General features: G+C 46.4%; 1 long non-coding RNA gene across 2 annotated transcripts; it reads right to left on the bottom strand.

Moving 5' to 3' along the window:
• Positions 1 to 23,558: 23,558 nt before the first annotated feature.
• On the bottom strand, positions 23,559 to 83,261 carry LOC138580605 (uncharacterized). 2 transcript variants are annotated; one of them, XR_011304299.1, is made up of 4 exons: positions 82,717 to 83,261; positions 82,350 to 82,435; positions 63,665 to 63,845; positions 23,559 to 24,485 (listed from the first exon to the last, which is right to left on the bottom strand). It is a non-coding gene; the product is annotated as an uncharacterized lncRNA (long non-coding RNA). The 2 variants fall into 2 exon arrangements; XR_011304302.1 differs by lacking the exon at positions 63,665 to 63,845.
• Between the last annotated feature and the right edge of the window lie 48,538 nt (positions 83,262 to 131,799).

The raw sequence follows: 131,799 nt of genomic DNA, 5'->3' as shown, positions 1-131,799 counted from the left end.
CTCGGCTCCCCGGTCTGCCTTCCTTCTTCACTGAGCGTACACCGTCTCAAGGTTCCACTGGGGTGGGCTTGACACTTTGTGAAGTCCTTCTTCTTTGCTTTTAACTTGGCTCCTTCCAATCGGCTGTCAAGAAACACTAGAATGGGCAAATTGGTACTGATAGGTACTCTGTACTGCTCCGCGCCTCCTCCTCATGCCAGTAATATGTGAGTTATGGTGTTGTAACTCACTAGAGATCATCCTCATCTCGGTACTCTCTACCTTTGTTTTACTAGAGAAATACATGGCATAGGGGGGTAGGGGTGGAGAGGGAGGCGGTGAGGGAGATGTGGGAATGTTGTAGGGATACTGCGTTCTCCCGATATGGTCTTCACTGGTCCCAAAGGGAGTTTCCCCTCCCATGAAATCAACCCGCTGAGTACCACCCCCAGGGGGACTATCGGGTAGCAGCCTTACCACTCTGCACTCATGGGAAGGGGCTCACCCTTTGGAAGCAGTGACGACATCCTGGGATTCGTCGCACATGTTTCAAAGGGTTCTGGCATTCGGGAGAGCTCATGTACTGGCCACGACAAGAGTGATCCATATGTAAAAAGCCTTAAAGTCGCCAATGCTGTTGTCTCCAAGTCTTCCTCACAGCCACAGACCAGAAATAACTATTGATCATGACCTCCATGGGCTAAGCAATCCGAGGACCGACGCACGCCGTGTGATGCCTGCAGTGGCCTACACAGACGCACGCAAGCATGTCTAGTTATCTGCAAATATGTGGAAGATGCGGCAAGCAAAACCACTTTTCAAAGGTCTGCCATCAAACAATGACCGCTTATATCACAAGTCGACTTTCTCCCGTGTTAGGACCTTTTGCGAATGAACAAGACACACCTGCAACGCGGGCAGAAGGAGAGGATGACATTGAAGACATATTATTCATCTCTGCAGTGCGGCAGGATGAAAAGGGACACTGCAATCAACCTTGATGCTCAGAAATGATCCTTTAAAGAAAGGTGCAAACCCTCAGACACAGGAGCACCGTTGAGCATCATGTCGACGTGCCAATACATTCCGTTACAACCACCTCCCAAGCTTGCCAAGCCAAGAATCCGCATTTTTACATACAGAAGATCATCGCCCCTTCTGCTTGACGCAGCTTTCTGTACACAGGTCACATGCGGTCGTTTTATGGTACTGCCCACATTTTATGTGACGTTATCAGCAAAGGACACATTACTTAGCTGCAATAGGGCTGATGATTTAATAGGGCTAAGGATTTAGGTCTAATTCATTTTGCATACCACTTATACCTGCAAGGTATCTACAAGCTGATAGAGTATTATCAAGAACTATTTATCAGCATGGCATTCCTAAAAGGACAAGAAGCTCAGCTCCATATTGTTCATCTAGTCCAGCCAGTGGCCCTAAGACAAAGGAGGATCGCCTCACACTTACAGAAGAAAGTAGAGGAAGGATTTGCAGTAGATATCATTGAGAGGCTGGAAGGGCCTATACCATGGGTCTTTCTGATCGCAGTTGCAAGCACACCCAAACTGCCGTAAAAGGTTAGAATCTGCATAGATATGAGGGATATAAACATGGCCATCTAATGCAGAGACACCCTAACCCCACTCTCAACGACATCATGGCCCCCTTACGAGGGACAAAGCTATTTTCGACTGTCAGCCTGAACCATTAGGTTCTGTTACCTGGAGGGCCTTCACTACATTTTCCTCGCACATAGGGATTTTGGGTTACAAGAGGCTCTGCTTTTTTGTTTCCTCTGTGGTCGGAGGTGTTCAAGCACACCAACAGAGGGATGCTGGCCGGGCTTCCGGGAGTTCTTAATGTGAGTGATGACATACTCGTATTTGCTGCCTCAGAAACACTTGAGAAGACTGATGGCTGTGCTCCATCAGATGAAACAAAAGAGCCTGATACTGAATAGGCAAAAGTGCCATTTCCTACAGTGCAACTTCTTTGGGTTTGTGTTCCAGAGCCACAGTCTTTCACTGGATTCGCGGGTAGTGAAAGACATCAGGAAGGTCGCCCCACCATTGGAGATACGCAAATTCTCGGGATGGGGAATTTTGTGGTTGTTTAATCCCCAATCTCGCAACCATCACCGAATCACTTAGAGCACTGACGATTGACCAGGAATAGACCTGGGGCCCAGCCGAACCAGTTGCATTCAACAACATCAAGGCAGCTCTCATTGCTGACACATGGGCATATTTTGATTCATTGAAGCCCACGCGACTGATGGTCGATGCCAGTTCAGTCCAGTCGGGCTGGGCACAGTAGTCGTCCAGACGGATGTAACGGGTGCACAGAGACCAATTGCCTATGCCAGTGGGGCACTCACCCACCCAAAGGAAGCACTGCACTGTTGTTGAGGCCGCAGCTGGTCGCTGTGGCAACGGGGGAATCTGCCTTTGCGTTGCTTCAGTATGGACTGAGTGTGCGGCCCATTCCAACACTGCGGCCACGCCAGCACACGCGCAGAGACGTCCGCTGATGTCATCGGTCCTGCATCTTCCACCTCAGCGCCCGCTCCCTTGTCCGCTCCTGAGTGGGATACAAGGTAGGAGTTCTGGCAGCTCCTTACGTCGCAACTTTCCTGCATTGCTAGGCTAGACGTTGCTGGCTTCCTTTGCTGGCCATTTTATCCCAGCTTCTTGTTCCTTTCCTTGCTCCTGCTCTTCTTGATTACTCCTTTCTGTGCTTGCTTGTTCCTCTCTCCTGGTCCTTCTTCCCTTCCTAATTTTCATCTACCTGCATCAGGAGGACAGCTTCCAGCATTGTTCACTTCCAAGGATGCCTTCCTGGACTCTTGCTGGATCCTGGCTCAGGATCTTCATCACCAGAGGTTATTCTACCCCCATAAGGGCTTTCCTTTGGTTGTCCCTCCCGTAGCTGACTTACATCCCAGCTGTAAACCCCTGGGAACACAATTCCTACCAGTAGGGACAGGTCATTTCTCAACACCACCAGAAATCAGCGTCAACCTGAGGGGTTGTACACACTTCCACATCTTCAGTCACCTAGTGAACATCTACACGGACCACAAGCCCCTAAACACCATAATGCAATGGTCAGCACTGCAACCCCCCATTCGGCTGGATATGATATAATATGATATGAAATTTTATTTTTATCCCGCTCATACAAAAGTGTTTCAGAGTGCGACAAGGCAAGGATGGGGAACAGGGGAGAACAAAACAACGATCTTACTAGGCCCAGTGACATTGAAAAATGCACAAGTGCATGGAAGAGGGAGAAGTGGAAAGTGCAGAGCAAAGGAGAAAAACAGATAAATAATATAAATAATAATAAATACATAAATAGTAATGGCAACAAACAGTGGTAGTGCAGCCAGCAAGTGGCAAGTGCTGGGTAAAGGCAGCAGACAAGGTAGGTCGGATAAGTGCAGGAAGGAAAAAAGGTGGGGGGCTGTATGCAGCCCCAGTGCAAGGGCTGGCCCGGAGGCAGTGCAGGAGGGTGGCAGAGTGAGCAGGTACCTGGGCCCAGAGGAGAGTACAGGGCCGTGGAAAAATAGATCAGCAAGGGAGGGGGGGTGAAGGCAGAAGCAAAGAGGAGGGTCTTGAGGTGTGTAATATCTTAGTACCTAAAGCAACACCCTGACCAGCAGGTAAGATATAAGTAGGTTTATTGTAGTTTAGTTGCCAGGAACAACATCGGCATGTCCCTCTTTGCCAGCTAGATCTCAACTGTCAATCCTAGAACCCAGCTTCAGAGCATAACATCCCCAACACTCCATTCCCTCTGACATCACAACATTCCATGTAACAGTGATGTCACCACCTCACCTCAGAGACACATTAAAACACCTCTCCCTCCTTTCATTTCTTGAACAAGGAGAGATTCCATTAAAACCACCCCTGACACAATCCCCTACATACACGTGTGGCCAGCACGTAATGCACCAACTCACCAGACTCCACTGACGACAAGGAAACTGCCACCCGGAGCCCACCTATGGCTCTTGACACGCCAAAATTTATGACACTATGGAAATGTGCCCAACCAACAAAACCATAGGACAACAATACCTACATGGCACCCCAAAAATACTCTATAGAACTGTGCCATCATCAATATGGACCACATAAACCAAACCTGTGTCAATCAAGACACCCAACTCCAATTCCAGAACTCACCAAAATACTCCAATACTACTCCTCCCTCTAAAAACACAACAATGCGGAACCCAACGCATTATAATAAGGGATAACTCCTCCCATGAAACAGAACTGGAAATACCCTCGAGAAACAAAAACAACAAACTAAGCACTACCACCTGTTCCAAGCTGCCCCTTGGAAACTAGGACCTGCCACGACCCAGCGTTCCCATAGAAACACTACCTAACTCGCCATAAAATCCGTGCACAAACATCCTTCCGCCCTAGTCTGCACCCTAGGGCACCAAGCTAGATCTCAACTGTCAATCCTAGAACCCAGCTTCGGAGCATAACATCCCCAACACTCCATTCCCTCTGACATCACAACATTCCATGTAACAGTGATGTCACCACCTCACCTCAGATACATATTACAACAAGGTGCTTCCGGAAGCCGGAGATGGTTCTCCTCAAGTTTCTGAGTGGCAGGGAGGCTGTTCCAGAGGGAGGTCCCAACCGAGGACAGAGATCTACCCCCAGCTTGTTTCTTTGAAAAATGACTAACCCTGAGGGAGTTCGAGCTAGAGGAGCGAAGAGCACGAGAGGGGAGGTATGTGCGCAGAGATAGCGGAAGGTATTTTGGACCCAGGCCCCAGAAAGCCTTGTGGACAATGCAAAGGGTTTTGAATTTAATACTTGCATCCACTGGGAGCCAATGGAGAGATTTCAGAGCTGGAGAGATACAATCCCAGGGCGTGAGGCCAAGGACAAGTCTCGCAGTCCTCTTCTGGATCAGTTGCAGAGGGCGGAGAGTGGAGCAAGGTAGATTTAGAAAGAGCCTGTTACAATAGTCCAAACTAACGAGAACCAGAGCTTGGGAGACAGTGAGCTTCTGGGGGAAGGAGAGGAAAGGCAAAGTACCTCTGAGGGGGTGCAGTAGGAAATGTGACTTTTTGGAGACATCAGAGATGTGGGCAAAGAAAGAAAGTGTGGAGTCAAAGATGACCATGAGGTTCTTAGCCTCACAGGTGGGGGTAGGAGGAGGGCCAAGGGAGGCCAGCCAGATAGTGAGGGGAAAGGATGGTGAAGGTATGCCGATGAGGAGGATCTCAGTTTGCTGGCATTCAGACAAAGATAGTTGGCAGCACACCCATCTTTAATAGCAGTTAGGCAATCAGAGATGAGAGGAGAGGAGGTGGCCGAGGGCAGCCTGAAAATGAGTTGAGTGTCATCACCGTAGCACTGGAAATTTGAGCAGAAAATGGCAATGAAGTGGGCGAGAGTTGCCAGGTATTGGTTGAAAAGCCAGGGCGCGAGGTTAGTCCGCTAGGGGACACCAAAGGTAGAGAAGAAGATAGATGATAGAAAGGATCCAAGTTGGACCTGGGATGGTCGATGTTAAGAAGGATTTCTGAACTCTGACCTGGAGGGGCAGAGGTTCAGAAGGCCAGCCTAGTTTCTTGGAACAGGGTAACCTCTGGACAAGCCAGACCAATCAGGGTAGCTATGGCAGGCGGTCAAGACTAAGTCTCAAGAGGGGTGAGGGTGACTGAAAGACCTCAATGAGCAAACAAAGGAAGGACTCTTACAAATTACTCCAGACAGGTGTTATATTAAAAATATAGACACATTTATTACAAGGCCTTTGTAACATAGACTATCGCAAAGAATCACAGTAACACTAGAATAAACCAACACATCATAATCAACACAATATATATATACAAGACCAATGGGGTCTAAGGGGTTAAAAGCACGAAATATGTAGACCACCTAGATGGGGAGTAAAACAGGCAGTGCAAGTAATCTTTAGACCCAGTTCCACAACGAGAATACACCTAACTTAAGAGGCAGTCCAAGCCCCACGAAGAGAGGAGCCTTATGCTCAATAGTACCTGCACAGGTTTTGCCAATGGACAAAATAGGGTCTATTCAAGGGTCTCTAGCAGCTCAGGAAGGTGGATAAGGTGATGAAGAACAAGTTCCCACTATTCAAGCAGTACCTCCACTTGAGGGCAGAGGCAGTTTGAGAGTGCGGGATGGAGTCGCTATTTCGCAATAGCTGTGGAAAGGAGAGGGGCCCTCAGGGGCCACTCATGCATAAAAATGGGCTCCTGCGCTAGGGGCCACCGGTTGGAGTAAGGACTACTCACTGGTCCCCGACGCAGGCAGACCCAAACTTCGCCAGTACAGTCCACTTCCCTGGTAGGTTAGAATGCGACAATCAGGACGCCTCGACACCGTGTAGTTCCCGAGATGCAGCGGGGATTCCCAAACGGGACAGTGGCGATTTCTCCGGATGGAGGAATCGGCCCAGTTCCACTGCAGCAGGCTTCAGGGGTAAGGGGGTCACAAATGCAGAGAACGTGCACAGGTTGTTGCCACAGCAGCGCAACACGGTAACCACGTTTACTCCGGTCCGGGTACACTCGTCTCACTTCAGACCTGGGAATGCCAAGTGTATGAAATTCGGTGTGAGGGTGCTGTGGACACAGAGCTAGCAGTATACCAAGTTTTGAAGGCCTCCTCGAAACGGCAGAGGTGACAGAGCAAACGTCCCGAGTAAAAGGGTCAGCCCACTGGTTGGCTCAGGGACAATTCCGAAGAGGCTTACTTGCAGGGTTTGGTGAAGGTGCTAGAAGTAGTTGATCCCACTATTCCAATGGGTTGAAGCATCTTCGCAGACCTTCTAGGATGACCAGATGCAGAGGGGTCTCACAGGACGACAGCGGGCTCAGGGTGGCAAACCTTCCAGTGGGTCACGAGCGATTCCTTGACTCGGCTTCTGTTGCAGGATACTTGGCTCCTTGTCCCTTGTTCGGTGTGAACTCAGGAGATCGATATGGTAGTGGTGTTTTCAGCCTCCTCTTATCCAAAGTTCCCTTTGCGCCAAAACGGAGAGGACCCAATGGGAGAGCTGCTCACAAACACTCACTCCATACGTGGACCAATCATGGACCACAGTGGTCCCAGTCATTCAGGACACTCCAGACTCACTGGCACCAAGGATGTGTATTGGGAACCGACATCCCAGCTCACATCCTGGAGGCACACACACAAGGCATGCATAAGCCCGCGAAAGCATTGGGTTTCGCGGGAAAGTGTATGACCAAATAAGGACTGACCCGGGTCGACTCGACCTGGGGAAGGTGAAGGGGCAAGATGGCCAAAGGACAGGACAAAGAACCTCGTGGCATGGCCATTTTGGAGCCAGGCCACCTATTTGTGCCAAACGCGGTTAACGCGGTTAACATGGCAAGAAAGGGTTACAAATATATGAAAACGAAAGCTGCCACCAGTCCTGTCCATGACACATCTGCATAGTTCATAAAAAGTCCAGTGAGAGTTTCTAGGGCCTTTAAAAATGGCTAGAGACCCAAGTGTGCTGTAAGGTAAGTTACATTGCACACTTGTTACATGTTGCACAAAGGTTGCAACATGAGGAAAGGACTAAGGGAAACAAAGTCTCCCAGTACTGACTGTCTTAAGGGCATGTCAGTTTCCCCATAAAAAGTGAGCGAAAGCCCAGAGGAGTGCAGCATAGGGCTGTGCTTCTCTGGCAAAGTCAGCCAATGGTGTTTAAACAGCAGCAAAACGTTTGGGGGTTGACACATGGAGGGAAAATTACATTCAAATACGAAATCTTTCCTAACAGTCGATCAGAGAGGAAAGAGGTCAGCCAGGCCAGAGCCTGATCAGTGATACCCAGGTTATCACAGAGACGGTTGAGCAGGATGGAATGCTTGACCGTGTCGAAGGCAGAAGTGAGATCAAATAGGATGAGGACAGAGGGAATGTTAGAGTCAATGTGGTCCTTGATGGTTTTAGAGGAACAGGGGAGAACCTGTTTTGACGAGGCTTTCATAGATCGGACTTGTCTAGCGACCTCATAAGAGGGGAGAAAAGAGGAAAGGTACTGGATTAGTACTGTTTGCTGAGTTTGCCTGGGTCCTTCGTGGTATTATCGTGGAGCAGTGCCTCTGAAAATCCTGAGGCTGCGGGACGGCTCTGCATGTGGAGGACGTCTGGTGTTGTGACACCATTATTTGCCTGACCTGGACGCATATGAAGGAGGATACTTCCGGATTGGAAGCTCCACCTTGTGATTGTGCGACGCCCCTTCCTGGGTGTTTATATTTCCATCTCCCAGCGCACCGTGCGCGCACCGCAAAGTACCAGATAAGTACTGTTTGCTAAGTTTGCCTGGGTCCTTTGTGGAATCATCGTGGAGCAGTGCCTCTGAAAATCCTGAGGCTGCGGGGCGGCTCTGCATGTGGAGGACATCTGGTGTTGTGACACCATTATTTGCCTGACCTGGATGCATACGAAGGAGGTGATTTTGTTTGATCAACATCGCGTTATAATTACTGTGTGTCCTTAACCCCCCGAACTAGTGGTGGACATTAACCACTGTATGCCCAACCCCCATTTTCTCTTTTGATAGAGGAGGATATTCAAACAGTCTGAGCACTGTATTGTGTTGTTACGTGACTCAACAGCACGCTGACCTTTAAACACGCTGTTTTGAATTTTCGTTTAGGATACTTCCGGATTGGAAGCTCCGCCTTGTGATTGTGCAATGCCCCTTCCTGGGTGTTTATATTTCCATCTCCCAGCGCACTGCGCGCGCACCGCAAAGTACTGGATAAGTACTGTTTGCTTTTCGCGGTGCGCGGTAGGCGGTGGGTTTCTTTGACCTATGAGGTATTTTTGGTGTTTGCTTGCTCGATAACTTTCTTGGGACATATATCTGTCTGTATATGGAGTCGGATGACTCAAACTAAGGCTGTGATAGCTGTTCTTACTATCAGAACTCTAGAAGGGACGGTTCGGGTGGCGCGTAAAGGGGTTTTGGGAGGCAATTTTTGCTAGGACTCTCTTTTCATAAGATGGAACACCCAGCAATATTTATGGTTTAACAACCACTGCTCTTTAACACTAGGATTGGTCTCCATACACCCAGGAACATACACAAGTTAACCCTACGTGTTCTGATTGTTGAAACCCTCAAATCTACTTACTTGTGTTTTGTATGAAATAATATGTTGTCGCGGCTACGTAGCGGCCTTAAGGAAACAATAGTGATTCCAAAAAAACATAACATTGATGCTACAATGGCCAAATTAAATTTAATGTATGGACCTTCTAAGGATATGGCTAATGATCAGCTAAATACACCGAGCATGAGTGAAACTGTGCACGATAATCACGCTATGGCTTCTAACACAAGGAGAAGCTTTCTAAGTGTCCCAGATCCCGAGATAAATCATGACCTAGGTAGCATTGAAGATATCAATACAGTTCCACCTTCTGATATCTCGATTTTGGCACCTGTAGTACTAATGGAGTTGGAAAAACGGATAATCCTTTCTGATGGTCCATCAACGCCAGTCACAGTGCATCCTATTGGCAAACATAAAGTACACCTCCATTGTGATGTTCCACGTATACCATCACTAGAACCTGTTGTACCCTATGTCGATCTAGAAAACTCATCTAACAAACATGTGACGGTTGATTCATACAATGAAGATTCTGCCCAAATCAAAGAGGGTGTAGTATGTTCATCACCTGAATCTCAACACTTTTCTCAACTTAAACCGATGAAAGTTGAGACTAATGATTTCAATCTAAACCAACCTTCGAAGTTGAGGATCTTCAAATCTTTGAAGCATCATATCCTGTAATGTCAAGGATTCTCAATCTCCTTGACAAAGGTCATGATTATACCCATTACGAACTGCGTGACATAAAATCAGCACTTCTTGATATATCCTCAAAACTTAATAAATTGGAGGGTTATATATTTGCTGATAATTACAAAAAGCAAAAAGGTTGTTACTCTCCAAGTATTTCTCGCACAATTACTTTGACAACTGCATCTCAAACAGAGAGCATATTAACCGAGCCTCATGATATCCCAAAAAAGAATGTGGGTGGTCCAATTTATGGATTTCCCTTGACTTTCGCTCAGACTCTCAATGCACCAAGAAACGTAGCATGTATCCAAATCTACACGCATGCACAGTTATGCCAAATGGTATCTCACCATGCAGAGAAAATTGACCAGTTATTCTTTTTTAACCAGTCAAATGATTTGGAAACTTCAATGAATGACTCAAATAAAGAGCTTAACCAGTCCAAACATCCTACTATAACCCCTGACAGTCCATCTGATTTGATTGAAATAATAAATGAGGAAAATGCGAGGGCAGTCGTAAAATTGGACCCCCCACTACCAGAGGAATCCCCTGAGCTTGAAGGACAAAAGCAATTTTTATCACGCAAACAAAAAGATTGCACACCCGTGCACGGAACAGACTAAATCTACGTAATGCGAAATTACTAGAAACACAAGATAAAAAGCAAAAAAAAACACCCCAATGGAGAGTTAAAAACGAATGGCAAAGTATTACTAACTGAGGCAAAAATTAATTTTCCCCTTGCCAAGTCAAACAATAATTTGGGGATCAATGTGGAGGAGCTTTCACTTGAAAGTCGACTTGCCTTACAACTCGAATCGAATTTGGTTGGCATTAATGAAAAAAAGCATGTGTTGGCGTTAGAAAAATCCATCATTGACAAACAAAAATAATTTTCGGCCTCATTGTCTACCTCACAAAAATCTTTGTTATCAGCGTTTTATAAACCAATTCCCAACAAAAAAACTACTGAACAAGCGAACCTAGAGCTGGAATCGCCCTCAGAGCCCGTGAATCCGGCATCGAAGTTGGAAGAGGAAACCAACCCAAGTCAATTATCTGTAGGTAGAGTCAGAGTGCAAAACAAACCCTCTGCAGACTGTTGACCAGCGACACAACTCACCACAAAAGCCACCTTTATTGGATCCTGAAATCAACGAGACTCCAAAGTGCATGGTGGTACCTGCTTTTTCTGAACCTGATATGAAACATCCAACTCAAAGAAATGAGTCCATGAATAATTCTAAATGTGAGGCCGTGATCAAAAAATCTTTGATAACGGCTGATTCTATGGACCAATCTATGCATGATACTCCAATGTCGAATATCTTGGGCTGGATCAGTGCACCGGAAGTAAACGGAGATCAAGACTTAAATCGATCATTCATGTTGCAGACCTTTAAAAAGATTCCAGCTCTGAGAACGCTGGTATCCAGCGACATTATTTGGATTACAGTTCCGTCCATAAAAAATCATAGGATGGTATTTTAACTGCAATCCCCAATAATTGCTGAATCGATATGGAACCGCAGAAGAGAGCTAAAAATTCTAGGATTAGCTATTACCCAAATCCAGACGATTGAAGAAGCAAAATCTTCAACGAAACTGGTCCCCCAATTCCAGTGAACACAAATAACCACATAGTAACAACCAATATATCTCATTCTTTGGAGGCTGCAGTCTTGGCACAGTTGGTTGCAATTTCTGCCATCTCCAAAGACTGGACTTGGTTATCAGCACTATTGGGGTCCCAGAAGGATTTAGCAAAAAACGATCACTCGTAGTAGCAAAAAGCTCCTACGAGTAATGTCATGGAACTCATGTGGACTAAAACATTTTAAAATATGGGTATCTAGGTATGCCCCTCATGAAATTGTGGACATAGTGTTGTGTCAAGAAACAATGGCTGTTAAGCAACTCGAAATTACCGGGTTTGCCTCATATTCTATGCTTGCCACGCGATTGTTGAAAGTTAGACCATCAGGTGGAATTACCATCCTGGTAAATACAGAGCTTGTTCACGCCTTGATACTGACACGTACAACATACTCCTACATTGCGATTTTGATTGAACTTGGAACATGTAAAATAGATCATGTTCTAATAGTTTCATTGTATTATAACCCGCTAGTTACCGCAATAACTACATTGTTTAATGATCTTGATGTTCTGTTCGACAAGGTTTTTTGTAAATGGCCCAATGTGAAAGTAATCTTAGGGGGTGATTTTAACTCCATCTGTATCCAAGCTCCCCTTATTGAAACACAATTTCCTTTACAAAATCAATCTCTGACGAATAGGAAGAGAGGGATACTCTCTCAGCTCTTTCTTTGGCGCTGGAATATTGTCCTGCTCCCCTTTCTTTCAAAAGGAAATATGTATACATGGTCTCGTAGTAACAGAAAATCATTTATTGACTACATTGCGGTATCTGTGGAACTATCTTCAAGCTGCATGGGAGTAGAAACTGCTAATATTGAATTGAGTGATCATTGTATCCTATATGCAGAAATTCAATTAAATATCCCAATATTGGTACAAGACCCATTTAGCACTTTTATCCTGGAAGATCGACCAGGTGCATCTTTAATATGGAATGTGAAAACATGAAGAAAGTTAAACGCACTTATTAAAATGTTTGCACTCAACTGCAAGAATGATAACGACCCAACCATCAAAGGGACGATGACAACAATACAAAACACAACCATCATTACAACAGCGCTCATATACCTGGTCTTCCTTAAATCAAAAGAAAAAGTACAGCCCCAGGTGTTGATTTGTTTGTGGCTAGAATTAAAATCTTTAAAAAATCAGGAGATGGTGCACCTAACCAAAATGGGACTATCTAACTCTGAATACCAAAACACAAAAAGAAAGGTAATGAATAAATATCATAACAACATAAAAAAATATAGAATTTATCTTCATCACTCAATGAATCAAACAATGATAGCATCACTGTGTTCTAATGTAGGTGATCCACTTGGGCTCTTCTAAGGGGTAATGATCATTCACGAACGGTCGACCAATCTACTAACATTAGTGCAGAATCATGGACGCATTTCTATAAGGATATATTCGCATTACCTGAAAGATTCTCAGTCCCATCGTCTAAGTTCAACCACTACTCAGTGGAGGAACTGAAGGGCTGGTCTCTAGAGGATATTACATGGGCCCTTGGTAAGCTAAACAAATCAAGAGCTCCTGGCCCGGATTGTATTCCTCCATGTGTACTTAAAGAAAATGTGCAATTATGGGCCCCGGTGCTTAAACTTCAATTTGATGAGATCATCCGCACATCCAGTATACCTCCTTCATGGCTGCAATCTGTCATAGTTCCCATTCATAAGAAAGGCGTTAAAACAAACCCTGGCAATTTTCGCCCATTGCCTTGATCGATGCGAGTGCCAAGACCTTTGCTATTTTACTACTACAGCAACTAAAAGAGATTATAAACCATCGTGCCATCCTCTCTCCATTTCAGATCGGTTTTCATGCTAAAATGGGAACTGCCCTGAATGCAACCGTCTTGGCGCACCTAATTGCCCAAACGAAAATTTCAAATACGGGTGCCCTATATATGGCATCCGTTGACTTATCCGCAGCATTTGACTGCGTGATAAGGAATCTACTTTGGGAAAAGCTTGACGCAAAGGGGATACCACACTACCTAATTGCGATGCTGGCTAAATTGCACCAAGACACGTCATATTTGGTCCGCATTAACAATTCTGGTTCAACAACAATTCCTATTCCAACTGAGGTGGGGGTTAAACAGGGCTGCAACTTGGCGGCTACCTTTTTTAACCTCTATCTCTCTCATATTGAACAAATATGGAAATCTGAGATAACTTATCCAGCAAAATTGGGACATTTGCGGATTCAATGGATTGCATTATGCTAATTTTTGATCGTACACCATATGGTTTACAAAAAAAGCTTGCAATATTTGCAGAATATTTATATAAACACAACTTAACATGTAACGTCGAGAAATCAAGTATCTTCATCTTAAAAAGCATGACAAAGAGAATTTCCACAATGAAATGGTCTATAATCTCTATTCCCATGCCTATTAACTTGAATATGAGATATTTGGGCTATGATGTGATAGATTCCCCCTCAAGAAAAACATGGTTATTAAACCTAAATGCAAAAAAGCTGTTTTGATGACACAGATGCGGATTGGATTAATTAAATACTGTAAATTTTCAATAGCACCACTCCTGCAATTTTATATGCTGAAAGTGGAAGTCATTTTACTATATGGACTTGATCTATGTCTGTGTAACATTGATGCAATCCTGGACCAAATTCAAGGTCAATTGTGGAAATCCACACTGAGATTATCAAACTCGTTACCAAACTGTATATTACGACAGGAGCTAGGTATCTCAGCTTTATCAGCGAGATTCCATTGGCGACAGCTAACGAACTATGGAAAAATGTTGTTTCCACCTCATCAATCGCTCTTTGAGAAATTCCTAATTATGATTAAGAATTGAGCGCCTACCTCGTTGGTCACTTTCTCAAATTTTATGATTAATAAACTTGATGAATGTGGCTTAAAACCAATAGATCTCGAATATCGTTCGGTTTAGGTAAAGAAACGATTATACGAGCATGATTGGCTAATCACATTGACTGATATGCATTCAAAAAAATTATACACTGAAGTAGCAAAATTTGCTACTCTTAGAATACCACGTAGAGCCTATTTGTTAAAATTTCCGGCTAATTCCTATCGGGATTTATATATGAGATTTAAGCTCAATCAAATCCATACTTTTGAAAAAACAGTTAATTGGAACGAGCATTGTACGACGAGACAGATTCCATGGTGTAGATTTTGTGATGGAAATATTTGCATGAAAACCTTAAAACATCTAACCATGTATTGTGTTCACTTTGAAGCCCTGAGATGTTCTCTGATTGGTCCTAACGTGCTAGGCGTGAATCAACAAGCCAGGGAATGGTGTTGGAAGAAATGTATGTGGGGATACTCATTTAAAGCAATTGTTTTATTGTGCATATTTCTTGAGAATTTGGTTGTGGAATTAGATAAGAAGGAACAAAAATATCTTTTCATATCAATGAATTGCTCTTTAAACGAAAAGAAACAAACAGCGAAAAAATCCCTATGAAGAACAAATGCATTACTCCTTCAACTAATTAATTTTTTATTTTTTTATTTTTATTTGGAATTGAAACTGTGAATGTCAACTAAATCTTATGTTATGTATAATGAATTTATCAATGATCCGTTATCTTTTATGATGTTGTAAAAGTTTGTTAAACTAATAAAACAACTTTTATAAAAAAATATTTAAAAAAAGAGGGAAGGAGGAGAAAGAGGGTGGGGGTAACTGAAGGGGGGTCAGTCAGCACAGACGGAGAGGGAAGAGGAGGAGGATAGGAGGAGAGGGTGGACAGGATGTCCTGGGTTTTTGAGATAAAGTGAGAGGCAAGGGCATTGCAAAGAGCCTATGGAGCCAAGAGGAGGGGTAGAGACTGCAGCAGGGTTGGCCAACTCTTTGCAGATTTTAAAGAGTTTGGCCGAGTTATTAGCTGCTGCAGAAACACAGCCTTGAATGTGGACCCTCTTCTTGGTGAGAACAGGGAGTCGGTATTGCCTTTGGAGCAGAGGATGAACAAGAAGCCCTCCATTTCCTCTCAGCCACCCTACACTTAAGTTTGAGTGGCGCTAGATCAGAGTCAAACCAGCAATTGCACTTGGCTTTGTTTTCAAATGGATCCTCACGAAAGGGGCAAGAGAATCAAGGGTGTCGGAAATAGAAGAGTAGAGCAAAGACAGGACTGTGTCAGGATGTGAGTCAGCCAGGGGTGGAGGGGGGGGAGAAGGTGGCGGCGAAAGCCTCAACTGACACACACTTCATAGGCCGGATGTCCGAGAAAAGGTAGGTGGCAATGTTGGGGTAGGCTTAGCTTGGGGGGAAGAGAGGGAGAGATGAGAGGAGAGGATGGAATTATCACTCCAGGAAAGAGGGGTGGTCAGAGGGATGGAGAGGGGGAGATTAGAGGAGTTCAAGACATCGAGTGTGTGTCCTGCAGATTGAGTCAGGCCAGAGGGGAGGATGAAAAGGGAGAAGGAGTCACAGAGGTCACGCAAGAGTAAAGAGGAGGAACAAGGAGAGTCTAAATGGATATTGAGGTCACCAATGAGGAGGAGTTGAGTGGTAGAGGCTAGGAGGGAGGAGGAAAAGTCCAACCACTCAGAGAGAAATGAGGTGATTTGACCAGGAGGCCGATAAATAGTAACCACGGTAAGAGAATGGCTTGGTGAAAGAGAGAGCCTAACGACGCGGCATTCAAATGAAGAGGAGGTCTGAATGGGAATTATAGAGGCAGGAATCCACTCAGGAAGATCAAGGCTACCCACCCTACAGACCTGGAGGATCTGGGTGCAGAGAGGATCTTGTAGCCATCAGGAAGCAGAGTGTCAAAGCTCATGACAGAGCTGGCCGTGAACCATGTCTCAGTAAGACCAAGGACATCAAGGTCTAGTTCTTCAAGGAGGTGGCAGATGTCAGAGGAGTGTTTGACAGCAGAGCGAGAGTTCAGAATGGCAAGATGAAAAAGGTTGACGGCCTTAAAGACCTTCCGGGAAGGGGTACAGATCAGAGGTGCACCATGTGGGGGGGAAGGAGCCCTAGGAATGGCAGAGGAAGAAGAGAGAGAGGGCAAGGTAGCCACAGGGGTAGAGGAGGCGACAGCAGGAGATGAGAGGAAATTGATGAGGCGAGGGAAACGCATATCAAAGAGGAGGAGATTGGCCTGAGGGCCTTGGACCATGACAATGCCATTAAGGTAGACATTAATGATGACTTTAGAGGAGTCAAAGTAAGCCATGTGAGCGTCCCGACGAGTGCCACCATTAATGGGAGAGGAGGAGATAGGACAGAGCACAGAGATTATATGAAGAATCCATAGATCTGGCGAAGGAACGACAAAGAGGATGTCGGTGAGGGTCTGTCTGGAGGAAGCATTGGAGTAGGTGTTGGCAATGGGAAGACCGGGGTTGGAGGCCAAGATGTCCTTTTTAAACTTCTTCCTGCCAGACTTAGTGGGAAGGGAAGGATAGTCAATGGAGAAGCAGTTGGAAAAGATAGGAGAAACAGAAAGTGCCATAGGGGATGGAAACGAGGAAAGGAGGGAGAAGCTGGGGGGGTGAGGGCTGGTAGGTGTGGAAAAAAGAGAGTGGTGAGGTCACTGGGCCGGCAAGTTACAGAGGAGCAACAGTATGAAGGCCAAGTACAGCGAAGTTAGCAATGGCCAGCAAGATGTGACTTTGTAGCAAAATGCAAAAACAGCAAGATGTGACTTTGTAGCAAAATGCAGGAACAGCAGGATTTGACTTTGTAGCAAAAGGCAAAACAGCAAGATGTGACCTTTGTAGCAAAATGAGGAAACAGCAAGATATGACTTTGTAGCAAAATGCAGAAACAGCAGGATTTGACTTTGCAGCAAAATGTAAAAACAGCAAGATGTCACTTTTGTAGCAAAATGCAGAAACAACAAGATGTGACTTTGTAGCAAAATTCAGAAACAGCATGATTTGACTTTGCAATTAGGGATTCAGATGTTAGCAAAGGGTTTTAAGATAACCCTGATGACTATCTCCCCATCCTCCCAAGGTTACCACGGACGAGAGGGAAGTGAATGAGGAAGTTGAAGGGCTTGTCAGCTTGATCACGAGGTCTATTAGCCTCAAATCAATCACCCTGCAAGACATAGTGGATTCCACCACTCAAAATGAAGGGTTGCAGCATCTTCTTACCCAACCACACTCCAGTCAGAAAAGCACATCCCAGTCTCAATCCAACATCACTTACTTGGGGGTGGTAGTTTCCCTTGCACACAGCGAAGTTGCACGACAACAACTACCAGAATTACCTCACAAACCTGGCCACTAAAACTGCTAGCTGGGCTAAACTCCCCATCTCCCTAGCAGGTAGAATCGGAATACTTAAAATGGTAGTGCTACCTCAACTCCCCTACCGATTCACCAATCTTCGTTTATGGCCAGGCGATGAATTCTTCAAGTCACTACGTCACATAACCAACACTTTTCTTTGGCATTCCGGTGCAGTCCGCCTAAAACTAACAACACTGACCACCTCTAAGGAATTAGATGGGTTTGACACCCCCGACTTCATTAGGTACTGGGTGGTAGCCCAATCTCAATTTGCTTCCCATTGGTTTAACACCATAGATCCCCCGTCTCATGTCCGGCTAGAGAAACTAATGGTCAGCGGCCGAGTGATTGGTTCCCTTATCCTCAAACCCGTCCCACCTGACCACGATTCAGCAGACCCCGTTGTTAGTACATCCTTAGCACTCGCCAAGATCTGGACAACGGTCGCTACACCTCACCCCTTCCATGGTGACCTCCCACTCTGGAATTTCTTCCCTGATGTCCCATACATTCCACAATCCATTGTATCTCGCTGGGCTGATGCAGGCTTCTTGACACTCTGTGATGCCTATGAACAGGGCAACTTTCTTGAATGGACCGACCTCTCTCTCTCCCTCAAGCGGAAGCCTTCAGCATGGCTACAATACTCCTCTCTTCAGAAGAATCTCAAGGCCAGATACCCCAACTTCCCCACGCTGCCACCTGACAAACCCATAATTGCAGAGCTCTGCTCCTTCGACTCCTTCAGAGGCAAGGTGTCAAGGCTCTACACCCTACTACAGACTAGAGCTGCCCCCTCCTTCACCAAACTGAGACTCAGGTGGGAAGAGGATCTCGGAGTTGAGATTACCGATGAATGCTGGTCCCGAATGTGCGTTCGCACCCATGATGTGACCTATAACTCTAGGCTCAAATTAATACAATTTAAGGTGTTGCACAGATATCATCACACACCAACCAGACTGCATCATATGTTTCACTAATTTCCTCCCAGCTGCCCCAGATGTGGCACCGACCAAGCACCCCACATTCATATGATCTGGTATTGCCCACATCTGACTTAATACTGGACCGAAATATGTTCCACATTGTCGGACATACTGGATCACACTATAGACCCCTCCCCAATGCGCTGCCTCTTCCACGACTTTCTCCAGTTGGGACGTGACTCTAAGAGGCTAGCGGGACTCTGCATGGTACTGGCTGTATGCTGCATATTGTTATGCTGGCTTCGTCCTAGAACACCCACGTATGCACAGTGGCTCAGGACAGTCACCTGGGTGCATGATACCGAGGAGGCCTGGGGTGTATTGCAACATCCGCACTCAAGACCAACAGATATCTGGCGTCAATTCCGCAGTTACATGTCTGCCTTGACCTCAAACTCAGATTTTGAATCCTCTTGCCCGTCCCGGTCCCCTCAACAATGCCGCCCTGTGAATTGTGTCTCCATTGGTCCTGATTCCAATGCATTGTCTTGAATTCAGCCCTTGTGCTTTATATGGAATCTTAACACTGTACTGTAAAGTTTGCATTCTGTGAATTGCATTTTGATGTCGCTGTGTGACCATCTCTGTTTACCTGTGTGTTGTCAAGTCAAATAAATATAGGTTTAAAAAAAAAAAGAAAAAAAAAAAAAGAAAAGCACATTTCTGGCTGTGAACCAGCAAAGAAGGCCACAATCCCAAGTATTCCCACACGGACTATGGAAAGTGAGTGCAGAGCTGTCAGTAGCCACCAAAGGAGTGCTGCTAAGAGGATCCCAGTCGGTCCTTCCTATGGATCTACAGGACAAGGTCATATAACTAACTCGTGCTGCGCATCAAAGTGCGAGCAAGACGGAGGCCTGGCTGCACGAGAAGGTGTGATTCTCTGATCTTGAGGCAAAGGTTGAGGTGGTGCTGGGCCACTGCATATAGTGCGAAGCTGCAGGCACATTGCCTCAAGATCCTCCTATCTTATCGCCCCAAAGGCAATCGAGCAATGGGAGGCACTAAGTATAGAATTTGGAACTGTAAAAGAATCCTGTCACTTTCTCGTAGCATTGGACAAATATTCTAGATATCCAGAGGTCAGATTTGTATCCTCAACAGCTCTGGAAACTGTTATTACAGTGCTGGAATACATTTTTGCAGCATCCTGGAATACATCTGGTCGGACAGTGGCCCCCCTTTCCAGGGAAAGGAATTTGATCATAGCCAACGGGGAGGTTGGGTGATTCATGAGACTGCACAGCAAAGCGTTTAACATCACATTCAATACGGGACAACCCCTGGAACTAGTGTTCCTAATGGCGTACCGCATAACGCCACACACCACAACATGGATCGCCCCGGACAAAGGGTTTTCTAGGTTGGAAAGTCGGATCACTGATCTCAGACCACACATCTAGGGAATTAAAAAGACTAGGCCATAGCATGTTGCGCAAGACACAGGTAACTGCCAACCTAATAAAGGCTCCTAAGAGGAATCCCTGTGGATGTAGGGGACTCTTGATCTGTACACCTCACCCACACCTCAAATTGTATTTGACCTATGAGGCCGCCCCATGGACTATAACAGGAAGAAAAGTATCAATGGTGACCACAGAAAGAGGTGTCTGCTCCGTAACTCGTACCTGTAGCTGGTTCCGCAAATTTGATGGTGCAAACATCCCACAGAATCCAAAAGCTGGCAGTGACAATGACAGTGATCATGAGCATTAACCTTTGCCTTCTCCACACCATAACGAATAGGCCTCAAAGGACACAAGGGAGAATGGTCAGAGGTTCCCAACACAGTATCTGTCCTCAATGAACCGACGTCCAGGTAACCCTGTCAAGTGAGTTGAAGAATGGCTGGCCGATTTATTGACTATGTGGTTGAGTGATTCTAAATGTCTGGATCCTTATGTTTAATGCTTCTTTTATTTGTTGATAAAAGTTTGATTAAACACTGGGGGATGTTATGACATAGGGCGTCCTTCTCACGGGAAATGCCACACGTCACCAATGTTAATAATAGGGGATGCCCAGCTAAGGGAGGGCATTACCCCAGAGCAGTACTTGAGTGTGGCGGCAAGCTATTCAAGCAGCTCACCCTCAATCTATATGCACCTCTCTCTTGCACATTGGTCATTATGTCAGCACTGGGTATCAATCACTGATCCAATCACTGATCCAATACTGGTTGATCAACCTACAGCCCGGTGTCAGAAATCAAAGTACTAAATACACCAGTGGCTCCTGAACAAGCTCTATGCAGGCTCTCACCCGGAGCATCCTAGAATAGATCCTCCCCTAGTACCTCGCTAAACTTTGATGCACTTCCTATTAGGATTAGCCAGGTCAGGCACTGCACATTATCAGGCCTCACCTCTCTGTGCAATAACACAAATTAATACCTTCCTCACCTGGTGTGGTGACCATCAAACTGCAGTTTTGTTTCACCTTCAACTGTGAAGAAATGCCCTACCTTGCTCCGAACGTCAGGGATGGAGTAATCAAGGGGGCCAGATACTGCCACCCTGCATGACGCAGGACCTGGTTGCAGTGTAGGGATGATCCCCTGGTCCACTCCACCATCTCCCACAAGCTTGGCAGAGTCACGTAACAAGTACCCCACTAACGGTATGGCCACTTTTAGAGATCAAGTTCAATCTCTTTTACAAGGCGGGAGATGTGCAAGCAACAACCACGGGTAGACAAATCTTGCTGGGGAGAGAGATTCAAGATTTTGCTTAGCCCTCCTAATTGTGGAAGCCCCACGTCTGAATGAGCCTGTACAAAAGTGCCAGAACTCACAAACCAGAAAGTTCCACAAAAAGCACTGGTCTGCTCTGCTAAGAACTCACTGAGCATGCGCTACCAAGAAGGCTCCCGGCCCTGATTTCTCCACGCTCTGTGTAGCTGTGTAGGGCACGGTAGGGGTCTGCATAGACGTATTTACAACAAGGCCGACTATGACCAGGCCTAGGGCGGCAGATTGCCAAACGAGTGGAATTTTATTGCAATTAATTTTTAATTTACTGGTTGTCATTTTTTTAAATATAAAGCCAACTATGTTTCTCCGAGTCTGTCTGATCCACAACACTGCGAGTAATTATGAGCTGGTACCAGTAAAAGTTTGTGATGGTTTCTGACAGCTAAAGTTTGTGATGGCCAAACCTGTATATATGCTTGATATTTACAAAAGCTTTATTTTTAGGGTGACTTTTGTTTAAAAAAACAACAAAAAAAGGAAACACCTACCAAACGAAGCGTGCTTTAGGTATTTAGTGATTCAGTCATACAACTCTCACAGATATTTATGACAGATATCATCATCATACTTTATTTCGGCCTGTAAAGACCATAAAAGTCACATGTAATAATATACAAAACAAACCACATACAATGGAAAAATTGATAAAATCACAACAATATACAGTTAATCAAAAATGGAAATGGGTACAAATTACATAGCAAAAATACAAAAGGGATAAAAATCATCATATTTATTTCCAGAGTAAAAGTATTTCCAAAGACCCCACCCTTTATGTGCAAAGACCCTAATAAGCACAATATAAATACAATACATTGTAAATCAGAGTTAAAATCTTTAAGCATGAGCACACAGCCATTAACATAGGGCTCATCTAAACATATCAGCTATGGCTACCCTAAATCAAATGAATAAAAATAACTAAAGTGCTATAGTCCTTGGCCTTCTCCCCCATGCCTTTAACACATATTGACCCATGCAATGGGTGGCCAGTGGGTTCTCACGGGCCAAGCACAGTTGGAGGGCGTCGCTCACACTGCTTATGCGATTTTGTTTCAAAAGTGGGACCAAAACCTTTCTTCTAAGGTCCATGTAATTATAGCATAAAAAATTAAAATGGACATCAGTTTCCACAGTATTTGAACAATATGGACAATCAGGGAGCTACCTGGATTCCATTTATTTCTTAAAGCAGCAGCGGGAGAATACCCGTACGTAATTTAATGCAGAGCGCTCTCGTAGCTTTGGGCGGCATCTAGTCCAAATACTGCTCAAAGCCATGGGTGCTCAAGAGTATGTTTAACTGGGCCAGTTTTACCAAGGTTTCCCTTTCCCTTTCCCATCTTGTGGCATGAGCAACTTTCATTTGCATTCCCTTTGCATTGTCCACAAGGCTTTCTGGGGCCTGGGACCAATATATCTCCAGCTTTCTCTTCTGAAGTATCTTCTTACTCAAGCTCTTCGCTCCTCCACCTCCAACTCCTTGAGGGTCAGTCGCTTTTCCAAGCAGCGAGCTGGGGGCAGATCTCTCTCTTCAGCTGGCGCCTCCCTCTGGAACAGCCTCCCTGCCTCTCTGAAACTTGAGCAGAACCATCTCCGTTTCCGCAAGCAGCTCAAGACTTTCCTCTTTGCTTCTGCCTTCTCTCTTCCTCTTCCCTGCTGATCGCCTGTCTGACACTGCACTGGTTACCTGGCTACCCTCTGAACCACGGGCCCAGGTCCCTGATCTCCCAGTTTCACACCTGCACTGCCTCTTGGTAACCCTGCACTTGGGGCTGTATCTGCAACCCTACAGCCCCCCTACCTGCACTACCTAACACTTGTTGTCTGCATCTAACCCCTGCACTGCTGGCTGCTAGCTGCACTTCCTGTTTTTTTGATGTTTTGATCCTATTTCTTGCACTTGCTCCACCTCTCCTTCCCCTGGCCCTGGCACTTTTCCCCTTTCCTATCCCCTGCACTTGCACCATCTAAATGTCACTGGGACTATTAAGATCGCTGTCTTGTCCCCCCCTTGTTCCCCTCCCCTGCCGCGCCGCGCCGCTCCTTGAAATACTTGTGTATAGGCACGCTATAAATAAAATATCATATGATATAATTTTCTCTTTAAAATTGTACGGGATAGTTTCAGGGTAATGCCAAAAGTTTTCCCAGCCCATATTAGTTAATTCATCTTTAATGGCCATAAACCAAGCGATGTTTGAACCTCAGCCTGGGATAGCAAATCCCTAAATGCCTCTTTGAATTTTGCAAGGTTGGGATTTGCCCACATTCAGACACAGAGGTACACAGGTTTTGCGCGGCAGATGCATCCAATACCTTGAATACTCGTGTTCATAACAATAGGGATATTCGGTGCATTCGCAGGGAGCCCCAAAATAGATTTTAGGAATGTTTGCTCTGTCATCTGTAATTTGCCAATATTACTCATGTCCCAGACCTCTGCTACATATATGGCCGCATGCTAGCTTGGGCCATATAAACCTTCAGGATGACACTCACAGGCCCCCCTCCATGTTCCTTAGTGACTCGAGACTTAGCGCCACAGTGTCTGGTCAAATTAAGAACAGCATGGTTAATTTGCTCTCCCCATGTGCAGTTAGCCTTCACCCTAACCCCTAAGTCATCCTACCAAAAAACATGGATAATTGTATTGTATTGTATTTGGTAATTTATAGAGCGCACATCCACAGGGGAACCAAGCAAAAAAGATTGCATCTAGGCGCAGATTTAATAAAGAACAGAACCAGAAAGCCAGCATTGTCTGCTATTTTAGATAAAAAGATATGTTTTCAGTTTCTTCCTAAATTTCAGCAATGACTTGGTATTTCATAGTTTGTAGGTTACGTCGAGGTATTTTCTTCTTGGAGTGACTGATAAAAAAACATTGATTTTGTTTTTTGCCGATTTAAACCAAGTCAATTACCTCACAAAACTCTTCAAAGATATTCAGTCGGTTCCGGGGGCCTATAGGGATGAACGAGAGAAATAGATCATAGAGAAGTTAAAATGGCGAATAGTAAATGTGAATGTGCCAAGTGCATCAAGAAACCTGTGAAAGGATATCCAAAGCCATAGAGGGGTGAGAACAAAAACTGTGTGCACACTGTTTAACAGCTGTAAAGGTGTCCCATAAAGATATCCATTCAGCCATCTTTACAAAAGCTGCTCAGTGCTAAGCAGGAAAATGGCATCCTGCTGGGTTCATCATGTGTCTTTGATTACATTCTGCTGCATGCTCAGTACTACTATAGGGACAGACTGCAAAGTATGTCACCCAATGCATAACTGTGATGTTTGTAGGTAATATTTACATTAATTATATTTTAAATACAAGATAGCACTTTTACTGTGAAACAGTACTTCAAACAACAGCGGAGCATCTATATCTATACCCACAAATCTCAAAATGTAACTATGTATTGTACAGTCCAACTGTATGGAGGTAACAAAAATTTTAAATTACCTTAAACGCAAGCTGGCAAGCCCCATAGCCTAAACCACACCCACAAAGGTAATATTGTGCTGGAACCCCCGATCCATTGCTCAATTTGACTCTTGGGGTGTTGGGTATTTGGAACAATTGTGAAAACAGCAATGATGTCAACTGTATGTACCACTTCATTTGTTATAAAAGTTGCGTGCATTGTACAGCTATAAGGAATGCTGTTGCTCCCCACACATGAATGTTCAGGGTTGACCTTATCCATTATTCCACTGTGGGAATGCACAGCCAAAGATTCCAAGAACCTTCTCCAACTGTCTTTACTCTACTGAGGTGTTTATGCCCAGGCAGAGATTACAAACTTCACTTGTTGTGATTTTGTCATATGTTAATGGCGTTCCAGCCCAAGGGATTGGAGGTACATCGGCAGGAGCAGGTAACTTGCCATATTTCCATTGTGCCCATGCTTTCACCAGAGCTGTAACCATGAAAAGGGGGTTGAGTTCTTTTCATTCAACATTTCTATAAGATGTGCCTGTACCACTTGCATATATTTCATATGTAAACTTTGCCAGTTGACAAGACTGGATGTAGACATTTGTTATGTGGCATTAATATTACAGACCAGTCTTGACGCTTCTTATAGAGTGACAGCAGGCAATTTGTGAGAGAAACCAGATATTAGCGTTGTAACCAAAATTCCTCGTTCCAATCTTCTGTCACTTGTGTCCAGTTGGCAGACAGCTTATGCTCTTATCACTTCCTCTAAAAGATTTTTTCGGACATAACTGAAAGTGGACAATTAGCTGTAACAATTACCTTTAGAAAACACTGCCTTCTGCAAATCTTGGGGAGCAGAGATCTTAAAACACTATTTCATCTAACATAACATAGAAGATGATAGGCTTGAATCAACAGAGAGGAAGTAATACATTTCTAATCCTTGCAACCTTAAAAACGCCCTTAAAATGTTACGGAGCAAAAATGAGGGACACGATGGGGTTGAAGGGGCAGAGTTAGGACAAAACAGACATAGTTTGTTGAAGGGGCGGAATCTGGTGAAGGTGCATAGGCTGGCAGAGGCGGAGTAAAGTTGGGGGAACGCATGCACTTATTTGGGCCTAGCGCAGCAGAAAGTCTAAATACACCACTGGGTGTCCGGAGAGAAGACCAGGCACCGTTTGCATATTCAAGTCTACATGGTCACTAATAATCCAACACACCTGAAAGCAATAGAGAAGGAAAGGGCTAGGTTTGGAGAGAGTGGAGAAGGAGCTAGTTGCAGAGCAGAATGAACGTGCTTTGCAGGTGGCAGCAGGTGACTGGGAGAGAGAAAGAGGAGGTGACTCGGAGAAGAGCAGAGAAGTTGGCTTGGGAGAAGAAAGGAGGGAGACTCAGGAGGCTGACGGAAGGAGGCACCAGAAGGCTGGAAAGAAAGAGGATCAGGAGTTTGGGAAGCGAGAGAGCCCCAGAAGGCTGGGGATAGGGTAGAGCATAGGGCGGAAAACCACTTGATAAGGAGGATGTGAAAGAGCCAGTGGAGTGGAAAAAATGAATTCAAGATGAGGAGGAAGTGGTGAGAGGTGAAACATCATGAAAAGGGGTAATAGGGAGGAAAGAGGAAAAATAATTTAAAAGTCTGTAATTGTGAAGAATAGAGGAAGAAGCCAGCCACAAAATGTTTATTCACTTCTATGAGCATTCTTTTTCCAAGCCATCTTTCCATGGTGTTATGGAGTGGGTACCTCATTGAACAAAGTGCTTTTTTTAGGTTAAAGCCAGACCGTTCATAGCAGCTGTCTGATATTCATTGCCGAACCTCAGCCTCTGGATTACCTCATCCTGTAGGTTTCACAAGTAGTTCTGGTATATTCGTCCAAACTCTCCTTGTCCGGTTTGGCTGCTTTGTCTATCCACTTAAAGTTGTGGAAGAACACCTTTGAATTCTAGCCTATCACAAACTTCTGCAGCAATGCTTTAGGTAGCGTTTGAGCTTTGGTGGGCTCGGTAACAACAGACTTTAGTAGGTTGAGAACAGCTAGTTTTTGTGCTATTAATTTATCCTGAATATTTCCATGGGAAGGAAGACCTCTGGGTGGTTCTTCTCTAGCCTCAGGATCCATCGACTATCAGATCTGCCTATGCTGGGTTTGATTCTTTAGACTCTCTGGTGTCAGACGGGTTCTATGGAATTGCTCCGCCCTCTGACTCCTCAATAAATTGCTCTCAGATTCAATAAAACAGCTTCAGTGTCATTTGCTGTGGCAAGAATTGTTATTACTGTTCTGCGCTTACAAACCTAAGGTCCACACTGAACTTGAGCTTTCATCCAAATTGAGGGATAATGGGAGGTCTGCACCAGATTCCCTGTTCCTGGATTCCTGTGGGGCTGGTGTCTTTTACTACTCTGTTTCCCTTGTCCCGATAGTCAGAACCCCCGGGAAAGGGCCCAGAAGTTTCTGTGTAGTCCTTTGCAGGTTTACCTGCATCATAGGGTTTGGCTCCCACTGCTGCTGTCTGACTTTCCCCTTGTCTAGTTGGAAGTCAGTGGAGTCATCGTCTTCGTGGGACTGTTGTGGAGACTGGGACCTGGGACATTGAAGTAGCCTCCAAATGCAGCATTGATCTCTTTGTAGCAGGACCCCCTTCTCCCCATAGACTAGACCCCAGCGCACTACTTGTTGGCTCTTGTGCTTCCTACCCTGGGATAGTAAATTTACTCTGCTGGGTCTCCCAAAGGGGTCGGGGAAGGCGAGAGCTGTTATGGCTGGATGGCCTTATTGGGCCACAGGAGTGTAGAAGGTCTAACCTCTTAGGTTTGGCCTTAAAGGTGGCAATATGATTGTTACGCGTCACGTGACGGAGAGAAGAGCTCAGTACCCCCACCTCAATCACTTTGCCCATATTGCCCTTCTGCTGGAAAACAGAATATGACACACATACAAAACCATTTGAATTACAGATACCAAGGAGAATCCTGGAAGCAAGGTTCCCATTGAGACAACCATACCCCCATATGAGACAGTATGATAGCTGTCCGAGTGATAGTCTGGAAGAAAGCAGGACAAAGTGAAGAAACGAAGAGAAATAATGACGTCATACGAATGCAAAGCTGACGTATATAGAGAAGAGATGCAGAAACCAGAGGCTGTAGATAATTCTATAAGGCATCAAGAAAGTATCGGGATGAATGACATCTTGGGACCAAAATGAAGGGACTCATGCTACAAAAGTAATGAAGATATCAAGCAATTTCACACGTGTAAATATGCAAAGAAACGCAAGCAGATGAAGTATTCTTGAGGCTAGGTTTATAGTAAATAGAGTGCGGGATGCGCCAACATGTACATATATATATATATTGTAGTCAGTAGAAGATGGATGTTCCCACTACGTACGACAACAGTGCTGAGCAAAAGAAGGAAGGCTGCTTTTTCATTTTTGTTGCGATCAAATAACAAGTGAATTACAGGCAAAACCTCAGAAAGGTGAGATTGGATGAGCCAAGAAACCAAAGCCTTATCAGACTGGGGTGAGCTGACATTAGATACAAATAGTGTGAAAGAGCCAAGCTTCCTGTTTAGAAGGCATCGACGAGAACAAGAAGACATCAGAGCTCTATTGAAAAATAGCATTTTAATACACTGAAAGCTCAATTTCTTGGTCTTTAGTCACATGGTGAGAAGATGTCGGACGAGCATGATGGTCAAACCTACGCACGAGAGCAGAGTGTGCCTTCACTCACCTGAATTCTTCAGTAGCAAGAAACATTTCCAAGGACGAGTTCAAAGCCCTAAATGACAGCAGCCCACTGAGGTGATGATGGATGGTCATGTTCATTGGTGGGAAGCTACGGTTAAGACAAGCTTGTCTGCACGTGGACGCTCAGCCTGCGTGCTGCTAACATAGGTTGGGAGGGTACTGACGGAGGTTAGAAAGTAACCAATGGTAGGGGACCGCATATAGTTTTGTAGCCAATTAGATGTTGCATATTTAGTGACGTTCATAGTGACACATTTTTAGGGAAGGCCTTAGTTGCCCCACCTGATGTTAAGAAGCCTATCACTTTATTTCACTGCCCAAACGAGTATGAATCATATATCTAGATCATGGGTGCACAACATATGGCCCGCGGGCCAGTTGCGGCCCGCCATGCAGTTTTGTCCGGCCCGCCAGCAACAAAGAGTTTCCTAATGGAGGGCGGCCCGCAAGCAGCATCGGCCGTCCTCCATTAGGAAAGTCTTTGTTGTCTCTGGGCCGGACAAAACACTGGCCCTCATTGGTTCAGTGCACACGAACCATGCAGCTTCTACGAGCCACGTAGTGCGTGTGTGCTGCACCAATGGAGTGCCAGCACTACGGCTGGCGTGGCCAGTAAGGCTTGATGCCGGAAGGCATTTCAGCCTTGTCACGCCCACGCCAGCCGTAGTGCCAGAAGCCTCGCCAGCGTTCCACCACGTCTGGGTCAGTACATGGTGGGGGGGCTGTATGTTTGTGTGTGTGTGTCTGTGTGTGTGTGTGTCTGTCTCGGGTCCGTCCTGACTGTGTTTTTTGTTTTTGTATGTTTGTTGAGATGCGGAGGTGGGGGGGTGTGTCGGGTGTGTCGGGTGTGTATGGGTATGTTTGTATTTGTATGTCTGCAGTGTATGTTGAGATTCGGGGGTGGGGGGTTTGTCAGGTCTGCTTGAATGTGTTTGTGTGCAAGTGCAGTGTGTGTTGAGATGCGGAGGGGGAGTGTTTGTCGGGTCTTCCTGAATGTGTTTGTGTGCAAGTTCAGTGTAAGTTGAGATGCGGGGGTGGGGTGTGTGTCGGGTCTGCCTGAATGTGTTTGTGTGAAGGTGGATTGTGTGTTGAGATGCAGAGGGGGGGGTGTGTGTCGGGTCTGCCTGAATGTGTTTGTGTGCAAGTGCAGTGTGTGTTGAGATGCGGGGGTGGGGTGTGTGTCGGGTCTGCCTGAATGTGTGTGCAAGTTCAGTGTATGTTGAGATGCGGGGGTGGGGTGTGTGTCTGGTCTGCCTGAATGTGTTTGTGTGCAAGTTGATTGTGTGTTGAGATGCGGAGGGGGTGTGTGTGTCAGGTCTGCCTGAACGTGTTTGTGTGCAAGTGCAGTGTGTGTTTAGATGCGGAGGGGTGGTGTGTGTCGGGTCTGCCTGAATGTGTTTGTGTGCAAGTTCAGGGTATGTTTAGATGCGGAGGGGGGTGTGTCGGGTCTACCTGAATGTGTTTGTGTGCAAGTGCAGTGTGTGTTGAGATGTGGAGTGGGAGTCTGTGTCGGGTCTGCCTGAATGTGTTTGTGTGCAAGTGCAGTGTATGTTGAGATGCGGGGGTGGGGTGTGTGTCGGGTCTGCCTGAATATGTTTGTGTGCAAGTGGATTGTGTGTTGAGATGCGGAGGGGGGGTGTGTGTTAGGTTTGCCTGAATGTGTTTGTGTGCAAGTGCAGTGTGTGTTGAGATGCGGAGGGGGGGTGCGTGTCGGGTCTGCCTGAATGTGTTTGTGTGAAAGTGGATTGTGTGTTGAGATGCAGAGGGGGGGTGTGTGTCGAGTCTGCCTGAATGTGTTTGTGTGCAAGTGCAGTGTGTGTTGAGATGCGGGGGTGGGGCGTGTGTCCGATCTGCCTGAATGTGTTTGTGTGCAAGTGCAGTGTGTGTTGAGATGCGGAGGGGGGGTGCGTGTCGGGTCTGCCTGAATGTGTTTGTGTGCAAGTGCAGTGTGTGTTGAGATGCGGAGGGGGGGTGTGTGTCGGGTCTGCTTGAATGTGTTTGTGTGCAAGTGCAGTGTGTGTTGAGATGCGGAGGAGGGGTGTGTGTCGGGTCTGCCTGAATGTGTTTGTGTGCACGTTCAGTGTATGTTGAGATGTGGGGGTGTGGGGTCCGGGTCTGTATGCGTGCATGCTTGTGAGTTTGTTTGGTGAGTTGGGGGGTTCAGGTCTGTATGGATGCATGGTGTATGCTTGTGGGTTTGTGTGCTGAGTTGGGGGTGGGGGGGTTTGGGTCTGTATGGGTGCATGGTGTATGCTTGTGGGTTTGTGTGCTGAGTTGGGGTGGGGGGTTCAGGTCTGTATGTTGCATGGTGTATGCTTGTGGGTTTGTGTGCTGAGTTGGGGGTGGGGGGTTTGGGTCTGTATGGGTGCATGGTGTATGCTTGCAAGTTTGTGTGCTGAGTTGGGGGTGGGGGTTCGGGTCTGTGTGGGTGCATGGTGTATGCTTGTGAGTTTGTGTGCTGAGTTGGGGGTGGGGGGTTCGGGTCTGTATGGGTTCATGGTGTATGCCTGTGGGTTTGTGTGCTGAGTTGGGGGTGGGGGTTCAGGTCTGTGTGGGTGCATGGTGTATGCTTGTGAGTTTGTGTGCTGAGTTGGGGTGGGGGGTTCGGGTCTGTATGGGTGCATGGTGTATGCTTGTGAGTTTGTGTGCTGAGTTGGGGATGGGGGTTCGGGTCTGTGTGGGTGCATGGTGTATGCTTGTGAGTTTGTGTGCTGAGTTGGGGTGGGGGGTTCGGGTCTGTATGGGTGCATGGTGTATGCTTGTGGGTTTGTGTGCTGAGGTGGGGTGGGGGGTTCAGGTCTGTATGTTGCATGGTGTATGCTTGTGGGTTTGTGTGCTGAGTTGGGGGTGCGGGGTTTGGGTCTGTATGGGTGCATGGTGTATGCTTGCAAGTTTGTGGGCTGAGTTGGGGGTGGGGGTTTTGGGTCTGTATGGGTGCATGGTATATGGTTGCGAGTTTGTGTGCTGAGTTGGGGGTGGGGGGTTTGGGTCTGTATGGGTGCATGGTGTATGCTTGTGAGTTTGTGTGCTGAGTTGGGGGTGGGGGGTTCGGGTCTGTATGGGTGCATGGTGTATGCTTGTGAGTTTGCGTGCTGAGTTGGGGGTGGAGGGTTCGGGTCTTTATGGGTGCATGGTGTATGCTTGTGGATTTGTGTGCTGAGTTGGGGGGCTTGAGTTTGTATGGGTGCATGGTGTATGCTTGTGAGTTTGTGTGCTGAGTTGGGGGTGGGGGTTCGGGTCTGTATGGGTGCATGGTGTATACTTGTTAGTTTGTATGCAGGGGTGGGGGGGTTGGGGTCTGTATGAGTATGTATGCATGGTGCATGCTTGGTGGCATGGGGCATAGTGTTTGCATGAGGGGTGGGTGTCTTGGGGCATAGTGTTTGCATGAGGGGTGGGTGTCATGGGGCATAGTGTTTGATTGAGGCGTGGGGGCCATGGGGCATAGTGTTTGCTTGAGGGGTGGGTACCTTGGGGCATAGTGTTTGCATGAGGGGTGGGTGTCATGGGGCATAGTGTTTGGTTAAGGGGTGGGAGCCATGGGGCATAGTGTTTAATCAAAATTGGGGGTTGAAAAAGCCTCTTGCCACGCCACACCCCACTGCGCCTACCGCCCCATCCACATTTACTTTTCGGCCCACTATAGCCATCATGTAAGGTACTTTCAGCCCTCTGTCAAAATCAGTTATGCACCCCTGATCTAGATGATCCGTTTAGACCCTATCACATTCACCCATACATTTTAAAGTTTTGCCACGTAGGATGATGTTAGTGATACGCAGGTTAACGTCATCAATGACGAATATTTGCTATAAAAGTGTGATTTCTTTATGATAGGCTTTAAGATCATAATGAGAGACGTCTGCTGATGTCCGTTGTACTCCCTGTTTTAGATAAATGATATTAAAACAGTTATCCTTTTGCCAACTACCTGAGTTGTTTCGTTTAGTGATGTTTGAATAAAAGTCTGCATCCCCTATCTAAAGGGTATTGCTATCTCATCTTAAAGGGATGGAAGGTCCAGTTCACGTGGTAGCAGAGATTTAATGGTTAGATAATCCATCGAGATAAGTACACTTTTGAGGTCCTGAAAATATCACACAACCTCTGCCATTCGGCTGAAAGGACGTGAGGCTCTCTGTAGATAGCGGTTTTTAGAATAACGCAAAGTCTTGCAAGCGAGGTTAGACGGGTCCCCTTGTTTTCATACAGAAACTCCTCCCGGCATCTACAGGAAGCTGAACAGATGGAAAGTTGAAGAGGACACTGAGGAGGCGTGCAATCCCAAGATTCGGAAGTTGAAAGATTCAAATGGTGAGTACAAAACTGAGCAAGGTGGTAAAAGAGTGAATGGGCAGTGGGTGAAGAAAGTGATGAAAGGGAAAACGAGTAACGGAGGGAGGTACTGTTAAATAGTGTGTAAAAATTGATTTGAGGGGAGGCCAAGCAATTTAAGGGAAAATCGTGAAGAGGAGCCACGATAGATAATGTTTTCGCACACAAATGGCACTGTTAGGACAGCTGTACTCATGCAGAGAACTACATTGGTGGGATTCTAGACGCAGTAATGAGGGGTCACTTCCTGTGCGAACAATCTTTGGCAGCCGCCGCATTCACCATTGAGAAAGCTGCCAGCATAGTGATGGGATGTTCTATGACGTTGTTTGTTGAACATGCATTGTTTGCCATTCTGGAAAAACCTAAAGGTACGTTGACTTCTCAAAGAGCTTCTGCCTATGAGGTGGTCATATCGAATCCAGCGATCAAAATAGTCAGATGCAGAATAGTGAAACCTGCCATGGTTGTTGTTGAACCACTGGCAGAGGGTGAGCATGCACATGATTGTTCGAATGATGAACTAGGAAGAGTTCTATGATGAGCTCCCAAGGGTAAAGGAAAATGCATTGGCAGCTCTCTTTATTGACGGTTCATTTAGAATCGATCAAAATGATGGACAGAGAAATACAGGTGCCGCTGTCATAAAGCACACGCCAATGGAGAGTTTGAAGAAGTGTCAAGTGCACGACTACCGTCTCATTTTTCGGCACAAGCTGCAGAGTTAGTAGCGCTGATTGTCGTGCTTAAAAATCATGCAGGCCAGGAAGTAGCAGTGTACAGTGACTCGGCCTATGTGACATCAACAGTGCACGCAAGATTGGCACATTGGAAAAGGAGAGGCTACCTCCGAGCTGACGGCACGCCAGTGCAGCACACAGTCTTATTGGACAGACTCATTAGAGAACTACAACTCCCAGTAACCATTGCAGTCATAAAATGTGCAGCTCACACTAAAAGGGCAGATTTTATTTCACAAAGCAGATGAGGAAACTAAACGTATTACATATACAGAAGTATGTAAATGAAAGTATGCTGATGATGATGCGTGTGCCAAATTGTTATAATAATCGGTCCAGAACTTAATTGGGGGAGCTCCAAGGGGAAGCACCCTAAGACGAAAAAGACTTGTGGATGCAGAGAGGGTGTTATTTAAACCAATCTCAAGCATTGTGGCGACAAGACAGTACTGGTAAACCGTTGATGCCTGTAGCCTTATTAAGGGTGGCGTTGGAACAGCTATACTACCCTGTGCATACAACTAGAGAGAGCCTCGCCGCAACAATAGCGGAGGATTGGTTTGTTCCAAATATAGTAGAACATGTTGCATTTCATGTAGTAAATTGTATCGTATGCCAAATGTTCACTGCTGGACACACATTGCACACAATTAGAGGAGTCATTCCGAGACCTAATGGTCCCTTCCAGCATTTACACATTGACTATGTCGACATGCTGCAAGTCTGTAATGGATACAGATATATGATAGTGGTAGTATGTCCCTTTTCAAGGTGGATCAAGGCTGGACAATGTACACACCCAGACACCACCTGTGCAGCCAGATTTCTAGTGCGAGAAGTTTTTCCTAGATGGGGAATATGTGAAGTATTGAGATCAGATAAGGGCCCTCATTTTGTTGATGAAGTCTTTGAACAAATAAGCTTGTTGCTTAGTATAAATCATAAGTTTTCATCGACATATCACCTGCAAGCAAATGGTGTCTGTGAGAGACTCAATGGCCTGCTTAAAGAGAGAAGTTGAAGTTGAACCTGAAAAAAGGATGTTTGCATTGTCTACCACTGCCATTATATGCATTAAGAAAACAGCCAAGGTCAGAACACCATTTTACCCCTCACGAGATAGTGACAGGGAGGCGGATGAGGACACCCCTCACACCTCCATCTAGAACTAGAAGTGACGCACAGCCAACAGCCGAATTGTTAGGAAAGAAGTTACGTGATTATCTTACATGTATGACTTCAAGTATCTCTGTCATTTCAGCTCAGCTCAAGCGAAAGAGGTGTAGGGCAACGCGGAACATTGAAGGAGATGCTACAGCAACAGGAGCAGATCCATTGTGTCTTCCTAAACTCTTTCCTGGAGATGCAGTTCTAATTCGCAATTTCATTCGGAAGTGGCACGAACCACGTTTCAACGGCCCTTTCATTGTAGAAGATGTCACACCGTCTGCAGTCAAAGTGCAGGACAGACGAGCCAGGATTTTCCTCTGCGATGTAAAGATCTACACTGGAGAGCCCGTATCACCCTCACACCCACCCGAAGAGAGCATCCGGGAAGAACCACAGCACATGCAGACTAGATCTATGACGAGGAAGACGGACGCAGAAGCTGTTGCCAAGTAAGTATAAAGAGTTTTATTGGACTGTGGCTTATTTCGGGACACTTTTTTCAATCACTAAGAGAGTAAGGGGAAAAATGTTTGGCCTTGCTGAAAGTCCTTTCGAGGGTGCCTATGGTGGTGCCTAACAACAACGCTTTCTGGACCATTTCTGCAATCTTTGTGTTCGTCTTACGCGCTTACCCCGCACTGGTAGGGAAAACTACCAATGTTTACTTGTTCTTGCAAGATCCAGAAAATGGCACCATTGTGAGAAGGTTGCACATAGCTATAAATGAGCAGATCCTCCAACTTCCTGAGTTCAGAGTGAAGAATACAAATGCCCATGTCACTGGATAATGCTTGTAGACTAGCCATTATAGTGTTTATTTATCTAATAGAGCAATGCCTGTATCTTGTTGGAAGACAAACCAATGTCCAAACCTTCCTGGGAGATCCGAGAAATGATGCAGAACTCAATAAAATATTGAAAGACATCATCAACAAAGTGAATGGATATTCTGAGAGAATCTTGAGGACGGAGGGCAAATTCCAAGAAAAAGAACCAAGGAAGATTTTCCAAATGAGGAACTTTTGTTTCATGCTGAAAGAAAATGTTCATGGTATCCGGCCAGAGGCCAAGTCGTGGCATTTATCAGGATTTTGAATACATTATTGCATAGTCAACCTGCTGAAACCGATCGAGGAACTTTTTGAGTCCATTCAGCAGATTTTAGAAAAGTGCATGATGTCGCCCCATTAAAAATACTTTTTCTTTCCTTAAACGTAAAACGGGCAGCATCAGTAGCAACTTCATCATGGAAGAGCATGACAGACGTCCACAATGTATTAAAGGTTGTTGCTTTAAGTGGTCATGTTTATGCACAATTTACACCTGTATTCTGTTCATAGTAATACTGTTCTCAATCAGAGTACGAACGTCATATTATGTAGACATAAGTAAAGTGAAACTTCCTGTGTATCCACCTGTGGAAGAAAAGAAGGATGCAGACGTGGCAACTACAAGGCAGCCAAAACCCTATGTGATTGTTCCTACCCTAGAGATACATATGAAGGCACCTGGTCCTGTGATAAGTGAACCAAGGTTAGTTTCTAGAAGAAAGTCACACATGGAGATTCTGCGAGACATTTTTATGCCTAAGGATCATGCTGAGACATCAGCATGATCATGGAAGAGCATGACCCTTGCAGATAATACCGTTGGAAAAATCGAAGGTGTGCTTCAGAAATAATGGCACAAGAAAAGTCAGAGAGAATGGGAACTGCAGTCGGATCTTTGATGCACCAAAATGAATCTTGGAACAGCAGTGGTTATGGGTCATTATTGGGCTTTTGGATCAAAAGCATATATGATATTGCCCAAAGACTGGGGAGGAATATGCACACTGGTGAATGATCATGTTCCTGCATTGGTGATTCCTAAAAGTGACCTGAACATTGACAGTTTCCCAAAAGCAGATGCTCATCGAAGAAAGAAGAGATCTTTGGAACTGGTTCATCGAATGAAGAGAGAGAATTACTTTTATGCCAAATCGATAGAAACCTTTGACTCTATCCCGTATGAACACAGATTATTTAGCCAGACATCGTTCATATTCACGTTAATTTTCATGCCGAGAATCCAGGTTGGAGCAAATACTAAATGGTTACAGATAACCAAATGGGAATTGCTGCAGATGATCAACACAACCATAAAAGGGTTCAATGCTATTAGGGAAGAGATGAGAGCCTTACGCCTAATGACTCTCCAGAACAGATACGTCTTGGACATGATCACAGTATGGATGGAGGTGTTTGTTCAAAAATCGGAGAATTATGTTGCACATTCATACCTTCTCACGATGATGAGAATGGCACCTTGACTGAGGCCATAGAAATGCTAACAAAGCTACACGTCCAGATGACAGACAAAGTAGAAGACATTGCTGATGACAGCTGGTTTGGAGCACTTTTCTCTCCTGGGTTCCACAATGGATAGCAGACATGTTCAAGTTCTGTGGAGCCCTGATTGTGTTAGTGTTGCTAGGATTCTGTGTGATCAAGATAATAATCATACAATGCAAGAAGACAACAAAGAAAGCTATGGGGATGAAAATGATGATTGATGTTGAATCAGGATGGAAGGCTAGAGATCTAATTGATGAAGAGATCAGAGACTTTGTGACAGGCAGTATCCATGCACCTGAGGGAACGAAGTTCCTGTATCCAAAGAACCATAAGAAGTATGTGGGAAGATGGATCTATTGTGGTCCAAGTGGGCAGTGCATGCTCATGACTTGGAACAAGGATGAGCATGTGAAATCAGCTGGATGCCTGAAAGGAGTCATAAAGTTATGGATTCCAAAGAAACATTTTTTCATCCAAGGATGTCTAGATGTGAAGGATGATGGGAGAGTGGTTGATGAATCAACCAGAGGGTGGAGTGCAGAGAAGAAACTAAGTACCCTTACCTCAATCACTTCGCCCACATTACCTATCTGCTGGAAAACAGAATAAGACACACTTACAAAGCCATTTGAATTACAGATACCAAGAAGAATCCTGAAAGCAAGGTTCCCATTGAGACAACCATACCTGCATATGAGACAGTATGATGGCTGTCCGAGTGATAGTCCCGAAGAAAGCAGGACAAAGTGAAGAAACAAAGAGAAATAATGACGTCATACAAATGCAAAGCTGACGTATATAGAGAAGAGATGCAGAAACCAGAGGCTGTAGATAATTCTATAAGGCATCAAGGAAGTATCGGGATGAATGACATCTTGGGACCAAGATGAAGGGACTCATGCTACAAAAGTAATGAAGATATCAAGCAATTTCACACGTGTAAATATGCAAAGAAACGCAAGCAGATTAAGTATTCTTGAGGCTAGCTTTATAGTAAATAGAGTGCGGCATGCGCCAACATGTACATATATATATATTGGAGTCAGTAGAAGATGGATGTTCCCACTACATACGATAGCAGTGCTGAGCAAAAGAAGGAAGGCTGCTTTTTCATTTTTGTCACAATCAGAAAACGAGTGAATTACAGGCGAAAACTTAGAAAGGCGAGGTTGGATGAGTCAAGAAACCAAGGCCTTATCAGACAGAGGTGAGCTGGCATTGGATACAAATTGTGTGAAAGAGCGAAGCTTCCTGTTCAGAAATCTCAATTTTGTGGTCTTTAGTCACGTGGGGAGAAGAAGTCAGACAAGCATGATGGTCACACCTATGCACGAGGGCAGAGTGTGCCTTCTCTCCCCTGAATTGTTCAGTAGCAAGGAACATTTCCAAGGATGAGTTCAAAGCCCTAATTGACAGCAGACCACTGAGGTGATGATGGATGGTTATGTTAATTAGTGGGAAGCTATAGTTAAGACTAGCTTATCTGCACCTTGACGCTTAGCCTGCGTGCTGCCAACAAAGGTTGGGAGGGTACTGACGGCGTTCAGAAAGTAAGCAATGGTAGGGGACCGCATGATCAAGGGTCCTATAGTTGTGTAGCCAATTAGACGTCGTATATTTAGTGACGTTCATAGTGACACATTTTTAGGGAAGGCCTTAGTTGCCCCACCTGATGTTAAGAAGCCTATCACTTTATTTCACTGCCCCAACGAGTATGAATCATATACCTAGATGATCCGTTTAGACCCTATCACATTCACCCATAAGTTTTAAAGTTTTACCACGTAAGATGATGTTAGTAATACGCCGGTTAACGTCAGCAATGACGAATATTTTGCTAAAAAAGTGTGATTTTGTTAATGAGAGGCTTTGAGATCGTAATGAGAGACGTCTGCTGATGTCCGTTGTACTCTCTGTTTTAGGTAATTGATATTAAAACAGTTATCCGTTTGCCAACTACCTGAGTTGTTTCGTTTATTGATGTTTGAATACAATTCTGCATCTCCATCTATCTCAATGGTATTGCTATCTCATCTTAAAGGGCTGGAAGGTCCACTTCAGAGACCAAGATGGAGTGACTCCAGATCCCAGCTATTCCACCCTCAAGTCAACGTTCACTGGCTCGAGTGGAACCTGGCTGCCTGTAACTCCACATTTTTGGTCCCCACAACCAAGCAGGCTACTTCATCACACTGCCTATTCACATGACAATTGCAGTATTTTCAAGAACCAACCCCAGTCAAACGACATTAGGTTCAATTTAGTCAGAAATATCAAAATGTACTTTATGAGTACAACCTTCAGTCTCCCCTTCTATAAATGATCACACTGGGTGGATGCTCGTGAGCCCAAAGAAGATGATCACCTTAGAGTGAAGCCCCTGACAAAGAGGGAAGGCCGACTGGAGTTATGCCCGCTTCCGTTTGCTGGATGATCTCCCCAAAGGGTCTGAGAGTCCCTAAGGTTCGCTAACTCTGGTGATTCCAATCTTGAAATTTTCAGTCCCACCGGGGTCGAGATATCAAGATCTATAAAGGGTATGGAGCGAAAGTCGGATGGACTGGCCATAGTGGCGGGGGTGATCCTGCTGGTGTACCCCGGGTGAGTTGAGGGCAGTCCCGAGGCCTGTCAACCAGCAGAGACAGTGGTGGAGGCAGACCGAGGTTTTGTGACCCATAGGTGGGGGGGGCACCCGAGCGGTGCAGTACACTCAATGTGGCACACAGAGAGGGGAGTCTGAGTGGGTCCGCATTGGCGATCCCATGCCGCCATGATAGATGCTCGGTTCGCAGAATGTTGAGGTCCCGCCGGAGACAAGATGGTATGAGTGGAGCCCAGAAGGTGACTAACCCTCATGCCCTCTCCTGGAGTGTAGTGTACGGAGCTCGAGATACAGGTAAACAATATTCTGCGGATGGATAAGGTATGAATCGAGCTGGAGCAAGGCAATAATCTGGAGCAGGAAACATTAGATTGTCGAGCTGACATTGAGTCGGGCTGAGGCCACAAGAGGAAGGCTTCAGGAGGGGTGGGCGGCACAGGTTTGTGTGACCCAGACATCTAATCCACCCTAGGGGGATCAGCTGAAGATAGCATGTGAGGTCTTACAAAGGGTGACCAGCCAAGTGCTATTGGTGAAGCAATGATGGTCAGAACATTGTAACTCTGGTGTGCTGCTAGGGGAGAATCTTTGCATTGGGCCTCATTAGGACCCTGGCGGAGAGGGTGTTACGCCAGCGTAGTGCATGGCGTACCTCTCCGCCATACTACGAGTTCCCGTAGCGCCATGGAGGTTTTCTCCGCCTGGTTTTACCAGCCGGAGAAAACCATGGCGCTACGGGACCTCGTTGTTAATTACGCCACCGTATTTTACGGTGGCGTAATTAACTCCTTCCCCACTCCCATTATACCCTATGGGGCGAAAATGGGAATGGGGAAGGGCAGAATGGGGATTGGGGATTTACCGCTCCGCCGAGGTCGGAATGGGGCGGTAAATCCGCCAACCCCCATGGCGCTATCGGCGGCTTTCCGCCATGCTTCGCGGTGCATTTAGCACCGCGAAGTCCGCCTGGGTCGTAATGAGGCCCATTGTGTTTAAACGGTTGGGTTCTGAACAGTGACCAGCTTTTCCTTGCAGTGGCCAGTGACAAACGGTGGGAAGTCAACAGGAGGCTGGCCACTGAGGAACAAATGTCTTAAAGTGCTCCTAGCACCCGGCGTAAAAGAGGCAGCTGATCCGCGGATAGACAGCGCAACAGTGATGGCAAGGTAGATTAATCTGTGCTGGACTGATCTCTAAGTGACAGTTTTATTTTGGGGAGACAACTGGAAACAATAAACAGGTCAAGACTACCACAGCATTTACAGTGACACTGGACTCTGTGGTCACTTTGTTTGAGACAGTGTCTACTAATGAGACCCGAAATGGCATAAGATTGTGAGATCATTCGAATTGGGGTCCATACCAGCTGAGGGTGGTCCATTTTTGGTCCTGGGACAGAGATTTCCCCAATGGCCTCGGGGAAAGGCAAGAAGGGAGAGCAACAACCACAGCGAGATTTATTTCGCACTGCAGAACGCAACGAAAAAGCGGTCCACCACAGACCAATCGTCTAGAGCTTCCTCTCCATCCTAGGAAAATGTTATGTCGGTGCTGGGATGCATCAATAAAACGGTGTCGCGACTTGAGGTCAAATTTGACCACCAGGGCGAGAATGTGGCACAGCTGGAAACCAGAACATCAACCCTAGAAGAAAAAACCTCTGAATAGAATGTCAATGTTCTCAGATGGTACCAAAAACCACTGTATGGAAAAATGGGTTATAGCTCATCAGGAAATCCAGAGGACTTTGTGGACCAGGACCAATGTGCTAGCACCCAAAGAGAGGGTACATGTACAGGTACATGGATGACAACCAATTATGTGTTATCAATATTCAATTGAATTGATGTTATTAGGTCTGAGGTGAATATGGCTACATACACTTCCTTTTGTTTCCCACGTTCCCTCTCCATGTGATCCAGCCTTACGGCACTTACAACTTGGGGCTAAAGTATTGACAATCCCTATATGTTGAACCATTCCTCCCTCAATATGGTCAGTCTTTTAATTACCCATACCAGACTGTACCGATTACTGTGAGCAGAAGACTGTCCTGATGATAGTGGCTTTACCCATACATGCCACAGAAACCAGTCGACAGTGGATGCTACTTACAAGAGGCACAAATCGCGCCTACCTTGTAGTTTGAGCATTTCTTTTTACCAACTACCCATGACCCGTCATATCTACATCATTTCACGACGGATTATGGGACTTGGTGTCTTCTTCGTTGTGTGTTATGTTGAACATTGTATGTAAATGTATCTGCGTCGTTTTTAGACCTGAGTACACCATGGCCAGGAAGACAATCTAGTGGCTAATAAACTGACAGATACCCCACTAGATGCCTCTCCAATTGACCATAGGTGCACCTTTTTAAGTGATCACTGAGCACTTCTCTTCCTATTTCCACTTACACATATTGGAAGAGAGTGGCACAGGTCCAACAAGGCTGAAAGTATTACCTACCTAGAAGTGGTTAGTTTATTTCTTTTTCTATCCACTGTTTGTAAGCGGCACAGCACCGTTACCTAGAGGAGGCTTTGCACTTAGGCAGGGATAGTCAGATGTTCATTATATCCTTTTGTGTCCTTCCATCACAGCCTTGTTTGTACATGTACCCTCTCTTTGGGTGCTAGCACATTGGTCCTGGTCCACATAGGCCTCTGGATTTCCTGATGAGCTATAACCCATTTTTCCATACAGTGGTTTTTGCCCTATGTTTGTGTTAAAACTATTTTAGAGTAAGGGCCATACCCTGTTTACTCTCCCTCCCGCCCTCACGGTTCTTCTACTCAGATGGTACCAGCCATGAAGGAGTTTAGGACTACTACTTGGCCTCCTGGGAGGTGCTGAAGGGGAGGCCTGATAGCTTTTGCGGTACGGCAGCTGTCAATGGGAGATGTTCACCCTAACGGGACACGATAGACGATTTCTACTTCATCTAATTTTCTTCTCCTCATCTTTTTTTGTAGTTATTGTTGCTGCAGTATGTTTTCCCAGGCTACTGGAAGGTGGAGCTTTGAGTGCTTAGGACACTACTAAACTGCATTACACGCATGAAGTGCCGCGCAGAGTGGTAGCATTGAGTAGTCTGCTGTGGTCCGCTTTGAGCGGTGAACTGTGGGACTGTCCAGCAGAAAGAACAATGATACATTGCAGACTGCAGCCCCCATAGGTAGCTACTAGGTAAGAGTTAACTTACCATTTCCTTGAAACATATTGCCGCGTTGGAGGCGGACACTACTGTGTTTTTTTTCTCCGGCTCGCTCCTAACAAGATTGGAAAGTAAAAGGGAAAGTCTTTACTTTATTTTGTATGGATGAACGTACTTACTGTTTATACTTAGCACTATTGGAAAACCTGCCTTGGCACTCTCTTTTTGACTGCTGAAATTCTGGGAAAGGTTGTAAACAAAGCAAAAGACGGTACCGCTAGACAAACCAAACCTTATGCACAGACAATTGGTCCTGCACAAAGCAGAAAGAACAATGATACATTGCAGACTGCAGCCCCCATGGGTAGCTACTAGGTAAGAGTTAACTTACCATTACCTTGAAACATATTGCCGCGTTGGAGACGGACACTACTGTGTTTTTTTTCTCCGGCTCGCTCCTAACAAGATTGGAAAGTAAAAGGGAAAGTCTTTATTTTGTATGGATGAAAGTACTTACTGTTTATACTTAGTGTTTTTTGGAAGAGTGGAGTTTGTGGCGGGACTCCCTCTCTCCTGCGCACCCTTTATTTGGTTGTTAGTTGAATTAGACCTGCAGCCAGAGTCATAGTTTGTCAAGGAACCAACTCCGAGGTTCCTACTGTCTAGAAAGATTGTGGGGGGAGTGACAAACTTTTGGACTGGAAAGGCGCTGGTTGGATTTGATAGTCCAGTATTTGTTTGTAGGTAGTTTGCACAAGAAAATAGATGGTCCAGGTTGTTGGTGTGTTAAACATGAGATTTATAGGTTTATTCCTTGTTATAATCAGCACCAATGAAAGACATCATTGGATGTAAATGTAATATTCATAACATGATGATATGTTACACAGCCGACGCGCGTTTCAACCTAAGTCTTTTTCAAGGCCAATTGGGTTTGGTGGTTGAGTTTCCAGGTGGAATGGGCTGGTCCTCCCAAGTGTGGGTGCCAGAGGGCTGAATAGCCGTACTTGGCCGGGTTCGGCAATGCTGTTGTGTGGAGTCGTGGATCGGCTATTATATTACATTTACATCCAATGATGTCTTTCATTGGTGCTGATTATAACAAGGAATAAACCTATAAATCTCATGTTTAACACACCAACAACCTGGACCATCTATTTTCTTGTGCAAACTACCTACAAACAAATACTGGACTATCAAATCCAACCAGCGCCTTTCCAGTCCAAAAGTTTGTCACTCCCCCCACAATCTGTTTATACTTAGCACTATTGGAAAACCTGCCTTGGCACTCTCTTTTTGACTGCTGAAATTCTGGGAAAAGTTGTAAACAAAGCAAAAGACGGTACCGCTAGACAAACCAAACCTTATGCACAGGCAATTGGTCCTGCACAAAGTTATACGGAGGTCTTGATCTCTAGGAGGGGGGAACTGCGTCCCATCAGGCACAGCAGGCAAACTCGGCCCCGGGCTACAAAACAATCGCTTTTTCCATTGAGAGGCCAAAGGAAATAAAACCTAACATAGTGTGTTGGTAAATGCGGACACGCAATATGAATTACAGCCCCTTACAGACCGGTCCATGCTTGATAGTGTTAACAATAACGAATTCTTGGACTTGTGTTATCCGCTACAGAGCATAGTCCAGCAATGTTCATCAAATGTGGGGGCTCAGGAGAGGCAAGCCAATACCCTTACTTCTGCACCCATTGTGGCTGAAAGTAATATTCCTGGCACAATCACAAAGGATGTCGGTAGCACCAGTTTTATAACCAGAATCGGAAGACAGTGGGGGCTGGCGGAGCGGGGGTGACTTAAATCGCACAACAAACAGCATCATATCTCAGGCAAGTGCAGTAGTGAATTTGGGAGTAGTAAACTTTACTATAAAGATTCTCCTTAAATTGTGTGGCACAATCCATGAGGAACAAAAAATACAGGGACAATCTCTGCTTCCACTCACCACGAGTATACATGACTAATGGCAGCAAGTCCCCAACAATCGTGCACCTGAAAAGACAATTGTGGGTACAGTCCCAGCAGTCCCAGTACCAAACAGGGGAGAAATACCAGAAGAAGCAATGGGGCCTGAGGTGAATGAAGATGTTTCTATTATTTACCAGTCCCGAAAGGCTAGACCCCCAGCAAAGAGAAGCAAGCAACGCAAGATTATAGCTGAATCCACCAATACCCCTCAGAGTCAAAAATCAAATATGAACCCTTTAAATTCCACAACTACACCACTTCCCTTGTCAAAAGTCTAGGAAGGCCAGAAAGAGGGAGACCCGCCTTAGGAAACGAACTCAAAAGGGGCTGGAGACCCTGACTAGCTGGCTAACACAAGGATGGGAATTTTACAGAAGTGACCGGCTCTAATGTTGACCACTCTTCATCTTTCTACTCACAAGACAGCATGAGTGGAACACTCTTAGTGTTAACCGTGTGTGAAGTACTAGGAACTAAACCGCGTTATGTGCAGGTGCCCTCCATTAAACCTAGGTAAATTGCAAAACCCGCAGAGTTTAAGGAACTCATGGTGGCAACAGTAAAGACAGACACAAGTGATAACAGTTCAAGGGTGTTTATTGAACAATGAATGCAGGGTGAAAAAACGCCTAAGCTAAACCTAAATCTAAGATGGGAGCAAGCGTCGACCATCAAATGAAAAATAAGGCAGTCCCAGTGGCGTTGTGTCAAAATAAATGGCCTATACTAAAAAAAACTATTGCCAAATCCTTACAACTAAATATAGAAAGAGTGTGGGATAAGGGTTTTCAAAGAAAGGAGTGTTCACAAATAATATATCAGGAGGTGTTTGCCAGAGGACTTCCCTCCCCAAGTTTTGAGCACAGCACAAGGTGGATCTCCCGAGCATGTCACACTCTCAAGCTTTCTCAGAATGAGCAGACAATTCCGTTCCAGCTAGCCCAGTACACGCTTGAGCTTTCTCAGCCCGAGCCAACAGTTCCGTTCCAGCTACCAGGTTCTTCGATGGTTAAATCTCCTTTTCACTAAAAGTCTCTTGCCTTTGAGGCCTGATGTATGCAACTAATAAACAGAAACAAAAAGCTATTTTCCACAGTTCACGTTGGGTTATGTCTTCACCCATGGGTCCCCTTCTTCCAGATGCCAACCCCTCACATATCGTATTCAACCAAGTAATTGAACAGTTCCTTTCTCAATGAACTTTGGGTGATGACTTTTCACCCCTGGATCACCCTCGACCGGGCTCGGACCCACTTGACAAGGAGGACAATTAACTTCCTTTGGTCTTTCAATACCTCTTACTTTCACAAGTCTTAATGTCTTTTTAAACAGTTCTTCGGACTTCGCCCCTTTTTGTCGGCTTCCCTCTGCCAGGTTCACTCTTGCAAACTTTTACAGACAGTTCACTGTGGACAGCCCTCGGTCGGGTTTACTTCGGTCAGCACACTGTTCATAGGGACTTCAGACCTCGCCCCTTTCCATTAGCATCCCTCTGCCGGGTTCAGCCAACATTTACAAAACATTTCACTATGGGGATTTTAGACTTCCCGCCTTTTCGTTAGCATCACTCCGCCGGGTTCACTCTTGCAAACTTTAACACAGTGTTAATACGCTCTCTTCACCACACAGGACTAATTTCTCTTATCTTTGAAATCATCTGTAGGTCAAAGACCTTTGACGGTACAGAGGATTTTACAAGACCCCTGTATGACCACTTTGACCTCTTTTTGCCTTTTTCAAGGGCTTCTGGTTCTGGTAGTTTCTACCATCGGGTAATTGCCCAGCGTTTCCTGCCTGAGCACCCACGTGGTGCCAGCCTCCTCTGTTGCTGGTTTCCCTTCTCTCATCAATTGTATCTTTAATTCTTTCAACGTTCAAATTAGCCGTTGGCTACATTTCGTTCAACACAGATCGGTTTCTTATCGATTCTCCCCTCTGCTCACCGGCTGTGATGAACCGCTTGCCTTTCTTTATCCTTGGAGTCAAGGTTGGTACCACCGAGATCAGCGTCCTTCCCCGGCTTTGTTATCAGCAGAGGAGGGTCTTGCGTACTGTAGACATCTGCTGCAACACACGGTGGCTATTGCTTGTGGTTTTATGATTCCTTCTGTGGAGGATTCACGGGCCTTGGTCGGACAGGGCAAGGTTGCTTCTCTCTTTGTCACCCTCTCGGTCTGCACCGTCTTTCTCCTCCTCTTGAACTGCCGTGCTGAGTTATCTTTTACGTTGTGCGGTCTGCCTTGCTCGTAGTGTGCTTTCGTGCTGCACCTTTTATCCCTGTGGGGAAGGGAAAGGGCAATCAGGTGTTTGTGATTCTGGTCAATTGCCTGACTTTGCCTAACCATTGTGTTGGTACATGTCAGGTAAATGGCTCTGGTGTTAGTATGTTGTCTTTCATGTTGTGCAAAAGTGTTCTTGTCAGAAAAAGGGAGGGCAGTGTTTTCGAATGTCCTAGGTGGTAGAATGGGAAAAGGTATTGGAAGAAGGGGGCTAACGCCTCTAACCCGTCGGTGCCCCACTCCCCAAGGACCCCCATCCAGGTGATCCTCCCTCACTGGTCCACCCTAAGGAAATGGATCCAATAGCGATGGCAGTGTCCTGGCCACCTGGATGACAGATCCCCAGGGACTAGCTAGGGAGACACCTTCAGGTTTCTCACAAGAGGTAAAGGTGAATCTTGACAAGAGGGTCTTTACCATTGAACCAACGTGTAGGACTACTCGAGAGACCCGGCAACGATATTTCGCGAGATCTGGACATGAGAGGGGTGGAACGCTAGAGGATGCGACATCCGCATTAACGGGGCTAGAGAACCATGGAGCAGCAGCAGCTCCTGGTGCTGCTCCTGCATGGGGAGCTACAGACTTGCCATCGCCATAACAATCATGGGAAATCCCAGAGACCTTAACACTACATTGCAGTGAATACAACTGTACTTTGCTACTGCCCTTATTTATGGTGCCACTTGTGTTTAACAATAAAACCAAGGTTACAACTTTACAGAGGGTTTGACCCTTTATTATACAACATAATTGGCGATGAGCGAACGCAGATCACGCGACCCACCATGTAAGGTGCAACACCACCCCCACCTTTTCTGCGAACTCCAGGTAGGCCCACAATTCCATGGCCTCATTGGGAACCATTATTTACAATACATGTTGATGCGCTGGAAGGTGCAGAATACACAGCTGCGAGGCGCAGGGTAATGCTCCTAGATGCATCAGGAGTTGAAGAACAAAGAGTGTTTGCCAGTCTCACACCAGAAACAGTGGCGAGAGATGATGATGATGTGTACAAGGAAGCCATGAGGAGGATAGTGAGACGATTCGCCAGCAAAGAAAACAGTATTGCACAGAATTAGGTTCTATAGTCGTAAACAAGAGGCTTCTGAACCCGTGGATGACTACGTCCCAAAGCTACGTGAGTTGGGAGCCCTGTGCAATTTTGGGAATCATTCAGAAAGCATGATTTGTGACATGTTGACAGTAAACACAAATAGCAGGAAGGTGCAGGACGAGATTATCATGGAGAAGGAACTCCAGCTGCACAAAGCTGTTGAGATCGCGAGAGCTGTCGAACAAACGGCGGGAAGGTGCAAAGAGTTTGCCAGTACCTCGGGTGCTGCGGAAGTCCAGGCCCTAACGTTTAAAGGGAAGAAAGAGAAACAACCAGCTGAACCCAGAGAAGGAAGCTGGGGGAGGAAGGATCCCCTCAAATGTCACAGATGCACCGGCACCAAACACTTGGCCAACGACAGGGAATGTCCTGCCAGGGACAAAGAATGCTCTGTCTGCAAAAGGATTGCTGTCATGATGACTACCCCCGGGGACCCAGACCAAGTCCAGCAACCACGGAAGCAGGCATCAAGTTATCCTAAGCAAGCCCAACAACCCCTGCTAGGGGCTATTTGGGTCCAGTCCTGGCCTCATATGGAGAGTCAGTTCTGGCGCCATAGGGGCCAGGCTCATAGATTAAAACTTTCCTGATGCAGACCATGCTGCAAACTTACCTGATGCAGACCATGCTGCAAGAGCTCCAAGCCAAAAGAGGTTTGGAAGGGACTACTTTACTTAGGGACTATTTTTTACTCGGGCGGGGCTGGGGCGGAATACTTACCTGGGACTACTTTGGAGGCTATTTAAACCACGCCCGAAGAGCAGCACACGCTTCGCGTTATTCTGCATCCAGCAGCGTAATGCTCACCGTGCCTGCAAGTCTGCATCCAGCCTTCTGCCACGCCCGCCTCGAGTTTGGAGCTCCTAGAAAAAGGGAGAAAGAAGGAGAAAAGGTTAGAACAAGAGCAATACCTTTGATCCTTACCTGAATTCCCGATCCATCGTGCCTTCGAGCTGGAGGAAAGAAGCTATTTATGCGCGTCGCCTCGTCTGCTGCAGCGCTGCGCTGAACTCACCGGCCTTCGCAGCATCTTCACATTCCACCGCATCCTCCTGCATGTTCTCCGCCGCACTCCGGCACCTAAGGAGAAGACAAGAACAGCAATGTGAGCCAAGGGAATACACAGAGGAATATTAGTTACCCCCATAGACTTACCTGATTTTACCACCGGGGGTACTATTCCTCTTCACGGGTCGGCGCAGCTTCCACTGCATCTTTGCCGAACCCCGGCCACTAAGGGGAAACAAAAGGACAGCAAGGTGAAACAAAGGGACTAACAAGGGGAACCCTCCTCACCACAATAGACTTACCTGATTTTACCGCCGGAGGTATTATTCCCCGAGACTTCATGCTTTCTCTCAGCGCCTGAATAAGGGAGAAAGCAACAGGTTACATATTGACATTATTTTATCCAACTGTGTTGGAAAATACGAATCCTTACCAGAATACTACCGGTTGCCACGAGGAACTCTTCATTAGGGTCAAGCTGCCGGGAATCTCAGAGTCAATGTTGTTCTGGAACTCACCAATTCCTTCGAGCCAGTGAAGCAACTGGTTATCAATGTGCCCCTGCGCTCAATGCAGGATGGAGAGCTCATCTTTTCAAACCATCAGGTGAGACTATAAGAGGGGACATCAAAGGTGATCTGTGGGGAGAACAACGGGGGTGGGGGATTTACGCTCAACTCCACGGGTGGTTAATTCCCTTTCTCCATTTACAGAAGAATATTCCTGCGGGCCAAGCAAACAAAGCTAGGTGGGCCAGTCCAGTCCGTCATCTCGGCCCTACGCGTCACATTGCTGGAGACCGCAGCTGTCCAGTTCCGATCGACGCCTCTGTGGGAGCCAGGTGAGCGTAACAGAATGCGAAGCCTACCCAAAAATTCCCACCCGGGCGTAATGGATACCTCAGAGACTGACCAATTGGCCCAATTACTAGGGGAACTGAGGGCGGAAGTACATTGCGCCCGTAAAGAAACCAATGCTCTTAAGAGAGAACTGATTTTGTCAAAGGAACGAACTGATGACCTTGCTAGGCAACTATTGCAAAGCCAGGCTGGACAAGCACCCCTACCTGGTTCCGGGGGAAATCCAGCTCCTGTGTTATCGAGTAACCCTGTGCAAATAAACCTACCAGGAAATATTCCATTAGCTCCACCCAAACGCTTTGCCGGAGATCCCAAAAGGTTTGCCGTGTTTATGAACCAATGCTGCTTGCACTTTTTATGCAGACCTGGAGCCTTCCCAAACGATCAAGCCAAGGTAGCCTTTGTATTGTCATATCTCAGCGGCAGTGCAACTGATTGGTCAATTCCACTAGTTACTCAGGATGACCCAATTCTTTGGGATTTTCAGGGCTTTCAAACGAGCATGGAAAGACTATTTGCCCGGCACTCCCAAGGACAGGCCCTGGATAACAAACTTTTGTCCCTACGACAGGGTAACCAGGATCTTCTATCCTACATTTAATAGGTTGATAGTGGAAACTGGATGGCCTGAGGTAAAACTAATCACGTTATTTCATCGAGGGCTTAGAGGAGAACTCAAGGATGTCTTGGCTCAAGTCGTGAACCCATCTCAAGTCTGCGCTGAATATATAGACTTAGTGGTCCAGTTAGATCACAGACTTCAGAACAGAAAGGCTGATCGAGCCAAGTTTGAGAAGCGGGTGTTGGTCAAAACCCACGCTAACCCCAAAGGAGCAGATGCTTCAGAACCCATGCAAATCGGAGGGGTTAAGGGATCCTTAACCCAGATGGAAAGAGAAAGGAGACGGCAAATGCAATTGTGTCTATATTGTGGAACTTCTTGGCATTTTCTACGGGATTGCCCTGTAAACCCACCCAAGAAGGTGGTAGGTGCTGCTTATAAAAGCCATATGGAGTCAGACTCGGGAAACGACCACGCCCGACAAGCGTAGAGGTCCGCTTGCCGAGCTTGAAGAAGGATAGTCAGACCTCGCATTTCATCATACCAATGGTCCTCGTAGATCCAGGGCAGCCATCGCGTATGCACGCAGTAAGGGCATACATTGATAGCGGGGCCATAGGAAACTATGTGGACTATGAATTGGCTTCCAGGATGAATCTACCTCTCTGCCGAAAAACCACCTCAGATGTCATCACCACAGTCGATAGAACTGAAATTGCCTCTGGGCCTGTAACTCATTCCACCGCAGAGATGACACTATTGGGTCAGGATGGGCATTGAGAGACAATTGTGTTTGATCTAATCAAAGCCCCACAGTTCCAAATAATACTGGGGATACCTTGGTTGGAAACACATAATCCTTGTATCTGATTGGCGAGAGAAGAGAATAACCTTCCTGGATTGTGCACAAACCTGTTACCCAAAGAAAAGTCAGAACGCAGGCCTGGCCACAGTAACCACAGCAGTCATGCAACTACCTCCAGAATACCAAGAATTCCAGGATGTCTTCCAAAAAGAAGAGGCAAACACCTTACCTCCTCACAGATCGTACGATTGTCAAATGATCTCATACTCGGTGCACAAACTCCTTGTAGCAGGATCTATGCCCTTAAGGAACCTGAGAACCTTCACCTACGACAATACTTAGACCAGTACCTTGCCAATGGCTTTATTCGCCCATCCAAGTCCCCTGCATCTTCAGCTTTGTTCTTCGTGCCCAAAAAGGAAGGTGACCTCAGAACATGCATAGACTACCACGCATTGAACCGGATAACTGTTAAGAACCGATACCCATTGCCTCTGATCCCTGAACTACTAGACCAAGTGAAGGACGCTTGTATATACACTAAATTAGATCTTTGGGGGGCATACATTTGGTACGTGTAAAAGAAGGCGACGAATGGAAGACTACTTTCCACACTAAGTATGGGTTATTCGAATACCAGGTGATGCCTTTCGGGTTGTGCAATGCACCAGCAGACTTCCAATCCTTCATGAACGATGTCCTTCGTGAACTCATTGACGTTTGTGTTGTCGTATATATCGATGATATTCTAGAATACTCCTCTTCAGAATCTGACCATGTGAAGCACGTCCGAGCAGTCCTTGAGAAATTGCGCCAGCACAAACTATATGCAAAACTGGAAAAATGCGTTTTTCATGCCACAGAAGTTGAATTCCTTGGGTTTATCCTGACCCCAAAGGGAGTCCGAATGGACTCACGAAAGGTGGACGCAATACTTAAGTGGCCATCACCAAGTTCAGTTAAAGGAGTACAAAGCATGCTTGGCTTTGCCAATTTCTACCGCAGATTCATCCCGGATTTTTCACATGTTGTACATCCCATCACAGCACTCTTGCGAAAAAATAAACGCTTTATGTGGACTGAAGAAGCTGAAAATGCCTTCCAAGAGCTGAAAACGAAATTCACGTCTGCACCTGTATTAAAGCACCCGCACCCTGAACTTCCATACATAGTGGAAACTGATGCATCCAGTCTAGCCATGGGAGCTGTCCTGTCTCAAAAGGACCCTGAAACTGGCCAGCTTCATCCAGTAGCATTTTGGTCCAGAAAGTTCTCCGCACCCGAGTTGAACTATGCGGTTACCAACAAGGAGTTATTAGCCATTAAATCCGCCTTCAAGGCTTGGCGGCATTATCTTCTCAGTGCCAGGCATACCATTACTGTGATCACCGATCACCGGAACTTACAGCATTTAAAGACAGCCAAGCCCCAATCGTCACGTCAACTCCGATGGGCATTGTTCTTTGCCGAGTTCGATTTCGTAATAACCTATCGACCAGGTTGTAAGAATGGTAAAGCAGACACCTTATCCCGAATAGGGATGGGAGAGGCAGAAGTGAACCCAGAACCAGTACCTATAATTTCCGAACAAAGAATTCTTGGCATGACTACACTACAGACACTAGAGGACATTCAGGTAAAGATCCAGCAACTCTTTGATCCTACAGCCCTGCAGGACTGGTTAAAAAAAGGCCCGGACTACTCTGTCACCAATGATCTGCCTTATTACCAAGGGCGGCTATTTCTGCCACACAAGGAACTACAAGAGCTAGTCATTTCCCGTTATCATGATACCCTAATGGAGGGGCACCCAGGTATTGCAAAAACTGAAGCTAAAATTAAAAGACAATTCTGGTGGCCCACCTGGCGAAAGGATATTAAATCATTTGTGATGTCTTGTGGCATTTGCGCCCAAAACAAAAGTCAAAAGAAAAAAACAGCTGGACTCTTACAACCTTTAGACATCCCACCTACGCCATGGCACACCTTATCGTTAGACTTTATCACTGATCTACCCCCATGCAATGGATTTAACACCATTCTAGTTATTGTGGATCTTTTTTCCAAGATGGCCAACTTTATTCCTTCAAAGGGATTACCTTCAGCTTCAATCCTGGCCAAAGAGTTCCACGAAAACATTGTTCGCATACACGGATTTCCGTCCATATTGGTCTCTGACCGGGGCAGTCAATTCATTTCACATTTTTGGAAAAAATGCTGTCAATTGGCGCAAACCGATGTGAGGATATCGACCAGTCACCACCCCCAGACCAATGTTACATCAGACTGAGAGTAATTGGAAAGACATTATTTGGATCTGCGAATATGCATACAATAATTCAGTACACTCTGGAACTGGACAAAGCCCCTTTTATACCTTATATGGGCACCATCCTCGAACCTTAGACCTTGACTCACCCCAACACTTAGAAATGCCCGCAGTGGACCATCTGCACGCTACGATTACACAAGCCTTTAAGGAAGCAACTACACATTTAAAACAGGCAAAAGAAAAATACAAGAAAGATGCTGATCGGCATAGAAGTGATACTCCAGAATACCAGATAGGGGACCAAGTATGGTTAGCCGCAAAACATATACCTCTAAAGGGAACACGGACCTTTAACCCCAGATATTTGGGACCTTACTGATGTGTAAGACACCTAAGTTATCGTTCCATGGTTGAGTTGAGACCTTCAGTTTGTAGCAAAAGTTTGTTATCATTCAATAATGCCATTATCAACCCGGTGGCTGTCAAGTTGGACTTACCTGCTAATATGCGAATTCGCCCCGTCTTTCATGTGTCACTTTTGAAGCTAGTGCAACCAGGGACAAGACTAACCAAGCCACCAGACCCTTTCCTTGTAGACGGAGAACCCGAATTTGAAGTTAAGAACATCCTGGACTCCAAGCTGATAAAGTCAAAACTCTTTTATTTAATCAACTGGAAAGGTTACGGACCACAGGAAAGGTCATGGGAACCTAGTGACCATGTTCATGCACCCCGATTGGTGAAAAAATTCCACCGAAATTTCCCAGACAAACCGAAACCACAGGGAAGAACGACTATAAGAGGGACCTTGGGGGGGGGGGGTGCTGTCATGATGCCTACCCCTGGGAACCCAGACCAAGTCCAGCAAACCCGGAAGCAGGCATCAAGTTATCCTAAGCAAGCCCAACAGCCCCTACTAGGGACTATTTGGGTCCAGTCCTGGCGCCTATGGCGCCAGGCTCATATGGAGAGTCAGTCCTGGTGCCATAGGCGCCAGGCTCATAGATTAAAACTTACCTGATACAGACCATGCGGCAAACTTACCTGATGCAGACCATGCTGCAAGAGCTCCAAACCAAAAGAGGCTTGGAAGGGACTACTTTACTTAGGGACTATTTTTTACTCGGGTGGGGCTGGGGTGGAATACTTACCTGGGACTACTTTGGAGGCTATTTAAACCACGCCCGAAGAGCAGCACACGCTTCGAGTTATTCTGCATCCAGCAGCGTAACGCTCACCGTGCCTGCAAGTCTGCATCCAGCCTTCTGCCACTCCCGCCTCAGGTTTGGAGCTCCTAGAAAAAGGGAGAAAGAAGGAGAAAAGGTTAGAACAAGAGCAATACCTTTGATCCTTACCTGAATTCCCGATCCATCGCAACCTTCGAGCTGGAAGAAAGAAGCTATTTATGCGCATCTTCACATTCCACTGCATCCTCCTGCATGTTCCCGCCGCACTCCGGCACCTAAAGAGAAGACAAGAACAGCAAGGTGAGCCAAGGGAATACACAGAGGAATATTAGTTACCCCCCATAGACTTACCTGATTTTACCACCGGGGGTACTATTCCTCTTCACGGGTCGGCGCAGCTTCCACTGCATCTTTGCCGAACCCCGGCCCCTAAGGGGAAACAAAAGGACAGCAAGGTGAAACAAAGGAACTAACAAGGGGAACCCTCCTCACCACAATAGACTTACCTGATTTTACCGCCGGAGGTATTATTCCCCGAGACTTCATACTTTCTCTCAGCGCCTGAATAAGGGAGAAAGCAACAGGTTACATATTGACATTATTTTATTGAACTGTGTTGGAAAATACAAATCCTTACCAGAATACTACCGGTTGCCACGAGGAACTCTTCATTAGGGTCAAGCTGCAACCTGCAAGGAATCGGACAAAAGTGAAAGTCAGGCATTTGAACTCTTACGAACTTTATACTTACGGCGTCTTACCGGGAATCTCGGAGTCAATATTGTTCTGGAACTCACCAATTCCTTCGAGCCAGTGAAGCAACTGGTTATGAACGCGCCCCTGCGCTCAATGCAGGATGGAGAGCTCATCTTTTCAAACCATCAGGTGAGACTATAAGAGGGGACATCAAAGGTGATCTGTGGGGAGAACAACGGGGGTGGGGGGATTTACGCTCAACTCCACGGGTGGTTAATTCCCTTTCTCCATTTACAGAAGAATATTCCTACGGGCCAAGCAAACGAAGCAAGGTGGGCCAGTCCAGTCCGTCATCTCGGCCCTACGCGTCACATTGCTGGAGATCGCAGCTGTCCAGTTCCGATCGATGCCTCTGTGGGAGCCAGGTGAGCGTAACAATTGGGCACTTTGCGATTGCATGCAGGTGGCGCAACAAGAAAGTTAACACCGTACAGGTGGAGGAAAGTGAGGAAGGAGAAACATCGTCCAAAGAGGAAGGAAGACCCACCGTCATAATGGTCAACAGCTCGAGGGCCAGGAGAGGAAAGCCTCATTGCACCATCAGAGTGGACGGGATAGAAACGAAAGTAATGGCTGACTCAGGGTCCGACTTAACAATACTGCCCATATACACATATAAGGTGAGGATGCAAAGAGATAAAGTAGAAATACTGAGCACCAAACACAGACTCACAGTGCTTGGAGGCGCCACAGTAAGTTTGCTGGGTTACATTGACGGCATCGTCGAGTTCAAACGAAGGGAGACCAGGGCCAGAGTTTATTTGGCCTGGGAAGGGCCAGTGGTTCTGGGGTGGGACGACCAAGCCAGACTAAAGATCAAGTTGGATCCCAGCACAGAGGATCAAGTATTGGCAATCAATCAGGTGGAGCGCCGGTGCCGAAAAAAGATTTCCTCAAACTGTTTTCCGAAGGGCCGGGAAGAATCAAGAAGCACGTAGATAAGATATTGCTCAAATCCAGTGCATTCCCGGTGAAACACAAAGTATGTCCCATGCTGGCGATGTCCAGAAACATACGAAAAGTTAAACTGGAAGAAATGGTGAAAGAAGGCACCATCGAAGAAGTGGCAGCTTTGGAATGGCTAAGTCCGTTGGTGCTAATAAAAGAACTAAACTCGTAGGACTTCAGGGTTTGTATAGACCTCTGCAGCCTAAACCTAGAGGTCATTATGGACAGCTATACCCTTGCCAGCATGAACAAACTCATACTAATGATGAAGGAGGCCAAGGTATTCTCCAAGCTGGATATGAGGGATGCCTATAATCAGATACACTTACATAAACAATTCAGGCCCCTAACTGCGTTCATCCCCCCATTCAGCCCTTATCAGTTCACCAAGATGCCGTTCGGCCTATCATCAGCAGCCTCTGCCTTTCTGCGGATGATGGATTCGCTGATGCGGGACGTGGGTAACGTCTCGTATTTTCAAGATGACATATTGGTCTACGCTGAAGACGAGCATGCACGACAGAATACTATGAGAGGTCATCAACAAGCTACAGGAGGCTGGTGTCAAGCTCAGGTATGACAATTGTGTCCTGAGGGCCAAGGAAGTTGAATATCTAGGATACAAGGTATTCAGTCAGGGGATCAGTCCCAAGCGAAACCTGCTGCAGGCAATCGTAAAAGCCCCTGAACCCGCAAACAAGGACGAGCTAAGATACTTTTTGGGGCACGCTGAGTATTATGCCAAGTTCATTCACAACTTTTTGGAGATCACCGCACCGTTAAGAGATCTGCTCAAAAAGGGAGCCAAGTTTACATGGTCCCAGGCACAGAAGGAAGTGGTCGAAACCATTCAGGAAAGGCTTGCAGCCGTTCAACCCCGAGTGGGATACGATTATCACCACCGACGCCAGTGTGTACGGGTTAGGAGCCGTCCTGACTCAGAAGAGAGGAGATGCAGAAAATGTAGTGGCATTTGCATCCAAGGCATTATCCAAAGCTGAAAGAAATTACTTGACAGTGGAACAGGAGATGGTGGCCTGCGCATGGGTGATGGAGTACTTCACACCTTACATTTGGGGCACAAAATTCAAGCTGGTCACTGATCATAAACCATTGATACACATGTTAAGCCCTGTAGGGACCAACACGTCCATGCCACGGCTAGTGTGCATTACAGAAAAACTTCAGGAGTACACTTTTAACATAGTACACATAGCAGGGTGGAAGAACTGCCAGCGGACTGCCTCTGCAGGTTACCAAGGAGCTTTGAGAAAGCAACCACGTTCTTAGAAGATGAATGTGTGCTAGTGTCCGTTCGGGATATGAGAAGTGCTGAATTTCTGAAAATGAGCGAGGGTCATTGGAACGATGAAGACTTTAAAGACCCCACGATGATGAGACTAAGAGAATGGGCCACGAGAGGGTGGCCCAAAGAAAGAACTATCCCAGAAGGCACAAGGCTGTTTTGGAAAGTAGCGGAGGAAATATTTGAAGCAGAGGCTTCAAGTATCAAGGGGCGACCAGGTGATTTCAACAGTGGGCATGAGGAAAGTCATCCTATGTAGGGCCCACTCAGGTCATTTAGGTAACACTATGACATGACGTTGAGTGAGAGAGGCCTACTGGTGGCCAGCTGTATAGGAGGTAGACCTCACCCCCCCTCAACTGAATGTATAGGAGGTAGACCCCCCCTCTCAAACTGAATGCAGATAACTTTTCGGGTTGATCGATGACTCTAGTATTGTGGAAATCAGAATTGTAGTGCCTGGAAGACCAAAATAAGCACATTATAGGGCGGCATATATTTATGGGGGTCAGAATGCCCTGAGCAACAGGGGGCATGATAGATAGCATACATTTATTATAGATACCAACATTCTAGGCTCGAAACTGAACAGGAGCTCAGTTCTGATCAAAAATAGATTGGGCAACCATTTTGTAATAACCAGGCATTCAGAATCAGACATAGTCAGGCAGATCCTAAAATAGTTTCTAGAAATACAAAATGGTTGAATTTCACAAAGTCATGATGATGTAATTGAATCATTTTTTATAAACAGTTCATTGAAAGTTCAGTGGACAAGGACATACTGTCTGCACTTCTTGGCAGTAATTTCGACATTGACGAGCCGGGGGCAGCCATGTAGTGATTCAATGCAAGTTAGCAATTAGTACAGAGAGCTGGTCAGCTAGTAACAGTTGTTGGGTTCACAGGCAGTGCACACAGCTGATGCCCATACTTGGACTCCCGTGACAGGGAGACATGGTGCTGCCTACCAAAATTATCTCAAGGCTGATGTCAGAAATGTTCTTTCTTGACACATTAAAGGATTCATTTTGAGGGTCAAGTGTATCTCACACAAATTTAATACGTTGCATGCGTAGGTATGACATGGGTACCTGCTGAGTGGCAGTCCAGCCAACCAACCCTGAGAGGGGAGAGGGTTTGTCTTTAATTATAAAGACCAATAACAATGTTTTGTGTATTACTTATTAAATTATCCAGCCCTGATCCAGTATATAAGAGGGCTAAATGTAGAGCTCATTTGATAACTGTTGGAGTTCCTGCTGTATGCTGTCTGCTTGCAGTAAAGAATAAAAGATGTCTTTTGAAATCCAGCCTGAGTCTCTGCCTGCTGTCCTGTTTGGTCTCCAGCCATGGATCAGGACATCTACACAGCCATGGATTAGGATGTCTGCATGATGATCGACAGATGTCACAAGTGCTTGAACAGCGATAAGAGGTTAAAGATGAGGCAGGTGCCACTCATACACACAGTAGTCCCGGAAGGTGTGTGGCAAAAAGTAGGACTAGACTTCATCGGCCCCCTGGAGGCGTTGTCGACCGAGCACCGTTATGGAGTAATAATGGTCGACTATTTGTCAAAGTCGGTGGAAGCCGAATTTGTGTCAAATATCACCACGTCAACTGTCATAGAAGTACTGACAAATGTGTTTCAGAGAGAGGGGCTACCCAAGGACATTGTCACTGACAACGGAGTCCAATTAGTCTCAAGAGGAATTTAGACTTTCTTGAAAAAGAACATCATACAGCAAATAAAAACAGCGCTGTATCACCCCGAGGCCAATGGGCTGGTGGAAAGAACAAATAGGTTCATCAAGGGGGCGATACAGCTGGCCACGGCATCCAGAAAGTACACCCTGAAAATGGTCAAAGAAGCCGTAGCAGGTCACCGCCTGACCCCTAATGCTGTCACCCGAGTGTCACCCTTCCACTTGCTGAGGGAGAGGAGAGCACGTTAGTACCCCCATGGTTGGCTAGCATGAGGGAAGATGAAGAAGTGAATATGGAGGACGTCGTATGGAGGATTAAGAACAGCAAGGCCCAAATGAAGAAATTGAATGATTGGCAAAAAGCGGGCCAAAGTCGAGAAATCAGAGAGCGGGACTGGATCAAGATTTGCCTACCACTCAAAGATCAAGTGACGGGGCCCAAGTTCAGTAGGCCTATCAAGGTAATGCACAGAGGCACCAACCAAGTCCGCACCCAAGAGAGCGAATAAAGACTCAAGCAGCCAAGGACACCAAGACTGGGAAGCAGCAGGGGAGCCGGAAAGGTGGGGCACAGATGGCACCGCACAGGGAGAGTGAAACAGGAAATGAACTGCCAGTGATGACCAACAAAGAATTCCACATACAGGTCATTGAGTGTGAGAAGAGGGATCAGCCAAGGAGAGAGCACAAAAGAACGGGGAAGTTGCGGAAGGCTAGAGGAAGCAACATCTGCATTGACGAGGCTAGAGAGCCACGGAGCCACAGCAGCTCCTGCCGCTCCTCCTGCATGGGGAGCTACAGACTTGCAATAGCCATAAAGACCATGAGAAAGCCCAGAGACTTTAATACTACATTGCAGTGAATACAACTGTACTTTGCTACTGCCTTTATTTATGCTGCCACTGGTGCTTAATAATAAAACCAAGGTTACAACTTTACGGAGGGTTTGACCCTTTATTATACAACACACCGTCTGATAATACATCAAAACGAAGTTTAGATTGGTCAGAATCTTTGCATTTGTTAAATCAAATTCATTCGTTAAGAATTATTAATTCCAACGATTTTGACTTTGTTGAGCCTCTGGTGCGAAATAAAGGAGCTGCAACTCGAGTTCAATGTGCACTCTCTAAAATTGCACATTTAGTAAGAGCACACCAATCTACTTTAGCTAGTTTGGGCTATGTATTAGATAGGGAAGAACCTCCATCTCCTGCATCTGAACATTGTGAGAAATGTCACTGCGGGCCAAAGACTAGACCTAAGATTCCTGTGCCAAAAAATACAATGCCCCCACAGACTGTAAACAAAAAAATGGTTGGGGATGGGAATGGCTGAAAAGCTTTTCACCAGTACAAGAAATACAAATTCATTGAATCCTATGTCTAGTCTGTTGGAATACTCGTGGTTTTGCTAATATATTATCTTAAAATGGTTCACTAAACATACTTCTGATGTATAATGTCATCATGTTTCAAGAAACATGGTTGGTTTCCCCTATGCATATAGATGGGTTTCATCTTTATCAAGTACCTGCAAAAAAGGGTAACCGTGGACGTCCCTACGGGGGCCTCATTATTGGTGTGAAGCATAATTTAATATCAACTGCTATAGCCCATAAGGAGGAGAATGGAAATGAATTGGCAGCTAAGGTGACCACAAATAAAAGGGATAATGGGGGGAGTATTCTTCTGATAAATATCTACGCTCCACCAGGTGGTATAAATGTTGAAGAAATATTTGATTATATTGAGCTGATCAGCACAAAATGGCTAGGGCAAGTCATGCATGATGCCATTCTGTTGGGGATTGACCTAAATGCGCTGTGTAAGGATACCGAACCTTGTGCAATTTACAGTAAGTAATGAAAGCCAAGTGTCCTGATACTGATGTGTAAGACACCTAAGTTATCGTTCCATGGTTGAGTTGAGACCTTCAGTTTGTAGCAAAAGTTTGTTATCATTCAATAATGCAAATAAGATGGGGAAGCAGTGGGTCTCATTTTTTGAAAGGGGATTGTTCTGGTGCAGTAACATGGAGAAACTTGTTCGGAAGCAACACTCTTTTAGAAACAGTGCTGGAGATGTCTATTGTTCCGAATTAATATAGTGACCATGCGTTAGTGTCTTTAATCTTAAGGAGGCGAAATGGAGATCCCCCATATTCCTGTATTGGAGGGAGGGAACTCAATCACGCATGAAACCGTATAAACTGGTCTCAAAATAAAGATACAACTGCCCTGGCATATACTCTTAACTCCGAAATATACACACTTTTCCCAGCTCACGGCTAATGAATTGGAGGACTGGCTGAAAGAGCTCGCTAGTAGGGTGAGTAGCTTTGATGTTGCAATAAGGAATGCAAAAAGAAACCTGAGATAAGTTATCAAGAACCTTAGTAAAAGCTCCTGTACCGCACAGCAAAAGCTAGAGAGGGGAAAGATAGCGAAAACCGGCTATCCAAATTGGGTAACTCGATGGAAGTTGTCACAGACACACTTAACTGCGGAGGAAGAGAGATCGACACTCTCCCCCGAACCACGGAAGCCGAATGAACTCCACCCTCCCACCATGGTTGGCACAGGCGCCTGATATATAAAACAGGTCGCCACATGGGAGCCAATGGGGGAAGAGGGCTTAGGGAGAGGTTGTGGATAGGATGGGGGAATTTAGGAACACTGCATAGAGGGTAAGGAACTCCTAAGTTGGATGGGAAGAGCGAAGCACAGGGAAAGAACCCTAATCTGTCTAGCATGTAAACAGCACAAATTCCTTAATGCAAAGGTACCCTTAATGTCATACCAGAAATACAACAGCACAAGTGCCCCATGAACTGCTGATACTGCCTAATCCCTAAGTAGCACACCTTAATACGTGTACAACACCCTGCTGACTCACAAGAAAAACATAAAGCAAGCAACGTGATTGAAACAAACATAAGGGAAGATTCCCAGAATGATCTGACAGTTACACATGGCCCTTCGGGCAGCATAACCAACATACAAACATAAATTGTGCTGTCACTAGTTAGCCGCACTAGTGAAGATTAACTTCATGCCCACGTGTCATCTAGAGTCATGAATCCATTTGTCCTTGCAGTTTTGTGTATATTTCCCAGCACGGAGCAACATACAAATGTTGTCAAGAGTTTCTACGTATAAAGGTTTAAACAACAATTCAGCCTGTAACGTAGATTCTAGCCCAGACACATTGTGCCCTTCAATACATTCAATGAGCTTGCCCTGTTACTTATCTTGCCCCTCGGGACTTCCCAGACGAAGAATGACTGGCCGTAAATCCACTGGCGACACCCTTCCATCCACATGTAATCACGGCATTCCTACAAGTACTTATCTTTGGTCTGGGCCAACGGGACTTCCCAGAGGAAAAGCGCAATACTGTGAATCTGCCTGCCAACATCAAGCCCCTCCTGCTCCTTCTGAGACTTGCTACTGTGTAGAATTAATCTCCTGTAGCCTGCATCGCTCTCCTCTGCACGCGGCACGCCTGCCTCCAACTGCTCTGCTGAAACAAAATAAGCCACACCTGCCCATTGCCATTGCCTGCTAATAAGCTGTTCTTAATTCAAGACAGCTGGCAATGCACGCAGGCGCAGAACTACCAGATGCAGTGAGGATGCTGGGAACTGTAGTTTTCAGGTCTTCCCACGCTCCTTATTCATTAATAGGCAAATTTTAGCACTCCACGTCTTTGCCAGCCCTTATTCCTGACATTACCTCCTTTCCCAGGGCTCTTCCCAGGACCCGGTTTACCCGGATGGCATAAGTGAAATTGTTTAACTAACCTGGGAGCATGGACATCTCTTGTGGGTTCCCAAGAACAATCCTCAGGGCCATAACCTTCCCATTGAATCAAATACCATAATTGTTGATTTCTTCTTTTGGAATCCAAAATGCGTTTTACTTCGTATTCCGTTTGTTCTTCTTTCACCATGGCTGGAGGTCTCTTAGTAGTCATGCCTGCAGCTGCGGGTTTAAGCAAAGACACGACACATGGAATACCGGGTGTATAGGCAAACGCAGTTTCATAGCTGTAGACGACACAAATGCAACGTTTTCATAGGGTCCAATAAATCTAATCATAAATTTACGAGACCCCACTAGAGATAGATTTCTGGTTGATAACCAAACCCTGTCTCCTGCCTTATAGCGAAGACTCTCCTGTCTGTGTTTGTCAGCTTGTCTTTTATATGCTTTCTTGGCCTGTTCCAAATGCGTGCACGCTTTCCGTCTGATCTTAAGAAGCAACTGTTTTCGGTCCTGTAACAATGGGATATTCTCCATTTCAGGTAAATGTTCTGGTATCATGTTTTGCTCATGCCCATATAAGCATTCGCTGGGAGCCATACCCAAGGAAGTGTGTAGAGTGTTGTTATACGTAAATTCAGCCAACCATAGTGCCTGCACCCAAGAATCTCGTCCATCACCCAAGTAGCCTCTCAAATATTGTTCGAGTGTTTGATTTACCCGTTCCATCTGACCATCGGTTTGAGGATGGTAACTGGTAGATAGGGCACAGTTGATTCCCAAAATGTGACAGAAAGCGCTCCAAAACCTTGAAGTAAACTGCGGGCCTCTGTCCGAGACAATACCCTTTGGCAAACCATGCAGTCTAACCACATGTTGAAGGAACAACTGTGCTAACTTGCCTGCTCCAGGTATTCCTTCACAACAAATAAAATGAGCTTGCTTGGACAAAATATCTACCACTACCCAAATAGTGTCAAACTGCTTATCAGGTGGAAGGTCTGTAATGAAATCCATCGATATGTGAGTCCATGCTTTCTCAGGAGTTGGCAATTGTTGTAACAACCCTCTCCTTTTCACATGATCTGCTTTATTCCGCATGCAATTCTCACATTGTAATAGATATTTCCCCACATCCTGCCTCAAAGTAGGCCACCAAAAATATTTTTCCAACATGGTTTGCATTTTTCTTTGGCCGGAGTGTCCAGCTAATGCAGAGTTATGACACCAGTATAGGGCCTTTTCCTATACTTCGTTGGTAGGTAGAAACAATCGATCTTGATGATACGGCAACCCCTCCCGCACCTTCCTTGCAGGATGACTGTCCCACCACTTCTGAAATTGCAGGGGTGGTAGGGCCCTCTTGACCTCATCAATTAATTTTTTTGTAATAGCTCCAATGACCTTTTCTGTGGGAATAATTGCTCTTACATCACCCACCACGTTATCCAGATTTTGCTGCCTAGACAATGCATCTGCTTTGCCATTATTCTTCCCCGGCCTGCATGTTACCACAAAATCAAATTCATTTAAATATTGAGACCAGCAGAGTTGCCTGGGACTAAGTTTGTGAGCAGTCTTAAAGTATTGCAGATTCTTGTGATCAGTTACCACCACCACCTGATTCTTAGCCCCCAATAGTGCCTCCACTCTAAAAAAGCTGATCGAATAGCCAGCAACTGTCAGAATTCCTCTTCACAGACTTGACCCCGTAGTGTAGAAGAAGAATTCCTCCACCTAATATACCCCTCTGAATGTTCCAAATACACATCCAGAGGAATCAATTAATTGAAAGACTGGATGCCCCCGAGACCACCATGGCTGTAGAAGGAAATCAGCACAATTAGTATCTATTATACTTTATGACTTCAAACAACTGTAAGATAATGTGCCCACACTAACCTGACTAATTAGCAAACAGGCTTAGAAGAACTACCACGATCAGATTAAGGGCGGTATCCAATGGATATTCTGCAAAAGAAATAACCACTTGGACTCTTTAAAGCACTAAGGGCAGATGAGCAGAATGTGCAGAGAACATAAAAGGACAATAACCTTACCAGGGGCATTCCAATGGTGTAGCATTTGAACTATGACGTTTTTCAATAGCTGACTCGCTAGGAACACAAACGATATGAGGAAAGCCACCTCAGTTCGGATTCAAAACGCACGTGATTAATGTACTAACTCCCACATTGCAGCGGAGGCTGCTCCTGCTCCCAAGTCACAGCGGATGTTGTTCTCACTCCCGCGTTGCAGCAGAGGCTGTTCCAGTTTCCACGGTGCAGCGGAGGCTGTTCCCACGGTGCAGCGAGGCTGTTCTCAATCACACGTTGGACTATGAAAAATGTCCTAAACAATTATAGAGCGCCTGAACAAATTATTTGAGCACCAAGTAATACAAAGCTTAATCACAATCCAAAGGAATCAATTGCAGTCTGGGTCGTAAATCATGCGGGCAAAACAAAACCAAAGAAGATAGCAGGGCGGAATCCAGGGATGAGAGCAAAAGTTCGTAACCAGAGAGACAGAGTTATTTCCTAACAAACAAGGGTAATCCAAAAGCCAGGTAAAATCCAAATCCAGGTCAAAATACAAAGTAGCCGAAAACACGTAAGACAAGAAAAATAACGCCAAATGCTTAATCAGAAGCACTGAGCAACTGAGGAGGCGGGGCTAAATAGCCAGGATCACATGATCAGCGTTGTGATCCCGAATGAACGTTGCGTTTCCTTAGCAACGATTTGCCTAGCTTCCATGGCAACATCCAGTCGCCGCGAAAAGCAGGGTTTTTCACTAATATGCCCCGCTGTCCAATGCCCCTTATTTGGTTGCTTCTCCTCAGGGTTTTGGCTGCATGAGGCGCACGTGAGCTGTTGCTCAAATGTTTATGCATGACAGTTCCCTACCCTAAAGATGGGTCTCGTCTCTGCGAGGCCCAGAAATCAGAAATCAAGCGAGGAGCATGTATATGCTGGACAGGTTCCCATGTCCTCTGCTCCGGCCTGTAACCCTTCCAGTCCACATAATACAACCTGACTCCTCTGGAGACCTTGGTATTCAGAATCCTGTGAACCTCATACTCCTCTTCCCCCTGCACAGAGACAGGAGGAGGATGCGAAGGAAGAGTCGTATCTGGATGAAAAGGTTTAAGGAGAGACACATGAAAAATGGGATGCACCTTCCACTTGGCAGGAAGGGTCAAACGCACAACCACTGGATTGATCACTGCCGTGATCACATAGGGACCCACATATTGTGGAAGAAGTACCCTTCTTCCAGGAATGTGCAGAATCTTAGTCGATAGCCAAACTTTCCCACCCACTACATACTTCGGGGCTGGAGAACGGTGTATGTCGGCGAATTGTTTAGCAATATCCTGGGCCGCCTCAAGATGCTGTTTCACCTGCTTCTGTATCGAACAGAGTTGCTGAATGCAAGAAGATGCCACTGGATGGCGTGCCGGCAAAATGGGAAAAATGCAAAGATCTAGGATGTTGCCCGTACATGGCAAAAAACAGGGAAGAGCGCGTGGATGAATGGAGAAAATTATTATAAGCAAATTCCGCCATCGTAAGTAATGAAAGCCAAGTGTCCTGATACTGATGTGTAAGACACCTAAGATATCGTTCCATGGTTGAGTTGAGACCTTCAGTTTGACCAATCCGTTTGGGGATGATATGAACTGGAATACCTCTCATCAATCCGCAAAGAAGCAGTAAGTGATTTCCAGAAGTGAGAAGTAAACTGTGAACCCCCTATCCGTGATGATAACACAAGGGAGACCAAAGAAATGAAACACGTCCTTGAGAAACAAATCCTCCAATACCGGGGCAGAGTGTAGACCTTGACAAGGTACGAACAACAATGATCACCCAAATAGTGTTGAACCCAGAAACCGGAGGTAAATCAACCACGAAGTCCATTGAGATCATATACCAAGGATGATCAGGGACAGGCATAGACTGAAGTAGACCAACAGGTTTGGAATTAGTGCCTTTGCATTGAGCACACACATAACAACGAGCAATGTACTCGGCAACATCTTTAATCATAGAGGGTCACCAACACCAACGCTGCAAGAGATCTATGGTCTTCTTATTACCAGGATGAGCTGCCAACATTGAATCATGGCACCATTGTATAGCTTTCTTCCGAGTATCAACATCCGGAAGGAACAGCAGACCTTTGACATGAGGCAACCCACATATGACTTCAAGATTAAGTTTGGCAGTTACTGCAGGATTCTCCCTTACCCACTCCTGTAAATCATTATGCAGGGTAGGCTGTAGGGTACACCCACAGATTACCTAATGTGGCAATAGAAGAGGACCGTCTGATCTTGGAAGAGATGAGTCTCCGTGCATACATGAGAGAGCATTTGCTTTAGTGTGTAGTGAACCTGGCCGATATGTGATGTTAAAATTAAACATTGAAAAGAACTCATGTCACCTAGCATGCCGAGCTGTACAGCACTTCACTGACTGTAAGGCTACTAGATTCTTGTGATCAGTGAATACCTGAACAGGAAAAGCTGTACCCCAATAAATGATGCCGCCAAGTCATGAAAGAGTCCCGTACCGGTAACATCTCCCTTTCTGTGATAGTATAGTTTCTTTCATACAAGGTCAATTTCCTTGAATGAAATGCCACCAAGATGTAACCCATTAGATTCTGGACATTCTTGAGACAAAATGGCACCAAGGGCAATGTCCGATGCATCCGCCTATAACACAAATGGTAGATTAGGATTAGGGTGTTGGAGCATAGGTGCGCTGGTAAATGCAGTTTTGAGATTATTGAAGGCTTGAGTACAGACTTTATCCCAAAGAAAAGTTGTTTTACTGCTTGTCAGAGTAGTCAATGGGGCGACCAAGGAAGAGAAATCTTTTAATAAACCTCCTATAAAAGTTTGCAAAGCCTAAAAAATGATTGATGGGCTTTCAAGGACGTGGGTATAGGCCAATCCAAAACCACCTTAACCTTAGACTGACTCAATTGTACTCCTTATCTCATATCCAACGAATTCTACTTCTGTGGCATGTAAAATACACTTTTCCAATTTTGCATATAAGTTGTTGTCCTGAAGCCTTTGTAGGACGCGAGAAACGTGGGTCACATGTAGGTTATAGGATGCGGAATAAATCTATATATCATCTAAGTAGACTACTAGAAACTGATCCATCATGTCATGGAAAACATCATTAATAAAATACTGAAATGTAGTGGGGGCGTTGCAGAGCCCGAATGGCATGACCCTGTATTCAAATAACCCATATTTGGTCTTGAAGGCAGTTTTCCACTCATCTCCGCTACGGATTCTTACCAAATTATAAGCACCACAAATATCTAATTTGGTAAAGATGACTGTCATGATTCCTGCCCCTCATGTTCCCAGCCCTCCAAGATGTCAGGCTGGAGCCAGGCCACGATCACCTACATGGCCCTCAAGGGCCTCTCCATCCCTCCAAAGACCCACTTGGAGTCAGACTTGGCACTTGTGGCACCAGACTCACTCACTCCCATAGGATAACATTGGGGATTGGACTTGTAGCGCATTGATGGGGACAAGATGGATGCCCCCACATAGTTTGGTTCCCAGAACTGCATGTGCAGTCTAGTCTTTTGGGTGTGGTTCAGCCCAGAGACACCTGGGATACCCAGAGACTATTTAAGCAACGCCCAGGCTGAGAAACATGCTTTGAGTTTTCTGCACCTGCAGCGTGACACTCACCGTGTTCGGATCGGTCTCCAGTAGGCCTGCATCTTTCTTCTGCGCTCAGATCCTGCAAGAACAAGAACACCGTTAGGAACAACCTTACCTTGCGGCGCTTCTGCCCATCAATCATCGCTCCTTCTGTTCTGCGGGCATCTTTGGCTGTGTCATTCCCATCCGGCATGCCGCTTCCTAAGGAAAAGGGAAAAGAACAGAAAAAAGGCATTAGTAAGCATTCAGCAAATCTTTGCTTATTTTTAAAGACTGTACAAGCTTCAAACGCTTACCTGAATCCCAGCCGCTCTGGGGGAACTCTGTCTCCGGAACTTCTCATCCATCTGCAAGAGGGAAAAGACACTCCAGGTTAGCGTGGAAACAACTAGAGGCGCATTTCTTCTTCATAACTGGCATCCACGCTGAAAACTTTGCAGCACCTAAAAGACCCAGAAAAAGAACTCAGTTCAATACAAATATGAAAGGGTCGCATCTCGCTTCGAGCTCTCACTCACCTTCAGCGCTACTCATCTCAGCAGCACGTCGCCATCCCCGGACACCGGCCATCATCTAAGGAAGGAAAGGAACAAAGTTAGAGAACTGTTCAAAAGACTCATTATACTTACCTGTCAGACTCTTGCCAGTGAAGTAACTAGGCAGCAACGAGCCTGCATCAATCAACGCGCCCCTGCGCTGAAAGCAGGGCGGAGAGCACACTTTCTAAGAAAACAAGGCCCAGTCTCCAGTCGAGTAGACTCCAGGGAAGGGTTCGAGGTCGTAAGAGGTCAGAACAGGCTGAGTGGCGTCCCCGTGGATACCAGGTGAGCGTTACAGAACGCAAAGCCTCACATCAAAATCCACCTGGGCGTGATGGAAACGTCAGAAACCGACCAGTTAGCCGACATGTTGGGGCAGCTACGTTCCGAAGTACATGCAGCCAGGCAGGAGACCAACAGCCTGAGGAGAGAGCTGATAGTAGCCAAAGAACGCACTGATGATTTAAGCCGGCAACTTCTCTAGTCACAAGCAGGGCATGCACCATTGCTGGGAAGTGCGCCCTCGATGCCAGCACCATCAGCCAATCCCGTTCAGATAACCCTTCCTGGGGCAGTTCCTTGGCCCCGCCCGAATGATTTACGGGGGATCCCAAGAGGTTTGCAACGTTCATGAACCAGTGCCACCTGCACTTCCTATGTAGACCAGGGGCCTTTCCGAATGGCCAATCATGGGTCGCTTTTGTGCTATCCTACCTGAGTGTTAGCGCCGCAGACTGGTCTGTACCCTTTGTGGCCCAAGACGATCCTTTGCTGCATGACTTCAGGGGCTTTCAGCAGGAGATGGAAAAGCTGTTCGCCTGTCGTACTCATGGGCAGGCATTGGACAACGAACTTCTGTCCCTACGCCAAGGTAATCAAGACCTATTAACTTACATACCCACATTCAATAGACTCGTAATTGAAGCAGAATGGCCAGTGGAGAAGAGACCCACGTTATTTCATTGGGGGTTGCTGTTGGGAGCTCAAAGATGTTCTCGCACAAGGTGTGAACCCCCCGAAAGACTGCTCAGAATTCATTGACCTTATTGTTCAACTGGAACACAGGTTGCAGGACCGAAGAGCAGATCGAACCAGACGGGACCCTCGCCCCATGTATGTGCGTTCAAAGGACAATATTGCCCGCACAACGGAAGGTTCAGGAGAACCAATGCAAATCGGGGAGGGGTCAGATCCCCCTTGACTAAAGCGGAAAGGGATAAAAGGAGACAGCAGCAGTTATGTCTGTACTGTGGAAGGTCAGGTCATTTCCTTAAAGAGTGCCCTGTGAAGCCACCGAGGAGGACGGTAGGGGCAATGGACAAGCAAGATACCATCAAGGATTCGGAAAACTCCCCAGCCCGGCAAGTGTAGGGGTCCACTTGTCGAGCGAAGAAAGTGAAGTACAGACCTCCCATTTTGCACTATCTGTGGTCTTGATCAATCACCAACAACCATCTTGGATGCACGCAGTAAGAGCATACATTGACAGTGGAGCCATTGGGAATTACATCGACCAGGATCTTGCGGCAAAGATGGGGCTTCCGTTACGCCCTAAATCAACCACCGACACTATTACCACTGTCGACGGCACGGAAATAGCTTCTTGTCCAGCATCCCAATGCACTGCAGCTTTAACCCTTCTGTGCCAGGATGGACACCAAGAATCTATCGTTTTCGACCTCATTAAGGCACCATAGTTCCAGTTGATTTTGGGAATGCCATGGTTGGTAGCTCACAATCCTCGAATCGATTGGCGAGCAAAATAATTGGCCTTTCCCGAGACTTGCGCCCACACATGTTATCGCCAAGAGAAACAACCAATAGACACCAGAACCTCCACACTTGCGACTGTGGCAATCGGCACCCTACCAAGTGAATACCAGGACTTTCAAGATGTCTTTCAGAAAGAACAGGCTAATACCCTGCCACCGCATAGACCATACGATTGCCAAATCGACCTGATACCTGGCGCACAAATCCCTTGTGGGTGAATTTACGCACTCACGGAACCAGAAAACCAGCACCTGAAGACCAACGGGTTCATCCGTCCCTCGAAGTCTCCAGCAGCCAGTCCTCTATTCTTCGCACCGAAAAAGGAGGGGGACTTGAGAACATGCATTGACTATCGCGCACTGAACCAGATTACCGTAAAAAAACGCTACCCCCTGCCACTGATCCCTGAATTGCTTGATCAAGTCAAAGATGCCCAAATCTATACAAAACTAGACCTGAGGGGGGCATATCACCATGTTCGGGTAAAACGGGGACGAATGGAAAACCGCTTTTCGCACCAAATACGGCTTGTACGAATATCAATTATTGCCCTTTGGCCTTTGCAACGCGCCTGCAGCATTTCAATACTTCATGAACGATGTCCTACGGGAATTGATTGATGTCTGTGCTCTAGTGGTCATCGACGATATTCTAGTATATTCCGCATCAAAGCAGGACCACGTTAAACACGTCCAATCCGTATTGGAGAAACTCCGTCAACACCTGCTCTACGCCAACCCCGAAAAGTGCTCATTCCACGTCTCTGAGGTGGAATTTCTAGGCTTTATTCTCATCCCGAATGGAATCCGAATGGATGTACAAAAGGTAGATGCTATCCTGAACTGGCCATCCCCAAATTCATTCAAGGGGGTTCAAAGTATGCTGGGTTTTGCAAACTTCTACCGCCGGTTCATCCCAGGATTTTCGCAAATCGTGCATCCCATCACATCATTGCTAAGGAAAAGCAAAAAAAAGTTCCAGTGGACAACAGAAGCCGAGGAAGCTTTCCAGGAACTCAAAGCAAGATTCACATCTGCCCCAATCTTACGACACCCTCGCCCTGATCTCCCATGCCTGGTGGAAACGGACGCCTCAAGCATGGCTATGGGAGCCGTGCTCTCACAAAAAGACCCCGAAATGGGGCAGTTACACCCTGTTGCCTTCTGGTCACGTAAATTCACACCACCTGAACTCAATTACGCTATCACAGACAAAGAACTCCTGGCCATTAAGTCAGCCTTTAAGGGATGGCGGCACTACCTCTTGGGCGCCAGACACACAATCACCGTAATAACTGACCACCGGAACCTCCAGTACCTAAAAACGGCAAAGGCCCAATGCTCACAACAACTACGTTGGGCTCTTTTTTTGCTGAATATGACTATGTGATTACATTTCGACCAGGGGTGAAAAACGGGAAGGCCGATGCCCTTTCCCGTATGGGGGTGGAAGAGCAAGGGAATCAGACCCCTGACCCAATAGCAATCATCCCGAGTGACAAGCTCCTAGGAATCACAGCAACCATAACTCAGAAAGAATTACATGAAGAAATCCAAAACCTGATGAGTCCGGAGCAATTACAAGCGTGGAGTGCACAAGGAGAACATTACATGATAAAAGATCAGTTGCCCTACTTCGGGAATCGTTTATTCTTACCAAACCAAGAACTATGAGAACAAGTCATGTCCAGTTATCATGATTCCTTGATCAAGGGCCACCCCGGAATCGCTAAAACCCTAGCCAAGGTAAAACAAAATTATTGGTGGCCCACGTGGCGTAAAGACATTATCCAATTCATCCTATCTTGTGGAGTGTGTGCTCAAAACAAGTCATCCAAGCAGAAACCGGCTGGGCTATTACAACCATTGGAAATCCCACCAGCAACCTGGCACACGTTGTCCCTCGATTTTATTACTGATTTACCACCCAGTCAAGGGTTTAACACTATTCTTGTGGCCGTGGACCTATTTTCAAAAATGCCACATTTCAATCCTCTTAAGGGGCTCTAAAATGCTTCCACTCTGGCAAAGGTATTTCTTGAAGGCATTGTACGGCTCCATGGGTTTCCTTCAGTTTTAGTCTCAGATCGAGGTACTCAATTTGTATCTAACCTCTGGAGTAAATGCTGCTCTATGGCCCAGATCGACATCCGGCTATCCACTAGTCACCATCCCCAAACGGATGGTCAAACTGAGAGGACAAATCAGACGCTCGAGCAGTATCTGCGTTGCATGTTACACCAAGCTGAAGGAAGCTGGTTCGACCTATTATGGATAGCTGAATATGCTTATAATAATTCCCTACACACCAGCACTGGGCAGACACCCTTTTATACCATGTATGGCAGGCACCCACGTACTTCTCAGCTGGACGTTCCTACAACCCTGGAAATGCCAGCAGTCAGAACCTTGCACACGACCATTTCTCAAACCTTTAAAAGGGCAGCTGAACACCTACTTCAAGTTAAGAATCGCCAAAAGAAGTTTGCTGATCAACACCGAGCAAAGGCCCCCAACTACCAAGTGGGAGACAAGGTCTGGCTGGGTCTAAACACGTGTCCATTAAAGGAAACCAAACTTTCCGTCCAAGATACCTGGGTCCATTTACTGTCACCTCTGTGATAAATCCTGTGGCGGTCAGACTAGCTTTGCCGTCAAACATGCAGATTCTTCCTGTGTTCCACATGTCTCTCCTTAAACCTGTTCAACCTGGGAACCGGGTAGCAACGCCACTGCAGCCAGTAGTAGTCACCGGGGAGCCAGAATTCGAAGTCAAGGACATCCTGGATTCAAAGTACGTCAGATCCAAATTATACTACTTAGTAAACTGGAAGGGGTATGGTCCACAAGACAGGACATATGAGCCTTTTGCACCTCGCTTGCTTAGACGATTTCATCAAAACCATCCAAACAAACCAGGACCAGACAGAAGAGCCACCTTGAGAGGGGCCTTGGGGGGGGGGGTGCTGTCATGATTCCTGCCCCTCATGTCCCCAGCCCTCCAAGATGTCAGGCTGGAGCCAGGCCACGACCACCTACATGGCCCTTAAGGGCCTCTCCATCCCTCCAAAGACTCACTTGGAGTCAGACTTGGCGCTTGTGGCACCAGACTCACTCGCTCCCATAGAATAACAAGGGGATTGGACTTGTAGTACATTGATGGGGACAAGATGGATGCCCCCACATATTTCGGTCTACTAGGCGAAAAGCCCTTCAGTGGTGCCATGACAGTCCTGTGGCAGGACACCATAGGGTCACTAACACTACGGATCTACTCCAACGACATTTTTCGTGGCCGGGAATGCAGAAAGAGGCCAAAAGTTACGTACGGTCTTGTCCCATCTGCTGTAGGTCCAAGTACGACATCAGGAAACCCGTAGGTCTATTACAACACAATCCTGTTCCTGAGAGACCTTGGAACACTATAACCACACACTTTATAGTCGAATTACCACCTTCGTTGGGATGTACGTGCCTAATGGTTACCGTAGATACATTCACCAAGATGGCTCATTTTACCCCCCTGCCTGGTGTACCTATCGCGACCGAAATGGCCAAAAGTTTCATCCGGGACATATTCCGTCTGCATGGCCTCCCTGTCAAGATAATATCTGACCGAGGTAGTCAGTACACCTTGCGTTTTTGGAAGACTCTCTGCACCAAGGTGGGAATACAAAGGGCATTATCGTCAGGGTTTCACCCCCAGATGAATGGACAAACCGAGAGACTGAATGCCTCACTAGAACAATACCTCCAATGTTTTATAAATCACCAGCAAGTCAACTGGGTTGCATTATTGCCCTTGGCGGAATCCTCATATAATAACAGCAGGCATAGTGCCACATCCCTTAGCCCTTTCTTCTGCTCCTATGGGGTTCATCCCCAAGTCCTTTTACCAGGCAACCTACAAGCCACTTCCATCCCTTCCGTTGACGAGCTACTGGTTAACATCAATGAAGCACACAAGACAGCCTATAAGAGTCTTACCGATGCCCGCCGTCGCTACTGCAACCAGGCCAACCCCCATCGACTCCCTTCCCCCTTATGGCAGGAAGGTACTAGGGTATGGCTCTCCATGAAGTACCTACCTCGTTGGCTAAGGCAGTCTAAACTATCTCCACGTTATGTGGGCCCCTTTACCATTTCTAAACAAATTAATCCAGTAGTCCATCGACTGGTCCTACCCACCCACATGAAGCATATCCACCCTGTGTTTCATTCCTGGTTACTTAAGGAATGTATAACAGACCCCTTCACTCGACCCCACCAGTTTATTAAGCCTCCTAAAGAAGTCTGCTCCGAGGAATATGACGTGGCTGCACTGCAAGATTCCAGGTATAGGAGAGGCAGGTTGGAATACCTCATTCATTGGAAGGGTTTCCCCCATACAGAGGACTCTTGGGAACCACGTTCACGCCCCCATCCTGGTTAGGAAATTCCATCGATCCCATCCCGGCAAGCCGGGTGGTATCTCTTTAGGAGGGGGGCATACTGTCACGCGCCGCTGTACCTGGCGTCTTTGGCCCAGCAGGCGACTGTATCGCTGGTAGGATTCTCTCTCCCATCCTGGTTCGGTTGTGGGTCTAGTCTTTCTTTGCACGTCCTGCTTTTAGCCCCTCCCTTTCCTTTCCGGCGTTGTGTTGCAACTCACTAGGCTTCTTTCGTGAGTCTGACGCTTGTTCCCTGCTCTTCCTCGTAGTCCGCTTCTCTTCACCCGCAGTCTGGGTTTCTTGCTCCCCCTTTGCTAGCTGTTCATTCTTTTCTTTCTCAGACCGGCTCCTGGTTCCTTTCTCTATTTTCGCCTTCCCGTTCATCTCCTACCTTCCTGTTTACCTTCGCCCTGCTCCGTGTCTCCCTTCCCGGCTCCTTCTGTTCTGTCTTCTACCGGAGTGATTCACTGGACTTTCCTGCGTCCTTCCTTGGACTCCATCTACCTACCTGATTAAACGTGCTTACCAGGGACCTTGGCCACCGGAGTCTTCATCTGCTATTCCGTTGCATACTGGAGGACCGGATCCCTGTTACATTCATCCTCCTGCTGTCCTCGATTCTGCCAACTCCAAGAGGTTTTTTCTGCCCACAGACTTTTTCCTCTTTTTTGGACTCCTACGGAAAGGGGCCCCTCCTTTGTGCCGTCATTTGATAGGCAGCAGAGTGGCTTCTAACCAAAGGAGACCCTATCTCTTCGACCGAAGACACAAAGACAAGAAGAAAAAGGAAAAACGGAGTAAGGACACCACTATTGTCTCAGGTGAGGAGGAGGAGGAGGGGGACATAGATCCTATTAGCATTGTAGAGTACAGTGCGGACTCAATCCCAGACACCAATCCTGATCATTGTGAGAGGATGGGCACACAGGCCCTATGAAATACCAGCCCTGTTTGGCAGTGTGATGGATCTTTGGGAGGCCTACAACATCACTGTGGGCCACTGGGGCTTCCTTACAAAAGAAGTTGGGGATGGGGACCACATCAGAGAAGGAGATTAAGGAGCCAACATTTCATGAGGAGGGAGAGAGAGCTCTGTGGACAAGAAGAATACTATAGATCCCAAAGGGGCACAACTGCAGCAGTTCATGTGTTTAAGGGGGCAAGAGGAATTTCACTTTTTCATCACTAAGCAAACACCAACGCCACATCCAGAGGAGTGAGAAGAGTAACGGTAGGCATTTGAGTAAAAGCACAAGGCAGAACATGTAGCAAGGTAAAGGGGATCTATGTCAGCTATTGCTCTTGGAGGGGTCTTGTGGGTTCTGAGTGATCAGGGAGGCAAGATGGGTAGATATGAGTACAGAGAGTAGTTCCACCTGAAGGCAAAATACAGGTGCAGCAAAGTGCAGAGCCACTATTGAAAATGATTAGAGGGACAGATATGGGGATGAAGTACATTTGGAGTGAGTGAATGCTAAGGAAAATGCAAGAAACAGCAGTAGGGGTAATAAAAGATGCATTGGAGGTAAACACAAATTGTTAACGTGGACAGTTTTGAGGCCACAGAGATGTAGTGAGGAGAGTGGGTATGGGGTTGGAGTGCCAATGAAAGGATGCATTGGAGTTTAGGCCCATAGCTTGTCAATTGAAGGTCAATAATACACAGTACTGACTTGCTAGACGCCACCCGCCCCGCTTCTCCCCTCCACCCGGTACAGCTGTACCCCTCTTCTGCGCCCCTCTGTATCCTACCCCCGCTGTATATCGTTTCTGTTGTTATCTCTGTAAAGTGCTCCGTTATGCATCTGTACTGTTGTATACCTCTGTAAAGCGCTCTGTTGCTTCTCGTCTGCGCTCGATAAATACCATAATGATAACAATACAGAAGGGGCTGATATTCTGCATGAGCGTAATTGGGTGTTTGTCCCCCACTCCCCCAACTTTCATGGCACACCTTTATGTCCCCCTCATTGGGAAGGGGGCCCTTTCGTTTAGCTGTCATGTCTCCCCCGACATTTTCAGTTAAGTTACTCCACTGATACTCAGCTTAGAGAAGGATTTGGCCAGAAAGGGAGGCCTGTCTGAACCTACATAGACCTCACAGGGATAAAGTTACCTTGATCCAGACTCATCACTTCTCTGTGAGGCCTAGACCCAGGACATCAGGAGATAGTTTGAACGTAGATTACATGTTACCTGACTAGCCGATCAGGATGCCAGATGGCCTGCAATGATTCCCAACTACCGCAATAACAGAATGGTGATGTAGTCTGAAACCTCAGGAGGCAGCTTGTGGAACTCATGGGCCGATGACGGGGTGAGGGATCTGCTACAGAGGCCAGGAGAGGCGCTGGGTCATGTAATGTCACATCTCTCTTGTGTCAGATGCCATCTTGTTACAATTGTCCATACCCAGTACTACCCCATTTTACATAAAGAATGCAGTATGACAGATCACAGATTGCAAAGCAAACAGACAACTCCGCTGCCAAAAGATTCATGTCAAGTGATAGCTCAGAGACAGGAATTGATGTCATGCTACAAGGGTCCCTCGTGACCACCTGCGTCTATGTGTCTGTGACCTGCACACAGACATCAGGCTCAACTCGCACACATAGGGCCTCATTACGACCCAGGCGGATTTCGCGGTGCTAAATGCACCGCGAAGCATGGCGGAAAGCCGCCGATAGCGCCATGGGGGTTGGCGGATTTACCGCCCCATTCCGACCTCGGCGGAGCGGTAAATCCCCAATCCCCATTCTGCCCTTCCCCATTCCCATTTTTGCCCCATAGGGTATAATGGGAGTGGGGAAGGAGTTAATTACGCCACCGTAAAATACGGTGGCGTAATTAACAACGAGGTCCCGTAGCGCCATGGTTTTCTCCGGCTGGTAAAACCAGGCGGAGAAAACCTCCATGGCGCTACGGGAACTCGTAGTATGGCGGAGAGGTACGCCATGCACTACGCTGGCGTAATACCCTCTCCGCCAGGGTCCTAATGAGGCCCATAGACATGAGTCTCATCTGTCCTCCTTCGACTAATGTAGACCATGGGCATGTGCACGTCGCATGATCACACAACCTGAAAACCTTGAATTATACACATTTCCACATAAAGAAAATACTGGCCTTTTGCCCATTCATTAAATGGAACATCATTGCTATTCTTTCTGCTGCACAGGTGAGGCAGAATACCTCATGAGTCTGTGGCTGATGAAACCTCTTTGGAAACTCCTGAACCTCAGACAGCAGTGCTGTAATTCTGCACACACCGCATTTGCAACTCCATTGAGTGGGCATTTGGGTTTCTTAATAACCACTTTCGGTGCCTGCAACGGACAGATGGTGCATTTATATACTGTCCTGTGAAGGTCTGCCACATTGTGGCCATCTGTTGTATCCATCAGATGAAACATTGCCATCAGATGAAATGTGCCCATGTCTGATGAGGAAGACCCAGATTCCAATAATGATGAGCCTTGTCTATGGCATGGAGGCACCAGGGCCATAGCAACAAAAGGACAGGTTTGAGGGTTTACTTCTGAGGGAGGAAGTCATAAACAATATCTTCTAATAGAGATGAGCGTATCACTGTGAACAATACCATTGCTCTTCTTCCCAGACTCCAATTCCTCTATAAATGGCACTGTCCAAAAAATCAAAAAGAAGAACCCATGGAAATAGAATGCCTGTAAGGGGAGGAATGAGAAGATACGGGAGAATCAGTTAACATATGCTTGCGTCAGTCACCAATCGAATTGAATTATGAGAAGGCTGTTGTTAATGGGAGGATTCTAAATGCTTTAATAGACTGGCAGTAAACAGATCTAGTTACGCAGGAAAACCTTAAGAACTCAACCCTAGTTAGGGTTACCTGCGTACATGGAGATAATCAAATCTACCCCAGAATACCCATCTCTATTGGTAGTAGAGGAGAGCAAACGCTTATTTCAACCACCATCATCCCGGGACTCCCAGAAGTTCTCATAGGCAGAGATTTTCCCAATTTTTCCACCTTTCTTCAGGACATTCCACCTCCACAATATCAATTTTCACCTCACACCCAGTGGCAATCTGATTTGTATTCCTACACCTCTCCCATATGGGATTGGTCAGAAACAAACTCCCAAAACAATATAACACACCGAGATCCCACAAACAAATCTAGTAGGGAAAACCCAGAGGAGCAACTGACTCAGTCAGACTTCATGAGCTATTTCAGGGGGACTACCATCAAACCCAAGCTTGCATCCGGAAAAGGAAGTAAACTTAATAGTATGGGATGGTACCCGGATTCCCCCCTACCTGTTCTCTTCACAACCCTAAGGAAGGGACACCCCAGAATAGAACACGATCACCCACATCGCATATGGGAAGGGTATGTGAAAAACCAGAGGGTGTTTCATTGCCTAGACCCTGGGGATCCCTTACTCAGGTGGCCAGGGCACGGCAATTGCCTTTGGATCCAGACCCTGGAGGTGGACAAGTGCGGGAGGATCACCTGGGTGAGGGGTCCTCAGGGAGTGGAGAGGAACACCGGGTGGCGAAACATGGTGTCTCCCCTTTCCAAATACCCCTGTCCCATCCTATTTTATAGGATATTCCAACTTCCCAGACACAAACACTGAGCTGAGGAAGAGGAGGTCTGAGGCTAAAAGTAGTACCACCCATGCAATACATTGGACATGTCCCACTAATAAGATCAGGCAGGGTCAGGCAGTTGATCTTAATTACATACACCTGGTACCTATTAACTCTCCCCACATGGTTAAAAGGTGGAACACTGAGACACACTCTGGGCAAGGCGATGCACGAGAAGGAGCAGTTCTTCCAGGGCGACGGCAAACCAGGAGGAGCAGAGCGACATGCCGAGGGACGGAACCGAGATACGCAGAAACCTTGAATACCCCGGTGAGAGATTATTACCGCTGAAGGGCCTTGAAGGTTGCGCAAGGAAGCCCAGTTAGAGAGAAAAGATGAGCCTCTTTTGTGTTTCAAGGATACCATCAGAGTTGGGGAGGTGCAGCAGCAGTTGTGGTATCAGCCTTGACTTCAGGATGAAAGCAGTGAAAGACGTAAATTAATTAACACAGCCGGTGAGTTGATGAAAGCAATGAAAGTCCGGTCTGTGTTAAAGGAAACTTTCTGAAACAGTATCTGACGAATGAAGGTTGTGCGTGTGCCGATAAGACGCAAGAGAAAGCAAAGCATTATAAAGAACTGTAAATTAAAGATAAAAAGTAACAGAGTGGTCTGGCTAAAGAAGATTGCCCAATCGAAAGTCTCTATGAAATATCTGATACCGTAGAAGCGGCGGGAAGAGAAAGAAACTGAATGCAAGATTTGAACTGTTTTTACGTTTGATCCCGGCAGAGGGAAACCTGGATGTGAGAGATATCCTTGAACTTTGAAATAGGTACTGCACTCAAAACTACATTTACCAAGAGGTCTTGGTGTAGGAGAGAAAAAGTGACATTTGAGGAAAGAAAGTCTAAGTGGTCATGCCGAGGTAAGAGCAAAATGCCTTGCACATCGGAAGGAAAGTGAAAGGAGCCTATGAAGCTGTTACTGAAGTTTGGGGAGAGGAACCTCCACAAATTGTGTTTGAAAGGTTTGAGCCCGGCGGAGGTAAACCTGTACTGAATTGTAGTTAAAAAAAATATACTAAAGGAGGAACCCCTTCAGAAAAACAACTCCCAAGGGTAGTAAAAAATCTCTACCTTCAAAAAGGGTTTAAAGAGACAAAATATAGAAATACAAGGTAGAGAGAACATTCAGCTACACTATACATTTTATTAATAATCATTAAAAAAATCATCATAAAAAACCAATTATATACTAAAACATAATTAAGAATAAAGTGCAAGTGACATCAAGCAAACTGCTCACAATTAAATTATAACAATTAATTCCTAGTCTCTTAATGAACTAGGGAAAATATCCCATTTAAACATTAGTGTAACACATACAGGAGAAAGAAATGTTTGGTCAATGGAGACCCAAATGCACAAACCAGTAACACAAATTACTGGTGTTCTGCCTCGACATGTTTCAGTTCCTATATTTTCATTAGAACTTTCTTCAGGAGGAAATTTTGATCCATCACTTTCTCTTTACAATTCAATCCTGCACATCAAAATTTTCAAAAGTGCTTGAGCCAAATAGATGCTGCTGAAAAACATTTTAAAAAACAATGTAACCCTAAACATTCAATACAGGGTTGGCAGATTATATCTGTATCTCACGTAGGGAGAGAAGAAACAAAGCATCTTTACCTAGCATGGCAGTGGTGGTAGTACAGGAAAGACTGGATTTAATTCTGTCTTCAAACAGGTATTTCGCCCCTCAAAGGTTCAATTATCTGTATGGATACATATGAATTGCATCAGACTACTATTAAGAGCCTAAAAAAGCTGTCTGTCAAGCTCTAACGTGCACCAATGCCAGAAAAAATCATTCTTCATCTTTCCTGAACAATTAAATATAAAGAGTATGGCTAAAACTACATAATTTTATCTCCTTTACTTATTCAATCGGTTGTGCTACTCAAAAACGAAAATCTCACAGTAGCGGAGTGGCTCAAATATCATTCCACTGAAGAAGTGTTGTACAGAGGAACAGAGAGAAAAGTAGTTGATTTACCTCTCAACTCAATATTAGAGTTCAACAGCATGTTCACATGAATGGCGGTTTCTCAGAATGCGTCATAATCCACTCGAGTTGGGCTTCTAAACTGACTTGTGTGCTTAATTCAAGGAAACGAGCGATCCACAGAAACGAGGGCGCGTGTTCTATGTCACAATGAGAGAATGCGGTCATTAATAATCGTGAGCTACAGATAGAAGGGATAAGTCTCGGGAAATAGAAACTAAGGGCTACACTCGTTCACCGCAACAGCAGCGCACTTCACGTAAACTCTGCCACTTCAAGCTACCTTCAGTAGTGTATCTTGTGGGCGCATCTGGCGAGAGCCGCGGCTATAATGGCTCTACAGAATCCTTATCTTGCAAGGCGGTACTGAAACTCGCAATCCTTAATATAGCAGCAGTACGCGCGCAAGTCATTAAAAAAAAACTCCCAAAAAGCCAAAGGTCTAGGAAGGTGTGTCAAACCACGAGAGCCATCTTGAGGCAGTAAAAAAACAACAATAACAGGGTAAAGTCATGACGCAGTGTTTTCCCCCATCGCCTGGTTCCACCCCCTCAAGGCTCTGGGAACTACCTTGGCGTTTGTCACAACGCCAACGCTGGAGAAACTACATTTCCCAGAGTTCCCACTTCGGGACCGGTCAAGTGATCCACACACGACGTGCCTCCCATTTTCCCCACTGTGCCGTTACAAGTACAGGAGGAAAACACAGAGCTAGTGCTCCTTAACCGTTGCTTTGGTTTTCCTGTGTTAAGTTGCGTTAATTTCCATTTGTATTTCCTGGTATCCTGACTCTTGGCTCTTGGACTGTTATCTGGACTGCAACTTCTGGATTGCCCTTGTCTGTCTACTGACGCCTGAACCCTCCTTCTTCCTGATTCCCTCGGTTACGAATCCCTGGCTTCCACTCGATGCTATTTGTCTTGTCCCTTACCTGGCTCTACGTACCTCCTGGATCTCTGCTGCAAGCGCGGACACTGCCTGTCTGCAACGCCTGTGCTTCTCTTGGTCTTCCTGCCGAACGTTTATTTCCCCAATCTCCTCGCACTGCCTGATTCTTAAGGAACGCTCACTTGTTACTTTTCTGCCCTCTATAAACCATTGTGGGTTTTTTGGATGCTCTGCTGCCACATTTATTGGTTGCTGTGTTTCACTCTGCACCAGGACACATTTCGGGATGCTTTGCTGTATTTCTAGTGGGTTGTCACTTTTGGACGCTTTGCTGTATTTCTACTGGGGTTGTCAACTTTGGATGCTTTGCTGATTTTGTGGATCATTCTTCTTCAAGTAGGTTCTTCACTTTTTCACCAACCACAGCAGGTAGGACTGGGGGTACCAAGGGAGGTGTGGCAGCGTCTTGTGGTTTATACATTACATGTATAGTAAATCCTTGACCTTTGTCTTTTTCCAATAGCTCTATTGCTGCTCCTGACTTTTCCCCCAAGCCCATGGCCTGTCAGGTGTCTTATAGTCCTGCAGGCTGCGCTCTCATTGGGGGTGGAAGGTTTTTCTTGTCTACGGTCTACTGTTTAACTGATTGCAGTTCCTGCTTTTGAATAGTTACTCAGTGGAGGTATTACGCCTAACCCACCTCCGACCAGACCACGACAGATTAAGGAGCCCATTTTGTATTGCCTGTCGGTATGGAGCCTGGGGCTGATCCTATGGCCGCTCTTATGCAGGCCTTCCCTACTTTACGCACCGATATGGCATCAGACCATGCAACACTTAATCAACGCATGGATGTGCTACAGAGCTTTCTGCAGCCTCTACCTCATGATGAGGAATTTGGTGATGCTGCAGTTGCCACACCCCCTCCTGTTCTACCACCCCTTGCTCCTGCACCGGTGGTTCTTCCTGGTCCTTTTCCTCTGGCTCCTCCAGAGCGCTTTACGGGTGACCCTAGGTCTTACCGGACTTTCGTCAACCAGTGCCGCCTTCATTTTCTTTGCCGTCCTTTGGCCTTCTCAGACGCCACTACGAAAGCAGCTTTTGTCTTGTCTCATTTAGGTGGGACCGCAGCTGCCTGGACCAATCTGTTGTTAGAAGCCGATGATCCGGCTTTGTATGACTTTGATGCCTTGATACGAGCTATCAACTCTGTCTTTGACGCTCGGTACAAGGCCCAGGCCTCTGATCTGGAGTTTTTGGCTATAAACCAAGGTAAGCAAGAGCTCTTACGTTACCTTGCTCGTTTCAACCAGTTGGCGGCCGAAACGACCTGGCCAGAACAAAAGAAGGCTGCCGAGTTCTATAAAGGGTTATCCGAAGAACTGAAAGATGCCCTATCAGTTGTACCCTCCATTTCATCCGGATTTCCGGAGTTGATGGACCTGGTCCTGCAGGTGGATGCTCGGATCCGGCAACGACGAGGTAAGAGACGGGTACCCGATATGCGTTCTTCCAAGTCTGACATGTCCTCTCCTTCCCCATTAGGGGAACCAGAACCTATGCAAATCGGGGCTGTGAGAGGCCCGCTATCTAAGGCTAAACGGGAGAGGCGGATGGCCAACAAACTGTGCCTTTATTGTGGTCAGACAGGGCATTTCATTCTGGTTTGTCCCAAGAGACCAGTCAAGCTTACAGGAAACGCCAAGACTCGTCCTTTATCCGAGTGGGAGGATGAGTCGACCTCTAGACGGTTCAAAGTGTTCTTCCCGGTCTTCCCAGGTATATCTGGTCATGTCCTTTTCGATTTCAGCCAATGTTTCCTTTTTTTGTCCAGATATGCTTGACTCGAGCGCCAATGGCAATTATATGGACATACAACTAGCCAAACATTACGCGTTGCCTATGTTCCCGAAATCCAAACCCAAAGATGTACAAGCGGTGGATGGATCTTGCTTGGTGTCAGGGCAAATCACGGATCATACTGGTCCTATTGTCATGTCCACTCAAGAAGGGCATACTGAATGGATCACCTTTGACCTTATCTCGACCCCCCCCCCCCCCAGTTCAGGGTCATACTTGGGTTGTCATGGCATTCCATTCACTGGGTGAAACAAACGGTACAGTTCTCTTCTGAATTCTGCAATCAGCATTGTCTTCACTTTCATCTTGCGCCCGTGTCTTCGCCCTGTCTGGCTCTGGTAGCCAATGCACCTTCAATTAATGCCACATTGCAAATGCCTATCCCTGAGTTACCCTCAGAATATGCGCAGTATGCCGATGCTTTTGATCAGGGTCTCTCTGAGAAACTCCCTCCTCATAGGAGTTACGATTGCCCTATTGGCCTACTACCCGGGGTGGTCGTTCCACATGGCCGGATATACTCCCTTACTCAAAAAGAGGAGTTCCATTTACGTGAATACCTGGATAAGGCGTTGCGTTTGGGTCACATTCGACCTTCTTGGTCCCCTGCAACCTCTCCTATATTCTTTGTGCCTAAAAAGGAGGGGGATCTACGTCCTTGTGTGGACTACAGGGCCCTTAATAAAATCACAGTCAAAAACTAGTACCCACTGCCCCTCATATCGGAGCTCCTGGACCAGTTATCATCCTCCAGTATCTTTACTAAACTCGATCTAAGAGGGGCGTACAATCTTGTACAGGTTCGGAAGGGTGACGAGTGGAAGACCGCTTTTAAAACCAAATACGGTCTTTATGAATACTGCTTCATGCCCTTCGGGCTTTGTAATGCCCCGCCATATTCCAGCATTTCATCAATGATGTATTCCGTGACATGTTGGATTGTCATGTGGTGATATACTTAGATGACATTTTTATTTATTCCGATACTATGAAACATCACGTGCAACATGTCAGTTCTGTTTTACAGCGTCTTCGGGAACACTCATGGTTTGCCAAACTGGAAAAATGCGTGTTCCATGCTTCCTCGGTGGAGTTTCTGGGTTTTCACATTTCTGCTGAAGGAGTACACATGTAGACCTCTAAAGTGCGTGCGGTGCTGGATTGGCCCGTTCCGGCTTCAGTAAAAGCCCTACAGTCTTTTCTGGGCTTTTCAAATTTTTACAGGCGTTTTATTGCCTCCTTTTCTGAAATTGTGGCCCCCTTTACTCGCCTGACTAGCCCTTCCCCCCGCTATTGTGGTAGGGGCCATCCTTTCTAAAAACATGCCCTACCACACGGCGTCTACATCCGGTGGCCTATTTTTCCAGGACCTTGGGGGTCATTACGAGATTGATGGTAGTCATGGCACTAGTTGCGCCATGACTGCCACCAATAACGGGTCCAGCACCGGTGTTGGTCAATGGGGATTTACAGGTCCATTCCGACCTTGGAGGGACCGGTAAGTCCCCATTGACCAAACCATTCCTCATTCCCATTTGAGGCCCCATAGGGCTCAATGGGAATGGGGAGGGCGCAAATAACGGGCCCGCGAATGGCAAGCCCGTTATTTGCGCCCTGGTCCCCTAACAGGACCCGTAAGGTACGTTTGGTCCGACCAAATGTACCTTACGGGCCCGTTAGGGGACCTCGGAATCAGGCGGTAAGGGAATACCGGCACCGGTCTCCTTACCGGTGCCCGGTATCCCCTACCGCCCGACTCGGAATGAGGCCCCTTGTCTTCGGCTGAACGTCATTACACGATAATGGAGAGAGAATGGTTAGCCATTAGAGCGCCATTTAAAGAATGGAGGCACCATCTTCTGGGTGCCCGGCATCCTATCATTGTTTACACTGGCCATAGTAACCTCCAAGCACTGTCACATGCCAAATGCAAAGTTTTTGGTCAAAGCTAAAGTGAAATATTATCTCCAAACAATTGAGCGTGTTATAAACCACTAAATCTGATCGCATTGTCCCTTTGTTTGCTTATACGAAATCGGCCTCTATAGGAAATCGAGTCAATCAAAGCAGATTCCGCAGGCCTATAATGCCAATGACCAGCATCACCAGTCAATGGGGTTTACCACCAGTGACGGGCCAATACCCATGTGGACAGTGTGTAGCCTGTAAATTGACAATCAGATCACATGAAGTTAACAAAGGCCTTAATAAAGTATGGACCCAGAAATCATTTTCTAATTGTAACACTGACCATGTAGTGTACATGGTCACATGCCCCTGTGGTCTCCATTACATCGGCAAGACCAATCGAAAAATTAAAATCCGGATCAACAAACACAAGAGTTGTCTTAAGAATAAGACACTCCAAGCCCGATGGTTAAACATTTTGTTGACAAATCACATGGTTTTGAGAGTTTCAGCTGGACAGTGCTCCTTGCGGTTAAAGCCGATACCCTGGCTATTCAAAATCGAAAGCTCTTACAAAAAGAACAACAACTCATATTTCAAACACGTAGTGATCTTCACAGTTTGAATGATGCCATTGAGTGGCATACAGTTAAATAACCTAAGGTACCTTCATGGTGCTGCTAAGAGATATTGGTATCCACAGAATTTGGACCTTTGTCCTCTTTACTTAATATTATTTCCATCGATTTCTGGTGTTCCCACCCTAACACATAATTCTGTTAGAGTCCGTTTTCACTCTGGTATCTTTTTGGAATTATTTTTCTGAACGAGTCCAATAGAGTGGGGTTGTCTGTTTTCCTTTTTGGTGTATATGAGAATATAGAGGTGTTATTCTGCTTTCTACCACCAGAGCACGCTATTTTGGCAGATTCATGTGTCTGAATAGACATCAACAAGGGACTAATCATCTGGGTTTAAACTTTGTGGTTACCCTGTTGTTGTTTTTTTACTGCCTTAAAATGGCTCTCGTGGTTTGACACACCTCCCTAGACCTTTGGCTTTTTGGGAGCTTTTTTTGAACGACTCGCACGCGTACTGCTGCTATATTAAGGATTGCGAGTTTCAGTACCGCCTTGCAAGACGAGGATTCTGTAGAGCCATTACAGCCGCGGCTCTCGCCAGACGCACCCACAAGATACACTACTGAAGATAACTTGAAGTAGCAGAGTTTCCGTGAAGTGCGCCGCTGTTGCGGTGTATGAGTGTAGCCCTTAGTTTCTATTTCCCGAGACTTAGCCCTTCTATCTGTAGTTAAGGATTATTAATAACCGCATTCTCTCATTGTTACAGAGAACACACGCCCTCGTTTCTGTGGATCGCTTGTTTCCTTGAATTAAGCACACAAGTCAGTTTAGAAGCCCAACTCGAGCGGATTATGACACATTCTAAGATTTCGCCATTCATGTGCACATGCTGTTGAACTCTTGAGTTCAGAGGTAAATCAACTACTTTTCTCTCAGTTCCTCTGTATAACACTTCTTCAGAGGAACGATATTTGAGACGTTCCGCTACTGTGTGATTTTCGTTTTTGAGTAGCACAACCGATTGAATAAGTAAAGGAGATAAAATTATGTAGTTTTAGCCATACTCTTTATATTTAACTGTTCAGGAAAGATGAATAATGTTTTTCCTGGCATTGGTGCACGTTAGAGCTTGGCAGACAGCTTTTTTAGGCTCTTAATAGTAGTCTGATGCAATTCATATGTATCCATACAGATAATTGAACCTTTGAGGGCGAAATATCTGTTTGAAGACGGAATTAAATCCAGCCTTTCCTGTACTACCACCACTCCCATGCTAGGTAAAGATGCTTTGTTTCTTCTCTCCCTACACGAGATACAGATTTTATCTGCTAACCCTATATTGAATGTTTAGGCTTACAGTGTGTTTTTAAATGTTTTTCAGCAGTACCTATTTGGCTCAAGCACTTTTGAAAATTTTTATGAGCAGGAATGAATTGTAAAGAGAAAGTGACGGATCAAAATATCCTCCTGAAGAAAGTTCTAATGAAAATATAGGAACTGAAACATGTCGAGGCAGAACACCAGTAATAAGTGTAACTAGTTTGTGTATATGGGTCTCAATTGACCAAACATTTCTTTCTCCTTTATGTGTTACACTAATGTTTAAATAGGAGATTTTCCCTAGTTCATTAAGAGACTAGGAATTAATTGTTACAATGTAATTGTGAGCATTTTGCTTGATGTCACTTGCACTTTATTCTTAATTATGTTTTAGTATATCATTGGTTTTTTATGATGATGTTTTTTAATGATTATTAATACAATGTATATGTTGTGATATGAATTCTATGAGTACGTTGTAGCTGAATGTTCTCTCTACCTTGTATTTCTATATTTTGTCTGAATTGTAGTAACCAGAAGGAAAATAACTTTTGTTGAACTGTATTACAAGCTAAAAGGTGACCTGGGCTGGAGTGAGAGAAAGCTGAGAGATCCAGCGCATAAACGAGTGACTTTTCGTCGAAGGCCAAGTTGGCCCTGGTCCATGAAATGAACTGCATCCTTGTGTCCGAAGCCAGAGTGTGTCACAAGGTCGAAGTGAGCCACTTTAGCCCGTGCTACAAAACGTGGGGAAGGGAGTTTACTGAAATTTATTTTGAACACTGATTTTCTTTCTTACATTACACATTCCCTTAACACATTTATTGTATTAGAAATAGGGCAGGCATTAGGTTTATTGGTATATGCCATTTTCTTTTGACTAAGGACTGACTAGAACTCTAGTTTCTTTTTGTTTGATGGTTGAGAATCCTCCCATCTTAGTTATAGGGCAGGATAGGAGTTGTCCAACCCCCTTTAAACCATCAATAAAGGGTTTGAAACATTCAGCTCTAGTGTCTACTTGTGATACCATGCCTCCTTCACGTCTACCATCACCAAGTTATTCCCAGCCCTCAGCTGCTGTGTCTCAGGTTCAATCGGTTCCATGTAATAATGTCGCCACAAAAATCTCGGCATGCAAAAATATCGCCGAAAAATTGCCGTTTTTTGTGGCGACATTATTGCATGGAACATGCGGGGGACACCCCCGCAACCCGCAAACCTTTTTTTTTTCTTTTTTAAAAAAAAATTGTTATTTTTTTGTGTCCCTGTCCCCATATATATGGTCTCCCAAATAATATTGCCACGACATTTTCCCGGCGATATTATTTACGGCGACCAAATATATGGCGATATTATTACCTGATACTGTTCAATCACAGTGAAAATGTCTATTACTATTGCAGAGATGTTCTGGTCACTGTGGCTTTGCAGATGATGTCTCTTGCTGACTAAGGGCTGGCTGTCGAGGTCACTGATGGGTTGTAGGATTGTGTAACATGGAGCATCTGTATCGTCACTCAAGTGCAGGCAAAAACTGCTTGCCTACTCCATGGGTACAGCATCATCATCATCATCAGCGCCTCCATCCCCATCATCTCCCTCCTCAGGAATGTTCTGATGGTCTCCTATGGGAAGAAACAGGAAATCTGTGGCTAGGTTCCTTGCTACATCTTCCATATGTTACATACAAAGGACAGGTCTCTCTGTTGGTCCATCACTTTGCAATATCGGTCTCCTACTTCAAGAAACGTTTCTGGACTGTCTATTATCCTCAGGCTTGGCAATGTAATTATTTGGGAATGATTGCACAGTTTATGGACTGTGGGCATGTGTGGGCACATTCCCCTATGCATGCCATGTAGGTAATATGTGAATTGCCTTATTGGATGTCATTGTGATGCCCATGTGATAACTTCAGGATGTACATTTGAATTGGGTTTGGGGACTCGACTAATACATGTGGCTAACATTGCTCAAGCAGTTACGCACAGAGTCCCAGGTAAGATTTGGAAGTTGGAGTATTTTACTTCTTACTTTTTAAAGTTGAGAGTACAAAGATTTTGTAGGGAGTACAAATTTCTAATGGGAGTGTTTTGTAAGCAAATAAAAATGCTTCAATCTGTCTTTGCACCTAGTTATTCATGCACATTGAAAGACCCATGTTAACCTCTGCAAATCAGCCATAATAATAGGAGCGCTTCTTCCTGTGGCTCTACGTTTAATACTGATTGGAACAGATCCAGGAAGCAGTGTAGTTGAAAGTAGGGGCAGGTGTCTGTGTAATTTTCCTATCTCTTGTTGGGAGGAGTTTTACTCCATATATTTTTTTTCTGTGAGTATTTGCCTATAGTTTTAAGGAGTAAAAGTGGCTGATACTCCCCTGATCTGTAGGGCTGGTTACACATACGCATTTTGAATGGGAATGCGGCGCATACATGCCACACTCCCTGGTTACTGGAACCCCCTCAAGGAATTTGTCATCATAGCACCGTGGGGCTGCTCTCACCATGCATTCCAGGCACGTGGGTGGTGTGTAGTCAGTCCTTTTCCCTGACCACCCATGCAGCCTCCTTCTGTCTACTATTTGCTTTCGCACATTGGGCCTCATTCCGAGTTTGGAGGTAGCCATGGCACTGTTTGCGCCATGGCTGCCTCCAAAACCGGGCCCGACTCTGGTTTGGTGAGATGGGGATTTACCGGTCCATTCCAACCTTGGAGGGACCGGCAAGTTCCCATTTACCAAACCATTCCCCATTCCCATTTGAGCCCCCATAGGGCTCAATGGGAATGGGGATGGCGCAAATAACAGCCTGGCGCATGGCAAGGCTGTTATTTGCGCCCTGGTCCCCTAACGAGAACCATAAGGTTCATGGGGTGTGGCACGAAGGGCCAAATGAGGACCTACTTTATTGCTTGGTATGTTTCACAAGTCAGCAAGTGACAATTGTTAGGCAGAATCCTGTGCAGTGCCCTTAGGGACCACTACACACAATTAAGACTACAGGTGGCAATACAAGTTTTACCTTTGGTACAAGTCTGTACTACTATGTTAAAGTAGTAGCAGTAGTGCAGCAGCCAGGCTTATCTCAAGAGTATATGAGCAGTAACAGAGATTACACAAAGGGACCACAATTACTGTGACTCAAGGAAACACTGACTCAAGGTTTTAGGTAAAAAATATAAGTACATTTATTTTTAAACCATTTGTTATCAACACAACACTTCTATTAATTCAAAAACCACACGTAAAATATACTACAACTAACCAATTCACTTTGTACAGTATTACTCAATGTAAGTACCCCGTGTTTGAATGGACCAGTGTTACGAAACAGAACACATTACTGTGAATACAATTGCGATCACTTTTTGACAGTTCGTTCTACTAGATAAACGCGCATCCGCAGCAAGAAATTCTACCGGGGCAAAAACACACTTAGCACCCGAGATACCCAGAGCGAGTTGGGGGCAAAAACATAGGCAATATGTTAGTTAGGCAGACAGAATCGAAAAACACACATAGACAGGAATTCAAAAGTCAAAGGGCCGGAGCCAAAGTCAAATGACACCGGGTGTCTGTTGTCGAGGATCACACAGTCGGACAGTTCAAGATTCAGCGTTGCAAAGAGTACTTTGATATTGTCAATGTTCGGAAGCAAAAGTTATAAGAAGGAGGGAAAAGTAAGGACAAGCCTGAAAGTAGAGAAATAGGGATTTCACCCAAAGTTCCTCAAACAGGACACAGTACCTTTCTCAAAGGAACGAAGCTGGTGCCACGGCAGTTGTTCCTGTTGGTTTCCCGCAGACCCACGCTTTCCAGCAGCTTCAGCACGAAAAAGGACGATGAGGGGGTCCGCACCACACAGGGATGAGGCCGGCAGCAGAGACAATGAATAAAAGGTGCGCTCCTTAAAAACAGCAGAGGGTCTTCAGGTGGCTATCTGGACCACTACAGCAGTGTGCAGCAATTTTGACCACGAAGGCGGCCTCTGGCTGAAGAAGATGAGCTGGTTATCCCCACCATGCTCAAGGGAAGAAGACTCGGGACTGGATCTCCTCTTAGTCGTTGAAGGGTAGACAGCTCAGGACTGCAGCAGGGCTTCACCAGTGGGGTAGTTGCAGCAGTTGACCTCTCCTCCACTTCTCGTCGGTTCCTTGTAGTTCCAGTGGCGACTCTCTGACTTCCAGCCCAAGAGACCTGCCTTTTATGCGAAAAACCCCCATTCACACAGCCTGGCTGTCAATCACCCAGCAGGGGGGTTGCCCAGCCCGGACAACCACCTTGGCCAATCACGACAAAGTGCGACTTGGGTTTCCTAGGATACCCTGTTCAGGGGGTGACTATACCCATCCCTCACACCGAGCCCACCTAGACACCCAGGCGCCTTGAGGAGGGCTTCTAGGTAGAAGCCCGCCAAAAGACAGTGAACAAAGAATGCAAACCTAGTTTGCCACGCAAAGTAAAACACAAGAAGGAGTTTAACAAAAAGAAATGGCGAATAAACTGCACCGGAGCCAAACGAAAAAGGATTTGGTCAAGCGGGTTTAAGTTTGAGGCTAACACAATAGCCTACAATATTACCACGGTTATATAAGATAACCGCGGTAGAAATTTAGGGTAGATACCACTGCCACCAGCCAGGTCTAAATGTTAAAAGAGTGAAACAAAGCTCTAGGAGGTACAGATAAAAAGAGTTATGAGTTAACCCTTCCAGCACTCCATGTAAGATGGTTGGTACTGGATCTGTGGTTACATTTGACTAAGTAAAGTTAATGGTAACTTTACCCTTTTCTGGGGGACAGCAGTCACCTCAGAAATGGAGTCGGTGGGAAGTCTGAACGACAACCCTGTGTCACTGCACTAAGGTGCTGGGTGACACACACAAAGACGGGGGCTACTGAAGTGGTGTACTTCAGAGCTCACAATCTTAAAAACAGGTAAAAGACACTTAGCAAAATAGGTGTAAGAGTGGGGGAAAAGCTCACACTCTTACCAAGTGGAAAGAAATAACTCCAGAGATCCAGCAAAGCTGCTGAGGGACTCACTAGGTAAGGGAAATTAGCCATAGAATGAGTATTCTCCCTAACACTCCCCCCCACCCCAGACTAAGGGACAGGAGGATTTAATCCACTCCTGGATGGTTCTCATACCTCTAGTCGGTTACAAACATCCTAGAGAGACCATCAGCATTTTGGTGGTGACTTCCTGCTCTGTGCTCAATGGAAAAATCAAATCCTTGGGCGCAGATTGACCATCTGAGTAACTTTGGGGTTTCCCCTTTCATTTGCATCAGCCATCTGAAGGGTTGGTGGTCAGTCTGAATGGTGAAGGTAGATCCATACAAGTATGGTCTAAACCTCTTCTGTTCTATTGTTGCCCTCCTTGTTTCAGGATCCTTTAACTTCCTGCTGATGAAACAAATGGGGTGGTCCCTACCTTTCTCATCCAGTTGACTAAGGACTGCACCTATACCTACATTTGAAGGATCAGTTTCTACAATGAAGGGATGGTGATAGTCAGGAGCTCTTAGGACTGGAGCTTGACAAAGGGCTTTCTTCAGACTTTCAAAGGCTTGTTTGCACTCCTCATTCCACTTGACCTTTTTAGGAAATTTGGGAGAGAAGATGACATTCAAGGGAGAAGCTATGGTCCCATAGTTCTCTATGAAGTTCCTGTAATACCCAGTGAGACCTAAGAAGGCTCTCACTTGGGTTTGAGTAGTAGGGGTGGCTCAGTTTTGTACAGCTTGTACTTTGCTAGGCAATGGCCTTATTTCACCTCGTGCTCATGTCCAAGGTAGACCACTGAACTTTGACCAATTTGACATTTGCTTGCCTTTATGGTCAGATGGGCCTGTTCCAGAGCCTGCAATACATAGCCTAGGTGTTCAATATGTTCTTTCCATGTAGGACTGAACACTGCAATGTCATCCAAGTATGCCATGCAGAAGTCCTCCATCCCATTCAGAACTTGATTGACCATCCTCTGAAATGTAGCAGGTGCATTCTTTAATCCAAAAGGCATTACCTTGAATTGGTAGAGGCCAGCTGGGGTAGAAAATGCAGTTTCCTCCTTTGCATGGTCTGTCATGGCTATTTGCCAATAGCCTGATGTTAGGTAAATGTGCTGAGGTACTTGGCTGCGCCGAGTTTGTCCACCAGCTCATCTGTCCTAGGTAAAGGATGGGCATCAGTCGTTGTGACTGCATTCAGAGCTCTATAGTCCATGCAGAATCTCAACTCCTTGGATCCTGCCTTTGGTACAAGCACAACTGGGCTAGACCATGGGCTAGTAGAGGGCTCTATAACCCCGAGATCAAGAATCTTGTTGACCTCATTCCTTATATGGATTCTGACATTGTCTGACATTCTGTACCCCCTGCTTTTGACAAGCAAACAGTCACCAGTGAGTATATGTCACGACCCTCGCCCAAAACCCCCTCTGGAAAACCCATTGGCCAGGTGGAGTCAGGACTCAGGCCTCTGGAGCCTGGTATCCTCTTCAAAAGCCCTCATGGGGCCAGTCCTGGCGCCTATGACGCCAGGCTCATACACCATGAACAACAATGTGCTTGGGAACTGCTTTATTGTATTGTCAGCCAACATGGAGGCATCTATATAGCTTGGTTCCTAAGAACCAAGCTATGCGGTCTAGTGTTTTGGGTGTGGCAGGCCTGGAACTACTTTCCCTGCTACTACTTTACCTGGGCTATATAAACCACACCCTGACTGCAGAACATGCTTCCTGTTACTTTGCAGCTTGCAACGTGACGCTCACCGTGTCCAGCTATTCCCTCGAACCTCGGAGAAGCAGAATCTGCAAGGAGACAAAAGGAACATCATTAGCAGCAGCATCTTACCTGCAGTCTTCATCTTTGAACACTTGCAGCTACTGAGAACAGCTTCCTCGAATCTGCACGCCTCCCGGACCGAACGACCTGAAAGAGGAAGATAGAGGCAACATTAAAGAAAGCTGTAGAGACATTTACAAATTACGAACTGCTCAAAAGGCTTACCTGGCTGGTCGCCTCTCGGCTGGCACCACTCCGGACATTCCACTCGCGCTGAAGAACACTGCGACCTACAAGGAAGGAAAACACAGGTTAGCAAAGGCAAGACTTTGCTGCGCTGCGCATAGCGCTTACTTCCGCATCATGGCGCTCTTAATGTGCCATCATTTATCAGCAGGGCTCAACCAAGCCAGTTCGCCGCGCTGAAGCTCTGCATACCTAAGGGAGAAAAAAAGAGACATTTTAAACAAAGAAAGGCATGCAGGATAGCAACAAAACTAAAGAACAGCAATAAGACCTACCTGAACAATATCAAACGGGCCGGCGTCAGTGAAGTAACTGACCACACTCGCCCATGAAAGACAACGCGCCCCTGCAAAGAAGGCAGGACGGAGAGCACGCCTAATTCTACCACAAGGTGAGGAGAGGGCGCCAGAGGGACTGAAAGCATTCAGGGGTGGAGGGAGGATACTTACCACAGTCGGTCAGTCTTGAACACAGTCCTCCTGTATTTTCAGGCAGAACCTTCCCCGCAGACCACATCAGGGCAAAGCTGAGAAGCGTACCAGCGAGTAACCCAGCTGGGTGGCGTCCCTCTGGATACCAGGTGAGCGTAACAGTATATCATGCTGGCCCCAAGGGGTTAAGCCTGGTGAAAGTGAGAACAGGGAGGAAAACTGATTCAACAGTAACTTGCACTCATCCTGTTGGTCAGATGTGAGACTGGAAGAGAGATTAACTCCTTCCACTTGCTCATCTAAAGGTAAGCCTCTGAGGAGGTCAGGCAGAGGTTCCCTCTCCTCCTCCTCCTTAGCTGAAGCTAGAAGCAACGCTCCTATGTCAGGTCGAGAGACATATGCTTTCAAACGGTTGGTGTGAAAGACTCTGGGCACCTCCTTAGGTTTGTCTAAGTCCACCAGATAGTTCACCTCTCCAAGTTTACCCACAACCTTGAAGGGTCCTATCCATTTGTCCTGCAAGGCCCTCTGCCTTGTGGGGACCATAACAAGAACAAGCTGGTCTTGAGTAAACCCAACCATGTTAGCCATCTGGTCATGCCAATGTTTGCCCAGAGCTTCACCAGCCTTCAAGTTATCAGTTGCCTCTGCCATCATGTGTGACATTCTCCTCCGGAGACCTATCACATAGTCAGTCACTTAGGGAAGGAGCACTCTCCAACCCCTCCTTAATCGGGGCCAATGGACCTCTGACTGGATGGCCATAGAGAAGTTCGAAGGGACTAAATCCTAATCCCTCCTGAGGGACTTCTCTATAAGCAAAGAGAAGGCATGGCAGTAGAAGGTCCCACTTTCTTCTAAGGGGTTCTTCTAAAGCACCTATCATGCTCTTCATAGTTCTGTTAAATCTCTCTACCAGCCCATTGGTTTGGGGGTGGTAGGCAGTTGAGAACTTGTAGGTAACTCCACAGGTTTTCCACATGGTTTGCATGTAGTGGGACATAAAATTTGATCCCCTGTCAGATATCACCTCCTTAGGAAAACCTACTCTGGCAAAAATACCAAGTAGGGCCTTAGCCACAGCCGGAGCCGTAACAGTCCTCGTAGGTATGGCTTCCGGAAATCTAGTGGCATTGCCCACTACTGTCAGGGATGGCACTCTATTAAGAGTGGCACAGGACACCCAAAAAGGGTTTGGGTGGTTGTGCCTAAATAAAGTGGACAGAGAAGCACACACATAGCTTAAAGGAAAGAGACGAAGAGTAGGCAAGAGTAGCAAGGAAAGGTACAGAATGAATTCCCTCTTGGGGTGTATGCAGATATAGGAAAAGAGTATTCCACGAACCTTAGGAAATACTCAAGCCTTCTGCACAGTTTGCTATAACAGAGGCCCACGCTGTTTGCTCATGACTTGGAACAGCAGCTATGGGTGTCTGTAATGTAGAAACGAGACAAGGGAAGGGGCAGAGGTTGACTGATGGGAACCAACAGACAAGCTCTGTACAAAAGGGTCTACAAAACAGGACAAGAGAAGATACTTACAGACAAATCCAGGAAAAGGAGGTTGATAGCAAACTAGCAGAAGGAAATGAAGGGAAAGTCGTGTAACAGGATAGGATAGCAGCGGACAGTAAGGAACAAGGTTGAGAGCTCAGAGGAGCAGGAAAGCAATGAGCAAGCCCACAGGAGCAGGGCTATAAGGTAGAGAGCCCAGAGGGAAAGGGCTTAGGGCAGCAGAGTAAAGCAGGCTGCACGGCAAGGAACCCAGAAGGACCGGGCAGCAAGGAGTGAGCCCTGAGGGGCAGGGCCGCTGACCGTAGAAGGTTGCAGAGGACTGTAGAGGGCTGCTAGGCCGAGAACCCAGCGGAAAAAGGTAGGTAGTAAGCAGCGGAGCCTGATCAGCTGCAAAGTAGGAAGCCCAGAGGACAAGGGCTGTAGGCAGCCGGAGTGAGGCAGGCTGCAGAGCAGGGCGCCCAGAGGACAAGGGCTGAGACCGGAAAGCAGCAGAGCGTGATCAGCTGCAATGTAGAAAGCCCGGTAGGGCAAGGGCGGAGGCTGGAAGGCAGCAGAGCGTGATCGGCTGCAATGTGGAGATCCCGGCAGGGCAAGGGCGGAGGCTGGAAGGCAGCAGAGCGTGATCAGCTGCAATGTAGAAAGCCCGGTAGGGCAAGGGTGGAGGCTGGAAGGCAGCAGAGCGTGATCGGCTGCAATGTGGAGAGCCTGGCAGGGCAAGGACGGAGGCTGGAAGGCAGCAGAGCGTGATCAGCTGCAATGTAGAAAGCCCGGTCGGGCAAGGGCGGAGGCTGGAAGGCAGCAGAGCGTGATCGGCTGCAATGTGGAGAGCCCGGAGGAGCAGGGATGTGAGGAAGAGAGCCTGGAAGGCTATGGCTGAAGGCAGCGAAGAGTAACAGGCTGCAAGGCAGGAAGCCCAGAGGAGCTGGACTGAGGCAGGGTGCCCAGAAGGCTAGGGCTGTAGGCAGCAGGGTATAGCAAGCTGCAAGGCAGGGTCCAAGCAGGAGTGATGGAAAACAGCATACAAAGATCCGTAGAAAGACACGAAAGGTGGAGGAAGGTCTCTCAATGCAAGAGGCTGAGCCACTGCAGGCAGCAGCCTTTTATACTGCCTAGCCCAGCACAGAGGCAGGCTAATTGGTTGCACCTGGCTAAGCACACCTGCAGACAATCGGCCACCTCCCTCTCTGTTCCTGAGTTGGTGGAAGCAGAGCCAATCCCTAGGGCTTCTGGGGGGTGTAGTTCCTTTGATGACCAATAGGAACAGCCAGGAATCGATGCTTATAGCCAGGTGCATTGTGGTATGCGTAGTTTGTTGGAAAAAATAATAAAGCACCAAAGTCTCGCAAATGGGAAATAAAGTCCCCAAAGTAAATATAGATTGATCCAAGAGTCTGTTGTAAATAAATGATAAACAAATAGTCCATATTGAGCGCAAATTGATGCGCCCATGGCGCAGGCATGACAGTATGCCCCTCTCCAGGCCCCTCTCCAGGCTCCCTGAAGACCGACCTGCAAGAAGAATGTCTGTCACATCGTACAAGAGTCTTAATCCAAAAAGGCACATCATGAAGCACCAGAAACGGTTTAAGGTTGCAAGGTGAGAGTCTTGAATGACGGAGACAGTACAAATGTTCTGAACTTTAGATGTAGAAATCAGAAAAGACGAAGTCTTTGGAACACAAACCCCAACTGTGTGTGCATGAAGAGAGGAACTGCGAAAAACTGCTGCAGGCTCCATGATAGATTTTGCTTTGACGGGCAACAGTATGATGCTGGAAGGTGGAGACATAGGTACAGCAGAGTTGGTAGCTTTAGGAAGGTTTTCCAAGACATCCGGAGCAGCCATGACAAGGTTAGGGTTAGCCGCAGAGAGTTCAGGAGTCACAGCGGCGGTTTCCCCATGATTAGTAGACAGTTCAGAGGTTACAGCAGCAGTGAGATCTTGAATGGCTGTAGAGAGTATCGAGGCTGTAGCAACTGGGTGTGTGGGTGCCATGAGAGAACCAGCAGGCTGGAACGCACCTGAGACTGGTAGAGTAGAGTCTGGCAGTCTTAGTGCTATAGATACACCAGCAGGAACAACTGGAGCAGTAGTCTTAACAGGGAAACCCTTCGCTGACTTTGCAACAGTTAGCATGGTGAATGTAGGATCAGGAAGAGAAGGTGCTGCGGGATCAGGTTGTGTAGCAGAGGATTCTGCTGCAGCTAGCACAGCTGCGAAGGAAGTAGAAATCTGGGCATCGGGAGCATCAGAATTAGCAGTAGCTTCAGGAATCACAGTAGCTATAGCAACCTCAAGATTTGCAGCAGGGACTTCAGGAGACTCAAATGTGGCAGGGAGTTTAGGAGCCACAGCATCAGGAAGATCATGAATTGCAGTTGGAAGTACGGGTGCTGTAGCAGCTACAGACAGTTCAGGTGTTGCAACCACTGGTAGATCGGGTACCACAACCACTGGCGATTCAGGGGGTATCGAAGAAACTGGAGATGTTGATTGCTCAGGAGTGTTGTCTGATAGCACAGCCACACTTTGGCAAGCCCCGCTTGCCAACTCAGCATGCTCGGTGTGAACTGCGCCAGTCTCCTCAGCTGAGGTTGTTATTCAAGAAGAGGTTGTAAGTGTGAGTACTGGACAATAGGCAAGGGTGAGGGCGGAACCATCCTTTGACTCAGAGGGATTTCCAATCAGAAGACCACCCTTGTTTTGTGGTGTAATGGCTGTGTGAGTGATTTGACCCACCGGAGGAGTTAATTCTTTTCTGTCAGTACAACAACCTGAGTTTCTGTGGCTGGAAGGTGAAAGAGCTGTGTCAGTCTTTAGAAGGGATACATATGCTATATTTAGGTCTTCCATCTGCTTGGTATAAGTCTGTATACTTTTCTTCGTGGCAATTCCAGGCCTTATCATGTCGATCTCTAAAGATAAGATGACAGGTGTTGGACATAGTGTCAAATGGTCTGGTGACTTGTGTCCCTTCATAAGATTCTTATAATGCAAATAAACAAAGTCATCATAGAGGTCTTCGGTCTTTCTTTTAAGGCGTAGGAGTTGTTCGTGTAGCAGGTAAGTATCATTAGTTTGATCTAAAGCTTTAGAAGCTGGTGCGGCAGAAAATTCGGTTGTAGCAATGGGAAGACTGACCTTAGGGTTATTGTGGTTAGTAGATACTGTGGAAGCATTAAGACAACCAATGGTTAGTATAGGTCTTTTGTACCCAGGACCAGATGCACAAACCTCAGGATAATGACTGCCTTGCCCTGTCAAATAAGGGTTTCCAGCATTCTGGGGAGCTTGCCAAGCTGATCTTGCGCATATCACTCTGGCAACAGCGTATTCTGGTTTAGAGTCTCCCACAATGAGTGCTATATCCTTGGCTGTTGCGGTGTTAGAAGGCTTGTCAGAAGACGCAGGAGTGTTTTTCACTGTTTGGTTTAACAAGATCTGTAAGTATTCATTATCTTGCTGTAGCTCTGCAACAGATAAGGACTGCGGGTCATAGTCGCAAATGTCATAATAATTGTACATGGAAGAAGGGTCAGCTAGCCAGTGAGTATAGTACTGTGCTTGTAAATCTTTGTTTACTAAGGCGAGACTGTCCTTTAGACTAAGGTTCTTGTTTGCTGTCTTTAGGGAAACCATAGGTTTATGCAAAGGTTTCTTAACCCGAAAGGAAAGCATCTTTGGTCTGTGTGCGCCTTTCCGGCCTATGGAACAAGACATTTTTTGCTCTTGCATTCTGTCAGGGATGGCACTCTATTAAGAGTGGCACAGGACACCCAAAAAGGGTTTGGGTGGTTGTGCCTAAATAAAGTGGACAGAGAAGCACACACACAGCTTAAAGGAAAGAGAACGAAGAGTAGGCAAGAGTAGCAAGGAAAGGTACAGAATGAATTCCCTCTTGGGGTGTATGCAGATATAGGAAAAGAGTATTCCACGAACCTTAGGAAATACTCAAGCCTTCTGCACAGTTTGCTATAACAGAGGCCCACGCTGTTTGCTCATGACTTGGAACAGCAGCTATGGGTGTCTGTAATGTAGAAACGAGACAAGGGAAGGGGCAGAGGTTGACTGATGGGAACCAACAGACAAGCTCTGTACAAAAGGGTCTACAAAGCAGGACAAGAGAAGATACTTACAGACAAATCCAGGAAAAGGAGGTTGATAGCAAACTAGCAGAAGGAAATGAAGGGAAAGTCGTGTAACAGGATAGGATAGCAGCGGACAGTAAGGAACAAGGTTGAGAGCTCAGAGGAGCAGGAAAGCAATGAGCAAGCCCACAGGAGCAGGGCTGTAAGGTAAAGAGCCCAGAGGGAAAGGGCTTAGGGCAGCAGAGTAAAGCAGGCTGCACGGCAAGGAACCCAGAAGGACCGGGCAGCAAGGAGTGAGCCCTGAGGGGCAGGGCCGCTGACCGTAGAAGGTTGCAGAGGACTGTAGAGGGCTGCTAGGCCGAGAACCCAGCAGAAAAAGGTAGGTAGTAAGCAGCGGAGCGTGATCAGCTGCAAAGTAGGAAGCCCAGAGGACAAGGGCTGTAGGCAGCCGGAGTGAGGCAAGCTGCAGAGCAGGGAGCCCAGAGGACAAGGGCTGAGACTGGAAAGCAGCAGAGCGTGATCAGCTGCAATGTAGAAAGCCCGGTAGGGCAAGGGCGGAGGCTGGAAGGCAGCAGAGCGTGATCAGCTGCAATGTAGAAAGCCCGGTAGGGCAAGGGCGGAGGCTGGAAGGCAGCAGAGCGTGATCGGCTGCAATGTGGAGAGCCCGGCACGGCAAGGGCGGAGGCTGGAAGGCAGCAGAGCGTGATCAGCTGCAATGTAGAAAGCCCGGTAGGGCAAGGGCGGAGGCTGGAAGGCAGCAGAGCGTGATCGGCTGCAATGTGGAGAGCCCGGCAGGCAAGGGCGGAGGCTGGAAGGCAGCAGAGCGTGATCAGCTGCAATGTAGAAAGCCCGGTCGGGCAAGGGCAGAGGCTGGAAGGCAGCAGAGCATGATCGGCTGCAATGTGGAGAGCCCGGAGAAGCAGGGCTGTGAGGAAGAGAGCCTGGAAGGCTATGGCTGAAGGCAGCGAAGAGTAACAGGCTGCAAGGCAGGAAGCCCAGAGGAGCTGGACTGAGGCAGGGAGCCCAGAAGGCTAGGGCTGTAGGCAGCAGGGTGTAGCAAGCTGCAAGGCAGGGTCGAAGCAGGAGTGATGGAAAACAGCATACAAAGATCCGTAGAAAGACACGAAAGGTGGAGGAAGGTCTCTCAATGCAAGAGGCTGAGCCACTGCAGGCAGCAGCCTTTTATACTGCCTAGCCCAGCACAGAGGCAGGCTAATTCGTTGCACCTGGCTAAGCACACCTGCAGACAATCGGCCACCTCCCTCTCTGTTCCTGAGTTGGTGGAAGCAGAGCCAATCCCTAGGGCTTCTGGGGGGTGTAGTTCCTTTGATGACCAATAGGAATAGCCAGGAATCGATGCTTATAGCCAAGTGCATTGTGGTATGCGTAGTTTGTTGGAAAAAATAATAAAGCACCAAAGTCTCGCAAATGGGAAATAAAGTCCCCAAAGTAAATATAGATTGATCCAAGAGTCTGTTGTAAATAAATGATAAACAAATAGTCCATATTGAGCGCAAATGGACGCGCCCATGGCGCAGGCATGACAACTACAACCAGGATAAACCTGTTGCCTGAAGATGTGGGAGGGTCAAGAGAACCAACAATGTCAATCCCCACCCTCTCAAAAGGAATTCCCACCACTGGGAGAGGCACTAAGGGTGCTACATTCTTGGACCCACTCTTGGCGGAGGTTTGGCAAGTGTGGCAGCTTCTGCAGAATTTGTCTATTTCTGTACCCATCTTAGGCCAGTAGAAGTGCAGAGATAGCCTTTCTTTGGTTTTCTTAAAACTTAAGTGACCAGCCAAAGGTACCTCATGGGCTAACTGCAGAAACTGGAGTCGGTTCACTAGAGGCACTACAAGTATTTTGTAGTCTCCAAGGGTTGACTCAGTTGGTTCACTGTAGAAGAGGCCATCTTCCCAGTGGAACCTATACTTCCCAGGCTCAGTCCCATTGAGCTGAGAAGTGGCCTGTTGGCGAAGACCTTCCAAGGTCGATCACTCTCTTTGTCCCTTGCTGAAATTTTCCCTGTTGGGTCCACATTCTGCCAGTAAAGACTGCAGCTCAGGATGGTCAACAGGGTCAAGATCTCCTACCAAGGTAAGATCCTCTTCTAGATCTGATTCCTCAGTATCTAGTTTGACCATACAGGGTTGAACCTCACACTCAGCCTCAGCTGGTGTGGGAGTCACAGGTGTGACTTAGGACAGTCTCGGAGATGTCCTTCTGGGCACAGGAGTGCTTGCTGGTTTCTTGCTTGTAGACCTAGGTTTCCCTTTTGTCTTTTCTTGCCCTGCAATGGCAGTAAGTAAGTCCTGTGGACTTGGGGTGATAGCTTCCTCTATCATGTCCCCAGGAGAGCCTCTTAACGTTCTCTCCCTTGCAGACCTTGTGAGCTCCTGCTTCCTTCTGCTGGGGGGCCTGGGGGTACTAGACACAACTCCAAGAGTTTTAAGGTCATTACCCAACAGGACCCTCCCAGGTACGTTATTTTGCACACTTGCGGGTATTCTGACAGTCATGTCATTACACTGGATGAGAGCTGGTAACTGGGGAACCATTTGCACAGGGCCTCCAGCTAACTTGGCTAGGTGTTTGGGTGCCTTAGCAACATCCTCCACCTTGAGAAAACATTCATCAACCACAGTTATGCTGGCTCCAGTGTCTCTGATGGCAGGGGTCTCCTGACCATTCACAAGAACACTATCTTTGTAATACTCTTTAGTATTATCTGGGATTGAGTTATAGACATCTAAGTTCTGTTGTTCCCAAAGACCCAAGGACACTAAAGAAACACTAGCTGAGACTCTCATGGGCTCATCAGCTAGTAGCTGAAAGTTTCCACTTGTCATAGGTACTTCATCCACCTGGGAGAAGGCTAAGGAGACAGTGTTGATCCCTGAAGGTTTACCCTTACACTTGGGATCTCCTTTCACATGGCCAGGCAATCCACAAACAAAGCATTTCCCAAATGCTCTCTGGAATGGGGGCTTGCTCTGACCTCCATCTGGTGTGGTACCAGGTGGTACACTAGCCTGATTCGGTTTAACTTGTGGCTTACCCTGGTTATGTTTGTGGCCCTCTTTTGGATTGGAATTCTTGGAATTCTCCTTGTAGTCTTTCTTGGACTGCCTTCCCTCTTCCTTCTTCTGAGTTGCCCCAGAATCCTTGTGAGTAGCCCTGTTGGCAACCCACAAGTCAGCAGCCTTAGCTAATTTCTTAGGATCTATCTCCTTTGAATCAGCCAAGTGCTGCCTAAATTCAGGAGAGCAGGCATCAAAAATAGACTCCAACATTACAAGATTCATCAGACCTTCATAAGGGTTCACTTTGTAACCCTTAACCCAACCATCTAAGTTTTTCAAACAGTCACACACCCAGGTAGCCCAAGGGGTACCATCATGTTTTTTGCGGGTTCTAAACCTCTTAAGGTACTGGGAAGGGGTCTTCCCAAACCAAGCTATTAATGCTAGTTTCACACACTCATAATCCTGTGTATCATCCTCCCCCAACTTCATTACAGCATCACTTGCAACAGGGGGAAGACTAGAGAAAAGCCAAGGAATCAACTGATTCCCTGAGATACCTCGAATCCCATGATTGTACTCAAGCAGTGCTAACCAATCTAAAACATCAAGTTTAGTCTCATACATACCAATCATTTCCTTTGGCATATGGGGTTTCTTAGGGCTGGAAGACCTAGAAGGCTGTGGGAGAGAAGCATTTTCAAGAGACAGTTTCTTCATTTCTAGTTCATGATTCAGTTCCATTTCTCTGAGCCTTAACTCTTGACGTTTCATAGCAGTTTGTGCATCAATACGTTTCACTTCTAATTCAAGTCTCATTTTCTCAAGTGCAATAAATTCAGGAGTAAGTGTAGGACCTGTGGGGGTCCCTGTGGACAGAGGTTGTGCATTCTGAGCGGGCAAAGGAGTTGTAGGGTTTCCTAGCAAGGACTCATCTACTTCTTCTAAATTAACACTCTCAGAATCAGAAACATCAAAATCCACATTGGCTGGAGTGGTAGGCCCTTCTGACCCACTCTCCAGACTTTTTCCCCATTAACTTTGCAACCAGTTCAGATTTTTTTCCTTTACCAGAGAGATTCTTATCTCTACACATGGTTCTAAGACCCTCAGCAGTATAGAGTAAAAGACTCTCTTCAGTGTAATTTTCCATACTTTACATGATTTCTCAGTTAAATAGATTTAGTGGTGTTAGCCTTGTGGTTAGTTGAACCCAAGCACACTTACAGGTATCCTGACAGTCATGTCATTACACTGGATGAGAGCTGGTAACTGGGGAACCATTTGCACAGGGCCTCCAGCTAACTTGGTTAAGTGTTTGGGTGCCTTAGCAACATCCTCCACCTTGAAAAAAACATTCATCAACCACAGTTATGCTGGCTCCAGTGTCTCTGATGGCAGGGGTCTCCTGACCATTCACAAGAACACTATCTTTGTAATACTCTTTAGTATTATCTGGGATTGAGTTATAGACATCTAAATTCTGTTGTTCCCAAAGACCCAAGGACACTAAAGAAACACTTGCTGAGACTCTCATGGGCTCATCAGCTAGTAACTGAAAGTTTCCACTGGTCATAGGTACTTCATCCACCTGGGAGAAGGCTAAGGAGACAGTGTTGATCCCTGAAGGTTTACCCTTACATCTGGGATCTCCTTTCACATGGTCAGGTAGCCCACAAACAAAGCATTTTCCAAATGCTCTCTGGAATGGGGGTTTACTCTGACCTCCATCTGGTTTGGGACCAGATGGTACACTAGCCTGATTCGGTTTCCCTTGTGGCTTACCCTGGTTATGTTTGGGGCCCTCTTTTGGATTGGGATTATTGGAATTCTCTTTGTTGTCTTTCTTTGGCTGCTTTCCCTCATCCTTCTTCTGAGTTGCCCCAGAATCCTTGTGAGTAGCCCTGTTGGCAACCCACAAGTCAGCAGCCTTAGCTAGTTTCTTAGAATCTATCTCCTTTGAATCAGCCAAGTGCTGTCTAAGCTCAGGGGAACAGACATCAAAAATAGACTCCAACATTACAAGATTCCTCAAACCTTCATAAGTGTTCACTTTGTAACCCTTAACCCAACCATCTAAGTTTTTCAAACATTCACACACCCAGGTAGCCCAAGGGATACCATCATGCTTTTTGAAGGTTCTAAACCTCTTAAAATACTGGGAAGGGGTCTTCCCAAATCTAGCTATTAATTATAGCTTCACACACTCATAATCCTGTTTATCCTCCTCCCCGAACTCCATTACAGCATCACTTGCAACAGGGGGAAGCCTAGAGAAAAGCCAGGAATAAGCTGATTTCCTGAGATACCTTGAATCCCATGATTGTACTCAAACATTGCTAACCAATACAAAACATCAAGCTTAGTCTCATACATACCAATCATTTCCTTTGGCATACGTGGTCTCTTAGGGCTGGCAGACCTAGAAGACTCTGGGAGAGAAGCATTTTCTACAGACAATTTCTTCATCTCTAGTTCATGATCCAGCTCCATTTCTCTAAGCCTTAACTCTTGATGTTTCATGGCAGTTTGTGCATCAATACGTTTCACTTCCAATTCAAGTCTAATTTTCTCAAGTGCAATAAATTCAGGAGTAAGTGCAGGACATGTGGGGGTCCCAGTGGACAGAGGTTGTGCTTTCTGAGCAGGCAAAGGAGTTGTAGAGTTACCTAACAAGGACTCATCTACTTCTTCCAAATCAACACTTTCAGAATCAGAAACATCATTATTCACATTTGCTCGAGGGGTAGGCCCTTCTGACCCACTCTCCAGACTTTGTTTTCCTATTAACTTTGCAATCAATTCTGATTTCTTTCCTTTACCAGAGAGACTCCTCTCCCTACACATGGTTCTCAATGCCTCAGCAGTGTAGTTCAAATGACCCTCTTCAGTGTAGCTTTCCATATTTGACATAATTTCTTACTTAAATAGAATTAGTGGTGTTAACCTTGTGGTTAGTTGAACCCAAGCAATAGCAGCACTCTAAGTGTAATCACTCTGCTTCCAAATCCTCACCGCTGTACACCAGTGTTAGGCAGAATCATGTGCAGTGCCCTTAGGGACCACTACACACAATTAAGACTACAGGTGGCAATACAAGTTTTACCTTTGGTACAAGCCTGTACTACTATGATAAAGTGGTAGCAGTAGCAGAGCAGCCAGGCTTATCTCAAGAGTATATGAGCAGTAACAAAGATTGCACAAAGGGGCCACAATTATTGTGACTCAAGCAAACACTGACTCAAGGTTTTAGGTAAAAAATATAAGTACATTTATTTTTAAACCATTTGTTATCAACACGACACTTCTATTAATTCAAAAACCACACGTAAAATATACTACAACTAACCAATTCACTTTGTACAGTATTACTCAAGGTAAGTACCCTGTGTTTGAATGGAACAGTGTTACGAAACAGAACACGTTACCGTGAATACAATTGCGATCACTTTTTGACAGTTCAGTCTACTAGATAAATGCGCATCCGCGGCAAGAAATGCTACATGGACAAAAACACACTTAGCACCTGAGATACCCAGAGCGAGTTGGGGGCAAAAATCACAGGCAATATGTTAGTTAGGCAGACAGAATCGAAGAACACACATAGAGCATCATTACGAGGTTGGAGGTAAGTATCTGTCCTTACCGGCATGGAGCAAATACTGTGTCCGTGTAGTAAAGAGCCCGCTAATAGAGGGCTATTATGAGTTTGCGGGCACAAGCTTTGCGCCATGCTGGTAAGGACATTACCGGCATGCCGCTAAAGTCCAAAAAATTGACCTTAGCGGCATCATGGAAAGCGCTGACAGCACTACCTGCATCAATGGATACGGCATTAGCGGTGACCGTAAATAAGCGGAACCGGAAGTAGCGTCATCACACAGGAACGGGAAAGAGCACAGCAACCATCTTTAAAAACACAATCCATTGCCAACCTCAGCACCCAGGACCTGCATCAGCACAACAGCAGCCCCAACTTCACCTAACACTCCATCACCATGCCCAAGGCCCTTAAGAAAGGTGCCAGCGCAAGGTCTGTTTCTTGGTGGAGGAGCTAAACATGCTCACAGACACCCTTGCCGAAAATGCGGGGGTCGTGTTTGTGCCAGATATGCGGCGAGCTGCCCAGATGAGAAAGAAGGAGATCTGGGAGGAGGTGGCACGCAAAGTCAGTGCGGTCGGTACCACCCCCTGCACCGTAAAGGACGTGCGCAAGCTCTGGGATGACCTGCACCTACGCGTCAGGAGCATTCTTGCAGTTAATCAGAGCCAGGGCATGGGAACAGGTGGCAGAGGAGGCTCACCGATCAAGATGACACACTGGAAAGAGGCATGTGCTAGCACAATTGGCATGGAGACAATTGAGGGAGTGGAGGAAATGGAGCGTGGAGCGCCGTCATCAGCTGATGGAGGTGAGTGTCCACACAAACCACTGTAATGCAAAGCATGATGATGTCTCCCAAATGTGACAGTGAAATGAGCCAATGCATGGGCAATCACACACACATGTACACAACCCTGCCTATAGGCTGTCCACAGCACCATCACATCCACATGCATGCAGCACCTCATACATGTGTCACCCAGACGTATGCCTGCATGACCCACCCATATGGCAAGCAACCTGTATGTCATAAGTCCAAGTCCAAATAGCCTCAAATGTAGATAACTGCAAAAATACCAATATATGCATGATGCACGTAGAACCATCACTGATGCAGTCCCTCTCTTGGTCCCCCACAGGCTCACAATCTGACAGTCAGGACCAGGAATCCATGCCACAACACCCATGAAGAAGGCCAGGAGCATGGAAGGAGGCAACAGGCCTACCACATCAAGGGGCACAGGCAATCCTGGACTGCCACAGAAGCCCAAAGCAGCTCAGGATGCAACAGCACCGAGGCGTGAAAGGGGCACTGACACCACGATAGCACCCACACCAGCCGCTACCACCACACAGGAGCCAGTGGCTGATGGATCACTGTCCGCTGCTAACAGTTCTGTTGGAGAAGCAGCTGCCACGGCACCCCTGTTGGATGAAGAGGGACACTGCCAAACACCCGTAAAACATGGCACACCCAGCCCACAGCTGTGACCCCACCTCACCCCACATCCAAAGCCAACAGCCATGAGCTGTCTGGAGGTGAGTCATTGCCAGGGAGATGGAGCCCCAGGGGGAGCACACCCGATGGGGGACCCATGCCGCACGCTACATCAACATCCACCGGTGTCAGGGACAGAGACCATGGAATCAGCCTCATCCAACAGCGCCAGGAGGAGCTCACTGCACTGGTCGGCCAGCACGTGAGCGAAGGTGCCCTGGTGAGGGAGGAGTGCCGTGAATATGCTACGGCCATTAAAGTCGCAATAGACACGAGTACCAAACGCATCTGTGATGAGTTGGCTGCTGTGAGGCAGGTCCTCAGCCGCATCGCGGATGCTATGGAGAGCCAGCGTCCCGCACAGGGACTGGAGCAACCAGGCACCTCCTCCTCTGCCAGCTCCAGGCAGACCAGCCCCTTGCGCAGGCCCGCGCGGACCTTGTGGCGGTCAGACATGCAGCCACCCGATGCTGGTAGAGGACATGGGAAGTAGGGGCAACCTGATAATGGGAACTCTTGCGATCTAATGCTGCACTGAAGTGCACACCATGTGTGGGGGAGTTGTGGGGGGAGGGAGAGGAGGGAGAGGGTGTTTGGGGGAGTTGTGGGGTTAGGGGGAGAGGGTGTGTGGGGTGGAGGGTTTATGCACTTTCTATACACTTTATACACGCAAGATTACAAGCTCGACATTGTTTACAGTTGGCAGGCGTATTACGGTCACTCTCAGAACAAACCCAATTTCAGTAATCCACAGAAATCCGGTCAACCTCCAGCAGAGAATACTTCATCTGACGTTTCGAGTGTAGAACTTGAAGTTGTCCCAGACCGGAGTAGAGAGGCAACACCTGGACCTGCAGTAGAGGAATCAGCAACCACCCCCACGCCTTTTTTAGAAAAAGGCCAGTCCGAAGAGGAAAAAAGAAAAAATCCTCAGCGGAAGAAAACAACGAAGAAACACTGATTGTCAACATCTCATCTATCAGTTATCCAAAATGGAACTACATGTCTTGAAAAAAGGCCTATCATTTGTCCCTAACAACAACAGTACTCTCCTTCATGAAAAAATAGATTTTTTCAAACTGATGCGTAAGTTAAAATTGAAGATGTTCTTTGACTCATTGGAGGAGGACTCTACCACCAAAGAACCACACAGATTCTTAGAACTCAATCCTAAGAGTTCCTTCAATCCACCGGTACAGAACCATATACTATCTACCTTCGAGAAGACTGTACTACAGGAGTTTAAGAGAATCCAGTTTAAAGCCAACACACAAGGCAATTTTACAATAAGAGAACGCCAGACATTAAAAAATCTGCTTGATAATCAAGATGTTGGGCCTCATTACGACTCAGGCGGTAAGGGGTTTACGGCGGCGTAAACAGCGCCGGCCCTTACCGCCTGATTCCGAGGTCCCTTAGCGTCATGGAGGTTTTAACACCTGCTTTTAGCAGGTGTTAAAATCCATGGCGCTAAGGGACCTTGATGTTAATTACGCCACCGTAATTTACGTTGGCGTAATTAACGCCTTCCCCACTCCCATTATGCCCTATGGGGCAAAAATGGGAATGGGGAAGGGTAAATGGGGATTGGGGACTTACCGCCCCGCCAACCTCGGAATGTGGCGGTAAGTCCGCCAACCACCATGGCGTAAACGTAGTTTACGCCATGGTGGTAAAGGTAAGACCCAGGCGGTAACTTACCGCCTGGGTCGTAATGAGGCCCGTTATCTTTAAACCAGCCGACAAGGGAGGAGCCCTTGTACTAATGAATAAACGTGATTACATTGATGAAATTGAACGCCAACTGAGCGACCCAGAGACCTACATGGTAGTACCCCAGAATCCAACTGAAGCAGTACGATCACTTATTAAGGGAGTACTTGATGAAGCAGAAACCAATGATGTCATCTCAGAGAAAACACGACTCTTTCTTGAAAATAAACACCCGATTATGCCAGTTATGTGTATATTACCCAAAATACATAAGCGACTTACTAATCCTCCTGGACGCCCTATCGTAGCGGCTACAGATAGCCTCCTGGAACCATTGGCCCAGTACCTGGACAAGATTCTAAAGCCTTTAGTCCAGGAAACTACAACATATGTCAAGGACACTATGCACTTCTGCACAAATTGAAAAATGTATAGTTTGTCCAAAGGAGAGATGTGATGTTTACTATGGACGTCACATCGCTTTATACTAACATCGTACATGAAGCAGGCCTAGAAGCAATTGAATGGTTATTGCTGCAATCTGACCAATGTAAGGGTGAAAGACTTTTTATACTGACTTTACACAAGTTGGTACTGATGAATAATTTTTTAAAATTCCAAGATCGATTTTTTCTCCAAACATCTGGTACAAGCATGGGTGCAGCTATGGCACCGTGCTACGCCAATGCCTATATGTATTACCTTGAACATGAAAATATTCTCACTTCTCCTAGGTGGATGAGACATCTTTCCCTTTACGTCAGATATATTGATGATATTTCTGGAATCTGGTCCGGGCCAGAAGACGAATTACACAACTTCTACGAAATGATGAATTCAATGCATCCCTGGATCAAATTCACGACGGAGACAAGTGACACCTCGAACCACTTTTTGGATGTTGAAATATATGTGGCTAACACCTCTTTAGAGACTAGGATTTTCACACAAAAAAAACGACAGAAACAGCCTGTTACTCGCCACAAGCTTCATCCCAAGAGAACTGTTGACAGTGTGCCGTTCAGTCAATTCTTACGTTACAGAAGGATTATTTCGGAGAACCTCGAATATGAACGTCAATCATCACTACTGGAGTCCAAATTCAGGTCTAGAGGCTACAATCAGTCAAGAATAACAGATGTGGCAGAGAAAGTAAGAGGCACCGACAGAGAGACACTGCTGACTCCTAAGCCCCCTAAACCAGGAGAGCCGCTAGTTTACGTTACCACCTACTCTTTGCAGAGCATGAAGATAAAGAGGATCATCAAAAAGAATTGGGCAATGCTAGGAATGGACCCTCAGTTACAGCAAGTGTTTCAAGAACTTCCTACCTTCGCCTACAGGAATAGTAGGTCATTGCGCAAGAGTTTAGTTAAAGCGGAAGTACCATATACCGGCACTCAGAATTTGTTTAAGGGAACTAATTCCAAGCTACAACTGCCAGCATTGTAGCAATATTATAAAAGGCAACAGTATACCACATCCTCATTCTGGCAAACCTATCTTACTCAGACATTCCTGCACATGTGACGCCCAAAATGTAATTTATGCATTGAGATGCCCTTGCGGCCTGTACTACGTGGGCATGACCACCAGAAAAGTGAAAACAAGGTGGTCTGAACATAAATCCAATATCCGTACAAAAAGCTTAAGGTCCCCAGTCACCCTACATTTTTTAGAAGCACGTCACACCATTGCACAACTGAAATGTGTCATCTTGGAGCAAGTGATAATGGGAAGTAGGGGTGGGGATGTTCAGCGGAAACTCCTACAACGAGAAATCCTATGGATTAAACTTTTGGACTCACTTAGCCCACGTGGCATGAACACTGAGTTCGACCTTATGTGTTTTGTGTAACTCCAAGAGACTTGAGCATTGTTGATCCATGTATGTGTGACTAATGTTGTTATCGACAGTATTTCTTCCAGCATGTCCACCGTTAGTATGTACCTTTCTTGCTAACTTTCATGTTCAGTTCTTTGGTGGAACTCATGTTTTATCAATTCTCACTTTGGGTTAATTGATTCATGTGATATTATGTTTGATTCATCATTACAATGTACTCACTTGTTTCCAGCCCTTCATATCGCACATAGGGTAACAGACTGCCTCCCTCTCGCCTCTCACATGCTGTGCCCCTCGAGTCCCTTTACCATTTGAATGGTGTTTCTAGCCACCCCCTTATGTGCCCTGGGAGTGTCTTGTCGGCACCATACTTTCTCTTGTGTTGGCTCCTATACCCCCTTAAACCAAGTCCCTGTGATGCCCTGCAGGTGTTCCCTGCACTTCCATTTCTCCCGCGGTGGCCATCATTGGTGGCTGTCCACATTTACTCTCCAGCGCCATGGGGGCACCCCGCAGTTCTTTGGGAGCTGCGGTTGTGCCCCCATGCGTGCTCGTGAATTTGCCATTCCTTTTTTTAACACGCACCTTGTGAGCACCTTGCGGTCCCTTGTGGGCTGCGCCTGTGCCCCCCTCTTGTGCCTTCAGAGATTGTTTGCTTCTGGAGTTATTTTCTCCTTTGAGTTCTTTCTAAAGTTTGCCATGTTGCCGTGTTACCCAGCTCCTCCCCTTGCCCACTCCAACACGGACGTCACCCTGGTGAACCGCGCGCATGCGCGGGGTTGCCAGGACGACGCATAACGCTGCTCTCCTGTCTGAACGCGCGTTGTGTAGCGGCCAGACTCCTCAGAGATTTTCACACACCGAGGTAAGACTTTAGTAGCGCGCACGTTGCTTCTAACCATGGTCCTTATTGCAGGATGACGTAGCTACATTTCCACCGGGTTTCTCCGGTATTTTTATTGTTCGCCCACTTTCATTGATGAACACGTGTGTGCCTGTGAGGTTGTTCTTCAGCCTCCCCGTCACGCCTGAGCCAGCTTAACAAACACATCTGCACATTGCGCGGCATCGCCGTGCCTTTAACATGCTGAGTCTTTCCATGATGATCTAGCTACATTCCGACCTGGTTTTTCCGGACTGGCCACTCGGCCCCCTTTGTTTGATGGACACGCGCATGCATGTGAGGTTGCAATTCAGCCTCCTAGTTACGCTGGATCCTGTCTTCAAACATCGCTGCCCATGACGCGGCGCCTCCGTGTACATGATATTTTTTAACATACTCTATCTTCTGTTCCCCTTTTCCGTACCGACTAGTAGACTGTCTCTGCTAGGTTGGTGACTGCTTTTGACATATGGGTCTCCTTTGATCTTAATTTCAGAATCCCTATTGGCCGCATTCCATCTCCTCCCTGCCCTTTGGTTTATCCACCTGAAGGCTGGTCTTTGACTGGACGTCTTGCTTCCGTATCAGCAAGGTTAGTGTTTTATATCCACTCCATCACCCTAACAGAATCCATGATATATATGACATTAGACTGAATAGTGTTCTCTCTTCATTACCATATAGGGTCCATGTTATGAATATTGGTGTGAAATAGGAACAGTGAAAAGTCCACACCCTGAAGAAGGTTCTCTGAACCGAAACGCGTCGGTCATCCTTTGTTTAACATTGTTTAAAAAAAAGGGGACTTTCCCACTGGAAGATGATGTTGTTTTGAACCACTGATTCTAGATGTGTGAAGTTTGTTTGCTTGTTTAAGATTTGTCGCTGATTTACACAATGCCAGTTGTTGTAAGGCATTTTCGATGCTTGAAAAAGTTTCTGTACATTGTATGTCACATGGACTAATATGTTCTCTATGGATTACTAGAGGACACTGTGTAAATTGGATCCTATCACTTCTCAACAACTCGTTGGATTTGACAGATTAAAAATTCAAGAGTTGCCTCTATAATCCCGGCTCTGATTTATATGTACATTTTCTACTGAAATTTTAGACGTTATGCCCCTAAACTTATGAGTAATTTCTATTTACCTTCTATTTTCTTTTTAATATTAAGTGTTTGAATATAACCAGATACTCTGGTATCCAAAAAAACGCCTTTACGGCGCCAATTTAGTTGAGTTATTTACCTTTATATAGGGACTTCTTTCCCTGTGGAGTGCATTTGAGCTTGCTCTGTAGCAATACACAGCTCTGGTTCTGCTCGATTTTCTTTGTCCCAAGTGGTCTTGTGACATATGCCCGCCTCCACCTGAAATTCTTATTATATTGTTCTCTAACCTTTGTTGCTATACAGTTTATAGCAATTGATTTGCTCTCACATAATGTTTTTGACTGCCTAAACTGTTCTGTGCACCCCTATACCCCACTTGTCTGTCTCACTCTCCTTAATACACCCGTTGTGTCAAGAAAAATCACATGACTGGACATTGGTTATTGTGTATGTGTGCTTTATTGGTGAACAGTGCACAGTGTCCATGTCCCCCCCACACCCAGTGCCCTAAGTCCCACCTCCATGGCACCCTCCGCATCCATGTGTATTAGAACTATTGGTCTATCACATTCTGGCGCACAGCACGTCCCTCCTGTGCATTTCCACCTGCCTGATGTGCAACCCCATCTTCTTCCTCCTCCTCAGCCTCACCTGTCGGTTGCAGTTTAATATCAGGGGGCAGAAGCATGTTCCGTTGGATACACATGTTGTGCAGCATGACACATGCCATGATGATCGGGTATGTGCACAATTGTAGTCCTCTTCGTGCCTATTCTGCGGGTTCCAGACAGAGGTAAGGAGCCACCTCTTCAAGGGATAGCCAGCATCACCTGCATGGGTGCAACATTGGGTATGTTTAAGTGAGTTCATGAAATGGAACCTGTCCCTATCACAAGTCTGCAGTTATTTGTTGCTCACATCCACATATCGCTGCATGAATGGAGATGTTAAAAGTAACCCCAATGTGTGAAGTCACATGGTCCTATTCGTTGCTAGTGTTCATGCACTGTGGTTGCTATATGGGAGCGAGGGGCCCCCATGCACTCCTCAGTACGGGACTTGGACCACGTGCCTCCAGTAGTGGGGTTGCCCCTTGCCCTTATGTAAAGTTAACCACGGTTGACCGCTACATAGATGGGACTACTGAGCAGGACACGGGGCATCCATCTTTTGTGCCCCCTTTCGACTCCATCTTGGCTAAACAGGCCCCACTGTGATAGTACATCAAGGCTCAGCTCCCCCTTCCACCGTAACAGCCAAGGACAGAGACACACACAAGGAGCGCAGGCAGCTGGCTGGCCCCCACCCTTGCACTCCCCCTGCGAAGGAAAGCTCCGCGCTCCCATTCTTACGCTGAAGCTGGAGAAAGTTGCAACAACCAATATGATACAGTTTTCTTCCTCTAAGATCCCTGCTAGCATGAGAACCAGCATGTGAACCAGGATGAGCTAAGCACTTTTTGCTCGCTCGTCCCCATAAACATGCAAGCCACCCACCCCCATTTAGAGTAATTTATTGCCATCCTGACCCTGCGCTCCCTGTAAGGTATTTCTTTCAAGTGCCAGACCCTCGCCTGCGCTGCCAAACCCACCCAACACACCCACTACTAACCTTAAGCACTTTGCCACAATATATGTTTTTACTTATACTAATAGGTCTAAAGCCTAGGAGATATGTGAAACACAGCTTGACTCTTTTTACATGCACAATAAAGGTCAAGGCCTCCAATTAAAGCTACGAATGACCCAATTGTCCTGCCATAAATACTATGTGTGATTTGTGTAGAAATATGAAAAGAAGTATAAAATGTTTAGATAATTTTTTATTTAGTGTTTTACGAATGCAACATATTAGTTTAGGTAGTGACCACAGTGACCGGACCCTGACCTGCATGGAGCACAAGATATTTGACGTCCATCATCTCGTCAGCCACTCAGCCAATCAGAAGGAAGAGATGCCACCCACACCTACAGCACCACACCGCCTGGCCAATCAGGTCCATCTAGTATTGTTTGTTAGAGTTACTTTAATTGATATATATATATATGAGTGATGATGTAAATGGGGTGGGCATTTTTTTTTTTGGGTTATTTCCTAGCTGGAGAAATAAACCATCCTTTGAACTCTTGCAGCCGGTTCTCAGTGCCTCCTTCCCCGACAGGGGTTTTATTGGTTATTTTATTTTCTCTTACACGTAGTAAGCCGGGGAAAGGCACCTACATTTTTGGTGACCCCCGCAACGTGATTTAGAGAGGTGCCTCGAGGCCTGCACTGCCCGACAGCGAGATCCAGGACACCCCCGGCAAGACCATCGCCTCCGCGGTTGACCAGACTGTGCACATCAAGAAGAAAGGGTCGAGGGTTCCCGGTTGACGAATACCCGATCGAATACCCGATCGAATAGGCTGCTCACCAAGGCAGGCCACGGCTTGGTTGGGGGACGGACCTGAGCGAGGTCCGGCCGTGAGCGGTGACCCTCAGAGTACCTGACTGAACATGTGGAGTCCCCAAAGGAAGGTAAGGGGAAATACGCGAAGAAGGGAATTAGCAAACAAAGGGAAGGTAGTTAAGAATAGGGTCTGTGTGAGTGACGGCGAGGCTTTTCTGATCTATCCTTTATATGGCCATTAGGTGTTGTAAGAAGTGAGAAGAAGAGAAGTGGTATCCTAGCCCGTACGGGGTAGAAGGCGGCGCCGCATAGCATTTGTCCCGACCAAGTGCAGAATAGAGATAAAGAGAAAATAGTAGGGGTCTCGTATATTGAGTAGACTCGGAGTAGCTTTAGAATATTCTTTTTCTGTGGAGGCAAGAAATCTTGAGACATAATAAAGGTGAAAGGGGTGGGGAGTGAATGCGAAATAGTAGGTAGAATAGGGAAGAAGAAAAACTGGGGACAGTAACGGGAATAGGGAAAGAACAAACGCGCGCAGGCAGTGCATGTGTATGTTGCATGATTAAATGTTTGTTGGTCTGCTTTGTGTATATGTCCTGTTGAACACGCCAAAGTATTTCAGTACAAGTAACTTGTTGATTAATGAATAATAAGCAAAGAAATAAACTGTAAGAGGTGACCAGGTAACACCTCTCAAGAAGAACAGCTAATGTGACATACCATAATTGCGAGCATTGATAAAGAACGTATTTTCACATATTGTAACTGACATACCAAATGAGAGGTGGGAAGGGACTCAAGGGTACCAGAACACACAAGAAAGGAAAAGAAGCATTGCCATGGGGGGAGTAACGCCACAACAAAAATCTATCCCTTAATGACCAGGCCAGCATTAGGGTTAAGTGAGCCCATGTATATACCACACACCCCCAAAGCTCCGTGCAGGGCAACAGCCCCTGAACCCCCACCATATGACAAAGGAGGCCTGTATGGCCCCACGAGTGCACCTCCTGTGAACTTAGCACGTTTAACAGGCGATTTAAATCGCCAGCTAGCACATGCACAAATGGAAATAACACGGTTAAGAGCTCTATGCGACAAAGGACAAATGCTGCTAGGGGGAGGGGAGGTACCCCCGCTGTCACTGGCAGATCTCACACCCCCGATAGGGGCAGTAAGCAATGCAACCCCAGCAGTCTCAGTATCAGGGCAATCTATAGCATCACAAGGGACGTCATCACAGCAAAGACAAGAACAAGAGTGGCAGTCAGGACAGATCCTGTTCCAATTGAATAACAAGCCAGTGAGAATTATACGTCCAGATACAGAGAGTCAACAAAGTGGAGATCAGGGTGAAAGACAAGGAAGTGAACCCAAGGAAAACTGGGAGGATAATAACGAGCCAGAGTCAGAAATAGAAGAATTATGGGATGATTTAGATGAATATGAAGAGGCAGCTGCCGCAGAGGGTTCCCCACTGCCAAACTGCCGTTACCCAGACACACTATCACCACCATTATGGCAGGGTAGATTAAGACAACGAACAGGGAGGACAGGGAACATACTGGTAAGTAAAACGAAAAAAAGGGAGAATAAGCAAAACAGGGAAGAGACAGAAACTACAAATGCCACTAATACATAAAGGAGCAGGTAGGCCAAACTATATTCCGTGGGCCCAAATGGACAAAAACAACCTGTTAAAACTCCTCCCCCCGCTGACGGGAGAAGCAGGTAAGTGGATACATGTATTTGAGAAGAACACGGCAGGCGTGCCGTTAGCTATAGGTGATGTGAAAAGCTCATTGGTATCAGCAATCGGGGACCAGGCAGACACAATCTGGGAAAGGGCAGGGTTCCCGGGAGTAACAATGAGCTGTGATCGCCAGGATGGATCACCATTCAACAATGTTCGAGCACAAGTGTGGGATGCATTGCGGCGTGCATTTCCAGACGTTCCAGACTTACATGCAGTGATGCAGTGCACGATGGAGGAGAGCGAGGATCCTGCGCAATTCATTTTGCGAGTGCAAGACTTATGGAGAAGTGAAACTGGTACGGCATGGAATCAATCAACAGCCTTATTTTATTTTATCATTAAAAAGGGGTTGCCGAAAGAGGTGCAGAAGGCCTTGGACAAAATAGCTGGGATCGAAGCCAAAGGGTGGCCTGAAATTCAGAGCATAATTGTACACCATTGGAGGAGGATCAAAGAGAAGGAAAAGGAGGTCACACAAAAGAAGCTGGCCGACGAAGCAAAACTAGTGCAGACAAAATTAGTGAAGGTCGCCGCCATTACTGCCAGTGTAACCGCAGACAGCGAACATGAAGGAAAGGAAAACGCGGGAGGAAGGCCCGTTGGGATAGCAGCGCAGTGGGTTGGAGAGGACCAAGGACAGTGGAACGGAGAGGAACAGCCAGGCCAAGGATCATAGTGGCAGAACAGGCCGGCCCAAGGAAGAGGTGGGTACCGTGGGCAGAGGCGAGGATACGGAGGAATGGGAAACAGAGGGTATGGTGGGCAAGGACCAAGAGAAGGACAACAGGGGTCATGTTGGAATTGTGGAAGGTGGGGACAGATTGTAGAATGCGACCATCAGGGTATTTTCAGGGGCAGCAGCAGCCCATGAACAATGAACAGGGGTGGGGCTGCCCTCAGCCAGGTAGCCATTGTGGAGCTCCAATGGGGAGGTGGGGACAACAAGATCAGTATTGCTATGACCCCCAAATGCAACAAAGACAGCCAGCCCCACAACAGCAGCAACAGCAGCAGCCACAACAGCAAAACGCACTACAGTCCATGGCAAGACAAAACTCAGTAGGGAACATAAACAATAACCCTTTTGCAGCAGCTGCAAACGGTGCCCTTGCACCATTCTGTGGCGTAACGGTCGTAGGTGACAACGTTTTTTCAGTGCCAGGTCAGCAAAGATACCAAGACTAGGACAGTCCACAGGGAGTACTTGCGTGTCCAGTCCTATCCACCACACAAAGTGCAAATGAGGAACCACTAGTGGCGGCAGAGATAGGAAACAAGCAGTTTATCTTTATGATAGACTCTGGAGCAGAAAGATCATGTCTCACAGAAGGGCGGTTTCAGCTCTCGGGAAGAAATTTGGAAACACAGGGGTTCTCTGGGGCTATTTTAAAAGTTCCTTACACAAAAGATCTTGATGTAACAGTAGGGGGAAAAACAGTGCGCGCACCCTTATTGTATTACGAAGACGCGCCAATCAATTTGATGGGACGAGACTTGCTCAGTAAGTTAAACATGACCATAGCTTTTACTGAAAGAGGGATAGTGTGCTCGACGCCAGGGGTATGCCCAGTATGAGCACTCCTGATAATAAGCACGATTACAAAGGAATTTGCAGTAAGAGGGATCCCCATTGACATGGACATGTTCGTCTATAGAATACAGGTATTAGCCCGAGTAGTGCCTGAAATAACACAAAAAGAGTGGAGAATACCATCAGACTTCATATTCCGCCCAATCACACCAACAGATGTAGTGCCAGGCACAATTATAACTATAGACATTGAGGCAGTTCAAGTTTCCAACAGACGCATTGTGGTCATAGGCCTGGACACGCAGGGACACGAGTGGAGAAGTGTACTATGCATAGAGCCGAACATAATGCTAAAAGATATAACTGATGAAGAATTGTTTACCGATTACGAGGGGGATGGAGAAATAATAGTGGAAATAAGCATACCATGTGACATTATGATCCAATACAGAGAAATACACAACCCACTCATGGCTAACATAAAGGCCCCACTGACAATATTTAAGGAAGACATGGCCAGGGGAGCACCTGAAATTTGGACTACAGGGCCACACGATGTGGGATTGTTGCATGAGGTGACTCCCATAAAGATAAAACTGAAACCAGGTGCCCTCCCACCCAAAGTGAAACAATACCCAATATCCAAAGCAGCAGAGGAAGGTATTAGAGAAACAGTGAATGCACTCCTAAACCAAGGTATCTTAGTGCCATCAACTTCCCCATGCAACACAGCGATTTTTCCGATTAAAAAAGCAAAAGGAGGGGCGTGGAGAATGGTCCAGGATCTCCGCCCACTCAATGACATCATCCAAAAAGAGTTCCCATTAGTGCCTAACCCGGCATCAATATTGTGCAGTATACCAAAAGAGGCAACTTGCTTCACTGTCATTGATTTGAAAAATGCCTTTTTCTCTGTGCCACTTGCACCAGAATTGCAGTACCTTACAGCCTTTACATTAGGATACAGCAGATATGAACACCGCAGACTCCCACAGGGGTATTGCGAGAGCCCAAGCATTTTTAACAGAGTACTACGAGAAAACATCGGCAACATAGATGTAGGGAGCACCATTATACAGAACGTAGACGATTTACTCGTCTGCAGCAAAACAGAAGAAGAGTGTAGAGAAGACTCGATAACACTGCTTAATGTATTGGCTGCCAAGGGATACAAAGTGGACAAAGGAAAGTTACAATACTGCCTTACAGACGTTGTATATCTCGGCTAGCAAATATCTAAAGATGGAATAAGAACACTACCAGACAGAGCAGCGGCCATTCGACACATTATCATACCAAAAACAGTGAAGGACATGCAGAAATTTCTTGCCATATGTAACTATTGCCGAGCATGGATCCTCAATTATGCAGCATACACACGGCCAATGCTACAAGCACTGAAGGAAGCACAGAAGAACAGGGCCCCAATAAAATGGACACATGAGACAATTGCCCAATTCTCCCAATTAAAAGACCTTATTGCAGACAGATGCCCCAGTCCTTGCAAATCCAGATTATGAAAGGGAATTTTTCCTGTTTTCACACAGCAATGGAACATTGATGACAGCAGTATTGACACAAAAGACATCACTAGGCCACAAACCATTAGCATACTAGAGTGGAATATTAGACCCAGTAATGCAGGGACATTTCGCTTGCGAACAGGCCCTCGCTGCAGCGGCCTTCGCCATTGAAAAAAGTGCCATGATCGTAATGGGATGTTCAGTGACGCTATATGCGGAACACTCATTATTTGCTATCCTGGAAAGATCAAAATCTACTCTCACAACACAGAGAGCATCTGCTTATGAAATAATAATATCCAGTCCAAATGTACACGTGGTCAGATGCAAGACAGTGAACCCAGCCACATTCATTACAAAGCCATGCACAACTGAAGATTTACAGGAACACGATTGCAGCACGTATGAGGGAGAGGGCGATGACAATCCCAAAGCAAGAGAAAATGCCCTTACAGAAGGAGAAATCTATTTCATAGACGGGTCAGCATCCATAAACTCAGAGACAGGAGAGGATGGCAGTAGTGCGCATGGAAGAAGACACATACGAAGTGATTGTTCAAAAGCGCCTCCCCTCACATTACTCTGCACAAGCAGCCAAACTGACTGCACTAATCAGCGTGTTACACACAGCCAAAGATTGTGCAGTAACAATATATTCAGACTCAGCTTACGCCACCACCACAGTTCACTCAGGGCTATCACGTTGGCGAAGGAGAGGGTTCAGAAGAGCAGACGGGTCCCCCGTACAACATGCCACGTTGTTAAATGAACTAATAGAAGCTTTAACAGAGCCATCGGTAGTGGCAGTGGTTAAATGCCAAGCCCATACCAATAACACAGACGCCGTCTCATTGGGGAACGCGGCAGCCGACACAGCAGCGAAGGAAGCCTTGTACTTTAATAAGACACCAACATCAGAGTACTTTGTAAAAACAGCCACAGCAGAACAACCAGCAGAAGCATACAGTAACACGCCCATAGCACAATTGATAGAACTCCAGAGAAGGGCCCCACTGGAAGAGCAGGAGTTGTGGGGCCACAGATCTCATTTGGAGACAGGAAACGACAGGCAAGGTAGTGATGCCTGTAGAATTATTAGAAGTAGCGTTCCAACAACTGCACTTCCCAGCTCACGTTGCAAAATAACACATCGCCTCAGACATTCAGGAGGATTGGTTTGTTCCCAATCTGCACAAATACTTGTCTAAATTTGTGATTGAATGTACTACATGCCAAACTTACAATTCAGGAATGACATTACGAACTCTGCGTGGCACTTTGCCACGCCCTACAGGTCCATTCAGAGAACTACATATCGACTACGCCGATATGGGAGAAAGATGTAATGGAGCGAGATACTTGATTGTGGTGGTATGTCCTTTTTCACGGTGGGTGGAAGCGGGCCCCTGCCCCCATCCTGATACAAAATGTGCTGCCAAGTTCCTTGTGCGAGAAGTATTCTCGCGGTGGTGAATCTGTGACGTTATCCGTTCAGACAACGGCACGCACTTTGTGAATGATCTTTTCAAAGAAGTAACCTCCCTTCTGGGGGTGAAACATAAACTATGTTCGATTTATCATCCAATGGCCAATGGAGTTGTGGAGAGGATCAACGGGCTGCTCAAAAGCAATTTATCGAAATTATGCAGCACGTTGAAAGAAAATTGGATATACTGTCTGCCCCTAGCACTGTTCCAACTCAGAAATCAACCATGCAAGGATCACCATTTGAGCCCCCACTAAATCGTGACGGGAGAAGAATGCACACGCCGCCCTATCCTGTTAGGAGGGCGTCGGATGCACAAAGGGCTGCCACAGTGCTGGGGGAAGAGTTTAAGGAATTCCTAGCACAGCTAACGCGCGCAGTACGCAGCATAGCAAAACAAATTGCTCCGCCATTTACTGAAGATGTAGCAACAGACACCTCGATGCCAGCAGCAGATAGCCCGGAGGGGCCATTAATGCCAGGAGAACACATCTATTTTAGAAGCTTTGTAAGAAGGTGGAATTCACCAAGATTTCATGGTCCATACACAGTGGTGTACAGCACACCAACTGAAGTTAAGGTGAAGGGACTGAAATACTGGGTGCACCTCTCGGACGTGAGAAGGGCGCGCAGTGTCGCACTCCCCCAAAATGAAACAGACTGTGTGGATGGCATTGCTAACACAGTCTGACATGACGAAGACTGCAACTAAGAGAGGAAAAGTAAAGTAGAAAAGCAAAATGTTTTTTTTTATATTCTGTCTCTCTCTCTCTCTCTCTCTTTTTTCTCTCTTACTCTCATATGAATTGTGTTATTTCTCCTATTTTTCCTCATTGTTTTATGATAAATGGAAAGAAATTGTTAAATGCCTAACTAAGCAAAAAAATGAAAAAGAATGAACATTTGCAAATATGTTTCTTTTCATGATGACTTAACAAATGTGTCTCGCCCACATAGGTTCAACATGAGCCAATGCGATGAAACGGCTGAGTAGGCTGAAATGTTAGATAGAAATAAGGATGCCACTAGGGCAGTAGATTGAGCAATGTGGAATGCGTTATAAAATATGCTGCCATACTATTTGCAATAATGATGTTTTATTTTATTTGGTATAACGTTGTTTTATTTGTGGCAAATGAAATGAACAAAGGGGGGAGCGTGGCTAACATGATGAAACCAGGGTCTAAACTAATATGGACTGGAGTAACAACCATTTGGAAGGACACTTATAACATTGAATCGAATAGTATAAATGCAACTCCACCCTATAACCAATTGCATGTAAACAAAACTGCTATCCCATTGTTGAGTAATACTATGGCCAAGGAAATAGAGCCTGGATGGGATGTAAATGACGGTTACTCTTGGTTGACTAACTCCAGAAATACAAGCATGCACACATACACGGCACCAGAAACCACTACTGAATACACACGTCACCATGAACATTGATGATGCATGATCCAGAATATTCCCGCTGCAATATCAACGAGTTGGTACCCAATTAATAAACAAAAGAGAGAGGAGAAAAAGGGGGGCGGGAAAAGACAGATATGATATTTATCATAACCTGGGGTTAGATGAAATAGAGGACCCCAGACACCCTCAACAATCAAATAAATGGTATTCAGACATGAGCACCGCAGCAAAGCAAGAAAGTAATGAAAGTTGCTACGTGTGCTCACTTATTCCTCATGCAACTGGAACACCAAAAATGTTAATTCCACAGAAAGTACCCTTGTCTGAGGCCCAATGTTTGATTCATCTGATGCTGTGTAGAATAAAAAAGACATTTCAGGCACACACAGTCACCATGGAAAAATTGGAAAACGAACAAACATGCACCAGCAGACGACAAGGAGTAATTTGCCTCCAAGAGCCATTTTTCATCATAAAAGGGAAGAGATATGGAGACAACAAGTGGCATGATGAAACGATTGAATGCAAAGCTGAGGGGCTTCGAGGGCTACCAGACGAAACATACGAGTGGGCAAAAGAAACGTGCATCCCCATCTGGTCACAGCATATCACCAAGCTGACATGGGTCACACCACTGGAGAGACCCATAAAGATTCAAAAGGAAATACTGCACGAACTTTGCTTCCATGGAGAACGGAAGGTGTATATGGGAAACGCACACCAGTGCAATAAGACTTTAATAATACCAGATATTAAAAAAGGCACTGCCGCATTAATGGACATATACTGGATCTGTGGCAAACGAGCTTACCTGCATCTCCCAGCATCCTGGAGAGGAACTTGTGCCCTAGCCACACTTCACTCAGCACTAATGGTGATACCAGAGAGCCATGTTCAGTTTACAGCAAGGCCTTCGGCTGACGGTTCGACAGCAGGCCAATCGGCTGACATATCGGCAGCAGGGCAATCGGCTGAACCATCGACAGCGCCCGATGAGACAATCACGGAGCCCCCAGCATACAAACTATTGTCAGAAGAAACATTGAGAACCAAGTTGTCACGCAGCAAAAGATCCAATTATATTTCGTCCAAATCGTCAGAACTCCTTGCTGAAATCCAGCAGCAGTACAAGCTTTTCTCATCTGCAGAGACATTTTTTGCATCATTTCTAGCACCAGGCGTTCAAGCCAGCACAAACGCGAAATGGCTGCAAATAACACGCTGGGAGCTCATCCAGCTGGCTAACGACACTGAAGAAGGATTCAACATCATAAAAATAGAGCTCCGTGCACTGCGCCTGATGACGATGCAAAACAGATATGTCTTAGATCTTATCACAGCGATGGACGGCGGTGTTTGCAAAAAAATTGGGGGGGCGTGCTGCACGTTCGTACCAACTTCAGATGCTGATAACGGGACACTGTCACACGTGATAACAGCAGTGCATAATTTAGGAGAAAGAATGAGAACGGAAGATGGAGCAGATAACAGCATTTGGTTCGACAAACTGTTCAGCTGGATACCATCATGGGTGAACATAGCAGCGAAGATACTCATTCCCATTATTGTCTTTCTTCTCCTAATATTCTGTGTGTGCCAACTGGGACTAAGATGCTGTGAACATAATATGCCTAATTCAGCGATGATGATGGTAACAATGGGCCGACAGACAATGGTGCCTACCATGATAGATGCCCAAGTACAAACTGGAGAATACACCACACCGCAGTATAGAATGACTGCCATCTATAGGCAGTATGGGGGCGTGGTCGATAATCTACATCACGCTACCATTAAAGAACCAAAGGACTTGCTGTGGTATAGCGAGGTTTGGATAGATTTGGATGGGGATGGTGGGATATACTTAATGGTCACCACAGAAGAATACGCAAGAAGGGGTAACAGCTTAAGAAGTGTGTGCAAAGCATGTATGCCCATAAAGGGTACACCTGCTTCGGATTAGGCTGTGGCCGAAGCGGAGCGCTACCGAAGGGAGAACAGAAAGAACGAGATAAGTAGTTTGTTACTTTAGATGTAACGAAAGGGGGGAATGTATGGGAGTGAGGGGCCCGCAGGCCCCTTCGCGCCGTACACTCCTCAGTACGGATCTTGGACCACGTGCCTCCAGTAGTGGGATTGCCCCTTGCCCTTATGGAAAGTTAACCACGGTTGACCGCTACATAGATGGGACTACTGAGCAGGACACGGGGCATCCATCTTTTGTGCCCCCTTTCGACTCCATCTTGGGTAAACAGGCCCCACTGCGATAGTACAGCAAGGCTCAGCTCCCCCTTCCACCGCAACAGCCAAGGACAGAGACACACACAAGGAGCGCAGCAGCTGGCTGGCCCCCACCCTTGCACTCCCCCTGCAAAGGAAAGCTCTGTGCTCCCATTCTCACGCTGAAGCTGGAGAAAGTTGCAACAACCAATATGATACAGTTTTCTTCCTCTAAGATCACTGCTAGCATGAGAACCAGCATGTGAACCAGGATGAGCTAAGCACTTTTTGCTCGTTCGTCCCCATAAACGTGCAAGCCACCCACCCCCATTTAGAGTAATTTATTGCCATCCTGACCCTGCGCTCCTTGTAAGGTATTTCTTTCAAGTGCCAGACCCTCGCCTGCGCTATGAAACCCAACACACCCACTACTAACCTTAAGCACTTTGCCACAATATATGTTTTTACTTATACTAATAGGTCTAAATCTTAGGAGATATGTGAAACACAGCTTGACTCTTTTTACATGCACAATAAAGGTCAAGGCCTCCAATTAAAGCTACGAATGACCCAATTGTCCTGCTATAAATGCTATAAATACTAAGTGTGATTTGTGTAGAAATATGAAAAGAAGTATAAAATGTTTAGATAATTTGTTATTTAGTGTTTTACGAATGCAACATATTAGTTTAGGTAGTGACCACAGTGACCGGACCCTGACCTGCATGGAGCACAAGATATTTGACGTCCATCATCCCGTCAGCCACTGAGCCAATCAGAAGGAAGAGATGCCACCCACACCTACAGCACCACACCGCCTGGCCAATCGGGTCCATCTAGTATTTTTTGTTAGAGTTACTTTAATTGATATATATATGAGTGATGATGTAAATGGGGTGGGCATTTTCTTTTTTTTTGGGGTTATTTCCTAGCTGGAGAAATAAACCATCCTTTGAACTCTTGCAGCTGGTTCTCAGTGCCTACTTCCCCGACAGGGGTTGTATTGGTTATTTTATTTTCTCTAACACGTAGTAAGCCGGGGAAAGGCACCTACATTGCCTACGGCAGTTGTTGCCATGATCTATGTGCTGTGTAGTTAATCGTATGCATTGATCCTGTCACCGTTGCCACCAGACTCTTAATGATCTGCCATTCAACGCTTGGTGTTCTCATGCTGGCATGCTACACTTCTGTGGTGGTATGCCAGTGACAATCTGTGTATTGCCTTTGTGTGATTCCTTTGTGCGCACTCATGGACGCATGTCCGGTGTGATGCTGTTCAGCGGTCATTTGCATTGGGTATACTGACAGCATTGTGTTGCAGAGGGTACAGTCTGATGATGTGCAGTGTACGTGTTGATGGATATGGTATGGTTGCAGTACTAGCATGTTGTCATTGTTGTGCAGCTTACTTCTTGCATATTGGTTTCAGGTGTCAAGTTCAGTCTGGGATGCTTTGGGGCACAGAGTATTGCAGTATGGGCATTGTCCAGTCGCTCAGCTAATACCACCCCGGTGAAGTATGCATCTCTCCCCCCCCAATCTCACCCAGGTGAAGTATGCATCTCTCCACCCCCCCAATCTCACCCAGGTGAAGTATGCATCTCCCCCCCAATGTCACCCAGGTGAATTATGCATTCCCCCCATCGCACGGGCATGTGCTTGCCATGCAGCTCACCAAGTAGCCAGGCACGTCGTCCGGCATGTCGCTCCATGTAGCGTGGTATCGTGGAGTTCCGCAGGACCATTGAATCATGGGTTGATCCGGGAAGTTGGGCACGACAATGTGTGATGACCTTGGTTGAGTCACATACCATTTGCATGTTGATGGCATGTGAGACCACCAATTTCACATGGGTGCAGTCGAGGGCACCAATGCAATTTGGCATGCCTGCCAGTGCATGGAAGCCAATTCTGGTGTTGGAGATCTCCTGGGCAGTCTGTGGTAGGGATATGTGGTTGCTTGTGTGCTTCAGGAGGGCATCGAGCACTTGGTTCAGCGTGCGTGAAAATAATGGTTGTGATATGCCATGCATCTGCCCCACTGTGTGCTGGTAGGTGCCTGTGGCTAGGAAGTGGGGCACAGACACCACCGTCAGTAGAGGGGGGGTGGCGGTACGGATGTCAATGAGGCTGGCGATGTCGTTGTGTATCATGTCCACGATGGTGGTGATGGTGTCCCGGTCCAGACGGTAAAGGGTGTGGATCTGCTCAGGGGTTAGGTTGAATGGACTGGCTCTGATGCGAGGGATTGTGGGCTGCCTGCGTGGTATGACTGCCTGCACTGGTGGGGCATGCTGAGCCTGTCTCACCCTCCTTCTCCTCCTGTGTCTCCTCTGTGCTGCCTGCTGTTGTTGTAGTAGTTGTTGTTGTTGCTGGTGTAGCAATGCAAGCATGTCCTCCAGCCCCAGTATTGCTACTAGTAGTGGAATCATTTTGGTGTGGGAAGGGGTGTGGCGTGCTCCTTTTGTGCAGGCCCAGACTCCATTGCCTCCACCTGTGCTGATTGTGTGCACCTGTGGCAGTTGGGAACACTGCACATGACAGTTTACGGGTGATTTGCGATGCGGGTATTGCCGGCATGCCGGTATCCACTATTTGTGCCTTTTTGATGCCGGTGTTTGCATGACTGCCTGACTTTTGATGTCCTCCTGTTTACGGCATACCGGTATTGCCGGCATGAAGGGCCGCGTGCCCGCGCCCATACCCCTATTAGAGGTACTGTTATTAGCTGTACCTCTAATACCGGGTTCTCAGGTCGGAATAGCCTGGAGCGGTATGCGATGCCGGTAATCCTTTACCTGCATTGTTTTTCCCTTACCTCCAACCTCGTAATGATGTGTTTCCTCAGGCATGGATGCAAATGGCTGAGGAGCCAAGTTGGCATTTTCCTCTCCCCTTTAAGCTCTTGTTTTGTGAATTTGGGGCACTGAGATGGCGCCACGGCCCTGGAGGATGCCGAGTGGCGCGAGGCTCTGAAGGAGGCATGCTGGTCAGTTGTGGTTGGAGGATCAGGGAATCTGCAGTGTAATGGGAGGGATGAGGAAGAGGCCAGTTAGGGGCAAGCCTGGGAGGTTAGAGGCAGCAGGTGCCAGATGGTGGTACAAGAAGGGCGACAGGGGGGATGAGTGTGGCACAGAGGTCATGCGGGGATCACAGCGGCCAGGGGGGGGGCAGCTGATGCGGTCAGAGATGGGGTTACATGGGTCGCGAGGGGGCAAGCACAGTCAGTGGAGGTCAAACACTGTCAAAGGGAGGACGGTACGTTCAGTTGGGGGCAAAAGCAGTCATGGGGCAGGTACAGTCAGTTGGGCAAAGAGAAAAGGGGCAGGTATAGTTGTGAGGGGTGAATACAGTTAAGGGGGTTCACAGAAACAAAGGGAGTCAATACTGGGAAGGGGGCGGGGTGGAAGGCGCCAAGGTGGG

The sequence above is a fragment of the Ambystoma mexicanum genome, chromosome 1p (assembly GCF_040938575.1).
Source record: "Ambystoma mexicanum isolate Mex_15411 chromosome 1p, UKY_AmexF1_1, whole genome shotgun sequence".
Classification (NCBI taxonomy): domain Eukaryota; kingdom Metazoa; phylum Chordata; class Amphibia; order Caudata; family Ambystomatidae; genus Ambystoma; species Ambystoma mexicanum.
The sequence above is the reverse complement of the archived record's forward strand: the minus strand, read 5'-3'. Positions and strand labels throughout refer to the sequence as shown.